Here is a 122,126-nt window from a genome sequence, read left to right on the forward strand (position 1 = left end):
CCTAGTACTGCCAGTGCTAACCATTTAGCCACTGTGCTGTCCCATTGTCTTCATTCATATAGCCACATGAAATCAGCAAAAATAAAGATTCTTTTGCAGTGGGTGCCTCATATTTGACCTCTATTTTGGAAAAGCAGAGGCATTCAGTACCGGAAAAGGCTGGTGAACCTACTCATTTCCCATATTGCATGGAAGCAACATTTTATTTTAATAAATTTGACAAATTGACACAGTTTACAAAGACAGTCAACTGTTGATCACATGCTCCTGTCAGTGAACACTAAGCCCTCATGCACATGGACATAATTAGGCACGAAACAGAGGATGCATAGTGCAAAAAACAAGTAATTATCCTGCATCTGGGAAGCCACAGGTGGGATCTACAGCCAGCCATAGAAGTAAATGGCTGCATGCCCTTACACTCATGTGCCGATGCTTCTCTGCATTGATATTTACCAACGCATGCACTTACAGTGTAATATCCTGAACATGACACTTCTACGTTTGGTAAAAAACATTGCATGCATGAAGGAGAGAAGAATCAACATTTACACTGGGTCATACAGCCATTCACTTCTATGGCTGTAGGCCCTCCACCTATGGCTCCAAAAGTGTATTTTTTATGCTAAGCATATTTTATGCCTAACTACACCTGTATGCATAAGGCCTAAATGATCTCAGAAGTGTCTCCAACTCATTTGAAGTGCAATTTGAACGCAACTGAAAGCATTTGGCCATTTACACAAACCCTTGGAAAATCATAGGCGGCGACAAACTAAAATGAAAAAATTTTGTTAAAGATGGATTACAATGAGTAGTTATGTAAACTACACATGACTTTAGCAGTTTATAAAATGGTATCAGCAGCCTTTGAAGCTGTAACAGTTATTATAGACTATACACTCACCAGCCACTTTATTAGGTACACCTGTTCAATTGCTTGGTAACACAAATTGCTAATCAGCCAATCACATGGCTCTAACTCAATGCATTTAGGCATGTTGACGTGGTGAAGATGACTTGCTGAAGTTCAAACTAAGCATGAGAATGGGGAAGAAAGGGGGTTTAAGTGACTTTGAATGTGGCATGGTTGTTGGTGCCAGATGGGCTGATCTGAGTATTTCAAAAACTGCTGATCTACTGAGATTTTCATGCACAACCATCTCTAGGGTTTACAGAGAATGGTCAGAAAAAGGAAATGGCAGTTGTGTGGACGAAAATGTGTTGTTGATGCCAGAGGTCAGAGGAGAATGGGCAGACTGGTCGCTGCAACATTCAAATGGTAGGATTAGAATCTGGCGTAAACAACATGAAAGCGTGGATGCATCCTGCCTTGTATCAACGGTTCAGGCTGGTGGTGGTGGTGTAATGGTGTGGGGGATATTTTGTTGCCACTAGCAAGGTGTACCTAATAAAGTGGCTGGTGAGTGTAAGTTATAGCTTTCTTCTAGTGAGAATAGTCCTTGCTTTGTATTAGGTATATGTAGTTGCCAACATAACAAGAGATCAAACAGATCATTTTAAACTAATTTCTCATTAGAAAGCGTTGCATGCCTCTTCTTGCAAAGTTACATTCATATAGAAACAGGTGGGGGCCCCGAGTGACAAGCGTGTGACTTCCACAATCCTAGACACGTGTTTAGCACATTACAAGTTAGTTCATAAATTAACAGTACAGTTGTTGCAGTAATTATAAAAATATGTTCCACAAGTTGCAGTTTTCAGACTCATCACTGTACCAAAGTGTGGATCCTGTACAGTACAGTATGTAGATAACAAACACAACATACTGTACCCAACATCACATGGATCTCCTGACACATATACTTCAAGCAGAGCTTGTGAAATTCCTAAACACATTTTTTAATGTTGACTTATCCATTTTACCTGCTTAAGGATACATAATAATCGTATTCATAGAGCAGAAGTAATACCGGTTATACTGGATCTGTTACTGTTTTTAGGCAGCAGATTTATATATAGCACCTGTGTAACTTTATTAACATAAAGCAGTAGGATTCACCTATAAATACTCTGTATATACATTGTTGAGGTGATGGGGCTAACACAAAATAATTGGGGGGTGTCAGCTCCCGGGCTGCATATTTGCTGCTCTTCCATCACAAGGAAAGAATATAAAATTGTTTGTTTTGTATATTATGGTATTTCAGCTGCCCATCATCTGTCAGTCCATTTCATCCACTCAGTGCACAAGCCAAAGATCCTGACATATGACTTCACAGTTTTATTGTTAATACTTTTTTCATTTGACATACAAACATTGTATTTAGACACTGAAGGTCTTCAACTGATTTGAACAAGTCTGCAGTAAAGGGGTATTTATGGCGCATAAACGGTTAAAACCATAAGGCTAAGCCTCTGTACAACACAGCTTGAAAGTCCAATTGAAGTCCAATTGAAGTTCAATGTGGAGTCCAAGGAAACCACTCCTATGGTTTGCTTCAAACTTGTGGCTGCTATCCAAGAGTTAGAAGTGAAATCTATAAATAGAATGCAAGCAGAAAAATGGAAGTGCCATCTAAGTGCAGCAAACCAACAATTTTTATTAAGCTCATAAATTGGCAACTCACCTATTAAAAATGGCAACTTGCTTATCAAAAGGGTAAACACCACCCAGGTTCCCACTATGCACCAAGCAGCTGTCGCTGTGTCTCTGTATGGATACTGTAGCACCCAGAGCTGACAGCTGCATTGTGGGGACCTGGACTCGGACAACAGGGGTGTTTATCGTTTTGATAAGCAAGTTTTTAACATGTGATTTGCCAATTTATGAACTTAATAAAAATTGTCGGTTTGCTGCATTTAGATGGCGTTTCCCTTTTTCTGCTTGAGCAAGTCTGGAATTTTGGAATGAGGCTACCTTCAAGGCATGACTGCTTTCTTTTTCAATAACTGGTAATGGCCAATAAAAGCTACATGACCTTTTGGTAACACAGCACACCACAGCACATGGCATGATATTCATTATGACTGCCAACACAATGCATCACACCGCGATACAAATGTTGCCATGCATTGTGGTAAGGAACTTTCACACACTGCACAGATGTGAATGGGCTCAGACAGTTTAAGCACCTGGTTTCACATTCATTTGAAAATACTTGCAACAAAAAACAATTGCATTTATTGTAGTGTTAGAAACTGTATATATTTAAGTTTGGTGCAGGACTAAAAGTCTAGCGAAGTCCAGTGAAATGTTTCCCATGTGCATTTTTCCTTTGCTGTTCATAAACTGATTGGAGTGGCTGACAATCTCTGCTTGTTTAAAGCAGTATTAAACCCAAAAGCAAACATTTATTATATTTCAGCTTATTAGTCCTTAGATGTGATGTTTGTATTAGTTTCCTTTTTTAGGCTTTCTTTCTGCTATTTTTATTTGGTAATCTAGCCAGGAAATTTCTTGTGTTTCACAGCAGAAATTCTCCAGCAGAATGTATCAGTTTACAGGGATGAGACAAATGATCAGCTTTTATTTATTCAAGTATAACTGTTATCCCAAGAGGAAACAAATCTTTGCTGAAACTTATTATAAAGTATGAGCTGGAGTTTGTTAGTGGTTCAAATCTGCTAATACATTCAGCCCTGGTTCATGTTAATGTGGTGCGGCACATCGCATATGATTAGCACAGGAACTGCACTGCATTCCTGTGCAAATTACATGCAATGTCTGTGCAGTGCGATTTGAGCCATACATTTTGTATGGCTCAAATCGCATTGCATCCGCACCACAAAGAAGCAGGACTCTTTTTTTTTCCCGTAGCTGATTTGCATCCCGTGGGTGTTTTCACCCATATGATGTGAATTCTGGTAATCGCACTGCGTTTTGTGATCTGCGTTGTTAATTTACCATTGACACTTGTACCAGATTGCATGGATGCCATGCAATTTCAATGCAGTGCTGGATTCGCTGCGTTTTCCGCACCACATTAATGTGAACCAGGGCTACAACCCCCCTTCCCCCAGACTGACAATGCAGCTGTCTGCTGTGCCCCCTCTATGCTCATTCCTCCAGAGTGGTGTCTCACTAATACAAGAGGTGTATTACTGCCCAGATCACAAGGTGAAAACAGAGGGAAAAGCCAAAAAAAGAAAACTGATGCTGCCATCTCATCTAACCACTGGTAAGCTTCAATCTAATACATTTTTGGTTTTGGGTTTAATACAACTTTAACAAACAGTCAAAAACTCTGAATTTGTGCATAAAAAGTACACTTTGCTGATTTGTGTGCATCCATACATTCCAAAGCTGTCAAGCCTTGATATAATATAAGGAAAGGGGTGGTGGGGTGTCTTGATAGACAGGTTATTACTATTCCCTATAAACCATTCTACCAACAACCCCGAGTGTTTCTTCTGTTAATAGTATGTAATGATGATGTGCAAATTTGAAAACCAATATAAGCCGACCAGGTTTTACACTGCAGTAGTAGCTGAAATTATGGTTGCCATAGAATTATTCACTTTGCATGCTGCTCCTTCTCTATTGCACAAACCTGCTTTCATTATAGACCACTTGTAAAGTTTGCCATGTTTCAGCATTTGCAAAAAAACTTGTCGAACTTGAAGGGTTGGTTTGGTTTCTTGAGGTACACTATGAAATAATTATAGCACTCTACATAAAATTAATGTAATTACACTTTTATTTAGGGTCCTTGCACAAGAAGGAAATATGCGACAGTATTATTTCCAAATGTTTTAATTTTCATATGACGAATGGGTGTAGTGGCTAATGAGTATCAATGTGATGGCATCTACAACGTATATGAATAAGAAGTAAGCATTTGCTTCAGGCTAAAACTTTTTAACATCTATTTATGAACACACAGACATACCCCATCCTGGTCTTTGTAAAAAAGAAAAAAAGATAGATAGATAGATAGATAGATAGATAGATAGATAGATAGATAGATAGATAGATAGATAGAGTGAGGAGCATAAGTATTTGAACACCCTGAGATTTTGCAAGTTCTCCCACTTAGAAATCATGGAGGGGTCTGAAGTTCACATTGTAGGTGCATTCCCACTCTGAGAGACAGAATTTAAAAAAAAATTCAGGAAATCACATTGTATGATTTTTAAAGAATTTATTTGTCTTGCACTGCTGAACATAAGTGTTATGATCCGCCAGGTGGTGCCTCAGGCTGCCAACTGACAGACCTACTCAGAGCGTGGGGTCTAAGCCCGGGCTGTGCTTTCACCAGGGCCCCTGATGGTGGGGATGGACTTGAAACAGTCCCGGGCCAGGTCACGACCTCCGAGCAGGCCCACCAGTGGCTGAGGAGACCTTTGGGGACAGGTACCGGGATAGCCAGATATGAAGAGGATGGCGGCCCCAGCAGGGTAGTAACGGATCGTGGGCCCGTGAGGGTAAGCGGGGTACAGAATCGGTAGGCGAAGAGTAGTCGGGTCACACACAGGAGCAGGCAGAATAGTCAGGGCAATCCGGGTCAATCACAGGGGCAGGCAGCGTAGTCAGAGTCAATCAGGGTCACTAGACAGGTGCAGGAACTCAGGATCACAGGAAGACCTTGCGGCAATCTGTGACAGTGCAGGGCATCTTTAAATAGTGCGCCCTGCACTGTCATTGGCCGGCTAGGACGCGCCCCCGGCTGTCATTGGACGCCTGAGGTGCGCCCGCGGCTCCTACTGCGCATGCGCGGCGTCCTGTCAGCCGCGGCTCGCCGGGACCTAGTGCCTGTGTCCCGGCGCGATCTGCCGCCAATGCGCATGCGCGGGGGACAGAGCCGCGATCGTGGACCACGGAGCCGCGATCCCTGACAGTAAGGTTGGTTGTGAATCAGGTTAGTGAGGTAGTTAGGGGCAGTGTTGTGAATGGCTTTTTGTAGGTCAGAGTTAGTAGTTTGAATTTGATGAGCAAGTGGAGGGATAGGCAGAGGGGGGTGGCAGAGGTGGAGAGGTTGGTGAGGTGGATGAGTCTAGCCGATGAGTTCAGGATGGTCTGAAGCGGGGATAGCCTGCACTGGGGGTAGGCCGGTGAGAAGGGAGTTGCAGTAGTCGAGGCATGAGACAATCAGGGAGTGTACGAGTAGTTTAGTGGTGTCTGGGGTAAGGAAGGTATGTATCTTGGCGATGTTGCGGAGGTGGAGCCTGCATGTGTTTGTAAGTGATTTGACATGAGGTTGGAAGGAAAGGTTTGAGTCCAGAATGACACCAAGGACTTTGGCTTGCGGGGCGGGATTGATAGTGATGTTGTTGGTAGTGATGGATAGGATGGGGGGGGGCCTGGGCAGGGGGAAAGACAAGGAGCTCGGTTTTGGAGAGGTTAAGCTTGAGGAAATGGAGCAACATCCAGTCTGAGATGTCGTTTAGGAGGTGAGTGATGCGGGCGGAGAATGTGGGGGTGAGGTGAGGGGTGGAGAGGTAAATTTGAGTGTCATCAGCATAGAGGTGATAGATGAAGCCGTGGGAGTGTATGAGTTTGCCAAGGGAGGAGGTGTAGATGGAGAAGAGAAGGGGTCCAAGGACAGAGCCTTGGGGGACTCCAACAGAGAGGAGGAGGGAAGGGGAGGTGGCACTGTTGTAGGAAACGCTGAAGGAGCGTTGGGATAGGTAAGAGGAGAACCAGGAGAGTGCGGTGTCTCTGATGCCAAGGGAGAGTAGTTTATTAAGGAGGAGGGGGTGGTCAACTGTGTCGAAGGCCGTGGAGAGGTCCAGGAGAAGGAGGACAGAGTATTTGCCTTTGGCGGTTAGTAGGTCGTTAGTGATTTTGAGGAGGGCGGTTTCGGTGCAGTGTAGGGGACGGAAGCTGGACTGTAGGATAACCAAGGAGTGGCACTGTAAGAAGCATATCAAGGTTCTGGAGTGGCCTAGCCAGTCTCCAGACCTAAATCCAATAGAACATCTTTGGAGGGAGCTGAAACTCCGTGTTGCTCAGCGACAACCCCGAAAGCTGACAGATCCAGAGGAGATCTGTGTGGAGGAGTGGGCCAAAATCCCTGTTGCAGTGTGAGCAAACCTGGTCAAGAACTACAGGAAACTTTTGACCTCTGTAATTGCAAACAAAGGCTTCTGTACCAAATATTAACACTGATTTTCTCAGGTGTTCAAATACTTATGTTCAGCAGTGCAAGACAAATAAATTCTTTAAAAATCATACAATGTGATTTCCTGAATTTTTTTTTTAATTCTGTCTCTCAGAGTGGGAATGTACCTACAATGTGAATTTCAGACCCCTCCATGATTTCTAAGTGGGAGAACTTGCAAAATCGCAGGGTGTTCAAATACTTCTGTTCCTCACTGTATAAAGGTTAATGGCAGAGTGACCTGGCTGCACATGTTAAAATGTAATTTAGCCATGTTTATATGAAGATTATCAGGTTTTTTTAGCCACTTCAATACTGGGCACTTTCACCCCCTTCCTGCCCAGGTCAAACACTGACTGCCCAGGCCAATTACTGACTTCCCATGCACTGATAGATGGCACCAGTGGGCACTGATAACCTGCACTGATGGGCAATAATGGGGCTGCAATGATAATTAGGGCACTGATGATCAGTGCCCTGATTTTCATTGTGAACAATGTACTCACTGTGCCCTGTCAGTCTGGCCGGTTATCTGGCCAGAGACAGCATTTGAGGAAAGGAAGTGCCGGTAACCTGCAAGTCTGTTTACATGTGACCAGCTGTGATTAGACACAGCTTATCATGTGGTAAAGGACCTCTGTGATTGGCCCTTTACCACAATCTGAGATAGGGTGTGTCCAAAGCAGACAGGGGGAGGGCACATAGGAGGCTGTCCATGGATATCCTCCCCAAACTGAAGAGCTGCACTGTAGCTGTCTTTTGGCTATAGTGTGGTCAGCAAATGATTAAAGCACATTAGTAACCTCACCAAGTATGAATGTATTTATTGCAGACATGCTAGAAAAAAAAGCTGCATTAGTGAATATTTGCAAAACCCAGTCGCTGCATATATATTTGAGTTTCAGCTGGTGTACAGGTACAGCAGCAGGACCCCAGAGGCTCTGAGAAATTTTTGATCTGCTGCATGGTGCTGCATAGACTGATGAAACTTCTCTGTTTATGCCTCTTCCATTATATAATGTCACTTCTCTCTGTTTTTGATTCCTTATGCAGCCAAAAGATAAGAGGCTGAAAAGAACTAGGCAAGATGGTGGGTGTCAGTATAGAAGCTACAAAAGGTAGAATATAAAGCAAATAAATTTGTGAAATATCACTATTAACATATAGTTGAAGGCAAACTTAGATAGCATGCTGAAGGGTTAGAACCACTGTCAGGTTTTTATTGCTCTATGTGCCCCGTTATGGAGATCCTCTCTGTACTGATTGTAAATTTCCATAGGAAGGAAAATAAGGGTAATTCCAAAATTTTGAGCTGCCACCAAAACAGAAATAGAGGGGAAATCTTCCAATGGGAACACTAGTTTCAGTGATCTTTCAAATCTGAAAGATATCCTCTTATTTCCTGTTGAGTCTACAGGCAGTGGTGTATTTAGGCTTCGTGCTACCCTAGGCAACACAAAAATCAGTCCCTCCCCCCAGAGACCCTGATAAGACCAACACCCCCCTCCCTCACAAAGAGTGCCTGACATTGACCAACAACACCCCAGTCCCCCCTCCACCGGAGAAGAGAGCCTTCCACTACCACCGCCCCCCATACACAGGCAAACCCCCCCCCACCCCGTCGAGAGAGAAGACACTCACCTTCACAGCTCCAGACATCCCCAGGAACAAGAGTCAGGCTCTGCATACACCATCAAGCAGCCCCTCTCAGACCCTTCCTGGTCCCCATGCTGTGCGTGTCTCTTCTTCCATACCTTCTTTACGGAGGGGGCACTGCCCCCTGAAAAATGCTGCTGCCCCCCTGAAAGATGCCACCCTAGGCAAATGCCTTGTTTGCCGTGTGGTAAATATGCCCCTGTATACAGGACAGGAGGTGAAGGGAAATATCCCTAAGTTGATACAGATGGCAAAAAAGAAACACTGACAATGGTTTAAACCTTCCTCTACTCTATCCAAAATGAAAAATAAGTTTTGCCTTTAGATATACTTTAACAATTACATGGCTGCTGTGTTCAGCCCAAAAAACCTCTTAAACAAAGCATTGTAGAGTATGATGTTCTGCAAAGTGCAGTTACGCATGGAAGTCAGTTTTATTTTACTGCATTCACATTGGTTAAAACGTAGGTGAGCGGAGAAGTCATAGAAACCCGGTCATGTTTTCAGTGAAATTTCTATTCACAATGGTTAGATTCCCCTCACTTTCTTCTGGGACAGGAATAGATATAAACTCTCTCCTGAGGGCACATGGGCTGCAATATAACCCTTTTCTTTCAAGTGAACCTTTGTCAGGTTATTCTTCCTGCCTGGTGGCCAGTTATTTTTTATCCCGCAGCCTCTATTCCTGCAGTGCCAATTCACTATGGCGGCTCTGCCCAACGGTGCTTGCTTGTACTGGAGATATTACAAGACAAAGTAAAAATGCAGGGTGCTGCTTCACCACCATAACTTTAGAGAAGAGTGAAAGAAGTGTATTGTAAAGACATGAAGAGTCTTAATTTAATGACAGAACATACCTTGTATACCAATGTTATTAATTCAAACAATGACAACAGTGTTGGTGAATATTTACAACCCATATCTACGATGCAAAGCAGTTGAAGTACAAATTTGGCATGAATTATTGAGGTATTAATCCATGTTTTGGGAAAAAACTGCACATGAGAGATTACATTACCCAGTAGCATACTTATTATATTTATCTAAATTAGGAGATATTTATGTCTGTGTTTTATATGCCCGATGATGTAATGAAGTTGATTTACTAAAGGCAAATGGACTGTGCACTTTGCAAGTGCAGTTACATTAATATTCCCAAGTAAATGTAATGTGGTAAAGCTTCACTTTATAAAGAATACCCAATTAGGTGCAAGGAAAATTAAAAATTAACAAAAAACACATTTTTGCTTGGATGATGGAAATCAGCAGTTCGGGGGAAAATGATTGCAACTTGCACTTGCAGAGTGCACAGTCAATATTCCTTTAGTAAATCCGCCCCCTTTGGTCTTACTGTTTTCTGTGAGTATACAGGTATTAATACTGATCAGTTGCTGTTCTAATATGCCGAGGCTGCTCTAACTTGCTGAGCGCACTATAGCCAAAAGACAGCTACAGTACAGCTCTCCAGTTCTTGAAGGATGTCCATGGACAGCCTCCTAAGTGCCCGCCCCCTGGGGTGTGCATCGGGTGCGCTCAGTGACTGCTGTGTGCTTTGGGCACAGCTGATCTCAGATTGTGGTAAAAGGCCAATCACAGCAGCCCTTTACCACATGATTAGCTGTGTCCAATCACAGCTGGTCACATGTAAACAGACTTGCTGGTTATCAGTACTTTCCTCACACACTGTCTCTGGCCAGTTTGGCCAGATAACCGGCCAGTTGGACATCTGATCTCTTTTCTGGTTAATTGAGAGATGCTGGATGTTTTTTCTACCTCTCTTTGATTTTATGTATGGCGATATGTGTGGGACAACTGATCACTAATCAGGCACAGCTGTAGCAGTTACAGCTTTTAAGTATTTGAATGCTCTGAACAATAAACTGATATGTCATGACTAAGCGCCATCAGGTGTGAAATGCATCAACAGGTTCTCTCTGTTAGTTGTTGTGATATTGGGATGTTGTCTTGATTTTTTGGATTGCAATAAAATAATACTCTTTGGTGTGCAATCATCCATACAAGTCTATATCTACTCTAGCATGAGACTGAAATGTAGTTTAGCAATAAACAAGCAAAAGAGAAATAAAGTAAAATAAAACATACATAGCAATATGGCGAAATAAAAAAAAAGAAATAACATTTATTTTTATTGAAACACACCAGCTGACCAACAGAATAATGCTGTTTATTTTTAGTCACTTTTAGGAGAAACAGCATGAAATTATTTGCAGTAGAAATGTAATTGATCTAAACTAAATTGTTAAAATCAATTTTTCTAAAGTTTTATGATATTTATTTTTCATTTATACTGTACTTTTAGTGGGCTCTGTTGATGATGTACCTTATGTTTCTGGGAATGCACATCTGCTGTGACTATTATGAGAGAGTCTGTATGTTGGAGTTTTATACCATGGAGTGGTTAAATGCACTAAGGTGGAGGGAAACAACCAAAACACCCATGCAGTCAGAATCATAAATTAAGGCAGAAAGAACTTTATCTAGGAATGCCAAAACCACATATGTGGAACATCATACAAAATCATGTTCATTCTTATGGGGTCTCTAGGAACCCCCTCAAGCCCCAGGGAAATTGAGCAAGATCAAACTTAAAAAAAAACATGGAAAACTATATTGGTGACACTACATTACTTCCTATTCCATTCTCCATTAAATAGATGGTTGAGAAGACTGCAGACTGAGTGGTCCAATTCATACATCCCTTTGGATTTGGAGCCAGTATCTGTGTAGAAAGCTAAATGAAGGATTTTTTAGTACAAATTGGTAATTTAAAGCCTTGTCTTGTGAGTCTTCTTCACCCCCGTGGATTTGTTTGCAATACAGTATCTCCAACAGAAAACTCTTAAGGTACAACTTACGCAGCTGGCTTCGCCAAGTCTACAGGAGCGCAAGCATGGTCTGAATAAAATCTCTTTGAATTACCTGTGCAATTTCAGCTACTAACAAAATGCAGATGTTTTCACATGTACTTTGTTTCAATAAAAAACATGATCACCTCAGCTCCATCCCACAATTCAGAGTACCCCAACACACCATAAAAGAAGAATTCCAGTTTTCTTTGAGATTGGCATGTCTTCTGATTTAGAAGAGATAAAACAAAATTCAAGTTACAGCTAACAGTCAATTTGACCAATTGTTTATTGAGATAACATTTTACATTAATTAGTCTAATTCATTAAAATAGTACAATACAAAGATGATTATCCCAAGAGTTCTCCATTCATATTTCCTTATTTTATTGTGTGACCATTCCCTTAAATATGCAGGAAAAATATAGGCACTGGTAACCAGGGAGGAGTTGTACAAGACATGCTCATGATGTCATGTTTGTGTATTCTTAAAGAACTTTCTAGATTCCTTTGTAGTTGACAGCAGTTTAGTCCATGAATCACCCATAACATATGACTGTACACGGTGTTCCAGATCCAGCCTCATAATAGAGTTTTAGACAAGGTATACCAATGCTGTCATCGAATACAGGCTGTTCCTATATTCAAGACACAGTGTATTCACTGTATATTGGTCCCTTCAAAGTGGAACCCAAGTCATTTTGTAATAGGATCAGGAGCAGCGAGAAACTCTGACCATTTTTTTTCTGTCTATGTCCTTGTTGGGGAGATTATCTTTTACTTACTGAGCCAGTGACAATGACCAGTAGGTCTAAAAGTGAAGGAAATCACTCTAATGATATCACAGACAGCAAAGAAAGGAGATTTTTTTTGCTGATTATGCCCCTGTTGGAGAGATCCCCCTTACTTTCTTTCCCAGTGCTAGTGGACCTATGTCAGATGATGAAAGGATGTCTCCCCAATAAAGTGTATATAAACCTTAACAATTAAATTCCTCTACTTGCTTTTTGATATGTTAAATATACCATTGCAAATATTTTGTTATATCTGTTTGATTAGTGCTTTATATACCTTTTGATCCTTTCAGAAATTCAGAGTTGTCCCTTGTCCTGTGCATACTTCCTGTGTTATCTAAAGGAGTCCAATTAACTGTTACACATCTTATCTTGGATTACAAAACAATCCCCTTGCAAAAGACAACTGGGCAAGGCTGACATCATTTATTTATTTTAGACCAGAAAAATGAGTTAACAGCCCACAAAAGGACAATTTGGAGGTGAATGTGCTTTTAGCAGACCGACCAGTATTTTTCCATGCACAGGTAGCAATAAAAACTTAAACAAAACTTCTAAAAGTGATAATGGATCTTCCGTGCTATCCAAAAAAACCCAAAAAAATATAATAAGTGGTTGCTGCTGTGAGGAATGCCTAAGCATTCAAACTAATACTCAAAAAAGGTTACACTGCTACCAGAGGTATAACTAAACCCTTCAGGTCCCCTTTCCTCTTTACATCTGAATCTGCAGAGGTCCCCTTTACATCTTAATCTGTAGTTCTCTTTACCTCTGAATCTGCAGACTTCCCTTTTACATCTGAATCCGCAGAGTTCCCCTGTACATCTGAATTTGCAAAGTTCCCTTACACTGAAAGGGAGGGACTCTGCAGACTCTGATGTAAGACACTGGGGGGCTTTACAAGTCATATCTGAGTGTGAGCACTGGGGGGGGTGGTTTGGGTGTACAAGGTGTACGTGAGTGGCGGCACTGAGGGGGTAGGTGGTGTGTAAGATGCATGGGAGTGCAGGTACTGAGGGGGGGTTTAAAAGATGTATGTTATTATAGGCACTACGAAAGGGGGGATGTGCAAGCTGTATGTGAGTGGGCACTGGAGGGGAAAGCAGGGATGCACAAGGTATATGTACAAGTGGGCACTGGGGGGCGGTGCAAGGTGTCTGTGAATGGGCACTGGAGGATATACAAAGTGGGTGTGGGCACTGGGGGAGGGGGGTGTACAAGGTGCATGTGAATGTGGGCACTTTAGGGCCAGGGATTTAAAAGGTGACTATGGGGGGCGCTGGAGAGGACAATGTACAAGGTGTATGTGAGTGTGGGTACAGGGAGGGGGGGGGGGAAGATTTACAAGGTGTATCTGAATGCGGGCATGCTTGTACAAGTTATATGTGAGTATGGGCACTAGGGGCAGGGGGTTGATTTTAGTCTTGCCTAGGGCAGCACAAAACCAATATACACCACTGCTTAAATCAGATCTCCCTTACATCTGAGTCTGCAGAGTTTCCAATTTCACCATAAGGGGGAGTTCTGTGGACTCTAAAATAAAGGAAAAATCTGATGTAAGGGGTGCTCTGGGAACCCTGATATAAGGGGGCTCTCATGTAAGGGGGAACTCTGTAAAGTCTGGTGTAAAGGAGGTCTCTGCTCACCAAAGTTCTGTTTACATCAGAGTCTGCAGAGCACCCCTTACATCTGGTTCCCCCTTAGATTAGTGTGCTCACTCAGAGGCAGGAGAGAGAAGTGAGGGAGGGGGGAGACTAAAGTCAAGTGGATGGATGGTGAGTGAGCTCACCCCAGGATGAAGGCTCAGACATTGGCTGTTTGCACCTTTCATCACCTGGCTGCTGATTTTCAAACTTCCCATGCACACACCCCCTTTTCTGAGGCACAGCACTGCCGGGGATTGAAGTGTGGGCCGCTATCAGAGTTGCCAATCAGTGCCACCTATCAGTGCCAGTCAGTGCCGCCTATCAGTGCCCGTCAGTTCCACCTATCAGTGCTGCCTAACAGTGCCAGTCAGTGCCGCCTATCAGTGCAGCCTATCAGTGCCATATATGAGTGCTGCCTTTCAGTGCCCATCAGTGATGCCTGGCAACTCCCATCAGTGCCACATACCAGTGCCTCCTCATCAGTGCCCATTATTGCCGCCTATCAGTGCCCTTCAGTGCAGCCTATCAGTGCCCATCACTGCAGCCTCATTAGCGCACATCAGTGAAGGTAAAAAATCACTTACTTACAACATTTTATAACAGAAACTAAGAAAAAACATTTTGTTTTTTTTTCAAAATTTTTTTGTTGTTTTTGGTTTGTTTAGCAAAAAAAAAAAAAAACCCAGAGGTTATTAAATACCACCAAAAGAAAGAGAGAAAACAGGTGGCGCACACACCTAGTGCATTATCCAAGGTTTATTGTAGGAATTAAATCATAAAAACATACTCACAGACGAAGCATGTATCTAAAAAGCATAGAAAAATGACAATGGCCACAACGGCGGGCAAGGTGTTCTCACTGTCAGTGCGGTCAAATGGCTGACGCTTTTCGGGGACGAATCCCTTTCCTCAGAGCTGATGACCAACCTGTATGGAGGTCAAGTAGTAAAAAATAACCAGGGCTAGATGCCTTGGGAGCAAAGCACCTTGCCCGCCGTTGTGGCCATTGTCATTTTTCTATGCTTTTTAGATACATGCTTCGTCTGTGAGTATGTTTTTTTGATTTCATTCCTACAATAAACCTTGGATAATGCACTAGGTGTGTGCGCCACCTGTTTTCTCTCTATCCAGTGGCTGATTTCCCAGTCTGAGGAGGTCTGCACCCCTGGAACATTTCCTTTTGGTTGTCGCTGTCCTGGTACCCTTGGCTTCCCTTTTGGCTGTGCATATCCTGAGGCGCTGGAGAGTACATACAGCACCAAAAGAAAGCTCTATCTGTCTCAAAAAAATTATAAAAATTTCATATGAGTACAGTGCTGTATGACCGCACAATTGTCATTCAAAATGTGACAGTGCTGAAAGCTGAAAATTGGCCTGGGCAGGAAGGGGGTATAAGTGCCCTGTAGGCAAGTGGTTAAACAGTATAGACAATATGAAAATATTCACCATATTATCAACACTCATAACAGGTATTCTGCCTGGTTTTACAATTAAAAAATAACAACAGAACAAAATGTGAGCAAGACTAAGATTATGAAAGACATGGGGCACCCTGGGGAAGAGCAGAAAAACAAGCTCCTGGCAAACAATGGGCATGGCCAGTGGGAAGGTCTTAAATGGTAATTGAACAGAATCTGTGTTTTGGTGTATACAATGCACTATCCTTGTACAGCCCTTGTACCTACAAAATACTATTATGCCAAAACTTACAGTTTCACCGACACAAATAAACCTCAGGACAAAGGATCTTTTTTTTTTTCTAATGAAACGGCTCCACTTCATATTATTATTATTATTATTACATCGAGTTTATATAGCACCAAAGAGTTTACTCAGCGCTGTACAATAGAGGGGGGGGGACAATACAAGAAACAGAACAGCAACAACAACAGTACACGAGGGGTTAGAGGGCCCTACTCTTTCAAGCTTACAATCTAGGAGGGAGGGGGTAGTGGTACAGGAGGAAGTGGCTGTGGGGGATGGAGTGGGAGGAGGAATGAAGGAGAATGGCTGTTAGGTGAGGGAGGAGTAGGCTTCCCTGAAGAGGTGGGTTTTCAGGGAGCGTCTGAAGGTGAGGAGGGAAGGTGACAGTGTGATGGATTGGGGCAGTGAGTTCCAGAGGATGGGGAAGGAACTGGAGAAGTCTTGCAGTTGTGCGTGGGAGGAGGAGACCAGAGAGCAAGATAGAAGGATGTCCTGTGAGGAACGAAGGGTACGGGTAGGGTGGTACTTGGGAATCAGGTTGGTGAGGTAGTTAGGGGCAGTGTTGTGAATGGCTTTGTAGGTCAGGGTTAGTAGTTTGAACTTGATGCGTTGGGCAGTCGGGAGCCAGTGGAGGGATAGGCAGAGGGGGGTGGCAGAGGTGGAGCGGTTGGTGAGGTGAATGAGTCTGGCCGCTGAGTTCAGGATGGTCTGGACCGGGGAGAGCCTGCACTGGGGTAGGCCGGTGAGGAGGGAGTTGCAGTAGTCATATGTTTTTATGCGCACAAAAAGGATATTTTTGTCTTAGGCTGGCCAAAAATGGACAAAAATTTGGCCAGCTCTGTGGGGAGCGGACAAATTTTGATCCATGTATGAGCAGCCTGGTTGTACAGATTTTGATGTACTGATCGACTTGTGTACAGCCAGCCTATTTGAAAATTTCCACACGATCAGCGTTGAACGAAAAAAAAAGTGTTCAATGTATGGGCTGCCTATGTGCTAAGTGGAACTGAGAAATTTTGTGAAGCTCCTGGAAAAGCAGAGAGAGACAGAAAATGAGAGTTCAGTTATATTGCACTGGCACTGCTCATTGTGAACTCACATTAATACATTAACATACTAGGGCCACTTTGAGACAGGAACAAATTAACCTACCAGCATTGCTTTGTGGAGTGTGGGAGATAACCTGCAGAGTGAGAACATGCATACTCCCAGCAAGTAGTGCCATGTTTGGGATTTGAACCAACAACCCTAGTGCTGCCAGGCATCAGTGCTAACCACGTAACCACTGTGCTGCCCAAACAGGTAATGTTTCTACAAACTGTCCATAAATGTACAGACGGTTGGCAACACTGCTGGATGGCCCGGAATTCTGTCTGAACTTACCGGATATGAGAGACCACTTGCATTAATAAGTGGGTCAACTGTATTTAACCGCTTAAGGACCACCCTATAGCAGATATACTGCTACAGGGCGGGACCTGTACGCAGAATCACGTATATATAAGTCATTTTGCATTTTCGGGTAGGGGGCGCGCATGAACCGAGCACGCACCCTACCTGCGCAGCCATTCGCATCCGCAGATGTCAATCATCAGTTCCCGGCCGGTAATTACCCACCGGCGCCCGGTGATTACCGAGAATCTCCGACAGGGAGGAAGATTGTTTTGTTTACAAACAATCTTCCTCCCTGTCAGCTTGAGCACCCTGCTCAGGATGGCTGTGCACAGTACAGCCATCCCGATCAGTGTGCTTACAGTGAAGAACACACCCCCCACCCCCTAGCAAAACACTCCCAGCACACAGTTAACCCTTGATTGCCCCTCACAGTAACCCCTTCCTGCTCAGTGCCATTAGTACAGTGTCAGTGCTTGTTTTTTAGCACTGATCATTGTAATGGTGTCACTGGGGTGACACCCAGTTAGTCCCCCCCCAGTATCAGAATGTCTGCTGCAGTCCTGCTAAAAGTCACTGATCATCACCTTTACTAGTAAAAAAAAAACAACTCACATTATCTATACCGCCGTTTGTAAACGCTTTAACTTTCACGTAAACCAATTAATTTACACATATTGGGATTTTTTTTTTAGCAAAGTCATGTAGCAGAATACATTTTGCCCTAAATTTATGACAACATTTTTTTTTTATTATTTTTTTACTGGACATGTTTAATAGCAAAAAGTCCAAAATATTGTTTTTTTTCTCAAAATTGTCGGTCTTTTTTTGCTTATAGTGCAAAAAAAAACCAAACTCACAGGCGATCAAATACCACAGAAAGAAAGCTCAATTTGTGGGAAAGTAGTACGTAAATTTAATTTGGGTGCAGCATTGTATGACCGCACTATTGTCAGTTAAAGTAACGCAGCGCAATAAAAAAAATAGCCTGGTCAGGAAGGGGGGGGGGTAAATCCTCAGGAGGGCAAGTGGTTAATTAATCTCCTCAGAAATGTACTCCTAATGCCTTATGAATCCATCCACCAAATGTCAACCTAGGACACCAGTTGCTCGCCACATAATAATTAAATAGCAAAGAGATACATAGAGTAAAACCATTTTTTATTTAAAAAAAAAAAGAATTTAAAACCAATGCAATTACATGTCAAATTAGGCATACATCTTATAACCTGGAACCAGAAAGTGGCACTGTGTTAGTTCTCAGCATTTGCTCCAAAAAGCAAAAAATGACGTCACCAAGATGTCCCGCCCGTATTTTTTTGATGTCACCAGGATATCCCGCCTGTTTTTTTTTTATGTCACCAGGATGTCCCACCCATATTTTTTTACATGCATTATCTGCACAGATCACATGTTTATCTCACTCATTTATTTATGGTAGCACTGTAACCTTTTTTGAATAAAAATAGAACAGTCTCTCTTAACTCTATTCAATATTAAAGAAAATGTATAAAGCAATGGTATGGCCAAATGCAACCAAATTGCAGCTTTTCTATTGAAAGCGCCTCCTGTACTAGTAAAAAGCTGAAATTTGTTTGCCCTTCACTTATTTCAAACCATGAAGCAAGGGAAGCCCCAATAATTCTAATAAATAGGGGGAAAATGTGCTTGAAATAGGCTGAAAACACAGTGGTCAGTGTTTTCTGCAGGAGACTCCACACCCTCTGCATTTTAGGCATTTTAGGCCCCATTCACACAGAATGTATTAATGTGTACCCTATAAGAGGGTCATGTTTACCCACCCGGGGATGCACAGGTGTTCCATCCACATCTGTGCAGGTAGTCCTATTAGTGTCGATTAGGACACAGCAACTGCATGGACACAGTCGAAAATGGGGGCATATTGAAAACAGTACCGTAAGACATAAAAGTGAAATAAGGTGATGATTCCTACTTAGGCTGTTTTATAGAGAATAAAAGAAGAGGAAAGAAAAGACTAGAATAGAATAAAATAGAATAGATTAGAATAAAAGAGAATAGAATAGCATAGAAGAGAATAAACTAAAACAGAATATAAAAGAATAAAATAGGAAAAAAACAGAATTAGAATAGAATAAAATGGAACAAAAACAGATTAGAATAGAATAAAATGGAACAAAAATAGCCATCTTCTGAAAATCGAATTTCAAGTCGATTTAAAAATAACAAAGATATGAAACAAATACAAATATATGAAAAAGAATTCTGAAAACTAATCATTCTAACATAACGAATATGACAAAATGAAAATATTTACTTAGCCCTGGTTCACATATATGAGGCCGTGTCCCGGGACACGCAGAGAAGAAGTCCCTGCACTTCTTTGGAAACCGCAGCCCGCATGGGAACCACAGTTCCCAGTACGGTTGCGATTTCCAGTGCGAGCAGCGTGCCATTAGAATTAATGGCACCCACCCGCGGGTCCGCATTCTTCTGTGTGGTTGGTGCGGCTGCAAGGATTTTTGTGTGGATCTGCATCGGCACCACCCGTACATATGTGAACCTAGCCTTAATGAACAAATCTGAAATTAAACAAATTTTTCAGTCATGCAGATCTCTATTGTAATCCCAAACCTCGTAACACAACCCATTCAGTTTAAATTAGAAATGAAAGGCAAAACATATGTGTACACATATAGTATCAAAAACGTTATAAATACCTTGTTTCCCCTTTTTTTAAGTGATCACATTCCCTCTGTTCTCAGCTGCATAAAAGCTTGGAGATCTTCCCAGTGAAAGGTTGTACAGGGGAGAATGTCGGCATAAGTATGATCATTGGAAGAGAGCACAATGAGTTCTCAACACAGCTAAAGAACTGACCATACTGTGCTCTCCTGCTTAGTGTGGTCAGTTTTTAATAGGAAAGCAGAGGAGCTGGCAGCAACACCAGGGTTTTCATACAAAGGAAGCAATACAAAGAGAACAGGATACTTTTTTTTATACAAGTACATGGTACAGCAGGCACATATCAGGAATATGAAATGTTGGGTTTGCAAATCCTTCAAGACAGCTTATAAGAAAATAAAACACTCCATAAAAATCATGCTTTTCTTTGTATATTGTCTATTTTTTGCTGAGCTTTCAGATTAAATTTATTCTTCACTTCTAACCCACATTTCAACTTTATTTTTAAAATCTTTATACATTTGTAAACAGGTAAGTTCAAAGTGTAGCCATATATAGAAAATGCATTTTGGCAACCTTTTCATGTAACTGTTTAGACGCTGTTTGGTTAGAATCTCAGTTAGCTCTAAAATCAGTCTGCATGGACAACTATGACTATGGTCTTCCAAGCTTTACAATACTTAAAATATATGAAACACAAGTGTATTTTATTAGGCTAGTATTAGTAAGATGCAGCCATTACCATACGAAATAATGTAGTGTAGACAAACTATATCATTCTTTTGCACATTTTTACATATATGGGAAACAAATACCATTTACAATAAATTGAAGAACAATCACCTTCTTAAAAGACTGATATACCAAACATCTTTTTATTTTCCTTTGCCAAAGTATACACTAGCGACAAGCTGGTGTGGGGGATTATAGTGGAACCTGAGGAAAAAAAAGAAAAACACACCCAAAACTCACCTCCTCATTGAGGCCTGGTTCACACCAATGTGTCTTTTAGGACTTTTTGCAGAAACGCACTACAGTTCATTTAACATGGTTTCCTATGGGACACATTCACATCTATTCTTTTTTGAGCTGCTGTGTTTTTGGAAAGGGCAGAGGCTTTTTTTACATGCAAAACTTTACATTTTTGGTTCAACAAACTTCAATGTAGATGCTGCAGAAAACGCATGTAGTTTGTTTTTGATGTGTTTTCACGAGTTTGATGCTTTTTTATGCTTTTTTATTTCGCGTTTTTAATTTGCCCAGCAACAAATTGGCCCAAAAAAAATGCAAAACACATTAAAAACCACGTAAAAAAAACCTGCACGCAAAAACGCAAATGTGCTGCAAAACGGACAAAACACAAATTGCATTGGTGTGAATCAGGCCTGAAAATGCAAAAAAAACGCACGTGTTATGTTTTTGATGCATTTTGCGTTTTTTAATCTGCCCAGCAACAATTCCTGGCCGCTTCAAAACCATTATCATTTGACTTTTTTAAAATAAAAGTCTTGTATTTGTCTTTGTTCATTTTTTGGCAGTGCTGCTGATTTCCTGCTATACCTTTGCAACCACGTATGCCTATGTGCACCTCACGAGACTTCTTTTTTTATTTTTTTTTTAAAGCAAACCTTGCAGTAAAAAGCAGGGTTCACTTATATCAGGGCCTCTCCTCCATAATAAATAGCTTCAAATTTGGAAAACTACAGGAGGAAAAGGAGGACAATTAAAATGACTAACACCCTGGTTTCCAAATTAGTTTGGCATGTTATTCATGATCGCTCTGGGGAATGCCGAGTATCTCATATCTACAGCACAGTGCAAGGGGAAATTCTGGTGAGATTTGGTGTACCCAGAATTCCTTGGGGTCTCCCCAGAAACATCCTGATCGTGGTGTCACCCACTTCTAGGTTCCATTGGGGGGGAGGTGAGGAGGCAGTAGGCCGTGTTTTTACTTTTAAAGCTGGTATTTATGATCAGGGATGCAGATATTTTAAGCAGACATTAAACACAGCCCTTAGAAGATATATTAAATTAAGCAGACCTTAGAAACAACTGGAAGTGAGCGAGGAAGTATGTTTGAAGTGAGGGGAAATTTGCTCATAGAACAGGTGTCCACCTTAGACGACTTCCTCTCATTTTCAAGGCCGGTGACAAGTAAAAGTCTGGATATGGTATGGCTTTGTGTCCCATTCAGCATCAGTGAATTTCACAGAAAAGAAGAATTGTGGATGAATTGCCTTTTGGTATAATTGTCCTTGGACTGAAGCCCCATGACTATTTGCAGCTTTCAGTAGAAGATGATGTGGCTTATTATTATTATAATTATACAGGATTTATATAGAGCCAACAGTTTTCTCAGCGCTTTACAATATAATTATTGACCGACAGATTCTCCAACTTGTTGCTTTTGTCTGAAAACCAGTTTGTGAACCTCTTGTATCCACCTGGCAGTGTCGACGTAGTGGAAATTTTTTTCTATTGACCTTCTCCAGCACACTACAATATCCGTAACAGCTTTAGAGCTTTGCTGATAATTTTTAGAGCTTGCTTACTTCTTCAGTAAGTTGCTGAATGGAAATCCTGCAACATTTGTCATGTTTTATTTCTGCCTCTGACTCCATTGTAAAGATTATACCTTGATTTTCATCCTTGTGACACCAAGGACGATGAGGAAAATGGGGTATATTGGGACAAGAGAGAATCACAAATGGGAAATGTGGTTTACAGGAACAGAACAGTACAGATGCTAGATTGAATTTACAGAAAGGGGCAGATGCAGAATGGGTTTCACCAGTACAGGAAGGTATATATGGGGGTCACTGGGACAGAAAGGTGCTGATGCTGAATCATGTGTATAGTCCTGTGAGAGGAAAGCACAGAGGGGGAATGGAGTTCAGTGGGACGGGATAGTACAGATGCAGAATGGAGTTTATTGGAGGGAAGATCAGGGATTAGAGTCTAACAGATCTCTGATCTCTCCATAAAGAGTACTTGTCACTGCCCAAGGCTATCACATGGGGTCTTCTCCGCTGCCCCTTGTAATAGCAATAAAGGTGAATGAGGAAAAAAAATTTAAATACATTTAATAAAAAAAAAAATGTAAGCACATGTAGGTCCAGCACACATATGTAAATGGTGACTGCACCACATGTGAGAGTTACTGCTGCGAACATTGGAATAAGATATGCCTAGTTTTAAATCTTGACTTTTTGGTATCTAAGTATGGGATGCAACATTATATTTTGCCAATAAAGGGTAATATCTTTGTGTGCAATAAAATTTATTTAAGTATATTGTTCCTTAAAAAAAGAAAAAAAGAAATTTGCATTTCATAAACTGCTGCACAGATATTTTGTGACCTAAAAAAATTGCAACAACCACCATTTTAATCTCCAGAGCCTCATTTTGTAGCAAAAAAATGCTGATTTTAAAAAAAAATATCTAAATTGACTTGAATTGAGGGCAGAGGAAAAGTATATTTATGCTCAGTACTAATAATAAAAGTAAATATGATATAGCGCATATTAAAACTTAATATTTGCCTCTTGTTGCAAGCAAGTTGCTTTCAACAAAATCAAATAAATGCTAATTTTGTGGCAAACACATGAATAGCAAGAGGCATCAAAGTACGCACACAGCTGAATGACCCAAAGGAGGGACGTATTTCCTAGCAGAGATGAACTCCTCTGGTTAGCCTGTTTCAAGGGCTGCCAAGAAGGATGCAGGTATTTTTGGATGTTTTTAGAGTCTTTGTAATCTGGTACTAGGAATGCAACCTGTATACAATATTCCTTGAAATTTCAGACTAATTTTAAACAAGATTTAAACTTAGGTTAATAAATGTGTATTAGTGACCAGATATTGTACTTTCCCTTTAAAACATTGACTTTTCTTTCTTTCAGTTTAATATTCACTTGGACCTTCCTAACAAAAGTGTCTATTCATGTTCTGAGGACTATATTCCACTTTCCAGACAGGTATGATGACTTCAGAAATCTGCCAGAAATTCCCATCTGGAAATATTGTATATGGATAGAAGCTTATATGGAGTTAAGCTTGAGTTGAATTAGTAGTTTTAGACAATCATTAAATTCTGTGTGATCACATTTGGTTTCCATGTGTCACATTTCTTTTAATATGAGCATGTTGTGCAGCTGATTCAATTCCATCATTTAATTCCGTAGCAGAAAACATTAGCAATTCTCTCTTTTGTAGACTTGGGACACGTGAATTTCTGTGTGATAGTGCCATGAGACTAATCTCTTACCAAAACCTTAAAAAATATGTATCTTTCTATGCACAGAATAAATGAACATTGTATTGTTCTTATGTAAGAATGTATGTAATATCGGGATTCCTGTGTATCTTTCTACGTGTCAATCAGAACAAACAACATTTGCAGATATGTATTCCTGGGCATAATCTGCAGCCAGGGTTGTATGCCCATTTGCGAGCATCAGCATAAATCCTTGTATAATGGCATAGAGCTATTCATTGCAATGGAAGGTTGTATGCTCCACCTATGCTCCCTTACGTTGGCTCTTCACGCTCCATGCATGTTGCATGCCGTCTTACACGTCACAGGTTTGAAGCCAGTCTCAATTTGTCTCAATTTGTCTTTGGTTCAATAATTACTACGGCTTTTTTATCTAAAGGAGGGCATGTTAAGGACTAGTCATTAAATACTGACATATGGGTTAAAGTGGTTCTAAATGCAAAGGGATTTGTACCTTCATGCATTCTATGTGCAGCTTCAATGTGCAGCTCCCCCCTCAGCCCGCCTAATATCTGAACCGATCTCAATTCAGCATTGTACATGAGAGCAGCAGCTGTCCCTCGTCTCTCCCTCCTCATTGGCTCAAACACAGCAGCAGGCGCCATTGGCATTTTCTGCTGTCAATTACTGAGCATGGGGCCAAGCTGTGCTTTGTGTGTCTTATATATAAAGTTGTGTTGAAAATAATAGCAGTCAGACATCACTAACCTGATCAATCACTGTTTTTGGTAGAAATGATATTTCTACATGGCAAATAATTTACTAGCAGGTATAGTAGAGTAATAGAAATCCAACTGACATGCATGCTGCTGATTCTGTGTAATTGAATCACTACTTGAAAGGGGCATGTTCAAAATAATAGCAGTGTGGAGGTCTATTAGTGAGGTCATTCATTCTTTGAAAAACAGGTGGCAATTATTGCCCTTATTTAAGGAAGGAAGGCAGCAAATGCTGTACATGCTGGTTACAGTGCATTTCTCTCTGAAATTCTGAGGAAAATGGGTCGTTCCAGACCTTGTTCAGAGGAACAGCATACCTTGATTAAAAAGTTGATTGGAGAGCAGAAAACATATAAAGAAGTGCAGAAAATGATAGGCTGCTCAGCTAAAATGATCGCAAATGCTTTAAATTGGCAACCAAAACCTGAAAGACGTGGAAGAAAGTGAAAAACTACCATTCAAATGGATAGAAGAATAGCCAAAATGGCAAGGACTCAGCCAACAATCAGCTCCAGGAAGATCAAAGAAGGTCTAAAGTTACCTGTGAGTACTGTTACAATTAGAAGACGCCTATGTGAAGCCAAGCTATCTGCAAGAAGCCCCCGCAAAGTCCCACTGTTGAAAAAAAGTCATGTGCTGAAAAGGTTACAATTTGCCAAAGAGCACATTGACTGGCCTAAAGAGAAATGGCGCTACATTTTGTGGACTGATGAAAGTAAGATTGTTTTTTTTGGGTCTAGGGTCCACAGACAGTTTGTCAGACGACCCCCAAACACTGAATTCAAGCCACAGTACACTGTGAAGACAGTGAAGCATGGTTGTGCAAGCATCATGATATGGGGATGTTTCTCATACTACAGTGTTGGGCCTATTTATCGCATACCAGGGATCATGGATCAGTTTGAATACATCAGAATACTTGAAGAGGTCATGCTGCCTTATGCTGAAGAGGAAATGCCCTTGAAATGGGTGTTCCAACAAGACAATGACCCCAAACACACCAGTAAACGTGCAACATCTTGGTTCCAGACCAACAAGATTGACCTTATGGAGTGGCCAGCCTAATCCCTGGATCTTAATCCAATAGAAAACGTGTGGGTTGACATCAATAATACAGTTTTTGAGGCAAAACCAAGAAATAGAGAACTGTGGAATGTAGTCCAATCATCCTGGGCTGGAATACCTGTTCACAGGTGCCAGAAGTTGGTTGACTCCATGCAACACAGATGTACAGCAGTTCTCAGAAACAGTGCTTATACAACTAAATATGAATTAAGTGATTCAAAGGAAAGCAAAATCTTCAAACATTTTTCAGTTTATATAGTGAATGTTGGAGTTTGTAAAGAAGAATACAAACACTGCTATTTTTTTGAACAGTCTAATATTCACTTTTCTTCAATTTTTTTAGAGGAACAACACAAATTTGATATATTTTTCTTCATGTTTTGATTTGGAATAGAATGTGTGGTGTTCCCAATGCATTTGTGTGTATGGAAATAAAAGCTATTAGAAGGATTTTGAGCTTTATTCACTTTTTTCAACACACTGCTATTATTTTGAACAAAACTGTATACACAGAGGTGGCTCAGGAGTGAGTATGTACAAGTGCCCCCAGAGCAAGTAGCTTGCTCTGGGGACACTTAGAAGTGGAAAGAAGGCAGGAGTTCTGGCAGGGAACCTGAGGAGAGGAGGATCGGGCCTTGTTTGTGCAAAATCTCTGCACAGAGCAGGTAAGTATGACGTGTTGTTATTTTAAAGCAAAACATCTGAACCTTTTAGTATCACTTTAAAATGAGAGTCCAACTGCAACAATTAAAAGTGATAGTAGAAGCGCTATCTAGTATAAGGAAAGAAAGTACACTGGACACCGATGGTAAAGGACCATAACTAGCAGAAATGCCTTCCTTAGTCAACTTTGTATACAAATAACACAGCTGCCTGTATGTACCCTTTTTGACTTTTTTACATCCGCTGATAAATACTTTTTTCAAGTATTCTACCCTTTAGCCATGATGAATGGAGGCTGATGAGCCCCTAAAAAGCATTGGCTACTATTGTAATTTCCTTTGTGTGGTAATGTATACTGTACTTCCTAAACCTCTGTGGTGCTGTCATTTGTTGAACACATCTTTGAAGCAGTACTATGGTAACCTCTGTTGGTTATACAAGCTTTTAGGAGAGTTGCCTTCCCTCTTTAAATTTGGGTTCCAACTCTCCATCAATACTCCAATCTCAGTAGAACACTCCTTGTTCTAAGGTGGAGACGCTTGCCCATTTTGCCCATTGTAGTGTATCTGTGGAGGAGCAGTGTTGATCACACCTGATTTGGACTACAGAACATCCCTCTTCATTTTCATATCATGGGGGAAGGCTTATAAAATTGTTTGAGACTTCATTTCAATGTACCAAACATTGCAAGGATAACAGGAGTTTTTCTGTATGTGCAGAAACCGGCCTTAAGCTGGTCATACATTGCTTGAATTTCGAACAATGTAGGGTCCTGCTGGCGCTTCTCCTTTTTTTTTTGGGTGCTTCTCTTTTTTCAGGTGCTTTTTGCATTGGGGGAACTAGGCAGAAGGGAAGTTTCCAATGATCATAAACCTCAAGAAAAACATACTCAAAATAGTGTCATACCCTTTATAAAATTAATAAATATGTGCCACTCACTGTGAGTCATGCAAAACACATAACTGATGAAGAAAATTTTTTATATATATATATATATATATATATAAATACATACACATACACACATATATATTCTACAAACACATATATATATTCAAATTCTCCAAACGTGAAAACACTCCAATTGTGTCCACTGCAACAAATCCGTGAATCACTCAAATGTGTGTAAACACACTAAATACAAAAGCAGTGGTCACCTTAAGCCCAAAAAATCACAATATAACACTCAGACTCGTGTAGCAGTGAATAATTACCCTATAAATATATCAGAAGGGCATATCATAGGCTAGGATGACATCTTTCTTCAGGATCCAACTCAGTCTTTAGAACTCTCCTCCATTTCCCTCATAAATGAAGTGTAATATAAATTTATTGAGTAACTTACATGTAAAATTGGAGAAAACAGCTCCTCATGACAGAGACAATGTGTAAGTGAAGCAAGGGAACAACCACATGTTCCCACTTCCAAAATGCACTTCCGGTGAACGTAGATGCGTCAGACGTCCCGTATCCATGACGCGTTTCGTCACTTCCTTTGACTTTTTCTTAAGGGTAAAGACGTCCACACATCGATTCCTTAAATACTACCTTACATAAATAGAAGAAGCTTCAAACCGCCATCTTAGAAGATGGAAAACGGCCCACACTTATCCGTATCTCAATGTCCATCTCAATACAGACAATATACCAAATTTTAACCCCACTCTCTACCCGATATTACTATATAATCTCACAATTCATTAAAACATATATCACCTTACTTATCTCCATCTTATACACAATATAACAAATATAATACATAAAATAATCATTAAAAATTAAAAACACCGACAGAATAATATCACATATTATATATGTATATATATATATATGCCTCAACATTCAGATTTGTAAACCTCACTAACCCGCCTAATCCATCCAATATTAAAACATATAAAATACATACAATATGCATACAATATATCCTTATCAAACCCAATACTCCCTCTACTGGCCAATCAAAATATAACTCCTCTTTGAACACATATTCTATAACATGAAACCTCATACTTCCTCTACTACCAATACCAAATAATACTACATATTCAGACACATATCTTTTAATATAATCCCACTTTTCTTATATCTTTCTTATTACTACCTATTTATATTTCTAAAAAAATATAATAATAAATAAATAAAAATAAAAAATAAAATAAAACAAAAACTTATTGATTAAAAAAACTTCTTCATCTTAGAAATAAATTAATTACTAAAACCAATATATTTCATTCTGTTTTATAAAATAATACAATTACTATATTTTTTTTTAAAAACCTTATATTAAATTACCTCCACAAATACAGAGTATCATTCCAATGGTTTTATGAATACTCTCCTCAACAAATACAGATACCATTCCAATGGTTTTTATAGTATTCTCCTAAAAGGTAAATATAATATATAAAATATTAAAATATATTATATTAAAAATCCGAAATAAAGCAGTTCAAGTCCAATTCTATATTCAAACCATCTGGCTTCAAAGTATTTAATCTAAAAATCCAATAGGTCTCATTCTGTGAAATACTTTTCACTCTGTTACTCCCACTCCAATGGATGTCTACCATATCTACACCACAAAATTTAATTCCCCTTGGGTCTGAATTATGGTATTCTTTGAAATGTCGCAAAACACTATGGTCCTTTTTACCTTTTATTATATTGGCCACATGTTCTTTTAGTCTGGTACTTAAATTTCTTTTTGTTCTTCCCACATATTGAAATTGGCACGGACATTCCAACACATAGGTAACATACTTAGTGTTACATGTAATACATTTTTTTATGGCAAACTCTTCTCCAGTGCAAACCGATCTAAAACTTGATATTTTTCTATCCTTCATTCCAGTCACTTTGCATATTTTTTGCACGGATAACTAACAGGGCACGCAAATTGTCATTTTTCCTATAAATAAACGGGGGTTGAGATGGTAATACCATACTAAGCTGTTTGATCTACAGGGGTTTTATCCGTGCAAAAAATTTAAAATATGCAAAGTGACTGGAATGAAGGATAGAAAAATATCAAGTGAGATGAAGGATGTGGCTGTAACTCAGCTCTGCAAGCACAGAGCCCCCTCTCCTGTGATGAAGGGTGTGGCTGCTACTCAGCTCTGCCAGCACAGAGCCCCCTCCCCTGTGATGAGGGTGTGGCTGCTACTCAGCCTCATCCCTGGAAAGGGAGCTTTGTGCTTACATAGCTGAGTAGCAGCCACACCCCTCATCAAAGGGGAGGGGGCTTTGTGCTGGCAGAGCTGAGTACCAGCTTCATCCCTGGAAAGGGAGTTTTGTGCTGGCAGAGCGGTTACTCAGCTCTACCAGCACAAAGCCCCCTCCCCTTTGATGAGGGGTGTGTCTGTTACTCAGCTCTGCCAGAACAAAGCCCCCTCCCCTGTGATGAAGGGTGTGGTTATTACTCAGCTCTGCCAGCACAAAGCCCCCTCCCCTGTGATCTAGGGTGTGGCTGTTACTCAGCTATGCCAGCACAAAGCCCCCTCCCCTGTGATGAAGGGTGTGGCCGTTACTCAGCTCTGCCAGCACAAAGCCCCCTCCCCTGTGATGAATAGTGCGGCTGCTACTCAGCTGTTAGCACAAAGCCCCTTTCCAGGGACAAGGCTGTTACTCAGCTCTGCCAGCACAAAGTCCCCTCCCCTGTGATCTAGGGTGTGTCTGTTACTCAGCTCTGCCAGCACAAAGCCCCCTCCCCTGTGATCTAGGGTGTGGCTGTTACTCAGCCCTGCCAGCTCAAAGCCCCCTCTCTTGTGATCTAGGGTGTGTCTGTTACTCAGCTTTGCCAGCACAAGCAGTGGAGTGGGAAGACAAGCAGCAGCATTCATCTCTTTACAACAAAGGACTTTAAAGAGATAATAGGTGTGAAACTTCAGTTTTTTTAGGTACTCCCCCAAAGGTACACATTTGTATTGGCATGTATTCAACCATCCAACGTGTCTGATACAGAGATTGCACCCTTGTCTAGTGTGTGGGATTTCCCTGGGCTGTAGAGCTCAGTGTCTAGTGTATGGGATTTCCCTGTGCTGTAGAGCTCCATCTCTAGTGTATGGGATTTCCCTGTGCTGTAGAGCTCAATGTCTAGTGTGTGGGATTTCCCCATGCTGTAGAGCTCCATGTCTAGTGTATGGGATGTCCCTGTGCTGTAGAGCTCAATGTATATTGTATGGGATTTCCCTGTGCTGTAGAGCTCAATATCCAGTGTATGGGATATCCCTGTGCTGTCGAGCTCAATGCCTAGTGTATGGGATTTCCCTGTGCTGTAGAGCTTAATGTCTAGTGTATGGGATTTCAATGTACTGTAGAGCTCAATGTCTAGTGTTTGGGATTCCCCATGCTGTGGAGCTCAGTGTCTAGTGTATGGGATTTCCCCATGCTGTAGAGCTCAATGTCTAGTGTATGGGATTTCCCTGTGCTGTGGATCTCCATCTCTAGTGTATGGGATTTCCCTGTGCTGTGGAGCTCAATGTCTAGTGTATGGGATTTCCCCATGCTGTGGAGCTCAGTGTCTAGTGTATGGGATTTCCCCATGCTGTAGAGCTCCATGTCTAGTGTATGGGATTTCCCCATGCTGTAGAGCTCCATGTCTAGTGTATGGGATTTCCCCATGCTGTAGAGCTCCATGTCTAGTGTATGGGATTTCCCCGTGCTGTAGAGACCAATGTCTAGTGTATGGGATTTCCCCGTGCTGTAGAGCTCAATGTCTAGTGTATGGTTTTCCATAGGCTATAGGGGTCAATGACATACACATGCTTTGTGATTGCAGTAGGGCGTTCATCCTACTACCCTCATGTTACATGCATTTTTTCAGGCCTCAGCTGCCCACTGAGCTTCAAGAAATGGGTCAACGCGTTTCACCGATTGAGAACGCCCAATAGGAGGGGCGAAACGCGTTGACGCATTTCCGGTCCATACCCCGTACGTCTGACGTCACTTCCGGTGAGTGAAGCGCACGCTGAGCGCGGCCATCTTTGGGAGCCTTGTTTGGTCTGTGTGGAGTCTCTGCTCTGTTCTATGGCTGATTTGAGATCCCTGGAATAAGAAGGCTGTGGAAATGTTCATGTTTTACCTGGAGTCTATTATATATAAATAAATGTGCCTTTTACAAGTCGCTGATATGTGAGTAGCCTTAATCTATGCTTTGAAATTTCTAATATTATGTGGCAATATCACACTATGTGAGATTTTGTTCTCCTGGTTAAACGGTGGAGCCTACTTGGATGTTGAAGATTCCTATAGAGTGAATGCGAAAGAAGGTTTAGGATCCCTGTAAAACTCCTTAAAGGCTTTTCACTCACCAAGTTCTGGTGAGTGCATTTGATGTTGGTTTCTGCACGGGTGGAAGGTGGAAGCTTATTTGGAATTTTCTGATCACACATGGACTTTTGGTGTTTGATAACAATATAATTAAGGATATGCACTATTAATTTATACACTTTATATAATAATAATTTTTTTATGAGTGGATTTAGAAGTCTAATTTTGCGCTGTTTATTTGTATTTTCTATGGTTTGTGTTTTCACAATTTGCACAGTAGCAGTTTAGATTTAAATTGTGTAGTTTTTGGCGCAGGAGCAAGTCTTATTACTCTTCTTGGGGTACTTAAGGCTGAAATTGAGAAGAAATAGCCTTCAGTGGCCACAAGTTGAGGTCAGACACCAGCAGACCAGAATTTAGACTTGCTCTGTCTCACACAGGTGATTTAATGTATCACTTGATTAGTTACCAAACTTCTTTCCTTTTTCAGAAATCCATAGAACTCGGGGTACTTCAAGCCAAAATTGAGAAGCAATAGTCCTTGGTGGCCACAAGTTGAGGTCAGACACCAGCAGACCAGAATTTGGATTTGCTCTGTCTTGCACAGGTGATTTCATGTGTCACTAGATTAGTTACCAAACTTCTTTCTTCTTTCAGATTGGGAGTACTTAAGGCCGAATTGAGAAGTGCTAGTCCCCGTTGGCCACAATTTGCGGTTAGACACCATTTTCTTCTTTCCTATTCAGAACTGATAATGTTGTCAAAACCCTAATATCAGCTGGAAGGAAACACACCTAGGTCATTGTACATAATCATCGTTATTTGTGTCCCTTCCCCAAATATACTGCAGATTCAGGTTCCACAGTGCCTCACTCTTGCTTGACTTTATATTTTTTTTTTAATTCTGTTTTTATTTTAAATAATATTATTCAAAAAAAGAGTTAAAAAAATTGCTGTCCTGATTTTGTACTGGCTTATTCTATATCTCTGGGGAATATTGTTTTATACAGTTCCAAAAGCTTCAAACCAAGGAAGACTTTGCAGAAGTAATTTGTAATCCCTCCAAGAGGAAGAGAAGAGTAAAAAACAAAAACTTTTTTTCTTTCATGTAAATTTTGTGTGATATTCTCTCCGAACCCTGTTCTCTTGCTTAGGTTTGTGTATCTGTGTGTGCCTGCACATTTTTTCCGCTCTATAGAAGCAGTGTGTAATTCTGGTCTTAATGTATCCTTTAGAAAGAGATCTTTTTTTATATATAGGTGATATGATATATGGGGGCGGGGGGTTTGGGTGTGTTATTCTTTTGTTCCCATTTTATATTTGGGTCTGAAATTTTGAGGCGGGGTGTATCGGCAGGGAGAGTTTGATGTATGGTCACCACTTCACTTGGCAACCCTTGTTAGATCATTCTGGAATTCCCGCGGTGCTCATCGGATACCTCTCAGAGGGTCTTTGAGGTCCTAGAGCTAAAAGGAGTGCACGTTTTGTTGAAAGCAAAAGAATGAAATCATAATTTGAAAGGTTCCTACATTCTGCAAGTTGTTTCTAGAATAAGTTCAAGTTGAAGCAGATGCAAGGTGTTCCATAAAAGCCAATTGAACATTTTTAAGAATATGAATATTTTAATGATGCAACAGAAACCTATTTATCAAATAAAAACTTGCATTGTTTTCCAGAGGTGACCTGGCTGAATGTCTTGCATATCTTGGCTAAGTGCAAGAAGTTTAACTTTTTTTTTTACTTGGATTTTCTTCCACAAGGTGTATAAGAGGTACCATTGCTTTTTTTCTTTCTTTCTTTCTTTCTTTCTTTCTTTCTTTCTTTCTTTCTTTCTTTCTTTCTTTCTTTCTTTCATACTGCTCACAGTAGCAGTGCATTAACTGTGAATATGTAACAATGTATTTATTATTATTATTATACAGGATTTATATAGCGCCAATAGTTTGCTCAGCGCTTTACATTATAATGGGAGACAATACACGAGACAGTACAGTAACAATACGATTCAGAACACCAGGGGTTCAAGGGCCCTGATCCTTGGAGCTTACAATCTAGGAGGGAGGGGATAGTGGTACAGGAGGAAACAACTGTGGGGGATGAAGTGGTAGGAAGAGTGGAGCAGTTCAGTAATTAGCTGAGGGCTAGGCTTCCCTGAAGAGATAGGTTTTCAGGGTGTGCCTAAAGGTGAGGAGAGTAGGTGATAGTCTCATGGATTGGGGTAGGGAGTTCCAGAGGATGGGGGAAGCCCTGGAGAAGTCTTGGAGGTGGGCATGAGAGGAGGAGACCAGGGAACTATAGAGTAGGAGGTCTTTTGAGGAGCAGAGAGTACGTTTTGGGTGGTATTTGGATACCAGATCGGTGATGTAGTTTGGGGCAGTATTATGAACAGCTTTGTACGTCAATGTTAGCATTTTGAATTTTATCCGTTGGGCAATCTGAAGCTAGTGGAGGGATTGGTAGAGGGGGGTGGCGGATACGGAACGGTTTGTGAGGTGGATGAGTCTGGCCGTAGCATTCAAGATGGACCGAAGTGGTTATAGCCTGTGGTAAGGTAAGCCGATGAGGAGGGAGTTGCAGTAGTCAAGTCGTGAAATAATAAGGGAGTGAATGAGTTGCTTAGTGGTTTCCGGGGTTAGGAACAGACATATGTTGCGGAGGTGAAGTCTACATGAGTTAGTCAGCGATTGGACCTGGGGCTGGAAGGACAGATTGGAGTCTAGGATGACACCTAGTACTCTGGCTTGAGGGGAGGGCCTGATGGTGGAGTTGTTGGTTTTGATGGAGAAGCCAGGGGGGGCGCGGGCTAGGAGGAAAAACTAGGAGCACAGTTTTGGAGAGATTTAGTTTGAGGAAGTGGAGTGACATCCAATCCGATATGTCGTTCAGTAGGCTTGTGATACGGGTGGAGACTGGAGGGGTAGAGAGATAGATTTGCGTGTCGTCAGCGTAAAGATGGTAGTTGAAGCTGTGAGAGTGTATCAATTGGCCAAGGGAGGAGGTGTAGATGGAGAAGAGAAGAGATTTATTTAATAAATGTTAACATGGCATAGGCACAGCAATACACTGCAGCAGAATCTCCCATCACGCAGTTCATGTTAGCAATGCAACTTTCTAGATTTATAGGACAAACCTGGCTGGCTCACCAATTGTTGGTAGTTCAAAGTTTTCAGCATCGGAGAAGCTTGAAGTTCCAGAACAGCCGAAAAAAACTGTTCTTTCCCAGTTTTCATCTGGCTTAAGATGTATGAATGCCCCTCCCCTACGGTAGAAAGGATTTACAGCAGGGCTGATTCATAAATCTTAAGCTGAAAACTAGGCAAGAACCCCTTGGCGCCTGCACCTCCTGGCCTTTTAAGGATTTCAGAAGCTAGGAGGCGAGCAAGGTTTTAGGGTCATGTGACCGCGGTGATTCGTTGTCATGGTGGTCACATGATCAGGTAAGGTCCCGATCACAAGAGGAGATAGATACCTTTCCGTGAGTACCGGACATGTGTGCTGGGAGCGCACAGGCTCTCAGCACGTTTTTTTTAATTGCACGCAAATGTGCGGCCGCTTGGCGTCAAGGCCCAGACGCTGAGAGGCCACAAATTTGCGTGCACTCGGCGTGAAGAAGTTAATAAAAATACATTTTGCTAATTTCAGAAAAATTTAATGGGGGGAAGTACATTTGGACAAACAAGGGGGGGAGATTCTTCAGGTTTTACCCTTTGCTAGGTTCTCCATAAACAGTATAAGGCGGCCTTTATAAAACCTGCATGTACTGAAAAGTCGGCAATTGCTTTCTATATAGTAAAGAATAAAAGTTTTTTTTTTTTTTTCTTTCAGAACAGCATCTGCCTAGTTTTCAGCCTGTGAGTGTTTTATAAATGTTTCCTTCTGTGTTTATGCTCTTGACAACCCAAAAAAATTTTTTTTTTTTTTTTGAAGCTGGGGTCCTCCATTCAGTACACCACTTCAGAGCCCATGCATACTTATGCATATGTATGTACATTTTCACTGTTTTGACTTTTACTGCACTTTTGTATAAATTTTTTGTGTGTTTCTATATACTGTACTGCATTTCTACTTTCAAGGATCCTTCAGGTAAAAAAAAATTCACATCAAAGAGATTTTTCACCAATTCTTTATTTACCGTGCACAAAAAAGGCATGTTCACAAGCATTTCCACTTTTTTGTATTTTTACACGATTGTAAACTGTTGCATGCATCAACTTTTTCTCTTGACGAATTTTGATCCAGTTTTGTTGGAAAATCTTGCTTCAATCATTGTATTTTGACGGTGGACAAATCCTTGCCATCAAAATAGGATACAGTGGTGGCGAGGATTCCCCCATTTACCTCAATTTTATGGATAAGGGAATACATTCATTTTTTTTGTTTTTTTTTTCCCTGATCACCCACTGGCTGATCAAAAAAAAAATGAAGCTTGTATGTCCAGCTTTAGGTTATGACCACAAAAACTTTTGTTGCATTGCTTCAACAAAAGCGGCCATTGCTGGCTCCTTTAGGAAAAACCAATGCTAGTTTCTTGGGTATCTTTGAGAGAGGCTCTTGGGCTGCACTTCTTGGCTTCCTTTGGAAAATGCAATTTTGCCTCGAAGCCTTTGACGAAAAATAATAGTCATCCTTCAATTGCAAAAATGATCAAGCAAATAGTCAGCTGTTTGACACCTGTGTAAATCTAGCACAATAATTCACAACTCCCCTGTAAACAAATTTTCTGAGAAATTATTTGGTGTAGATTGTGTGAAAAGGCACAACCAGCTAATAATTATATATTGTGGTCATGGCCTGGTGAGGAGTCCTGGGCCATTCATTTCCCAGCAGGAGCAAATTGGATCATGCTTTGCTGGGTTTTTTTCCTTCCTCTGGATCAATGGTGGGTGTAGGATTATAACTTTTTTTTTTAATGGTTGAACTGGATAGACTTTTTTGTCTTTTTTCAGCCAGACTAACTATGTAACATTTAGAGAAATGAGCTTAAGGGCTCCTTTGCCCTACAACATGCAATAACAACATGCTGTAGATGTGCATTGGCTTTAATGGTAATTGCACCCCGACACACCTGAGTTTTAGTGCCCCCCCCCCAATGCACTGATGCATATGCTCTGTGCATTGCATTACCCTGCACTAAAAATTGTACAGGACCTATTTGTGCATTGCCCGCTCAATCACAATGAATAGGTTGCCTAACCCCATGTGCCTCAATGACCTAAAATATGTGCATTGTAGGCTATTGCTTTAAGGAGTGAATGGGCCCCCAAAATGGAGATGTGATTTGGCCTTTAGATATTCTGAGACCTGGTTTCTCAACCTCTTTTTTTGCAGGCAAGGCACCCTTAAAATGATGCACAATCTTGAGGCGCGCCATTCAAAAATGTAAAAAAACTGAACTAATAGTTTTACATATTACATCACCATCCACACATGTAGTACAGCCAGCTTTAGAGGCGATTTATTCTTCCAAAGCAAATACCGTATACCTTTGCACAGTGGTACAGACTAGTATTCCATTGTTTCTCTTCCTCCTCAGTTAATGAGACCCCCAGTGCTCAGCAGGGCAAACAAGGATGCAGAGCAGGTGCCTGATGTCCGCCTCCTCAATCAATGACATCATTGATGACCTCCTTGGTTGTTAGGATGCTATGGCTAGTAGGTTGTAATGATGCACAATGAAAACCTATGGCTTTGTGATACTAACAGCTAGGTTTGTATACAATATTTGGGCAGTTTTGTTGAGGCACCCCTTAAGAAACCAGAAGGCACCCTGGTTGAAAAAGGCTGTTCGAAGATTCGCAAGTTTAGATGCATGGTCTACCTGGTTGTATTGGACAGGACTGAAACTGATGTAATACCACAAACCAGAACACTTCACTGGATCACTTTGATCTTGCTTTGGGCTAAGCATTAAAGTACTCATTTTCTATATAGATCATGATGACAACAGAAATGGTGGCCCCCACTTGTCAGAATGCTATTTAGTCATCGTGGTTTTATGGCCACTTCCTCTTGTGGGTTTTTATTTATTTTCTCTCTTGCTTTAATTTTTTTTTCTTTTTTGTAGTGTAATAAATAGAAATTTTCTTTTTTGGGTAAATAGTGTCATGTTTAGGCAAAGATGACCAGACCAGCAGATGTATTTTATTTTCTATACAAAGTCAAGCGGACTCTCCCAACATGATGCAACCGATGGATGTGATCATAATGCAACTCTGTCAATCTTTACCTCAACCTTTACATCCCCAACATGACCAACTTCTGGACCTAATTATGTCCCAACTCAAACAAACATACTATACAGAGAACCCCACACCTCCAACAAGAACTAGTAGATCTATTTTTTATCCTAGGCAAAGTCAAGCTGGAACCTCCCAACATGGTGCAACCGATGGGGTTGTAAAGGTAAAGAGTAACAAAACTGCATTAGAAGAACATCCATCGGTTGCATCATGTTGAGAGTTTTCAGCTTGACTTTGCCTAGGATATAAAATAGATCTACTTGGTCAGGTTGGGGATGTAGGGTTCTATGTATAGTATGTTTGTTTGAGTTGAGATATTAGGTCCAGAAGTTGGTCATGTTGGGGTTGTAAAGGTAAAGAGTGACAAAACTGCACTAGGAGAACATCCAACATGACCAACTTCTGGACCCAATGATGTCCCAACTCAAACAAACATATTATACATAAAATCCTACATCCCCAACATGACCAAGTAGATCCTAGGCAATTATATGCTAGGCAAAATCAAGCTGGAACCTCCCAACATAATGCAACCGATGGATATTCTCCTAATGCAGTTTTGTTACTCTTTACCTTTACAACCCCAACATGACCAACTTCTGGACCTAATTATGTCCAAACTCAAACAAACACACTATACATAGAACCCTACACCTCCAACAAGAGCTAATAGACCTATCTGATAGTCTAGGTCAGTGTTTCTCAACCTTTTTCAGACAAGGCACCCTTTAAAATTCTGCACAATCTTGAGGCACCCCATTCTAAAACGTAAAAAAACAAAATAGTTTTAGATAGTACGTCAACATCCACAAATATAGGACACCCAATTTTAGAGGTGATTTATTCTTCTAAAGTATACACACCTTTACTGAGTAGCATTCCGGCATTTCTCTTCTTCCTCAGTTTCTCTCCCTCACTCAGCTAATGTGACCTAAGTGCTGATGGAGATGAGATGGAGAGGGGCAAACAAGGATGCTGTGCAGGCACTCAATGTCCTTCTTATTAACCAATGATGCAACTGGTTGTTAGGACACCGGTGGCTGGAAGGTTTAAAGATGCACAATGAAAACCAGTGACTTTAAGTAACTCAAAAGGCAGGCTTCATCCACCCGCTGGCTCATATACAATTTTTGGGCATTTTGCAAAGGCACCCCTGAAGAAACTTGAAGACACCCTGGTTGAAAAAGGCTGTTATAGGCAAAGTCAAGATAGAACCTCCCGTCATGATGCAACTGTTGGATGTAATCCTAATGCAATTTTGTTATTTTCTACTTTTACACCGCAAACATGACCAACTTCTAGACCCAATTATATCTTAATTCTACTACATATAAATACATAGAACCCTACACCAACAAAATGACCAACCACGTCCCAGTTCTATTTATACATAAATCCCTACACATCCAACATGACTAACCAATGGACCTAATTATGCCACAATTCTATTATACATCCAACCCTGCACCTCCAACATAACCAACCACCGAGTAAACATAACTGTGGACATGACGTAGACATATTTTATTTTCTAGGCAAAGTCAAGCTGGAACTTTCCAACATACTGCAACCGATGGACGTTCTCCTAAAGCAATTTTTTTTTTTACTTTTTCAACCCCAACATGACCAACTGCCAGACCTAATTATATCCCAAATCAAACATAAATACTATACATAGAACACCACAACTACAACATGACCAACCACTGGCCCTAATCACGTCCCAATTTTATTACACAATGTATGAAGAATCCTACACCTCCAACATGCCTAACCACTGGACCTAATTTTTTATTAGAAGTATCTTGCGAGCCAGAAAGCAGAAAAAAACTCCTTATTAAAACTCCTTGTCGTTTGCCGGACCACGGGTGCATAGCTCCGACAGTCAGCGGAGGATTCGGTTCACATTCGTGTTGCCATTGTTTGAATACAACATATGTGAGTGCTATATTCTGAGCCAATAAAGCCGATCTTTATAAAAGATAAAACACCATGTCGAGATCTTTTTTCTATGTGGAGAGTCGCATGGAGATGAGAATATAGAGGAGTTGTATCCTCTGGAGAAGGGATTCATCCCATAGCACATATCGTTAATTACGGATATCTAATATCTCAAAGCAAGAGTTCCAATCAAGTAGGTTCCAAAGGAGGAGAACCAAAAGCATATATAGCCTAATTGCAGGCTTATAAGGAGGTGAGCGTACATCTGCACCTTTGGGAGGATTCACAAGCAGTCACGGATTTATAAGCAATATAGATTGAAGGTCTTTCAGCACAAAGTCACTTTTATTACATGGGACATTTTTTTCACTATTTTTTCACTGTTGTTTTTATTCAATTATGCACATGGATTATTTGAATTGATATAAGTATAAGATTATTATTATTTATAATTTATGTTTAATCACAGATATTATTTTTAATTATTGAGGTTTTTATTAATTTAATTCAATATTTTTTGATGAAAATATTTTTTGATGATTTTTTACATATTTTTATCATTTATATATTTTTTATATGATTGTCAGGATAGAGATTGAGTGATTTAAGTATATTAATTGGAGGTTTGGGAGCGCAACACTATATGACTTTATTCACTGGACCTAATTTTGTCACAATTCTATTTATACTTAAATCTCCACACCTCCAACATGACTAGCTACCGGACCTAATTATGTCACAATACATCAAACCCTTCACCTCCAACGTAACCAACTACTGGCCACAATCATGACCCAGTTGTCCTCATTTTAGAACCCTACACCTCCAACATGACCAACCACTGGACCTAATTATGTCACAATTCTATTTATGCATAAATCCCTACACCTCCAACATGCCAACCACTGGACCTAATTATGTCAATACATCAAACCCTTCACCTCCAATGTAACCAACCACTGGCCACAAACATGACCCAGTTGTTGTCCCCATTTTAGAATCCTACACCTCCAACAGGACCAAGCACTGGATCTAATTATGTCACAATAATATTGCACACAATACAGAGAACTCTACACCTTCAAAATGACCAAGTAGATATATTTTTTATTCCAGGCAAAGTCAAGACAGTCCCAACATGATGCAAGTAATGGATGTAATCCTGATACAATATTTTTACTCTTTACCTATACACTCCCCCCCCCCCAAAAAAAACAAACAAACAAACTGCTGGAACTAATTATGTCCCAATTCTATTATATAGTATACATACAACCCTACACCTACAACATGACCAACCACTTGCCTAATCATGTCCCAATCCTATTACACATTTTCTATAGAATCCTACACAACCAGCATGATCAACCATTGCACTTAATTATGTCCCAATTCTATTTATAAATACATCCCTGCACCTCCAACGTAACCAACCTCTGACCATAATCATGACCCAGATTTGACCCCATTCTAGAACCCCACAACTCCAACATGACTAACCACTGGACCTAATTATGTCACAATACATCAAACCCCGCACCTCCAACATAACCAACCACTGGCCATAATCATGACCCAATTGTTGTCCCCATTCTAGAACCCCACACCTCCAACAGGACTAACCACTGGACCTAATTACAGTATGTCACAATACATCAAATCCTGCACCTCCAACATAACCAACCACTGGCCATAATCATGACCCAGTTGTTGTCCCCATTCTAGAACCCTACACCTACATAACCTAATTACATGGACCTAATTATGCCACAATTCTATTATACATCCAACCCTGCACATTCAGCGTAACCAACCACCGAACAAACATGACTGTAGACATATGATGTAGACATATTTTATATTCTAGGCAAAGTCAAGCTGGAACTTTCCAACATGAAGCAACCAATGGATGTTTTCCTAATGTAATTTTGTTACCTTTACACCCTCCAAAGTGGCCACCTGCTGGACCTAATTATGTCCCAAATCGAACAAACATACTATACATAGAACCCCAACCCTCCAACATGACCAGCCAGTGGACCTAATTATGTCACAATTCTATTTATACATAAATCCATACACCTCCAACATGCCAACCACTGGACCTAATCATGTCACAATACCACATATCCTGCACCTCCAACATAACCAACCACTGGACCTAATCATGTCACAATACATCAAACCCCACACCTCCAACATAACCAACCACTGGACCTAATCATGTCACAATACATCAAACCCTGCACCTCCAACATGCCAACCACTGGACCTAATCATGTCACAATACATCAAACCCTGCACCTCCAACATAACCAACCACACTGGCCATAATCATGACCCAGTTGTCCCCATTTTTGAACCCTACACCTCCAACATGACCAACCACTGGACATGACAGTAATGCATTTTTACACTTTATACATAAAATACTACACCTTGGAAATCACGAGCACTGGACATGACCATGTTCCAATTCTAGTACACACTGTAAGTAGAACCCTACACCTCCAACATGACTGACCACTGGACAGGATTATGTTACAGTTCTTGTGAACACTATACCTAGATCTCTACACCTCCAATATGAGAGGAATATGTAGAATACTATTAATGGTCTCATTCTGGAAATGACAGTTGATAATAATCCCTTCCTTCCCCATGATGCCCATACAAGACATGGGGAGGGCAAGGTTGTCATTGTGATAGAAAGTCCAAACCTCCGAACTACATAAAAGTTCTAACCCTTCCCCATTCTACTAAATATGATTTGCTGTCTGTCCCTTTTGCATAGATGTCCAATCAGTTGTTTTTCTGACAGGAAATGATGGGAAATCTTATCCCCCAATGAGTCTCAACAATTAAAATTTGTCAGGATTCAATTCTTCCTAGTATGCTCCAAAAAATGTTGACTGGTGTTGGCAGCTATCTCCTTGGACTATAGCTACCCAGCCGTGCTACTTAAAATCACGAGTGATTGATTGTTAGGAGTAGCAACTGAATAATAAGCTGATGGCTCCCTATGGCGTAAGCTACACAAGTAGCAATCAGTCTTGCTATTAACTGCACAGGGAGCTAATTGTTCCTTTTATATAGCGATCAATTGCTGATCATAGCGATCAATCACTAGCAATTTTAAGTAGTACAAATGAGCTACTAAAACTCCTGTGTAGACAGAGCCTGAGTAGCATTTTCCGAAGTGGGTGACCAATGAGAGCCTGAGAGAGTAATGATAGGAAACTCTTCACAAGAGCTCACTGTCTGCCCGGGTTATATAAAGCAGGAAGATGGAGCAGGGTTTTTGTATATTATGAAATGTCTGGTCACTGACCTGCATTATGCAATCGCAATGGAGAGAAATCCAATTATCATATCAATAGATACACTCACTGGCCACTTCTTTTAGGTACACCTTACTAATGCCAACAAAATCTCCCCCACACCATGACCCCACCGCTACCACCAGCCTGAATCGTGGATACAAGGCAGGATAGATCCATCACACCATGACACCGACACCACCACTACCACCAGCCTGAACTGTTGATACAAGGCAGGATGGATCCATCACACCATGACACCCCCACCAGCCTGAACTGTTGATACAAGGCAGGATGGATCCATCACACCATGACACCACCACCACCAGCCTGAACTGTTGATACAAGGCAGGATGGATCCCCCACACCATGACACCACCACCACCACCAGCCTGAACTGTTGATACAAGGCAGGATGGATCCATCACACCATGACACCACCAGCCTGAACTGTTGATACAAGGCAGGATGGATACCCCACATCATCACCCCACCACCACCACAAGCCTGAACCATTGATACAAGGCAGGATGGATCCCCCACACCATGACCCCATCACCACCACCAGCCTGAACCGTTGATACAAGGCAGGATGGATCCCCCACACCATGACACCACCAGCCTGAACCATTGATACAAGGCAGGATGGATCCACCACACCATGACACCACCACCACCAGCCTGAAGCATTGATACAAGGCAGGATGGATCTACCACACCCTGACACCACCAGCCTGAACCGTTGATACAAGGCAGGATGGATCCACCACACCATGACACCACCACCACCAGCCTAAACCATTGATACAAGGCAGGATGGATCCATGCTTTCATGTTGTGTGCACCAAATTCTGACCCTACCATCTGAATGTTGCACCTGAAATCCAGACTCATCAGACCAGGCAATGTTCTTCCAATGTTCTATTGTTCAATTTTGGTGATCCTCAGCGAATTGTAGCCTCCGTTTCCTGTTCTTAGCTGACAGGAGCGGCACCCAGTGTGGTCTGCTGCTACTGCAGCCCATCAGCGTCAAGGTTGGACGTGTTGTGCGTTCAGACATGGTATTCTGCATACCTTGGTTGTAACGAGCGGTTATTTGAGTTACTGTTGCCTTTCTATCATCTGGAACCAGTCTGCCCATTCTCCTCTGACATCACAAGACATTTTCAGGCCGATAACTGGATATTTTCTCTTTTTCGGACCCTTCTCTGTAATCCCTAGAGATGGTTGTACATAAAAATCCCAGTAGATGAGCAGTTTTTGACCAAACAACCATGCCACATTCAAAGTCACTTCAATCCCCTTTCTTCCCCATTCTGATGCCCGGTTTGAACTTCAGAAAGTCGTCTTCACCATGTCTAGATGCCTAAATGCATTGAGTTGCTGCCAGGCGACTGGATGATTAGCAGTTTGTGTTACCAAGCAATTGAGCAGGTGTACCTAATAAAGAGGCCGGTGAGTGTATATCATGTCTGGACGAACCCCTGAACAGTAAAAGTTCAGTCTGAACGTGTGTGGTGGTATAGTGGTCTATGGTATTATGAGAACCAGAACATGAACATATCCATCTCCTGCCTGGGTAAGAAAGTTGATGGGCTTTACTTCTATGGGAAAGGGCATGGAAAGGGTGGGCATAGTCAACATGCTTGATGAGTGCCTATGACAGGTCCATCAGCTGTATTAACCCCCACAGCAGAGGACTGAAGATTTCTTTGAATGTAGCACTTCTGTTTCTTCTACTAACATAAAAAAAATTAACAAAGGTTATACTTTAGGTAAACATTTAGCTGCAGAATGGTTAATCAATGACATCTTTCATATAATAGCCACCATGAATACATTAATGATCACCAGTAAATCTGCACACCAAGGAGTGCTGTTTTTTTTATTACAAAGGCACATATAATAACTAAGAAGGGCAAGCACATTTAATTTAACACTAGGTATATGGGAATGGATTACAAAGATATGGCACAGTGCTCTGCATTATTCTTTTTTATATGGCTACATACAGACTTGCAACTCCTCCAATCCTAAATGTGACTAGGAGTGCTTTCACACCGCTTTGGTGCAGTTTCCCCGCAGTGCGAGTGCAGAGCAGTGTACCCTCGGTTTGGATTGGGAATTTGAATGTGTTTTTAGAAAGCACTTAATGAGGAGCTTCAGGCTCCCCAAAAATGTAAAAGTCAGCAGCTACAAATACTGTAGCTGCTGACTTTTAATAAAAGGACACCTGTTCAGGGGTCCAGCACTGTCCTCACCCAAGCTAATTCTTCACTAGCCTCCAGGTTCCTGGTGCTGGTAAAGCAAGTAAGGGAAACCAGAAGTGAAGCCTTGTGGCTTCACAGCTGGTTTCCTACTGCGCATGCGCTGTGCCTTGTCAATGGTCCCGTAGTTTTCTGGGACCTGCGAAGTGTCCCAGAAGACTGAGGGGGAGATAAGTGGGGCTGAACCTCAGACACAGTTGGCCATGGCGAACTGAGCCAGAAGTGGGAGCAGGTACCTATCCCCCAAAAAGTGCCAAATGAGGCAGTGCAAAAAAGTGGAGCTTCCCCTTTTGGGTGGAGCTCCGCTTTAAAGGGTTACTAAACCCAGGACCCTGCATGCACTATATCTGGTCTTCCACAGTACACAGAAGAAGTGCAATTATTTTAGTAAATATAGACTGCTAAATACCTTTTCTCATCAGCAGTTAGAGCAGACTTGTGTCTTCTATCAGTATCCAGCTGAGCACTGGTTAACGCTTGTAGGAGGAGTTTCAATTTTGCTCTAGGAGGATGCAGAACCCCTGACCCGTGTCTGGACAGTGCTGATTGGCCCTGTGCTGATCACACGCACTCTCCCAAGAAAAAAAAAAAAAACCTCTCTAGCAATACACATCAAACTGAACATGTGCAGGGTGACTCCATATGATATGTTTTATCAGGAGATAAGAGGGGAACCCTGGAAGAAGGGGAGGATCAGATAAATCAGGATCAAACAGCATTTTTACACAATGCAGAGGATTAACTCTTTAGGTTCCAAAGTGAGTATAACACGCATGCTTTACTGCATATACAGACTGATTTTACTGTTGTGGGTTAAGTCCTGCATGCTGCATTTTTAGTCAGCTTTCAGAAAATGCTCCGAAAACACCAAATTTAATAGAAGTCTATGGGAAAGCATGGGTAGCCCGCATTATAACTGCGCTACACCTGCACTGTGGGAAAACTGCACCGAAGCAGTTAGAAAGGGGCATTAAGCAACTATACAGCAAGCAGATGTCACATAGCAATCATTAAGGCCATGGTGTCTGTACTAACCCCATCTAATTTCTGTTTTTGTAGTGTGACCTTGCGGTGTTACTTTATGTTGTCTGTTATCCAGCTAAGCAGTATGGACACTTGTGCTCACCATAGAGGTCACTAATATGAATAATCTGCCCTTGGCATGTTTGCTATAGTTGTACACTGATACAGGTAAATATCAGTCTGTACACAACCTTTATAAATCGCAAAATATATCAAGAAATGTCATATTTCGTAGACTGACACAGCAAAGAAAACATCAGCCTAGTCAGTTTACAGTGGCTTTGTTGTCCCGTCTTCCAAAGCCTCCTGTTCGGTCAAACCTTCTGATATGGACTGTAGCTGCACACTGGTTTCTCCAGGTTCTTTGACTCTCTTTCCTTTGATGCTGAATTCCCTGATGTGCGGTACTAAGGCTTTCCATGTTTTACCTAAAATATAAATGCAAGCATCCATCACCATGTTTACTTTTTTAAAGGGAATCTATAATCTACAAAAATATTATTCAATTTATATTTGACCGTAAGCCATCCAATGTATAGTAACATATAACGTGTGTACATATAATATATGCAGTAAAGTTTGTAAAATATGAACACAGGCATGACATACTAGAATTGATTCACTAAAGGGGCAAAGAGTGATCACATAGCTTATTAAATAAGTTGAAACTATGTCCATTTTACAGTTCAAATCACATGCAAGGGAAATGGAAAAAGCTGGATTTTCGACATTGGCTGATTGAAGTGAACACCGCATTATGTTAACAAAACAAATAAAATGGTGTTGCGCTAATATCAATAGTACTAAGGACACGATAACTCGAAGAGTGGGGAGACAGAAAAAATAACCCCAAAACAAAGGTGATAAATATAAAGGCCTGAATCCAGACCTAATTAGGTGCAATATGAACTGTGACAAAGACAACGTGAGTAATAATCAACAGGTGAACATAAATAATACATAAAAATGTAAAGGTCTGAACCCAGACCAAACTAAGTGCAATATAGATTGTGATGAAATACAAGGTGAACAATAGTCATCAAGTGAACATAAATAATGTATTCAACATAATAGGACTGACACGACCTAAATAAAAGTGCACAAAAAACACTGTGCAAAAAAACTGTGCCAAAATCAAATGGCAAAAAAAATGTGCAAAACTAATTGTACAAGGTGCATGAAACTATAAATGCATCATAAATAATACATAAAAATGTAAAGGCCTGAAACCAGACCAAACTAAGTGCAATATGGATTGCGATGAAAACAATGTGCACAATAATCAACAAGTGAACATAAATGATGTATTCAACATAATAGGATTAACACGTCCTATGACTTTCCCCTCAAGCCCTACTGTCCCTGACCTCCCACTTTTATTCATTGGATTTCATTTTTATTTTTAATTGTGAAGACTCAGCAACATAGGCATTAACTAAACTGGTGTGTATAAAAAAGCAGCAGGGCATTTTGATATTCACATAACTCCTCCCAAGAGCCATGCATCAAGGCTGAGAGCTTTTAAAAGTACTTGGGCAAAATGCCTTGATGTTTCAAGGAACACCTACAGTGTGCAAAACCCTGCCAGCCCCTACCACCAAACATCATCTGCCTGCATTGCAGGCACAGAGAAGCAAAGAGACCATGTGATGCTGTCATTGGGTCTAAGCAGGGGCGGACTGACAACTCATGGGGCCCCCAGGCAAAAGGGGATCATGGGGCCCTTATGTCCTCGCCCACACTCAAAAAGAGCCTATAAAAGGTACCAGGGGCATTTCATGGGGCCCCCTACTGACCCCGGGCCCTCGGGCAGTGCCCGAGTGCTTGAATGGTCAGTCCGCCCCTGGGTCTAAGATAAGATATAAAAAGAAAATGAAAAGGTTTCATTTAAACATATAAATAGCATTGTAATGAGGGAGAAAGGGAGGAACCTGGAAGAGCAAAGTATAAACAAATAAACCTCACATTTAAAAGCCTTGATATTGCTCAGTGGTGGGTTTCTATACTGGAGCAAGTCGATCTTTTTTTTAAGAGTAGCAAGAAGCAAATCATGAAGTAAGTATGTTCCTGATTGCCAGGAGCGGTGAACACCTCCGAGCCACTGCCTAAATAGATATTGTTGAAGTTCTTTCATGTAAAGAAATATACATTGTTAGGAACAAATCTGCATAAGGTAGGATGGGCTTTTTCCTTTATGCTTCCTCCCTATAACTGCTATTGTCAGGAGAAAAGAAGAGGAAGCCCTGGCAAATGCGCCAATGTCCAATATGGCCACACTAATTTGCTCAAAAATGTGTGCATGCGCAAAAATGTGTGCATGCGCATAGGCAGATGGCATGTAATCGCACATTCCTGTGCACAAAAGTGCACCGGCACACGCATGGCGCGATCATTGCCAACACTCAGTGGCCTTTATACAGACTGCAGCTCTGCACAATAATTGCTGGATTATCATCAGCCCCCTGTTCCTGTGTATACTGCTGATTACCCGTTACCGACCCGGCTTGACCCTGACCTTGTTTTGGCTGTCCTCCTGGCTCTCTACCCTGGCTTGATCCTGACCTCTCTCCTGTCTGCTGCTCTGTGCATGACCCCGGCTTGATCCTGACCTCGCTCCTGTCTGCTGATCTGTGTATGATCCTGGCTTGATCCTGACCTTGCTCCTGTCTGCTGCTCTGTGCATGACCCCAGCTTGATCCTGACCTCGCTCCTGTCTGCTGCTCTGTGCATGACCCCGGCTTGATCCTGACCTCGCTCATGTCTGCTGCTCTGTGTATGACCCCAGCTTGATCCTGACCTTGCTCCCATCTGCTGCTCTGTGTATGATCCTGGCTTGATCCTGACCTTGCTCCTGTCTGCTGTTCTGTATTGACCCTGGATCTGGCTATTGACTACTCTACTCATCCTCCGGGATCCACGTGTCCTCTGTAGAAATTCTTCCTGCTTCTGGAGCACCCACGGGTTCCATCTCATCAGGCATCACCAAGCAGCGACACCGCTGGCAACCCGTGCTTCTTTGGGCACTGCACCTCCTATTACCACTTCCAGGGGCGCACTTAGCCGTAAGGGGAGCCCTCTCTCTATTCGAGCCTCCGGTTAGGTACATGATAGCTATGATGGTATTTAAAGGGTAATAATTTATCACATACGTCACAAGGTAATATAAAATAGTCTCAGTCTGTTACCTCTTGTTATTCGAAATGAAGCATTCAGAGGGCTTTTCATCATTCCAGAATTTCCAGGATCTTCATTGATTATTCCCAAATTTGAGTTCCACTTAGTCCAATTTACCTCATCAACTCTGCAAACAAGAAAACATATACAGTTTGCAACTAAAATATGTCAAATTTTTCTTTCATTTCGAACAGAAACAGATAAAGTCAATCAGTATGCAGGATTCTACAAAGAGCATTGGGATTGGGATTTTTAGGGCACTAATCAACAATATCCATAAAATCACATTTTTTTTATTGGAAGCCCATTAAAAATTATATATAAACATTATAAGAGGCTTACATTGTCCTACAAAACATTCTAATCACAAAATCCCTCCATCACCCAACAAGCACCATAACATTATTTTTACACCTATAAAATTGTTGTGGCTGCCTGATAGTGGGATTGAGTTTAACGTATTTCGTAAATACTTTGTCAAACGCGGGAAAGGAAATGTTTTTTCAAAATTATTAACAGACCACAATATATGCCCACAATAAAACTGTCATTCATTGCCTTGGCATCTAAGGGAGACCCACAGGTTAAGCGGTAAGAACACAAGGACCTTCAAAAATGTGTTAAGATTCCCATTATTAGATTTCCAAGATTTAAGGTTACACAAGGGCCTACAGATCCACAACAGATATAGAATTCCCACATTGAAATGATAAGGGGTAATGATATATCCTATACCCAGAGGTCTACACTTCCTTATGGGAAGATATTATTTCAGGGTACTGGTTAGTATGTAGTTTACTATTATATCTTCAGAAATATTGACTTAAGAGAAACAATAGATGGTCCAAAAATGGAAAAAAAACATATAATGTAACTGGACAACTCATCCCTGAATAAAGCCCAACTGAAATCACAAAAAGATATCTGCAGTCATATAGAAATTGTACTAACCATTTCTTCCATTTTCCTAGACTACCCTTCGCTTTCCTGTTACAGCAGTTATAAAGGTTGTCTAAATATGTCCAATAAGTAACAAAGTCAGAGTTATTGCAATCAGTAATCAGGACTAAGCAACAAAACTGGGTTTGCAACATACTGTAAATAGTAATGCATGTGCTGAGAGGTGTGGCTGCTACTCAGCTATGCCAGAACAGAACATTGGAGTGTGAGGGCAGGGAGCAGTGTTTTCACTGAGAGGAAAGGATATATCCAAGCAAAAATCAATTCCACATCATTACATGCAAGGAATGTAAAGAGTTAAAGTAGAAGAAGGCTATACAACACCATACCCTTTAAATATTGCATCCCATTGCTCTCATATTCCCTAAATATAGTTTATTACAAATACCTTTTTCTAAGTTCTGGTGAGTGTGCTTTTCTATGTGGCTGGTGCAGGTAGTGGACATTAACTGTTTCAGTGCTGACAAAGCCTTGAGCTGGGCAGACAGATCAAATATCAGCTGGTTCAGCAGGGAACAGCTGAATTTTGACCTGTATTTGGCCATTCCTGTACTATAGAAATCAATCATTATATCCACTTTTGTCAAAAGGACAAGCTGGGAAACTTTTGTCAATCAGCAACTCCAGCCAATCAGCTTACCTCCCTCTGAAAAGTGATCACTTGTGAATTGCTTGTCAGAGGGCAATATAGCAATGGCTGGAAGATGTTCAGGAGGCACTGCTGTCTTTTATATTGCCAAACAGGAATTGCATATTGCAAGGACCCTGCCTCAATTGCGAGCCAAGTGTTTGACTTGCGGTTGCTGTGCAGCCTCATTGATCCCAATAGAAGAGTTTGACAAGCAGTGCTGCCACCTGTCAAACTCACCTCTCTCCATCACTGAAAACTGTCCACTACCAAACAAGAATGGAAGAGAAGTAACAACACCAGATTGTCACCTTGTCTCCTAGCTTCCAGCTGCATCGTTGTGTTGAGGCACCATGGATTCAGTTAATGATGGATATTATATAAAACTAAATTTACCTGAAACACCATCTGTAATCCTCTTTACCATCAGGAGTTAATCCCACCAGCACAGATTTTCCAGATCTGAATCTGTTTGTGAAGTAGGTCAACATACTTTTTTCAATGTCCAATATAGTGATTGCCCTCTGTAAAAATAAATGAATACAAATGAGGCTAAGTATAATAAATTTGCTTAACAACTTACTGAAGACATGCTAAATGCATAATAATAATTTAATGCGGGCTTGCTTTACCTAGTCTGAGTACATGCTTTTGTTATCAAAGGAAGGTTTAGGAATTTGTGGTCAAAGGGCCCACATCTAGACAATCCCTGGCTACCTTGCCTATTGAGTGGCTAATAATTAATGCTAAACTGCAGACAAACAGCTACATACAGAGTAGAACTGCATATACAGGCATACCTCGGTTTCCAAACGTCTCGGTTAATGTAATTTTTGGTTTACGAATGAAAATCCATTAAAAATAATGCCTCAGTTTACGAATTTTTTTCTCAACATGAACGGATTAATTTGTTTTCAATGCATTTACAATTTTTTTTTAATCATGTCCCTGTACAGTACTATGCCCTTAAATTGCACTTTATAAAGAGTTTTGAACAGATAAAACTTTTTTTGACTTTTTTCTGACCTCTGGAATGGATTAATTGGTTTTCAATGCATTTATGAATTTGTTTTTTTAATCATGTCCCTTAATGCCTTTAAAGTGCACTTTATAAAGAGTTTTGAACAGATAAAATTGTTTTTGATTTTTTTCTGACCTCCAGAATTGATTAATTGATTTTCAATTAATTTACGAATTAATTTTTAATTATGTCCCTGTACAGTATTTATGCCTTTAAAGTGCAGTTTATAAAGAGTTTAAACAGATAAGAGACTTTATTTTAACTTTTTTCTGACCTCCGGAATGGATCAATTGGATTTCAATGCATTCCTATTGGAAACTGCATTTTGGTTTATGAATTTTTCGCAATACTGAAAGTCCCCAGAATGAATTACATTCGTAATCCGAGGTACACCTGTACATGAACTGGTTATGTTCCAAAGAATTTGCAACTTTATTCCTCTAGACCTGATCTAGGCACCCCATCAGATAGCACAGCACGTTTAGTGGCCTCACTTTTCTCTACGGCAGTTAGACAAGCATGGTCACCAACCTGCCCCCCAACTTGTGTTAGGTCAATGATGGAGAAGCCACATACTAATGATGTTGTCAATTTGTATTCTTTTCTTGTAATCAAGTTCAAAGTATTGACTGACAGCATATACAGTGGGGAACAGAAGTATTTGAACACCCTGCGATTTTGCAAGTTCTCCCACTTAGAAATAATGGAGGGGTCTGAAGTTCACATTGTAGGTGAATTCTCACTCTGAGAGACAGAATTTAAAAAAAAAATTCAGGAAATCACATTGTATGATTTTTAAAGAATTTATTTGTCTTGCACTGCTGAACATAAGTATTTGAACACCTAAGAAACAGCAAGAATTCTGGCTCTCAAAGACCTGTTACTGTGCCTTTAAAAAGTCCACCTCTACTCCACTCATTAATCTAACTTAGTAGCACCTGTCTGAGCTCTTTAAAGACACCTGTCCACTCCACAGTCAGTCAGACGACAACTGCTACCATGGCAAGACCAAAGAGCTGTCAAAAGACACCAGAGACAAAATTGTGGACCTCCACAAGGCTGGAAAGGGCTACGGGGCAATTGCCAAGCAGCTTGGTGAATATAGATCAACTGTTGGAGCAATTGTTAGAAAATGGAAGAGGCTAAAGACGACTGTCAGTCTCCCTCGGACTGGGGCTCCATGCAAGATCTCACCTCGTGGGGTATCACTGATGATAAGAAAGGTGAAGAATCAGCCCAGAACTACAAGGGAGGAGCTGGACAATGACATGAAGAGAGCTAGGACCACAGTTTCAAAAGTCACTGTCGGTAGAACACTACGCCGTCATGGTTTCAAATCATGCATTGCATGGAAGGTTCCCCTGCTCAAGTCATCACATGTCCAGGCCCGTCTGAAGTTTGCCAATGACCATCTGGATGATCCAGAGGAGGCATGGGAGAAAGTCATGTGGTCAGATGAGACCAAAGTAGAACTTTTTGGTCTAAACTTCACTCGTCGTGTTTGGAGGAAAAAGAAGGATGAGTTGCATCCCAAGAACACCATCCCTACTGTGAAGTATGGGGGTGGTAACATCATGCTTTGGGGGTGCGTTTCTGCGAAGGGGACAGGACGACTGCACTGTATTAAGGAGAGGATGAATGGGGCCATTTATTGTGAGATTTTGAGCCCTCAGTCAGAGCATTGAAGATGGGTCGTGGCTGGGTCTTCCAACATAACAACGACACGAAGCACACAGCCAGGATAACCAAGGAGTGGCTCCGTAAGAAGCATATCAAGGTTCTGGAGTGGCCTAGCCAGTCTCCAGACCTAAATCCAATAGAACATCTTTGGAGGGAGCTGAAACTTCATATTGCTCAGCGACAGCCCCGAAACCTGACAGATCTAGAGGAGATCTGTGTGGAGGAGTGGACCAAAATCCCTGTTGCAGTGTGTGCAAACCTGGTCTAGAACTTCAGGAAACATTTGACCTCTGTAATTGCAAACAAAGGCTTCTGTACCAAATATTAAGACTGATTTTCTCAGGTGTTCAAATACTTATGTTCAGCAGTGCAAGACAAATAAATTCTTTAAAAATCATACAATGTGATTTCCTGAATTTGTTTTTAAATTCTGTCTCTCAGAGTGGGAATGCACCTACAATGTGAATTTCAGACCCCTCCATGATTTCTAAGTGGGAGAACTTGCAAAACCGCAGGGTGTTCAAATACTTCTGTTCCTCACTGTAACAATAATAGTTCTAACAGAGTGCTTCTCCTTCTTCCCCCCAGTTTCCATCAAAATATGTGAGAACCTACCAGAATTGACCCAGCAATGCCAGATACAATACATCTCAGAAATTCATATTCCAGAGCTGTAAACAAAGCACATTGTGTGCGATGTCATTTTGTGAGCCATGCATGCTGTGCCCTGCATTCACCAGCTGCCAGGAGTGGAGGGGGATGGGAGAGGAGGAGGAGGTGTGTGGGTGCAAAGTAAGTAGGGCACAGTGATCAGGGTGGAAACACAAACACTGCTGTCACCCCCAAATATTTTCCACTGGCAGGAACAGGGAACTGAAGATGCCAGCAATACCACCAGAGATGTGTACATGCCATATATATATATGCTATATACATTACCCATATTACCCACCCCTGCACTATGTACACTACCCACCCCAGACCCCTGCATTATGTATGTTACCCACCCCATACACCTACTAGGATCAAGCTTTAAGCCCCTCCAACTCTTAGCACAATATCGACACACCCCCAATTTGCCCCGCCCACGACCCTGTTCCCCTACTTTATCTCCTACTCCACCCCCATTGTCGGATTGAATATTTTTACCATACTAGAAGACAGATGTACAGGGGACACATCACAGTGAAGGTAAGTATTGTGTCTTCTGCCTAATTTGTATCCTTTTTTATTTCTTTTTTGTAGGTAAACTTAGACTTTAGCAATATAAAGCAAACAGTTGACTGGTCAAAATTACTTTTCCTTCTCATTGCACTAAAAATGATATAATGTATAATTATCACCAATGTTTAGTTAGATATACCTACAGGAACAAGTACAGATAGAACATGATTATTCGCTTATGAAAAGGGTGGAGAACTATGAACTTTAGGGAAATTGAAAAACTACCTTTGCATGGGGCTCACCCGCATCGCAAGGGTTAGATGCTTGTTTTTTTCTAGGGGATTACTAAAAAGAAGTTTTACTCCTCTTATCTCTTACTCCCCCAGCAGCTCTCTTCCCTCTGACACCCGGGTTGTATACAATCCTCAGCATCCTCACTTAAAAATCAGGACTATTGGTCCTGCATCGCATGTGATGACATTGGAGTTCAACTGACAGATAGAGTGCCAAAGAGAAGCAACTTTGGGGGACTGGCTACACAGAAAGTAGGGGTCAGCATGAGTGAGAGATAAGGTAAGCAACACTTCTTTTTAATGGTAACCAAAAATGATAATTTTTTAAGAACAGTTACAGGTTTGTACAATAAAACCATGACAGATCCACTTGAGCAGAGTTAAAGGTCTGTTACAGACATAAACTAAGGCATAAAGCAACAAAAATGATAATTTAACCCTTGCAGCAAGGCATAAAGCAACAAAATGATCATTTAACCCTTGCAATACGGGAGGATCTCTACTGAAAACTTTAAACACACAGTGTATTGTACCTTACTGTGGAGAATCCATGTTCTGCCCAATATGCAATAGAGGTAAATGCAGTGATACAAAGAACACAAATTCAAGAAGGTTCAATACCTTCTGAGTAAATGACCCATAATGCAGATAAAGGGTTCTGACTTCACTTTGACTTGATTGACTATACTGAAAGTATTACAGACAGAGACAGGCAGCTAGTATTTTTAGAATGAGGTCTGCAATGGCAGCTTGTACAGTATATTTCTCCTGTTACAGGTTTCCTTTAAAGATGATCTTCACCCTGTAAAAAAACATTAAAAGTAAGCAGCTACAAATACTGTAGGTGCTGACTTTTAATAAACAGACACTTACCTGTCCCAGGATCCAGTGATGTCCTCATCCTACCCAGCTCTTTGCCAGTCTTTGGGTCCAGGCGCTGGCATCTTAAACTGAATGACTGCTTGTTGGCTTCACAGTCAGACGCCCACAGGGCATATTCCAGCCATGCTGTGCCCCGTGAATGGTCCCGCAGTCTCCTGGGACCTGTGATGTGTCCCAAGAGGTTGCTGGGAGAGGTGGTGGAGGAGCGACCTTCTTCTCCTGTCAAAATCAGGTATCTGTTCCCCCCACAAAAAAAGACATTACAAATATGGAAGAGGAGGGGGGGAGGAAAATCACAATATCCCTTTTTGGGTGAAGTTCCACTTTAAGTCAAACCTCCTTGTTTAAAAACAAGAGAAATAGAACTACAAGCAAACAATTCAAAAGCTTCAAATAAGTAATATAAAATGGAATGCAACACTATAAAAAGCATTGCATATTAATTATGCTATTTTGCAGGAAATAATTAAAAAACTTCAGTACTTGCAGTTTCCAGATGCTTTTACTCTCCTGAGCAATCTTGTTCACTGTCTCCCCCATCAGAGCTATGAGCATGTTCAGCAGGAGGATGTAGGTGAGAATGACATATGTAATCAGTAGGAAGACAAATATGGTCTTGTACTTGTAGTTCTCAGTAAACTCCAGGTCTCCCATTCCAATAGCAAATTTAAACAGCTCTTGGCAGGTGTAGTACAAGCTGTTGAAAGAGGCTGGATCTGCTTTACAACAACGTTTTGTGTATGAGTAACTGGTCTCATTCCTAGTGCCCTCTCCATCTTCAATAAGAGTCACCAGCGCTGCAGGATAAAAAAGAAGAAACTAAAGATCACATAAACATGCTAAAATAACAATTAAAGCATAACTAAATATAAAACTACTTTTTTTTTAGTGATTAGAACCCCTGTCAGTTTTTATTGCAGTTTGTGCTCCTTTAGGGAGCTACACCCTCTCTATTTGTCTTGGTTACCATTATCATTGAAAGTGAAAGTAAAAGAAAATCCCAAATTTTGGGCTGTCCCCAGAAAAGCAATAGATGGGAATGGAGACAACCCAATGGGGTCACTAGTTCTGGTGATCGGGAGGTCCCCAAGGAATACTCTTAATTTGCAGAAATTTCCTCTCACTTTCTGTTTGGTTTTGGGACAAGAAGTGAAGGGAAATCTCTGCATTGGGACACAGATGGTGAGAAAAATCTTGCAGGGTTTATAACCCTAACTTACTCTATCCAAAATGGAAAAAAAACGTTTGCCTATAGTTCTACTTTAAATATCTGACCACCATACTTTATGTTTTGAGGCTTTAGAAGACAAATACCACAAAGGTTGGAAGGACATGGCACTTTCTGCATCAGTGAGACCATGGCAGTGATTTTAGAAGGTTCTACAAAAATGAAATATTATTTTCTGATGGAGTCAGCTATTTATAAAAGCAGAGAAGTAAATTATGTCCCAAATTGTTTTACGTTTATTAAAATCTAACTTAAGTTTTATTTTTAATGACATTTCATTTTTGCAAAAAAAAAAATGTCTTCAGTACACTATTTACTGCTTCCATGATCCAGCACTGATCTCTAGGTCCTCCTTCAAACCTGGAGGCCATTCCTCCTCCAACCCAATTCCTCTAAGCAATAGTCAAATTCTCCTGTGCTTGAGTGAGAAGGACTAGAGGCCACTCTCTTGATAGTGTCACATAGAATATGTGGATGACCAAGGTGAACCAACAGATATGGAAGGCCTTGCTGCTCTCACAGAGGACTGGGGTAGTCCAAAAGGCAACTGTAAACAAACAAACTGAGAGCACACTGACCTAGTGCATTATTCAAGATCAATTTATTAAAAACTCAATAAAATTATACTCACAAACATAGTAGTAAATGGTCGCAAAACAAGTGAGGGGGGCTCTGGGGAAGAGGGAAGCCCTCAAAACACCTTAGCCTTGCTCTGATCCTACAGTCAGGTCCATAAATATTGGGACATCGACACAATTCTAACATTTTTGGCTCTATACACCACCACAATGGATTTGAAATGAAACGAACAAGATGTGCTTTAACTGCAGACTGTCAGCTTTAATTTGAGGGTATTTACATCCAAATCAGGTGAACGGTGTAGGAATTACAACAGTTTACATATGTGCCTCCCACTTGTTAAGGGACCAAAAGTAATGGGACAATTGGCTTCTCAGCTGTTCCATGGACAGGTGTGTGTTATAACCTCATTATCCCAATTACAATGAGCAGATAAAAGGTCCAGAATTCATTTCAAGTGTGCTATTTGCATTTGGAATCTGTTGCTGTCAACTCTCAAGATTAGATCCAAAGAGCTGTCACTATCAGTGAAGCAAGCCATCATTAGGCTGAAAAAACAAAACAAACCCATCAGAGAGATAGCAAAAACATTAGGCGTGGCCAAAACAACTGTTTGGAACATTCTTAAAAAGAAGGATCGCACCGGTGGACTCAGCAACACCAAAAGACCCGGAAGACCACGGAAACCAACTGTGGTGGATGACCGAAGAATTCTTTCCCTGTTGAAGAACACACCCTTCACAACAGTTGGGCAGATCAAGAACACTCTCCAGGAGGTAGGTGTATGTGTGTCAAAGTCAACAATCAAGAGAAGACTTCACCAGAGTGAATACAGAGGGTTCACCACAAGATGTAAACCATTGAGAGCCTCAAAAACATGAAGGCCAGATTAGAGTTTGCCAAACGACATCTAAAAAAGCCTTCACAGTTCTGGAACAACATCCTATGGACAGATGAGACCAAGATCAACTTGTACCAGAGTGATGGGAAGAGAAGAGTATGGGGAAGGAAAGGAACTGCTCATGATCCTAAGCATACCACCTCATCAGTGAAGCATGGTGGTGGTAGTGTCATGGCGTGGGCATGTATGGCTGCCAATGGAACTGGTTCTCTTGTATTTATTGATGATGTGACTGCTGACAAAAGCAGCAGGATGAATTCTGAAGTGTTTCGGGCAATATTATCTGCTCATATTCAGCCAAATGCTTCAGAACTCATTGGACGCCGCTTCACAGTACAGATGGACAATGACCCAAAGCATACTGCAAAAGCAACCAAAGAGTTTAAGGGAAAGAAGTTAAATGTTATGCAATGGCCAAGTCAATCACCTGACCTGAATCCTATTGAGCATGCATTTCACTTGCTGAAGACAAAACTGAAGGGAAAATGCCCCAAGAACAAGCAGGAACTGAAGACAGTTGCAGTAGAGGCCTGGCAGAGCATCACCAGGGATGAAACCCAGCGTCTGGTGATGTCTATGCGTTCCAGGCTTCAGGCTATAATTGACTGCAAAGGATTTGCAACCAAGTATTAAAAAGTGAAAGTTTGATTTATGATTATTATTCTGTCCCATTACTTTTGGTTCCTTAACAAATGGGATGCACATATGCAAACTGTTATAATTCCTACACCGTTCACCTGATTTGAATGTAAATACCCTCATATTAAAGCTGACAGTCTGCAGTTAAAGAACATCTTATTTGTTTCATTTCAAATCCATTGTGGTGGTGTATAGAGCCAAAAATGTTAGAATTGTGTCGATGTCCCAATATTTATGGACCTGACTGTATATGGCTCCTTTCAGGCAGTACAGGGTCCATTGGGTCTCAGCAACATCACATCATGTCCTGACACTTGTTTTGCGACCATTTACTACTATGTTTTTGAGTCTAATTTTATCGGGTTTTTAATAAATTGATCTTGAATAATGCACTAGGTCAGTGTGCTCTCTGTTCATTTGTTTACAGTTGCCTTGTGCACAGGAGTCACCATCTTGGCACTGTGCTCTGCAATCATAGCACAATCATGGTTCCATTAATGCAGTGAACACTGCACATGATGTCATTGGCTGGGGCCAATGTGAATTTCTACAAATGACATAAGCTTAGGCCATTTCCAAGGTACCTGCAGGTATGACTTATTAAAAGGTTACGTGTAGGGCAGCCTTTAAAATAAGAATTTAATACCGTTTTAATGTAGGCAGGTATTGAAGTAACCAAAGGTTGGAAAAAAAGGTCTATATACTGAGATATTTTGTTGATAAGGCCATTCATATTAGCAATGACAGGGATTTTTATGGACCTTGGGAATTTTATAAAAATAGTGGGTACTGCAGTGATCAATAAAACAATCTCAGATTTATGTATGATATGTTCTTTTAATCATATCAACTAATTTGGGTTTGAAGAGAGCGAGAGGATCTTTTCTTATTACTTAAAATGTGAAGGTATTGGACAGCAGCCTGTGGGCATCTGCAAGTCAATTCTTCCTGTCCTTGATGACTATACTGCTGCTTACTGTATGTCTGCTATGCAGAAAACCAATGTTTTGTTGTTCAGCTTTGACTAAATTATGAAACAAATTATTTTATGATCTCTTCTCTTTACAGGATACAGCAGTTCAACAATTGTGGTACTCAGTAGGTAATATGGTCTATGATGCCCATGTGGTCACTGTTATGTTGGACATACTATTAGGACTATGCATGCCAGATTTGGACAACACGAGAGGTTTTTCAAACAAGGAAGCTTAGACCACAGTTTACTCCAATATTTTTTTATCACACCATATTAAGGATACAAGAGGCCTTGCCGTATTGGGATTGAGGCTATTTCCATGTACTTAACTAAATCAGAACATTTTTCTAAACTTTGCCAAAAAGAAACATACTGGATTTTTGTTCTCGATATCATGGCCACCAAAGCCTTAAATGAGATCAGCACATTTTTAACAATTTAATTGTGAGCATTGTATTAGCAAAGGGATTGAATTCAGTATTGTGGTGACATCTACAGGCTGCTACTAATAGTGTTACTATTGGAGGCAGATCGTAGTATTTTTCCCTTGTAAAGAAGTCACATCATTACACATTAAACTTTTCTGCACTAAAAGTGATCTATGAAATACTTGTATACAGGGGCGGACTGACCATTTGGAAACTCGGGCACTGCCCAAGGGTCTGGGGTCAGTAGGGGGCCCCATGAGATGCCCCTGGTACCCTTTTCATAGGCTTTTTTGAGTTTGGGCAAGGACACAGGGGCCCATGTTGTTGATCCCCTATCGCCCGGGGGCCCCATGAGTTGTCAGTCAGCCCCGGCTTGTATATGATGTGAAATTAATTGTACTGGAGATATACATATATAGTGAGTTTGTATATATATATATATATATATATATATATATATATATATACTGTGGGGTTAGCTCAGGTGGGGGATCTCCTTCCCTGGGACAAAGGTAGACCACACAGCAGGCTTTCATCAAAATCTGACTGGTTGTCAGCTTTATTTAAAAGGTTCGCAGAAAGTAAACAAAACATGAAAATAAACCCTTGCCATCCAGGCACTAACTAAACAAAAGGCGTTTCCTCTCTCAGAGGTGAAGGGCTTCTCCCTGTCACCGAAATAAAACAAAAGCAAACCTTTTCTTGTAGGTATAGTACACACACAGCTCTCTCAGAACACCTCTCTGAGTCCCAGGCCACGAGCGACTCCTTGCTCCAGCCCTGCCCTTTTTATATCACCTGTGGGTGGACATCAGTGGAGTCCAAACTCTGGTCCGGAACCACCTCTGCCATTGTGGCCCCGAAAACCAGGAGTGGACTCTACCTTACACCTCACCGTATGACCTCATGCGAGGTGACACATATCGTTCATCCAACACTTTGCCGTTCATACTGTCACATATCCCCCCCCTCTGCTCAAGCCCATGCGGCTGAGCAACTGTCCCAACCAGGCAATGGACCCGGGAGAGGGCATCTACATTACTTTGCAGTTTCCCCGCTCTGTATTCCACTGTGAATTTGAACACTTGTAGCGCGAGAAACCACCTTGTCACTCGACTGTTTTTCTCCTTATTATCACACATCCATTTGAGCGGGGCATGATCAGTAACCAACTTGAACTGTCTTCCTAACAGGTAATATTTCAGGGCCTCCAAGGCCCATTTGATGGCCAAACATTCCTTCTCCACAATGGCATGGTTTCTCTCATGTTTGTTGAGCTTTCTACTTAGGTAGACAACAGGGTGCTCCTCCCCTTCTCTGATTTGGGACAGGACAGCACCTAGTCCCACATCAGAGGCATCAGTCTGTACCACAAACTCTGTTGTGAAATCTGGGGTCACAAGCACAGGTTGAGCACAGAGAGCTTGTTTCAGCCTTTGAAAAGCGGTCTCCGCTTCGGGATTCCACTTGACCATGACCGACCCCCTACCTTTTGTCAGATCTGTCAGTGGGGCTGCAATGGTGGCAAAATTGGGAATAAACCACCTGTAGTATCCCGTGATTCCAAGAAATGCCCGGACTTGCTTTTTATTTACAGGTTGGGGCCACTTTTGAATTGCCTCGATTTTATTTATCTGAGGCCTAATGAGACCTCGACCAATGATGTAGCCAAGATATTTGGCCTCCTCTAAGCCTATGGCACACTTTCTGGGGTTGGCGGTAAGACCTGCTTCCCTCAGCGAATCTACTACCGCTTGCAAGCAGGACAAATGAGACTCCCAGTCTGGACTGTGGATGACGACATCGTCCAAATAGGCAGCTGCATACTGGCGATGTGGTCTTAGCGTTTTGTCCATCATTCGTTGGAATGATGCCGGAGCACCATGTAAACCAAACGGCATCCGCTTATACTGAAAGGACCCCTCGGGGGTGGAGAATGCCGTCTTTTCTTTTGCAGCTTCCGTTAAAGGAATCTGCCAATAGCCTTTGGTTAAATCTAAGGTGGTTATGTACCGAGCCGTTCCCAACCTGTCAATGAGCTCATCCACCCGAGGCATCGGGTATGCATCAAATTTAGACACACTGTTCAGTTTCCTGAAATCATTACAGAAACGAATGGTTCCATCTGGTTTTGGGACCATCACTATGGGACTCGACCACTCACTGTGAGAGTCCTCGATCACTCCCAACTCTAACATGTCTTTTATTTCCTTTGCCACCGCTTCCCGCCTGGCCTCGGGTATTCTATAGGGCTTGACATTTACGCGGACCCCGGGCTGGGTAACTATGTCATGCTGTATGACCGTAGTCAGTCCAGGTAGGTGAGAGAAGAAATCTCCATTCTTTCTCACAAACTCCTTAACGTCATTTTGCTGGACTACTGACAAGGTTTCAGTAATAGGTACCTGAGGGGCCACGGGGACCACGTCCTTTTGGGGGCTTGGTACTGCCAACAAACTTTCCCTGTCTTTCCAAGGTTTTAAGAGATTAACATGATAGATTTGTTCGGGTTTCCTTTTTCCTGGCTGGTAAACTTTATAATTTACTTCTCCCACTTTCTCCCTAATTTCAAAGGGACCTTGCCACTTTGCGAGGAATTTACTTTCCACGGTGGGGACTAGCACCAGCACTCTATCCCCAGGGTTGAAGGTACGGATCCTGGCACCCCGGTTATAAACCCTTCTCTGGACCTCCTGGGCTTGCTCCATGTGTTCCCAAACAAGTGGCATGACAACTGCGATTCTATCCTGCATCTGTGAGATATGCTCGATGACAATCCTATAGGGCGTGGACTCTCCCTCCCAGGTTTCTTTTGCAACATCTAGCAATCCCCTGGGATGTCTACCATACAGTAATTCAAAAGGTGAATATCCTGTAGATGTCTGAGGTACTTCTCGTATAGCAAACATGAGATATGGTAGCAAAAAATCCCAATTTCTCCCATCTTTGTCCACCACCTTTTTTAACATATTCTTAAGGGTCTTGTTAAACCTTTCCACAAGCCCATCAGTTTGGGGGTGGTAGACCGAGGTACGGAGATGAGAGATTTTGAACAATTTGCATAACTCTTTCATAACTCTAGACATAAATGGCGTGCCCTGATCTGTTAATACCTCCTTTGGAATACCTACACGACTAAACACCCGGACAAGCTCTTTGGCGATATTTTTAGCGGAGGTATTACGCAAGGGGATGGCTTCAGGATACCGGGTGGCATAGTCAAGTATAAGCAGTATGTGCTGATGGCCCCGGGCAGACTTTACTACTGGACCCACTAGGTCCATGCCCACTCTTTCAAACGGTGCTTCAATTATGGGTAAAGGTACTAGCGGACTGCGAAAATGGGGTGAGGGCGCAGAATATTGACATTCCGGGCATGACTCACAATGTGCTTTGACATCTCCATGTAAGCCTGGCCAAAAGAATCTCTGGGTTATTCTCTCCTTTGTTTTCTCTACACCCAAGTGTCCACCCATTATATGCCCATGGGCTAAATCCAGTACCATCCGGCGAAAGGGTTTGGGGACCACTAACTGTTCTACCACCTCCTCCCCTTGCTTTACCACTTGATACAGCAAGTTATTGTTAAGAGCCATGTAGGGAAAAGACACCGCTACATCATTTTCAACTGGCTCCCCATCAATCATTTTAATGTTTTCACGGGCTCTATTAAGTGTGGAATCTTTCAGTTGTTCCGTACAAAAATCCTCTTTTCTGACCTCTAGGTCAGGCACCACATTCTGTCCACTCTCACTAGAGCCAGCGATCATCTCTTGTTCTATATCCTCAATGTCTGGGGTTGGATCCAACTCCTCCTGCTCCCCAGCCATTACAGAGAAAGGAAAAAGGTCTACACCTTCCTTGGACGCACCAACAGTTTCCCCTTCCACCTTGCTGTCAAAGGGGTCAGGAGTGAGTTCAGGAGTTTCCGGCGTTTCCCCAGCAGGGGGAGCTCGGTCCTCCTGACTCCCCTCCTTATCCCATAACTTCCAGAAATGGGGAAAATCTCTCCCCACTATGGCTTCATGAAGCAGAGAGGGCACCACTCCCATAGAATGGGTCACAGGGCCCCAGGGAGTGCCAATCTCCACCAGAGCAGTCTGGTAATTACGTGTATCACCATGAATACAAATAACTCCAATCATGCTAGGGTGTAAGCTGGCAGGGTTTACCAAATCAGTTTTAACTAAGGTCACCACACTACCCGAGTCTAGCAGAGCAGTTACTGGCTTTTCATCAATGGCAATCACACACATTTGCTTTTCCATGCGTTTCTGACATGCTGCAGTACATGCCACCTGTGCAAAAAGAGACATGCGTTTTCCTAAATAAGCATTTTCACATTGCATAGGTTCATCATTTAAAGGACAGTTTGCAGCAATATGACCCAACGCATGACAACGATAACATTTGATATGTTCAGTACTTAGACCTCTAAACGGCTTTGGGGACCTTCCTGACCTATTTGGCCAGTCTCTAGGTCCTAAGCCTACAGTCTCATTATCTGACACAATAGTCTTATCGTTTTTTTCTGAGCCGTTGGCCCATGGAACAGTCTTACCGGATCCTCCGGATAGTTTTCCACCCCTAGTGACCTTGGGGTACGGCCCAGGTGAATGAAAAAAGTCCTCAGCGGCTGCATATCTCTCCACCAGGTCCACCAGCTCGTTTGCAGATTTAGGGTCTCCACGGCCGACCCACTTCCTCAAAGTGGCAGGGAGTGCACGCAAATATTGGTCCATGACCACACGCTCCACAATCTGAGGGCCTGACAATACCTCTGGCTGGAGCCACTTTTTGGAGAGATGTATCAAATCGAACATCTGGGATCTGGGTGGTTTGTCAGCCCTGTAATGCCACTGATGCACCCGCTGAGCCCGGACTGCAATGGTGACGCCCAGGCGTGCAAGGACCTCAGCCTTCAGTTTCTCATAGTCCTGGGCATCCCCTGGTTCCAGGTCATAATAGGCTTTTTGGGATTCACCTGTCAAAAATGGTGCAAGCAGTCCTGCCCATTGCTCCTTTTTCCATCCTTCCCGAACAGCAACCCTTTCAAAAGTTGTGAGATAGGCCTCCACATCATCCGCAGGTGTCAACTTTTGCAAAAAATGGCTGGCCCGCGCCATTTTCTGCTCCACTGGCAGCAGATCTGCCGATTCCTTCTTAAATTCCAATAGGTGTTGGACCACCTGCTTAAGGAGCTCTCGGTCTGCTTGTTGGGCCTCCGCAAACTGGCGATTTGTCTCCCGTTGTGCTGCGTTGGCCTGCAGCAAGGCTCTTATAACTTCCTCCATCTTCCCACTTGCTCAGGAAGTTGCCCGCATCCTCCACCATATGTGGGGTTAGCTCAGGTGGGGGATCTCCTTCCCTGGGACAAAGGTAGACCACACAGCAGGCTTTCATCAAAATCTGACTGGTTGTCAGCTTTATTTAAAAGGTTCGCAGAAAATAAACAAAACATGAAAATAAACCCTTGCCATCCAGGCACTAACTAAACAAAAGGCGTTTCCTCTCTCAGAGGTGAAGGGCTTCTCCCTGTCACCGAAATAAAACAAAAGCAAACCTTTTCTTGTAGGTATAGTACACACACAGCTCTCTCAGAACACCTCTCTGAGTCCCAGGCCACGAGCGACTCCTTGCTCCAGCCCTGCCCTTTTTATATCACCTGTGGGTGGACATCAGTGGAGTCCAAACTCTGGTCCGGAACCACCTCTGCCATTGTGGCCCCGAAAACCCGGAGTGGACTCTACCTTACACCTCACCGTATGACCTCATGCGAGGTGACACATATCGTCCATCCAACACTTTGCCGTTCATACTGTCACAATACACACACATTATATATTTATATATGCAAGTTTTTTACATTCTATATATACATTTTTACTCATTTTAGTTATGCATATAATTTAGAAAGTATATAAGCATGTAAAATAAGCATGTAAAGCAGTAGTAAATTTTGGGAAATAAAAGAAGCAAGGCAGTGTCATAATGTGCTTTTATGCTAGCATACTAGCACACTATGAGAGACTTACCTTAAAAAGAAGCCCTGTCACCGCTGACAGGGCTTCTATCTTCACCAGGTCTCCGATGATGTCACTCCCACACATGTGCATGGGAGTCACAGTTTACGGACACAGAGCTCTGATGGGACGGCACCGCTCGCTCAGAGTGCATGCACCAGTGACTCACCAGCTGCTGCTCAATGGAATATCCCCTAAACTGTGCACATTTAGGAGCAGGGGCGGACTGACAACTCATGGGGCCCCCGGGCAATAGGAGATCATGGGGCCCCTGTGTCCTTGCCCAAACTCAAAAAAGCCTATGAAAAAGGGACCAGGGGCATCTCATGGGGCCCCCTGCTGACCCCGGGCCCTTGGGCAGTGCCTGAGTTTCCAAATGGTCAGTCTGCCCCTGTTTAGGAGATATATTTTACCTACAGTTAAGTTTTATTATAAGCTTACGTGTAGGTAAAAATGTCAAAAACAAGTTTACTACCACTTTAAAATTGTTTCCTTGATGGTGCTTTGAGCATAAATGTCAAGAAAATCACCTTAGTGAAGTTATATTTTTAAATATTATTATATAATATTATGTATCTGTATCTATAAATGTATATAATATTTGGAGCATTTCAGGTTTTCTGCCAGTATTTGGTTTTGTACTAGAATGCAACGGGTTAACAGATTAAGGACATGTGTTTTTTGCATATAAACCAGCTAAAAGTGCACAGACTAACAGGCTTAAGAAAGGGGGACTAGTCCCTGAAACTCATTTCTGTGGTTACAACAGTATACCCTCTGTGATGGCCGGGAAGAAGTGAATGGTTACATGAAATAGCTGGGCTCCAACTGCTGTCCTAGAGTTTCTGACAGACGCAGGTGTGCACCATCTTGTCTAGTCTGACAGCAGCCTGGAGGTGGAGGACTGTTCCAACATCTCACTTCACTGTTGTCCCTGGAGACAGGTAGTTCTCCCTCTGGTGTGGCTGTGTACAAAGTGTCCTGTCTGCTGGACACACATGCAAATGCATATTTATATTTTTTACTATTCCTGCCATAAATCAATGCTCTTCCCTCTCTCCTTTTGTTGTCAAGCTTTATGATATCTATGTATTGACCTGGAATGCTGCAAGTTAGTTTGGCATTTTAGAAACAAAATTCAAAGGATTGAAGTGCAACGCAGAAAATGACAAAACTACATTCAAGAGATGAATCAGTTCAAACTTTTACAAAGCATACCATCCCTTCATACCTGCAGCAAAACCAATAAGGAACAGAATGTAGACAAACATGAAGCGAAGCATATCTCTTACGATCATCTGCAAGGCAGAGAATAACATTTATTTATTCCAAATTCCTGCTAATATTAAAATAGTTTTATGTTACCCAAAGTTTGTATTCTTGGGTGGAGGTACACAACCATTTAGTTGAAACCCCAGATTAAGTTTTTGTAGTTTTTATTTGCACATGCATACTCTTCTTATTTAAGAAAAATAATCTTGTTATAAATTTTACTGTGAAAAGCTAATTTTTAATAAGTGTGATTTCTCATGTATCAATCATAACTCAGAATAGATTTTATTAGATACTTTATATAGTGAAGCTGGATTGGTTTATTAGAATACATAGCTTGCAGCACAAGACTTCTTTTGCTTGCATAGACTGAACTAGAATATGGCAGCAGTCTAAAGTCTGTTCTGCAGGAAAGTAGTCTCCACCAGTATTCTGTGATCTGCAAGTAATCTCTAAAGTATATCTAAACTCAAGAATATATTGCACCTAACTAGCCCTTAAATGTGGTAAGGGTGTTAGTATTCTTTTTTTCGGGCTAAGTGCACTATCTGCAAGTAAAGAAGAATATTGGTTGATCCTGATAGATATTCAATATGCTTGTAACTTCCTGTGCACTGAAATCTCAAACAATTCTGTTAAGGAGATAAGGAAAGGGGCAGATATTCAAAAGCAAGTAAGTAGCTAAGGGTGACAATGCTTGGTATTGTCTTTGTAGGATTGTAAGACAGATGCATGTTTCTGGCAGGATCACCAGGTGAAGAAAGTGGGAAAAATCCTGAAAAAAGTAAACCAATACAGCCACCACACTGTATGACTAGTAAGCTGCAAAATATTAACTTTTTGTACTTGGTACATTTGTACTTGATACACTTTAACAGTAGAGTATCATGCAGGAGCCTTCAACATAACAGTCTCTTCTAAAATGAATCTCTCTCTCTCTGTCTTGACAGTCTCTTATACAAAGCAGCAATCTGATATAACATAGCAGCTTTTTCATGTGTTAAAGCCCAACTCTGGGCAAAAAAAAAACATTTTCCCATGCAGTGTGCTTGCACTGCATGGGTCAATGGCTTGTTTTTTTCTTGGGGTGAGGAGAAAGCTTATACTTACTTGAGCCTTCAATCCACTGAAAAATGGCACTCCCCCAATGTCCAGAGATGGATTGTTCTTGCTCTATGGAGCCTGCTCTGGGCTCTTCACTACTCAAGACCACTGGAGCAGGGGGGTGTTGGACCAGTGTTGTGGTGGAAGGACCAGAGGATTATCTAAGTATACTGTATCTCTGTTCTCCTCTTCCCTAGAAAGAAACGAGCAGTTAATCCATGCAGTGCAGGCACAGCCTGACTGCATTGGAGAACTTTTTTTTTGCCTGGAGTTGGGCTTTAAATTATATTATAAACAGAGTAAAATTTCACGTGGGTTATGTGTATAAATCAGAGATCACAAAAATGCTCCAAGTCTTTATCATGGCCCACGTTCTTCATCAAGATATGAGAATAGACTTGTGTATAATCAAATTTAACTCTACAATTCTTAACTATCCTATACTTTACAAATAAACAGATTTTTTGAGTTTGCTGTGTTAACTTATAAAGTATGGAAAACTGATTTAGAAATGTGCAAACTGACATAAAGAGGTTTCTGTATTAGGTATGTTCCACATGCAGTTTGTATACTGACAGTGTCTGTTAGTATGTCGCAACTCCTGCTATGCTTAGGTTATTTTTATAACTACAGTAACAACAGCTTAGCCAACCCAAACAAAGTTATGCTATCACTAACTGCAAATGTGTAAAAATTGATTTTACTGAACAAGGCTTCACTCACCTTCTCAATCATTACTGCATAGATCCCCATTTGCTGGAAGCCCCTGGTATAGTAGAGCATATTGACCCAGCTCATGGCCAAGCAAATCACCATGAAAGCCACATATTCATGCCGTCCAAAAAAGTACAGTAATGCAGAGAACAGCAGAAAGACAGCCTGAATGAAACTGGAAATAAAAAAAGATATACTATATTCCGAGATTCCGTACATGATCTATTCTCCACTGTAACATAAGTGGCTTTCATTTTGGCTATGCTCTATATTAGGCACCCCCCAGCACATTAAGCAGTCTCTTATGAGTCCCAGGGCAGGGTAGAGCCTTGACGTTCTGGGCTGGGAGTTATTCAGCCAGGAAGATGAGCATTGCTGGACTATTGAGAGAGTGAGACTGAAGGGACAATGCCGAAGCTGCAGTGAGCATTGCAACTAGAGCTACTTTATTAGTTTTACAAGAGGATGGATGCTTTCCTTTTTGTCCAAGCTGGAGTTAAGCTGTAAAGTGCATGTAAACCCTAAATGAAAGGCAAGAAGAAAGGTTTGCTGCTACTCCCAACCAGCCCAAGTGAATAAACGAAAAGGAACAGCCTCAGCCTACATGTTTACACCAAACTACACACCCTGATGCATTTCGCTCTGCCCACAGGGGCAAAATACATCAGGGTGTGTGGTCTGGGTTGGAGTAGCAGTGATCCTTTCCTCTTTACATTTACTAGCCCTCTGGTATCAGGACAAGCCTGCACCCTATGGTACACAGGGATATGCTTTCACCTCTGCTTTGCATCAAAAGCAATATAACAGGTCACACTTGGCCATTACATTGTGAGCTCTTCTAAAGGACACAACTGATAATGCAGAAGTGTTGGGCTTTGTAAGTGTATTGACACCATTGTAATGGTATCAACCAAAAGTATAGAGAGGTACCTTCACCTCAAGTAGATCACTGCTATAGTACCAGCAAGATACATAAAAGTGTAGCTTACCAACGCTAAATCACAGCCAAACATATTTTTTTCTAAATCTGGGTAGGACAGACAGAATCAGATTTTGCAATTTTAGATTCAAATTTGAATAACACCAGCTTGTAACTAAATGGGGTGTTTAAAACACTGCAAATCAATTATGTCATGATGGTGCTCATCATTTTTTTTTTCAAATTGACCATTTAAAAAAAAATGTAATTTCTTTAAAGTGTATACCCAGACAAACATTTCTAGCCATGGATAGGATGGAAAAGGAGTAGAACTCCTGTGAGGTTTTACGGCTATCCAGAACTTTCCCCTCACTTATGGTTCAGGTGACAACAGTCTTACCAGACAGGAAGTGGGGGAGAATCCCTAACAGTGACACAGATAGCAATAAAAGGCTAACAAAAGTTCTTCCCCTGTTCTATAGAAAAAAAAAAATGTTGTCAGTGTTGCTATCAGAGAGATTTCCTCTCACTCCCTGTATGGTGAAAGCATTGTCATCAGTACAGAAGTGAAGGGAAATTCTCTTCTTTTCTTTTTTGTTGTTTGACATGCTTCGCCCTTCCATGTGTTCCTTGCTGTGAAGGCCAGTTATAGACTTTGGCGGTGGCCATTTTTTGTACAGAAGTGAAGGAAAATACAGTACCTCTAACTAAAGGCAATTTCCAAGGGGACCAAATGACTAGTGTTTCAGGTGTCCACTCCAAGTGGACACATCCTTTACATTGTTTGTGAGTATGTTAATGGTTAAATGGAGTCACTTTTGTATGCTAATTATCATTATTTAATTAATTTATTTATTTATTTATTATTACTTAAAAAAAAAATGATAAATGGATAAAATGCATTACATACAATAAAACTTCACTGTGGCTGTCAGTCATAAGTGCCTTCATAGTTGGACGTCTCTGCAAAAAGTACTGGATCTAAATAAGCCAAAAACAAAAATGTTAATTTATAAATTTCACAATCTTAGATCTGAAAAAACAAGATGATAATCCTAGCTTTTAAAACTAAATAGCAACTCCATCATTCAAAATTGTAACAAAGTGAATTATCTGCGGGCTTTTCGTATCTCTCAGAAAAGCAAGTTTTTGTATCAGCTCACTTAACACAAGGTCATACTAAAGGTGACACTCTTGAAGCTAAATTTCCCAAATGTATATTTATTGAACAATATAAAGAATCAGCCTGGGAAGTATAGCACCATTTTTTTTACTTGGTAATGGTTACAGCAGTCAGGCAGAACTTGGAATTTTGGTGTTACTACCTCATCGATGTTTGTGAGACATAGGCATAAATAATAAACATGTCATACTTACCTGCTCTGTGCAATGGTCTTACACAGAGCAGCTCCAAACCTCTTCTTTTGGGGTCCCTGCCGGTGCTTCTGGCAAATTCTCCATTCCGAGTGCCCCCACAGCAAGCCTATGGTGTGGGCTTGATTCTGAGCCAGGATGTGTGCATCTATTGATATACACAGTGCAGCTCCACTACGCCCCCGCTCCCTCCTCACAGGATTTGAGTGACAGAAGGGGGAGCCAATGGGAGATCCAGAGGGATCTGCTTGTTGCATGGGAGATCAGAATCTCATTGCAGGGAAGAAGCTGCCATTCCTTGCAGGTTGATGATGCTTTCCTCTCAGCAACATACAGCCCCAGCACAGATTCCTGCTTCGCCCCCTTGACATCACTAACCCCGCCTCCTCCTTGCTAGGATGAATGGATCGAGCCCCTGTATGGTATTTGTAACATAAAACACCATCATGAACTGAACAGGTGGACGTGTCATCCTCTTAAGTTTGAAGTTGGACTGTAATATGGTAGTCTTGTAAGAATCCTGGCCTGAAGCCATTATCATTGTTCTCCTGGACCAAAGGAAAACAATAGCACAGCTTTGGCTATCTGCCCAACAACTTACCTTTTGAAAAGTTTGCTACTCAAGAGTATCTATAACTTAGAGAAGTGTCTGTGAGCAGTCAGCGCTGAAGACCTGGTGCTGTATCAGTTGGATATACTATACTGTGTATTTTGGCCGATCCTGTGGGTGGTCAAACCTTCTGGTAAGAGGCCAGTTTTTTTGGGTGGAAGGTGATGGTCTTCTATCTGGATCGGGCATTTTTCTTTATGCACCAACTTCTACCTGCATATGTGAATCCTATATGGACTTTTCTGCCACTTATGTGCATTTATTATTCACCTTTTTTGCTATACCATTAAGATGCATGTATAGATAGCGCTGCAATTATTTGTTATTATTTAAGTCTTTGCCTATTTAATGTGCAAGCTGCTTTATCGTTTTAATTGTTAGAATCTAAGTGCAAGTTCTTTTTACACATATTATTTATCACTGATCTGAATGCTATAAACTGATGAAAAAGTAAATCTGACTGGAAAAGTCCTAAGATCCAGAGTGGGTAATCACTGGGATCTACTGGGTAGGTTCAATATTGTACTTATCATAATAGCTTGTTTATGATTTGTAAATTCTTTAGGTGTGATGACTTACCCCTCTAAAAAAGAAGTAGAATCCTCCTAAAACAGTGATCAGTTCTCCTATGGTACGAAGTGTGCTATCTACTGGAAATGGAGGCTAAGGAACAGAATTAAAATGGCTATTAATAAAAATCACCAGTATTGATTATTATTATTATTAATAATAATAATAATGTAACAACATATTGAAAAAGGACTTACGTTTCCTTGCACTGGTCTGTAGTAGGCAGCTATAGTGAAGATGATGACAAATGCCACATACACCAAGAAGTTAAAGTAGAATACACGTTTGACAAAGCGATCCCACTTATCTTGTAAGAGTCTGTTGAGAGGCTCCACTAGAAGCATGTCATGCCGATTCTGAAGAAGATATAATGGAGGATATCACAGTGTACAATATTATAATCTATGTGCCCAACTATAGCATGTTTTTCTATTGAGTTCCATTTTTATCCCAAAAGAGACAAAACTGTTGTAACTGCTTAAAAAGTGTTTTACTGAAGTTCAGATTTAATTTGTTATTCACTAATGTAAAGTTGATCTAAATCTGCTAGTCCATCTCCTAAATCTGCTAGTCCATCTCCTAAATCTGCTAGTCCATCTTCTAAATCTGCTAGTCCATCTAACACTACACTATCCAGACAGTGCTACTGTCCAAGGGTGACCCTGTTGCTCCTCCATAGATAGAGAAACCACCCTAAGGTAGTGTATTACTGGCCAGATCACCAAGGGAAAATAAAGAATTTAAGAATTAATAAGCTGTAATATATTACATTTGTGGGGGCTTTAATACTGCTTCAATGTTATCATATCCTGTACGTCATAGAAAACTTCCCATAAAAATTTAACAGATAGCCACTTACCGGAGTTTCACTGCTGTAAGCAATAATCTCAAGTACGGAGTTGTTTTCAGTGGTGTCGACACCAGACAGATCATACAGGGAGGAATGGACCGGGCCATAGGCCCATTCAGTGAACTTTCTAGAGAGATGTCGGCACTCTGGATTCTTTATTTCTCTTCGAAGGATATAAGCAAATACCTGAATAGTTAGAAGTGACATACAACATCTAACTATATAGAAAATCATGTTCTGGACAAATATTACACAACCGACTACATCACTTACCCCAATTTTGCCTGTTTTTGCTGCTAAGGTTAAAGGAGTAAGACCTTTCTTATTGGAAATTTCCTCCAATCTCTGGGAAGGTTTAATTTGTGCACCCAGCACCAAAATTTCTGAATACATCTTGGTGACAAACTTTGTGTTCTCCACAGTGTTGTCTGCAATGTCAACCAGCGAGTGCAGCACCGTGTTTCCAAAGGTGTCGCGGGCGGCAATGTTGGCTGGAGAGTACTGGTTCTGAAGAAGGTATTGGACTATCCGTATCTGGTTTGTACATGCTGCTAAAGACAGAGGTAGTTCCCCTACAAAACAGAAAATCATCATATAAGTTACTCCCATAAAAAAACTATTTTAGACAGTAATGTTTAGGTAGTCAGGGATATTAATCAGGTGAAAACCCAAATAGTGTGGAAATATATCCCCTGTCCAAGACCCATCCCTGGTGTCCTGTACAAGATATAATCAAATTTGTACACAATATTACAAGATATTCCTATATGTTTTTCTTTTTTTTTAATTGATTTATTATACTTAGGACTAAGAAATAACAGTTACATTTTTTTGTTCAGTATGAAGTATTGTGTATTGATATTTTGTAATTTTACAGGCAGCCAGCTGGTCGAGCTCTTGGCTCCCTTTCATATTTATTTTGCAGTTTACGGTTGTTTACAGAGCTTGATAGCTTAAACTGAATTTTAGATACACAAGAGTAGTGGTCTCCAAACTGTGGCTGGGGCCGAATGTGGCCCTAAGTTTGCCTTTATCTGGCCCTTGGGGCACTATTCTACCAACTGACACCAATGCTGGAGCACCAATCTCCCCTATGGGGCACTATTCTTCTAATTGATATCAATAACCTCTGTAGGGTCCAGGTATCACCTCATGCTACCAGTAGTGACACTGACCCTAGTCAAATGCAAAACTAGTGAAAAACAGTCAGAAAAGATGAGTAGGGAAAAAATGTCAGTGGCCTCCACCTGTAAAACCATTCCTGTTTTGGGAGTCATCTCATTGTTGCCCATATAGTGCACTTGTTAATTTAATTAACACCAAAGCAGCTGAAACTGATTAACAACCCCCTCTGCTACTTAAAGCATGGTTCCAGCCATTTTAGTGTTAATTAAAAGTCAGCAGGTACAAAAACTGTAGCTGCTGACTTTTAATAAACACACTCTTACCTAGTCCCAGGGTCCAGCGATGTTCTCACATGTGCGGTCCCTTCTCCCCTTCTCCCCTTCTCTCCTCCACGGCGACGGCATCTCAACTGTGGGCACCAGCTGTGACAGCTTGGTGCTCACTGCACATGCGCTAGTTGTGCTACGCCTCCCAATTTGTCCGGTAGTCTCCTGGGACCTGTGAAAGTTCCCAGGAGACTGCAGGAGGGAGGAGGGGGCCAAACCTTTGGCTCACTTCGCCGCAGTGAACTGAGCCGGAAGTAGGAGCGGAGTCCTGTCAAAAACAGGTATCCGCTCCCCCCAAAAGGTGAGAAATATGGCAGTGGAGGTGGGCAGGAGGCAGACAAGTGGAGCTTCTGCTTTTAAGGGGAACTCTGCTTTAACTGACCAGATCAATATCCCAGGAGTTTAATTGACTTGATGCTATACTCTGATTAAAAAGTGTTCCTGTAATTTTTTTGAGCAGTGTATTAAAACTGGAACTGCCAGAATCTGAAGCAGTTGTGTATAGAAACCAATCAGCTCATAGCTTTCATTTTCAAAGCTTAACTGAAGATAGAAGATAGAAGGTGATTGATTGTTATGCACAGCTGCTCCAGGTTTGATCTTTTCCCCCAAAATGCTTTACATTTCATGCTTCTGACTACTTTACACTATGAACATTACATTTCTGTGAGATAGGATGTGTATAGAAAAGCATATGTAATCGAAGAGTTTAATTTCATTAAAATGAGCACCCTGAGGTTAGTACGTCTGTTACACATTTGCTTGTGGCACAGTCATGAAAGCATATTTTGTGGGCAAAAGTACTGTGGCCTATGGGGGAGTAGGCTTAGGTGTTATTTAAAGCTTATTTGGCTGTATTTCTCATGTGGATCACAGGAGTGAAGTTTGTTTTGCACTTCTGTGACCTGTTTTCAACCGCCAGTGGGCTAAAGTCACCTGTCATCACTGTTCCAGGCTGGCGAAAGATCCTGACTTTAAAGTTGGGATCCACCCAGATCCATGGACCAACAGCTGGGTCAGCCTCTCAGAGATACACTGAGAGGCTGAGCCAGCTGCTCCCCTCCCCCTCCACAGTCCAGCGCAACCCTCAGAGCAGAAGGGAGAACTGAGCGATCAGTTGTGTTGGATCGATGCTGCATCCGCCTAGGTAAGAATAATTTAGAAAAAAAAATCTCAAACAGTAGGAGGGGCTTAAATGTGCTAGGTACACAAATGACAGTAGAAAATCCTTAAAATATCATTATTGGATCTGTGAGACTATTCGCACAAAAGGAATATTCTCTTCAATCATCCAAGCATGTGAAAAGTGAATTCTTGTTTAGATATTTCATGATTGGATAATTGACGTAAATATTCACTCTTTTTTGGTGTAAACATTCTCACTCCTTTATTAAAGGTCAAATACTGTATAGCCAAAGCTTTTTGGCTAAAGCCCACTGTTGGCTGGCATCACTTAAAAGACCAGGCTGGGGAAAGATCCCGACATTAAAGTAAGGATCCACCCAGATCCCTAGAGCAGTAGCTGGCTCAGCCTCTCAGAATGCTGCTGAGAGCCTGAGCCAGCCACTCCCACCCCCTTCACAGCTCGGTGCTCCGGTGAGTGCTGGAGAGACAAAGCAGAGAGTTGGGTGACTGACAGTCACTGGTTCTCTGCAAGCTGAAGATGAGAGTTCAGAGATGAATAATCAGCAGTGTCTGATCACTCAGTTCTTGGCCTTAGAGGTGGCGGGGACATCTGCAGTTGGGATCAGTGCTGCAGCCAGCTAGATAAGCATGATTGTTTATTTTTTATAAAGCCATGCTTCTCTTTTAAATCAGCCTTATGGTCTATTTTATTTTAACTGTGTATGCCACTGTAGAAGTTATTCTCACCAAAGTAGAATCCAGCTCTTCCTTTGGCTTTCCTGAAGAATTCGCCATCTGCTCTTGCATGAACATCAGCTCCATGTTGTACCAAAAGCTCCACCATGTTCATGTTCCTTCGTTCAATAGCAATATGTAGAGCAGTCTGACCTTGTAGAAAGGAAGTAACCATCACATTTACCAACTGCAACCATAAATATAAAGACACTTTTGGACTTCAAAGAACAGCTTACCTGAACCCGAATTTCAGATCTGGGTAGACGCTGGAAGGATAAATCATTTGACTTACATATTTTCCAGTTTCTCTCAGAAAAATTCTGTTCCCCCTGATTGCAAATACACATGCTGCAACTACTATGAGAGGGCTTTTATTTCCCTACTGGAGTTTCCTTTTATTTTATGCAAAGGACGATATATAGGAGAAATTAGATTGCTTCTGATGTAGCTAGAAGAGTGAGAATCCTGAGATGAGGATGGGGTGCAGAAACTCTAATGATATATTAATGCTAGGGGGCTTTAGGAATGTAGAATGCCAGGGTAATATCTATTCAACCAGCATCAAATTATTATAAATATTATAGCCAGATGCTTGGCTAGATACAGGGAGCGAATTAGGACACTTGTCAGGAATCTAGGAGTGACCAGAAAGGTGTGGACTGACACAGGGAAACGCAGGTTTCAGGTATAGTATAATAATACAGTTTATTATTAGCCACCCATATAAAATAATATAAAAGCACAGTGAACAAACCAACCTTCCACTAATCTTAGTAGGTGCAGGAACACAGGCGTAGTCAGGGCTGGAGAGGTGGAACGGTCAGGCCGGCCGTAGGGTTTTGTAATGACTGTTTGGTGGTACCTCTAGTGGTCCCCAGGACAGGATTCCCCAGGGCGCGGAGTCTAAGTCCCAGTCTGCTTATTCACCAGGGCCCCTGATGGTGGGGATGGACTTGGAGCAGACAGGAACCAGGTCGTGGCCCCTGAGTACACCTGCTAGTGGTAGAGGGATCCGCCAGAGGTATGTGCAGGTAGAAAGCCTGATGTGAAGAGGCAGAAGGTGTGAGCAGGGACGGCTGGATCCGTGCAGGATGGATGGATGGCAGAGTAGTTAGCGTGGTCAGACAGGCCAGGTCAGCAATGTGCGGGCAGCAAGGTACCAAAGGAGCAGGCAGAGAATGGTCAAGGTCACAAGCCGGGTTCAGTAACTCACGGGCAGCGCAGTACAAGGGATCAGGCAGAAGGATGGTCAGGCAAGCCAGGGGTTCAACAGGAGACGGTCAGCAGAGGTCAGGATCAAGCTGGGTCAGCAACGAAGCAGGACCACAAGATACCAGGTACATAGGCTCATGGGAAAACATACACCAAGGCCCAGATCACAGGCCTGGTCATGCCTTAAATACACCTTTCTGCAATCAGCCCCAGGTTTGGCTGATTGCACGTGTGAGCTTCTGGCTGCTGAGAGCACCCGCTGGTCAGCTCTGGTACTGCAGCCCATACGGCAGATGAGTCCCACCACCAGTGCTGAGTCCATTCCTGACAACACTACTGCAGTGCCTACTGTGTTTTCACTGGACTTCAGCTGAATGGCTTAACACTGACTTACCTCCATCCACCAGGGGAGCTGACAAGCACAAGGTGCTCAAGAGGCATGATTGGTTGGCAGCAATGAATCATGTGAGATGACACTTGGAAGAGAAACTTTACTGTGGCAGTTAATGGACTTTTGGAGTAAAATTCCCAATGCGAGCAGGGTATAAAGCGTGAGAGATCTGTATTTTCACAGGCTGAATTCCTAGGAACTTTCTTTTTGCATGAAGGAGACCGAGGTGTGCATATTGCTGCTCCTGCCTGCTGCCGTGTGCTGTGGACCGGAGTTGCTGTATTCTTGGGACTGGTGAGAGGACACTGCTGTCATTAACCTGTTGCTGCTTGCAGAGACTGAGCAGATTGAGATTATCCATCTAACTAACAGCATTATTTACTGCATGCAGACTTTACTGGGACTGTACTCATGTGCACCAACGTAAAGACTGGGCTCCAACGCTAGCCAAAAAAAATAAGGCTGCTCACTCACATGGCTGCGTCACAAGAACTTTGCCTATTGTCCATAGTAAGAGGTACCTCTTTAAGGAGATTTAAATTTCAGCATTGCCATTCATATAGAGTGCACTCTAAAATGGATATAGCTGAGAAACTGACTACAGAGGCATTATTGCAGTATTGATTATCATTGCTGTTACTGTTTTCTAATGCCATTACTTATTGCTGATTTTACGGATTATCAGGTTTACTCTAAATTAGCTGCATAGAACAACATCCAATGCTGCTATAGTGTAATGAACATATTGTCTAATGAACTGTGATTGACCTAATCCTTTACTTTATGTTCATACTGCTATTTAATGCAACCCTTGACAACATATAGGGTTCAGTTACCACTAACTAGTCTGATGTTTGCTTTTTGATACTGAACCTTAGGTGTGTGCAGGGTATCTAGTATATTTTTGCTCCCAGCAGCAGTGCAGTATCCATTTTCTTAACCTGGTGTATCAATGGGGCTGAGGTTGTTCTCAGAGTCAAGGCAGAAGAACAGAGAACCCAATCTACCAAGCGGCTCCAGTGGGGGTAGCAATACAAATGTACAGTCCAGCTACAAAACTTTAGAGAGTTAAGGCAATAGTGTCCTACGTCAGCAATAATACTAGTGTTCAGCTGATAGCCTGGGGATGGCTTGAACACTTCCAGTTCCATTGAATGATCCTGCAGACTTTGTTCTGTAGGATGCAACCATAGACTGATCTTTGTAACCAGCATTTACTACATTTGCACTGCAGATAATACAGGTATTTCTTACCTCTGTAATAGGTGTCTGTGTATGCTGCGTTGATGAATCCTTTCAGATTGTCTGTTTTTTCTGCAATTTCGAGTAAGAGTGGAATTGTGTCGTTTTTCCCCTGAATCAGATTCAGCATGGCTTTTAGTAGACAAGTTTTCCCTGTTTCTGGTTCTGTTGAATAAAAATTAAAATAAACTCAATTCTGATTTTATGATGCATGGAAAATGTATCAGTGTGTTACCTTTAAACTCTTTATCAGTAAGATGTTTCTGAGTACGGAGTAAATAAACCAGAAGATCATCTAATTCTTCACAGTCCCCATAGGCCACAGCATCAAAAACCCTGGTCCGATCATACAGCTTAAATGTTCTGTCCTTACAGCTGGTTGTGGATTCCAAGGAGGAACTTTGCCTTTGCAATGAAGAAAATAAAGTTTTAACACATATTTCTTGATATGTCTAATCAAAAAGTCCCAAAAATCTTCCAAAAAAAAGAAAAGAAAAACCCTGTTGTCCTCCATAATTGGCTAAAAAATAGATCGATTAATGAAAACTTGGTGTAAGTGTGAGATGGGGAAACAGCTCTCATTGTGAATTAAATGTTTTGAAATGTTTTACTGACATTCTGCGATTTAGCCACAAGATGTCACTGTTTTTCTAACACAGCCTCAGACTGCATAGATATTTCTATATTCAGGAAGGGGTGGGGTTTTACACATGGGAGCTTAGTGAACAAGAAGAGAGACTGCAGCTATGTTTTGATGATGGTGAAGGAAAAGAGCCATGTGAGCAGAGAATCCGTTGGCATCCAGGTGTGAGAACTGCAGCTAGTGAAGCTGATGGTGTTCAAGACGCTGATCTTGTTCAGAGAAAGGAAGATCGCTGCCAGGAAGGCTGATGAGATCGCATGCTTGTTGGAGAAACAAGAGTTCTGTTCTGAGTCACCAGCAGATGCAAGGCAGACCTGGGTCGGTAAGATCGTGCACGCACCTCATTTCAGTGTTGGCGCCTCCAGAGACTGAGACAGGCCTATAATTAGTTAGTTAGGGTCTCTGTTTGTGTCAGGCCACAAGTGTTGTTACTGATCATTGGAAGGACTCCACAACTTAAAGTGACATTTCACATTGGAGAGCTGATAAAATCCCACAAACTCAAGCCAGACTGGCATTTTGCTCAAAAGGAATACTCAGGCACGTGCTACAGGACCAGTTATGGGAGGGGGAATACTGTAGATTTGTGTAAGATTGTAAGCTGTTGTGCTGCACCGCAGGCTAGCCCATACCGTACACCCATACACTGATTCCTGCTCTTTTAGGGTAATAACAGGTAAGGTGTGGCAGCTTAGTTGTGCCCGCCAGTAGGTAAATTACTTTGCTTTCTAGCGTCATCCATCAGAAGGCGCCGTGCTGTGCAGCACAAGGGTCTCGGCCTTTGGGCTGGGTGTATGTAAATTTATTGTATGTTCCCAGCATTTGTGGTTGTGTTTATTTGCCACATCTAAGTAAAATTCTGATTTGGCAAAACCTGGTGTTGGGGTTGCCTTCCTCGTTCGTGACTTCACTGTATCCTGGGGAGCCCACCCCGGTACACGGCTTAATAAGTAGAAGGAGAAGCAAACTTGCTGTAGTTTATTTTTGTGTGAAAGACATGCTTCAGATGTAATTGGTCATGTTAATTCTCTGCAGGAGACTGTAAATGGGAGAAGAACATATAAAGGGATGCCAAGAAAGCATTTTCTTGGCAGCACAGTGGCTAAATGGTTAGCACTTTCACCTGGCAGTACTAGGGTCGTTGGTTCGAATCAACCACTGCACCACCTGCCTGGAGTTTGCATGTTCTCCCTGTGCCTGCGTGGGTTTCTTCCCACACTCCAAAGACATGCTGGAAGGTTAATTGGATCCTGTCTAATTTGGCCCTAGTATGTGTATGTATGAATATGAGTTAGGGACCTTAGATTGTACTCCCCTTGAGGGTTAGGGACTGATGTGAATATACAATATACATATGTAAAGCACTGCATAAACTGACAGCGCTATATAAGTACCTGTAATAAATAAATAAAAAAAAAACAATAATTTTTTTTTTTTATACCAATCCTATCCAACTTTGTCATGCACAAGGCTGGAAATCTAAAAGGCTATTGAGGTCTCCCCTAGATATCTTAGGGGACAACAAAAGAAAAGAAAACTGGAAAATGTAACATCTGCAAACTTGCTTGATTTGCCTATGTTTACCTATGTGAGTGTGTGAGATATGTTTGTATCCATATTTCATAATCGTGCATGCTTGTGTGTCCAGAACCAATCCAATGCTGCTTTTGTCTTTATGGAACAATAAGTTGTCCAGCAAAATTCAACTTATCCCATACTTTTCTGACAAAAATGTATTCATTAGGAGTGACTGTTGAAGGGATTTAGAACAGTCTGAAGCCTCAGGCAAACATCATCTGAGACCCAAGTATATGAATCAAGAACAATATTGCACAACAGATAAAAGATGGAGGGAGGGATAAATGAGAGATGTGTGAGTAAAGTTCTATTTTAATATTATTAGGAATATACAGAATCCATTTTGTATCTGTCCCACTCTCCACCCTCCGCATGGTCATGATAAACCCAGGAGGGAAAGGAAAGGATTCTACATAATACTACTTTATAGAAGATTCTTTTTATACTCTGATATGACATGATAAGAAGGAGTAGCCACATAATAAATTACATTACTTTTACATTTTCCACATGAATATATACTGTATGACTGAGCAATCGGGAACTCATGTGTGTATTTTTTACACTGAAAGGATAGCCTAGAGAGAGAACCTAAAAAAGTTCTAAGATATTCAAAATCATTGGTAAGTGTACATCAGGTCAAATTGCTTATTGGTGGATTGCTTTCTGAAAGCACACTGACGCAACAGAAATATATAGGCTTCTATTAATGACTTCCCACTGAAAATGCTAGATGTCTAAAATGCTAGTTCCCTGACCCTGAGCAAGCATGAAGCAAATGGAAGTCAATGGAATTGTGGATTTCCTTATCTTTATGATAGTTCTGCACAGGGGCGGACTGACAACTCATGGCTCCCCCGGGCAATAGGGGATCATGGGGCCCCTGTGTCCTTGCCCAAACTCAAAAAAGCCTATGAAAAAGGTACCAGGGGCATCTCATGGGGCCCCCTACTGACCCCGGGCCCTCGGGCAGTGCCCGAGTTTCCAAATGGTCAGTCCACCCCTGGTTCTGCAACTCTAAAAAGTGCTCAAGCCAAAGTATCAGCAAGAAGACCAAAAACTAGCAGGGGAGAACAGCAGCATTATCTTACTTACTATTCTCAGGAGTGGTAAACTTTAACAAATGTAAGTGAATGGTAAATCTTTAACAAATAACTATTCTTATTTGCTCTATTTTGGTCTGCTAGATACAAGTGAAAAATATACCTGCTGATCCTGGCAGAAATCCAATGAGCTTCAAAATTTCTAAATATTGCCTCTGCTGCACAAAAATCACGAGCCCTGTTACCAACCCTGCCCAACTCACCTCTGTGGGGAGTACAGTGAGTAAAAGTTGTTGGCCTAGGACAAGTGTGTTACTATCAAGATTAACAGGTGAAAATAGAAGAAAAAGGCCTAAAAAAAAGGCATCACATACCATATAAGGACCAGTGAGCTACAGTATACATTACCTTTGTTCTCTTGGATTTAGATATTTTTATTATACAAGATTTATATAGAACCAATAGTTTGCGCAGCACTTTACAATATAAAGAAGGACAGTACAGTTACAATACAATAAAATACAAGAGGGTTAAGAGCACCCTGAAGGGAGTGAAGGGGGGATAGCCACTGGAGAGTTAGGCCTATGAGAAGCGAGTTGCAATAGTCAAGACGAGAGAAAAGTAGGGAGTGAATGAGTAGCTTGGTGGTTTCATTTGTGAAAAAGGGGTGAATTTTAGAGATGTTACAGAGGTGAAGTCTACAAGCTTTTGACAGCGATTGGATTTGGGACTGAAAGGACAGTTCAGAGTCTAGATACCCTGGGTTGAGGGGAGGGACTGATAGTTGCAGTATTGATCTTGATGGAAAAGTCATGGGGGAGAGCAGCTCGGTTTTAGAGAGAGATAGTTTAAGGAAGTGGTGCGACATCCATGATGATATGTCTAACAGATTGATTTAGAAGATTGGGCAACCATCGGGTGACTCATAGTCATACCCAGTGAATGAATAGTGCCATGTCCCGGAATCAGAAATGAAATATGTACAGAACCAATATGGACTTTCTAGGCACATAAACTCGATACCACAAATGTATAAAGCATATATATCTTTAATTACATAATTAGTTTAAAAAAAACTATATATTGCATTGCATTGTAAATAGGCTCCAGTGGTCTCTCCAAAAAGAACGTGAAGTGAAATTCCCAGTAATGACACTGCTAGATGATATGTCGGTCCACTTTTTGCAAGCGTGGGGGGTTCCACTGTTGCTTTAGCCCAACATGTTTTGCGACAAAAGTCGCTTCCTCAGGGGTTTGCAATGTATCTATAAAATAAACAAACTAATAAACAAACTACAATAATCACAATGATAGTAATAATGATATGCCAACAATTGTACAGCCAGCAATAGAACACTTACATAAATAATTATTATTGTAATATAGGTTACAATATAAAGGACTCTTAAAGCGGTCCACGGCTCGGTGACAGCCAAAAGTCCCATTACAGGTGTGGGGGCACAAAGTAGGGGCTGGACAAATAAAGGCCATCATATACTCAAAGGGAAGAAACAGGGGAGTAATACATATATCCTACTGGTCCAGGTGGTATTTACTCACAGGTAAGAATTGAATGCGTTATCACAAAATTGTGAGATTATAAAAGTACACGGTACAACAGACCTATAAACGGTCAAAAGCATAAGCAAGAGTGAGTGGTACCACCACAGGAGTAACATCACTAATGAATATATATATATATATCTCTCACCAAAGGGCCAAAGGCCACAAAGTACTATATCCAAAGCTGCAATATAGATTACCTTGATTGACTGCAAAAAAGGATTCAATGCCTTTGTCTTGACCATATAATGTGTCCAACTGACATGCAAATAACTATGGGATATGCCATCAACCACCTCCTTAGGCCAGGCCAGTCTTATTGCCTCCTAATAGGGGCCAATTGCCGTGTAAGACACATATAATGTTCCTGAATAAAGTAGCCCATATATTAAAGTTCCTCAATTGTTACCAATCAAAGACATTAACATGTAAAGGGCAACACACAATCTTCAGAGTATACCTGCCCATAGGATATAGCAAACATCCACCTGCTAGGGACAGCCCAGTATGCCTTAGCACTGTCACAATATCGAGTTCATTGCCAGTACCCTCCAGCCAGCTCCACTTATATGTGCCCCAGCCCGGGGTGTTTCTGCCATGATGGCGTAAGACGTCACCCAGACCCAGCCATAGTGTCTGCGCATGCACAGGAATACCGATGCACGCACACAATGCCCCACCAGCAAAAGTGCCTGGGTGGCATGACAACGAGCCAACAATACCCCCGCACGTGCGCCAACATAGAAGGGAATGGTGGACGACCGCCATGTCCCCACTGCTGCAAGCCAACAGCCCAAAACCCCCACCACCCAGCATATCTAGGGACGGGATCAGCCAGCTGCACACCAGCATTTGGGGGAGCCATCAACCAAGCCCCAGACCCTGCACCCGCTGATCAAATTCAATAATAAAAGATGTTAGGATGTATTACACAGATACATAAATCATCTAGTAGCACAATACAATGTATATTTAACCAACAATGCAGGACACAGAGATTAAGCCATTGAATTTATCTATGTAGTTACATCATGGCACCAACTTTCCAACACCCTGGGGCTCAACCACATGCTACATAAGCAACAATTATATAAGCAATCCTGAATGATATACTCCTTAAAGAACACAGATACATTGTACTGACTCGAATGAAAAAATTGAGTCATACATTCATGAGTTGCAATATACACAATACAGCTATAGCCATCAGTTTAGAAGAAGCATACATATATATTGATTACTATAGTTATCCTGATTGTCCAGGAAGACCATTAATGACAATATATTGTATCCAAAAAGTCCAAACCTCAGAGAGACAGTCCATAACTGTAAAATGTTAACTAAATGATCAATAAATATATATGATGTCACAATAATGAGTCCTAACGTATACTATATACTACAAATACCAGTCATTAACCTGTATATGCATAAGTAGTTATTAGTATCTATCTGCTCAGACTATTATGAACGCCTCCAGTTTAGTTAAAAAAAGATTTATAGGATTTAATTTCACTTAGTCCTGGTGGATTTACAGCATTTAAGCGCTCAATCCAAATCGTTTCTTTGCATTTGGAGCCTATTTACAATGCAATGCAATATATAGTTTTTAACTATTAGTATCTTTTAAACTAGTTATGTTAATAAAGATATATATGTTTTTATACATTTGTGCTACCGAGTTTATGTGCCTAGAAAGTCCATATTAGTTCTGTACATATTTAATGTCATGCTGATCTGTCAGTTAGTAAGTTAGTAAGGCAAGAAGAGACTGAAGGAGTGAGGTGAGGAGTAGAGAGAAAGATTTGGGTGTCACCAGTGTAGAGGTGGTATTGGAAGCCGTGGAAGGTTATCAAGTGATCAAGAGAGGAGATGTAGACAGAGAAGAGAAGGGATCTAAAAAAGAGCCTTGGTGGACCCCTTCAGAAAGAGAAAGTGGAGAGGAGCAGACAGAGTTATAGGTAACACTGAGGGATAGAGAGGAGGAGAACCAGGATAGGGCAGAGTCTTGGAGGCCAAGGGAGTGGAGTTTATTGAGAAGGAGCGGGTGGGGGGGCATGGCCGGCCGCGGACAGAGATGGCCGCAGAGTAGAGGAGCTCCGTGCACCGCCGAGGAAGACAGCTACTCCCAGCGACTTACTTCAGCGGGAAACCCCGCTGACATCACCGCTGCCACCAGGGAAGTGTGGGGCACATCCCCAGAGAATGGGGAAGAGAAAGATAAAGGAGGGGCCCCGCAAACTGTCGGGGTTTTTCGCTCCGGCGGGTCCCCCCTCCTGTCAAAATGGCGCCGGTCCCTGTCCCTCGGCTGACTCACGAGGACAGGAGGAGGGAGACAAGCTCAATTCTCCCCTGCATGCCTCCAGCCCTGCTGTGCACACAGAGCTGACAGACTCTTCTTTGAGAACACCATCCTGCAGTCCCCTCAAGAACAGGCAGAGAATCTCTCCAGAGGTGCAGCAGAGGGGTGAGCAAATTTATGATTCCTCTTTGCAAAATACTACAAGATAATTTATTGAGAACCTAGAGGATTATCCAGCAGAATCTATGCCGCTTAATTCTATTGTTATGAAAGATGTTAGTTACCCTTAAAGGGTCCCTACATAAAGATATGATGAGCTTTAGGTCACAGATCAATACAGAGATGGAAAACCTGGGTGAGAGGGTATCACAATTGGAAACTAAAATGGGGGATTTCGCCACTGCTCATAACGAATTAGTGGATGCCCACAACGAAGTAGAAGATAGCTGAAATCTTTAAAGGCAAAAATGGCGGATATTGAGGACCGCTCCCGCAAAAATAACATTAAATTTAGGGGGGTTGGTGAGGACACCCCCGTCGCGGATCTCCGCAAATTTATTCAGCATATGATATCCACATTACACCCCGAATAGGGAAGTGGTGGTGGATAGGGTGCATAGACTGCCGAAACCCTCTTTCCTCCCAGCTCATGTCCCTCGAGACGTCATTGCGAGAGTCCATTTCTATCATGTGAAGGAGGAACTCATGCTGTTTGTGCGGGATCTCTCTGTTTGCTGACCTTTCTCAACACACCATACTAGCACGCAAGAAATTGATTTCTTTCACAAAATTATTGCGCAACGACATCAAATACCAGTGGGGGTTCCCTACCAAATTGCTGATTACAAAGGACAATCGAGTCCTTACGGTCACTTCAGAAGAAGATGGCTTTCAACTTGCCAAAAAATGGGGCCTTATCCCAGCAGAGGAGGAAATCGTGCCTACAAAATCCTCCCCCAGAAAAATCCCCTCAGAGTGGGAACAAGTAGCGGGCTGACACACGCAACTGCTTCTTCCCACGTTCTCTGGTGCCTTATGTTTTCCCCGCTGTAAGCGCATAGCGGCGTTCTAGGCTGTTTGCCTCGGTACTTCCCCCCATACATTCAAGTGATTCGTTTAACGCGAACTTATCTGTTACTTTTTTGTTTTGTTTTTTCTCCCCAGTTTTTCCCCTCTTTTTGTGTGTTTTTCTTCAGAGCAGCAACACCATTTATGCTACTGGATCTTGACAAGTCATCTTATATCACTATTGGAGGGTCGCACCTCCTTCTCCCACATTTGAAAACCATGGTCCCCATAAGAGTACAATTCCGGCTTTCAAACCCTTCCATGCTAGTTTTGTTTCTACCACTTGAGGGTGACCACATATCACTCAACCAAGCTTCCTCATGGTACTAAATATTGTCTCTTTGAATGTTCATGGCCTTATTAGACCATTCAAACGTCAGATGACGTGGAAAGAAGCCCAATGACTACATGGCGATGTGCTTTGTGTTCAGGAAAACCATTTCTCGGTATCTAAAGCTCCATACTGCTCCAACCGCCTGTTCCCACATATCTTTACATCTAATGGCCCTACTAAGAAGTGTGGCGTATTGACTGCTGTCCGTGACTCTGTTGCTTTCTCTCTACACTCCCAAGTGTCCGACAGTAAAAGCAGAGTCATAATTATCGTCTGTGAAATCAACAACATCACCTACACTATTGTGAATCTCTATGCCCCTAATACCCATCAGGTCCCTTTTTTCAACTCCCTGCGGAAAAAAGTATCAAAAATACAAAGGGGTTTTTTGATTTACTGTGGAGACTTTAACGCTATTTATCAACAACTCGATGGACACCTCCAATTCTTCACAGCATTTGAGACAGTCTCTCGCCCAGACCATCACGGCAGCCAACCTTTATGATACCTGGAGATGCCTCCATGCTTCTGAAAAGGACTTTACACATTACTCAGCACCCCACAAATCATATTCCCGAATAGACTTTTTTCTTACGGATATCCAACTGCTACAAAATATTTCTAAAGCTGAAATACATCCGATGACGTGGTCGGACCACGCTCCTATTTCTATAAGCATTGAGGGGACTTTGAAATTTACTCCGGTATACTTGTGGTGTAACGATGTTTCCATGTTTTGTAATATGTCTCGCCCTGTTATTTCTGCTGCCTTAGAGGAGTATTTCGCTGTTAATTTAGCTACTGATACCAGTGCAACTAACGTATGGTGCGCTCATAAAGCATACTGTTGAGGGTTACTGTTGAAGCTGGCATCGCAGGATAAACGGGTTAGGAACCGCATTCTCCTGGACACCATTGAGCAAATAGCTAAACTTGAACACACACATAAACAAACTCTATCTTCTAATACTTTTCAGGAGCTTCAAACCACTAGAATTAAACTTAGGACTCTACTTTTAGGGAGACATGGTCAATAGTTAAAAAAGGCTAAGGCTAAATTCTATTCCCAAGGGAATAAAGCGGGAAAAATGCTAGCAAAATACTTAACAACTAGATAAGCGAAATCCAAAATATCTTCTCTCATTGACCCTACTTCTAATACACCAACTTATCATCCAAATAAAATAGCAGAGGCGTTCCGCACTTATTATTCCCAATTATATAACCTCAAGAATGACCCTTCTACCCCCCAACCCACCCTAGATTCGATTGATCAATTCTTGAATAAGCTATCACTGCCCAAATTAGACGTTCAAAAACTAGAAAGTCTTAATCGACCCATCTTGGAAAGCGAAATTTCCGAGGCCATTAAAGCATTACCTAAAGGGAAGTCTCTGGGTGTGGACAGCTTCTCAAACGAATACTATCAGGAATTTCAAACTATATTAGTTCCCCATCTTAAACGCACATTTGATGAAGCTATTCTCAAATCTACATTCCCACCAGAAATGTTGAGGGTTATCATCGTTACTCTACCTAAACCAGGGAAATCCTCAGATCATCCCCAAAACTTTAGACCCATCTCATTACTAAATACTGATCTCAAAATTTACACTAAAATCCTAGCAACCCGTCTCCTTAATATTACCCCTCACCTAATTCGGGCCGATCAAGTAGATTTTGTTAAAGGTAGGCAGGCCCCAGATGGCACTCATAGAATACTGGACCTAATGCACTTAATCGAATCTCGTGGATCACAGGCGGTGTTCTTGGCCTTGTACGCCGATAAAGCTTTTGACAGGGTTTACTGGCGTTACACAAATTTGGTATTACTGGATATATAAAATGGGCCATTATGGCACTTTATACAGTTCCCACTGCTCAGATGTTCACGTCCAATGCCCTATCAGGACCCTTTAGCATCACTAATGGTACTCGCCAGGGTTGTCCGTTATCTCCTATCATCTTATCTCTAGTAATGGAACCCTTAGCAATGGCAATTCGCAATAATCCCCAAATCTCGGACATTCAGGTTGCAGATACATCTCACAAAATTGGATTGTTCGCTGATGATGTTATACTTACGGTTACTGATCCTGTGAAATCCCTTACAGAAATGTCTTCATCCTTGCAATCCTTTAGTGCAATCTCTTACTATAAACTTAACGTTGCAAAATCCTCCGCCCTACCAATAGCTATACCAAAGACTCTTTTGAAAGAGCTTAAAGCTAAATTCCCATACAATTGGACCTGAAAATACCAGACTACCTTGGCATATTAATCTCGTATCCAACTTCTAATACTTTTAAGGATAATTTTGAAAAGCTATACCAGTCTGTTTTAGCGGAGCTACAGCGACTTAACAAATTTGAAACTTCGTGGATAGGAAGAATAGCAGCCTTTAAAATGCTGGTTCTTCCCAAAATATTATATTATTTTCAAACTATTTCAATCATTATACCACATACTTATTTTAATAAATTGGAGGTGGCTATTAGAAACTATATATGGCAAGGGAAAAAGCCGAGAATATCCGTCCTGTCCCCTTCTAAACATAAATCTAAAGGGGGGGTTGGCCTCCCAGTGCTCACTAGCTATTATTATGCCTCTATTTTGGGTCAACTCCCGGAGTGGTTCATCCCTTCAGACAAACTATGGGTACAAATCGAGAAATCTATAGTACCAGACAAAGATCTTCAGGCTTTAGTATTGGCTAAAGCGGCCCATTCCACTCTCCTCAATACCTTCCCGCCATCCATTGCAGCATCACTCGCGGCATGGTTTTTTGGCGTAAATAAAACTATTCCCTCTTCTTCTAAGATTCAAATAGACATTCCCCTTTTAGCATATGAACACTTTATCCCTAACCTCGACACCAGACCTTTACGGGAGTTGGTTTATACTACTCTCGCTTAAACAGGGAATGCCACCCTAAGCAAAGGTCAATACTCCCTTTTACAGATCCGAAGTTATCATGGAGCGCATCCGAAGACGTGGGTTAAAATCGACCCCAAATTTTGGCAAGTCATGATGAAAAAAAGGGATTTCGTGGTTCTATAATTACTTACATTATGACACTGACCTCACTACCCCGTAACATAAGTAACTGGGAAACTGATCTTTATACTGTAGGTCTTTTACAAGAGATGAATGGGAGGCTGCACTGGGCATCAACTTAAGCATTACTAAATGCACAAATCACTGGAATTGCTCTCTAAAAAGTTTTTATCATAGCTACCTCACTTCATATACTCTTGCCAAAATGTATCCCAATACGTCGCCTCTTTGCTGGAGGAATTGCGGAGAGGAGGGCAATTTACTACACATTCTGTGGAGGTGCCCCCTCTTAAAGAATTGCTGGCAGGAAGTCTTTGCACTCATCTCATGGGTTTCTAGCACGATCACTAACCCAGCTCCTCACTTAGCTCTTCTTAATATTACATTACAATTATTCCCTGCCCAATATAGAACAATTGTTGGTCACATACTCATCGCTGCTAGAATATCTATTACTGCTGTTTGGAAATCAGTGAGGATTCCTAACATTCTAGAAGTAATCCACAGAGTTAACTCAAATTATATTTGTGAAAGAGCAGTCGCACTTCAGTGTCAACATATGGGGAAATATGATCTATAATGGTCTTGTTGGACAAATATGTTTTTATCCCATGATGTAACTGTATTAAAATACTGTTTTGTTATCACAGTGTTTTGATTTGGTCTTTGCTGCATCTGTGCTCTAGTTCTAATTTTCTCTGCTCCCGCTCTTCCATTTCTATAGTGTTTCTCCCCCTTTCCTTATTCTTTCTTTTATTTTCTCTTAGTTCTCGTTATTTTTGTCTATATTTGGCACTATGTATTGCACTATGGGCCTCAAAGGTCAATCCAATAGTTGATTACAGATATTGACAACATTGTTGATACCTATTCTGTATACAATTGTAAGTCATGGGCCATTACTTTGAGGTCCCATCAGACCTAGGTGCGTACTGTGACTGTGGTACTATGATGCATTTATGCATACTGGTTCTGTATATTCTCTGTCTGGACCTTTCTCTTTTACTTGTAATCCTTTTCTGAAAATAATAAAAAAGAATTGAAAAGAGAAGGAGCGGGTGGTCAACAGTACCAAAGGCCACAGAGAGGTCTAGTAGTAAGAGTATGGAGTAGTGGCCATTGGTTTTAGCAGTTAGTAAATCATTAGTGAGTTTTAGTAGGGCAGTTCAAAAAATGTAGAGGTGAATGGGAGCAATAATTAGGTCCTCGTTCAGGTTGGTGGGATCCAATGAGGGCCTTCTAAGTATGGGGATGATCTATGCATGTTTTAGAAGGGAGGGAAAGGTGCCAATAGATAGGGAGAGATTGAAGATGTGAGTGAGAGTGCATAGGAAAGAAGAGGGTGACTTGTAGTAGTTGTGAGGGAAGAGGATCCAAGGGAACAATTGGTTAGATGAGCATCTGGGAAAAGTTTGGTAACTTCTTCAGTAGTAGCCAGTTCAAAAGAGGAAAGTGTTGACTATGCTAATAGACAAGTATGTTAAGTGGGGAAGATATATGTACAGTGGAGATATCCTCACATATTGCATCAATCTTTTTTTTGATGATGTGTTTGGTAATCTCTTGGGCAGTAAGTGAGTTAGGGGGTAGAGAGGGTGGGGGACAAAACAGAGAGTTAAAGATAAAAAGAGCCAACGAGGACTGGACGACAAGGTGTTAATAAGAATGACAAAGTAGGTGTGTTTGGCAGCATGAAGACAGGAATTGTATTTTAGGAGGGTAGATTTATCGACTGAAGTCCTGTAGGGATTTGGTGTTACGCCACAGTTGTTCAAGAGCACAGCACTGTCTTTTGAGATTTCTGGTGTTGTCAGTTTTCCAGAGTTGTAACAGTCAGGGCCTGATTCTGTGTGAAGTTAGAGGAGCAAGGTTGTCCAGTGAGGAAGAGAGTGAACTTTTGTAAACAGAGGTGACCAGGTTAGAACATAAAAGTGGTGAGAGTTTGTCATAGAGGCGTTCAGTAGCAGAAAAGAGAAGAGAAGGGTTTGTACAAGTAATTGTTTGATGCTTGGAGTGGTGGTTGTAAACAAGGATGCTGTGAAACTGATGAGGTTGTGATCAGAGAGAGGAAAGTAGGTGTTGGTGAGGTTGCAGGAGTACAGAGATAGGAGAATCAAAGGTATTACCATCAGAGCAGGGGCGGACTGACAGCTCATGGGGCACCCGGGCAATAGGGGATCATGGGGCCCCTGTGTCCTTGCCCAAACTCAAAAAAGCCTATGAAAATGTACCAGGGGCATCTCATGGGGCCCCCTACTGACCCCAAATCCAAATGGTCAGTCCGCCCCTGCATCAGAGTGAGTGTAGGTGTGTGTGTCCATTGTGTTAGGTCAAAACATGAGGTTAAGTTGAGAAGTTGAGCTAAAGTTGGGCTGTTAACACTAACAGAGATGTTACAGTCACCAAGAATGATAGAGGGTATTTCAGAGGAGAGAAGATAGGGTAGCCAGGTCAAGTCATCAAAAAAGTGGGATACTCGTCCAGGAGGTGCAATCCTCAGAGAAATTGTTGAAAAAAGCTGAATACAGTGCATATTGAAAGAAGAGAGGGAGAGGTAGGAAGGACTTTGAAGGTGCTCAGTGGGGATAGAAGGAATCCAACTCCACCTCCTTTCTGTCCACTGAATCTGGGTGAGTGAGTCCACTGGAGGCCACCATGGGAGAGGGCAGCAGGAGAAGCTTAGTCAGAATCTTCAAGCCAGGTTTCAGTAATAGCAATTATGTTAAAGCAATGTTAGATTAAAAAAAAAAAGATAAAAAAGGCTATGTACAGATCAGAGCATGTTATAGACAAAGCAGGCATTCCAGAGAATACACGGGATTGGCTGGTGGTTTTTGTTAGCAAGGAGGCAGGGTGGTGGATATAGGGGTTGCAGCTAGAAAATGGAAGGCCAGGATTGGGGGAAATGTCCCCAGAGATTAGGATAAGAAGAAGGGTGAGGAAAGTAAGATAAGAGTGGGATGTATATGAGCGCACATATTTCCCCTGGTGTTTAGGTCAGCATGTGAGTTCAGTATTTACAGGAGCTGATGGGTGCAGTAATAGAGAGATGGTAGAAGTGTTGGTGATATGTATAAGCTATGGCGTAGAGAGGAGGGGTAAAGTAAGGGCAATTTAAGGACAGAGAACACTAATGTGAGAAGGAAACATAGAGGGAGCATGTTAGAGAGGAGAGAGAGAGGGAATCAGACTTCATAGGAAAGTAAACATCAAATGTTGGTTTGCTTGCTGTCTTCAGCAGAGTGGAGCAACATGGAGCAGAGTTCTTGTTGTATCTTCATACTGCCTAATTAGCCTTCTTTAGTTAAACTGTGATACACTTTACTAATGCTCTGAAGCAAGTATCCTACCTGGTTAACTGATTACCATGTTTTCCTTTATCAATGTTTACATGGAACTTCATTGTTGGAGACATCATTTTGCTTTCTACTTGATAGACAGAGTCCATGGGGGCCATTTCACGTTCACTGTCTGCTTTGCCAAAACGACGACCCTTAGGTTTTGGTGAGCTGAAAATTGTATATTTGGTATGTTTAAATTTTATGTGTTGACTGTTTTCATGGATGGAATGACTGTTGTCTTCACTGTGTGAGTCTTCAGCAGAAGCATTCGTGTCCTCGGTGTGGTCTGTTTCCTCAAGATCTGAGGAGCTGCCCATCTTCTTCATTTTTGCTAGCCTGTAAAAATGAAAATGCAGACATAGTTACAATGGCATACCTGCAATATCTGGCACCTGAGGCCAATCATTTTATAACCCTCTCCCAAAATTGAAGCAATAAAGGGACACGTGCAGTGCCAAATTGTCGGTGCAGCCAAACTCTGCCAAAAGTGGGAATAGCTTGCAGTTAAGAGCCTTGATTTTAAAAAAAAAGTCAGCCTGCTCACTGCATGCAGAGCACACATATGCCACACTTGTACCCACATAATTTGTTTTAATTAATGTGTAATTAAAAGTAAAGATCTTGCAGACACAATCAAACCTCTGCACACTATTTTTTTTAAATTACATAGTTGTCAACACATTATTCACCTAACTCTTTGAAGGCTGAGGGCATAAAAATTTTTTACCACCTCCTGTTCTAAACTATTAATATTGTTGCATACAAGTAGTAAAAATGTAACAAATGTATTGTTTAAAGTGGCATTAAACTGAAAAGCAAACATTTATTGTATTGCAGCTTGTCATAAAGAGACACAGGTAGTATAAGCTTAACAATTTTCATATACCAATATGGAGAAGATAAACAATCAATAAACAAAATAGAATTCATCCCCAACAGTGTTGTGTCGTTATTCATACATGGCTAGATTGAAAGAATACCAAGGGTAAGTAATCATGCTTTCCAATCCAAGGAACTAATGGAGAATGTGGTGTCAACCTTCTTGAAAAAAAAAACGGATTACCATAAGAGAAAAAATCAGGAAAAGAAAAGGAAAGAGAGAGAAAAGCAGAGAGGAGAGGGGGAGCATCAATAGACATGGGAAAAGGGCAGGGAGGAAGGCTTCACACAGGGAAGATCCAGTTACCACCCAAGAGTGCCAGACTGTGGGCTAGTACTAAACTGTATTATTTGGATGACAGTATGTGATCTATTGATCCCATATTTTGAGAAACTTATAGTGGCTATTGACAATAGTTAGCTGTTTATTGACAAAAAAACATTGGCTCAGGATTCAAATTCAGAAAAGTATGTACACTGTTTCTTCCATGCCTTGGCTATCATTAGCTTGGAAGCCAGGAGGACAAAATGAGCTAGTTTAAAATTGTTTTTCAGTAATGTTTGGAGTTTTAAAGTATAACAGCGCCATCCATGGGTTTTCAGGGTGTTGGACTCTGAATAACGTTTGTGGACAGGACCACCAGGTATTATTACTATTATTATTATACAGTATTTATATAGCGCCAAAAAGTTTGCTCAGCGATGTACATTATAGTGGGAGACAGTACATGAGACAATACAGTAACAATACATTACAAGAGGGGTTCGAGGGCCCTGCTCCTTGGAGCTTACAATGTAGGAGGGACGGGATAGTGGTACAGGAGGAAATGGCTGTGGGGGATGGAGTGGTAGGAGGAGTGGAGGAGATCGGCTGTTAGATGAGGGCAGGGTAGGCTTCCCTAAGAGATGGGTTTTCCGGGTGCGCCTAAAGGTGAGGAGGGTAGATGACAATCTGATGGACTGGGGTAGTGAGTTCCAGAGGATGGGGGAAGACCTGGAGAATTCCTGGAGTCGGGCATGGGAGGAGGAGACCAGGGAACTGGGGAGTAGGAGGTCTTGTGAGGAGCAAAGAGTACGTGTTGGGTGTTATTTGGATATCAGGTCGGTAAGGTAGTTTAGGGCAGTATTATGAATAGCTTTGTACGTCAGTGTTAGTTTGAATTTTATGCGTTGGGCAATCAGAAGCCAGTGGAGGGAATGACAGAGGGGAGTGGCGGATACAGAACAGTTGGGAAGGTGGATGAGTCTGGCCGCTGAGTTCAGGATAGACTGAAGCAAGGATAGTCTGTGGTGAGGTAACCCGGTGAGAAGGGATTTGCAGTAGTCGAGTCGTGAGATAATAAGGGAGTGAACGAGTTGTTTAGTAGTGTCTGGGGTTAGGAACGAACGTATTTTGGAGATGTTGCGGAGGTGGAGCCTGCATGAATTTGCCAGCGATTGGACATGGGGCTGGAAGGATAGACTGTAGTCTAGAGTGACACCTAGAACTTTGTCTTGCGGGGTGGGACTGATGGTGGCGTTATTGGTCGTGATGGAGAGGTTGGGGGGGAGCGCGGGCTGGGGGGAAAACTAGGAGCTTGGTTTTGGAAAGGTTTAATTTGAGGAAGTGGAGTGACATCCAGTCTGATATGTCGTTCAGTAGGCAGGTGATACGGGCAGAGACTGAAGGAGTGAGGCGAGGGATAGAGAGGTAGATTTGCCTGTCATCGGCGTAGAGGTGGTAGTTGAAGCCATGGGAGTGTATCAGTTGGCCAAGGGAGGAGGTGTAGATGGAGAAGAGAAGGGGCCCGAGGACAGAGCCTTGAGGGACCCCAACAGAGAGGGGGAGAGAGGGTGAGGTGGTAGCGTTATAGGTAACACTGAAGGAGCGCTGGGATAGATAGGAGGAGAGCCTGGAGAGAGCGGAGTCTGTGATGCCAAGGGAGTATAGTTTTTTAGGGAGGAGGGCGTGGACAACTGTGTCAAAGGCCGCAGAGAGGTAGGAGTAGGAGGACTGAGTAGTGGCCATTAACTTTGGCAGTTAGCAGGTTGTTGGTGAGTTTGAGTAGGGCAGTTTTGGTGGAGTGTAGGGGACGGAAGCCAGACTGTAGGGGATCAAGGAGGTTGTTGTCGTTGAGGTGGAAGCTTAGGCAATTATAGACTAAGCGCTCAAGGAGTTTGGATGTAAATGGGAGCAGGGAGATGGGTCTAAGGTTGTTCAGGTCGGTGGGGTCCAGGGAGGGTTTTTTGAGTATGGGGGTGATGTGCGCGTGCTTTAGGGGGGGGGAAATGCGCCAGTAGAGAGGGAGAGATTGAAGATGTGGGTGAGGGAGTGTAGGATGGAGGAGGAGGGTGACCGTAGGAGTTGTGTGGGGACAGGGTCAAGGGGGCAGGTGTTGAGGCGGGCTTCGGAGAAGACCTTAGTGACCTCTTCAGTGGTAGCAAGGTCGAAGGAGGGGAGAGTTGAGGGGGTTATTATGGGAGGGAGGCTAGGTGGGGTGGAAGTCTGAGCATTGGCAATGTCCCTACGCATTGCGTCGATCTTGTTTTGGAAGTGGTTAGCAATCTCGTGGGCGGTGAGTGAGGTACAGGGTGGAGGTGGAGGGAAGAGAGTAGGGAGTTAAAAGTGGAGAAGAGCTGGCGAGGACTGGAGGAGAGGGTATTGATGAGGGTTACGAAGTAGGCTTGTTTGGCAGCGTGGAGGGAGGAGGTGTAGGTGAGGAAGGCAGATTTGTATAGGGTGAACGCTTGTTGGGATCTGGTTTTGCGCCATAATCGCTCCAGTGCACGACTGCGTCATTTAAGATTCTTAGTGTGGTCATTCTGCCAGGGTTGAAGCGGTCGGGGTCTAATGCTACGTGTGGTTAGGGGTACTAAGGAGTCTAGGGCAGCTGACAGCGAGTTGTTATAAGCAGTAGTGGCCTGATCAGGGCAGGACAGTGGAAGGATACTGCCATAAAGTCGGTCAGCTGCAGAGTGGAGAGGGGCAGGGTTCAGGTTGCGGAGGTTACGGTTGGTGATGGTATGACATTTGTGGGGGGAGGTGTTTGAGGACGGGGAGACGGAGAACGTAATGAGGTTGTGGTCAGAGAGAGGGAAAGGGGTGTTTGTGAGGTTGAGGGGGGTGCAGAGATGAGAGAAAACAAGGTCCAGGGTGTTCCTGTCGGAGTGGGTGGAGGATTGTGTACACTGTGTGAGTGCAAAAGAAGAAGTTTGGTGGAGGAGTTGGGATGTGGCCGGGTTATTGACGTTGATAGGGATATTGAAGTCTCCAAGGATGATGGTGGGTAGCTCTGAGGAGAAGAAGAAGGATAACCAGGTGGAGAAATCGTCGAGGAAGTGGGATACGGGTCCAGGAGAGGAGTAGAGGAGAATAGCCGGATGCAGTGGGCCTCAAAGGAGGAGAAGGATAGAGAGGGGGAGTTTGGGAAGACCTGGAAGGTGCTCAGCGTTGACAAGAGCATGCCGACCCCACCACCTCTGCGACCGCTCTGTCTGGGTGAATGGGTCCAGACGAGACCTCCATAGGAGAGTGCCGCAGGGGAGGTAGAGTCAGTGGCTTGGATCCAGGTTTCGGTGACCGCTAGGAGGCTGAGGGAGCGGGAGATAAAAAGGACATGGATGGCGGTGAGCTTGTTGCAAACTGATCGGGCGTTCAGGAGTGCACACGAGAATGGAGGGGTGGTTGTGGGGAGCAGGGGGACAGGTATTAGGTTGAGGGGGTTGCGGCAGTTTGTGGAAGTAGGAGGGTGCCTAGTTGGTGAGTGAGGTGGTGAGGGACCAGGGTTCAGGGAGATGTCCCCGGCGGTTAGGAGAAGAAGAAGGGTGAGAAAGGTGGCATGGGAGCGGGATGTGCAAGAGTGTGTGAGTCTGCTAGTGGTGGCGTGTGGATCGGTGGGAGAATGGAGTATTAGGAGGAGGTGGTGAGAGCCGTAGTGGGGAGATGGAAGCAGTGAGGGTGCGATGTATAGTTGTTTTGGAGGAGTAGGGGGGTAGAGAGAGGAGATTTTGGGAATGGAGGAGAGGAGTATGAGGAGGAGGAGTACAGGTGGCATTTTAGGAGGGTAAACAGAGTGGCGGACAGGTGAGGGAGGTGAGAGGTTTCTCAGGGCGCATTGTTGTGGATAGTCCGTCGTGCAGTGGCGTATCACGTTGAAGTAGCTTCTTGTAGCAGGAGTTCTAGTGATTAGGATCTGGGTGGATAGAGATCAGTTTGGTAGGTTGTAGGTTGCAGGTTCCAGTTTGCGTGAGTCCCAGATAGGAAGGTTATGAGGGGGGTCGTCAGGTGGGCTGGAGGTCAGGGTAGGGTTGATCATCCGATGGGCTTCAGGTCAGGGCCGGGTTGATCATCCAATGGCCACAGGAGGTCCGGGATGGTAGGCCTAACCAAGGCAGGGCCGTTCTCCGGGGGTAGGGTCGCTCGCCAAGTCTACTTTAGCGGTGAATAGAGGGGCCTGGGGTCAGGGTCGGGCCGCGGTATGATGAACATCACCTCTAGTCTGGCATTTTCTAAGTAAAGGCCTAAGGCCATGTTGGCAAGTTTGAAAGGTACCACATACCACCTAGTCAACACTTTATATGCTGACTCAAGAGTAATGACATTGATAGTACAGGAGGCAGAGGCAGTCCATACATCTTGCCACTGTTTCTCAGATTTTTTGGCCCTCAAGTCCTCTTTGCATTTTGCTACATAGTTGTGCATAGAGGGTGATGTTAGTCGGCTGATATGAGTTTAAACTAGTTAACTAAAGAAGTGGAAAGATCTTTATTCATATGAGTGAAGTCCAATGTCTAAGTTGGGTATACCGAAATAGCTCTAAGGAAGCAGTCTTAAATTTTTCCCTAATAACTATCCATGGATAAATGGAACCCTTCTCTAGAACCAAAAACACCGTAGTGAAGCCATTTATAGTCCACTAGAAAAAAACAGTAGGGGATTCGGTGCCTGGCAGATAAAAGGGTTGTCTGTCATCAGAAATATTTAAGAGTATCCCAGATTATTAAGGTATGGTTAATACACGGGACCAATTGTGGGTGGCTGGAGATTAGAGGGTTTCAGGGCAAGGATTTAAAATTTATAGCAGATACAACTGAAGCTTCCAGTTCCACCAATGATGGGGCCTTGTGAGCTGCACATACAGAGACAAGTTGACTTATCTGGGCAGTCTGGTAGTATTTCGGGAAGTTGAGAACACCAAGGCATCCTTGACACAGTACATGTGGATTTACACAGTACAGTGCGCCTGGGGATTCTTGATCTGTAGGTAAACCAAATGAAGGACATGACATGGTTTTAAAAGGTCTTGATAGTTAAGAGTTAAGGAAGGGAACAAGATTGGGAGAGTGCAGAAAAGATACAAAAGTTTTGGTAAGATGGTCATTTTAATTGAGTTAATTCTCCCCATCTACGAAATAGGATCCAGGGTCCAGGATGCTAGGTTCAGGTCCAGGATGCTATGAGGGCTTTTAAGTTGCAAATGGTTGGTATATAATTGGCTGTGTATAGATCAGAATAATGGGGGGGACAATTGAATATCAAGATTTTCCATCTGTCTGCCAGCCCAAGAGAGTTTAAAATTTGAGGATGTTAAATGTTGCAATGAAATATTAGGGGCCACTGATTTGTCTTCATTAACACATAGATTGGAGATTTGAGCAAAGCAGTGTAAAGTTGAAGATTGGTTCAGCAGAGATTTGATGGGTTGGTCAGAGTCAGTAAACAGTTGTTGGTGAAAAAGGCTGACTTTATGAGTACAGCGATCAAAGGATAAGACATGGATATTATGGTTTATTCTAATAAGGTGCACCAAAGGCTCAAGAATGAGAAAAATAGTAAAATATAATAGCATGCCTTTGTTTGTTATTGTATTGAGTGTATTAAGTGTGTCACCCTGCTAGTATTATCAGAGGCCTCCCTATTCCGGACAAAAATCAGGTCTTTATAGATTAAAGAGGGGAGGGAGGAGTTTAGTCTGGTGGCCAACACCTTAGCTAGTAGTTTATTATGTATATTGTGTAGGGATATTGGGCAAAAGTTGAAGGAATCTAAGTAATCCTTTCCAAGCTTGGGTAGCATTGTAAGGGGAGAAATGTCTGCTAGATGTTGGTGGGCCATGGTGAAACAAAAAGGCGAGGTTTGGACAGCACAGATTGATCACCTATAGCCTTGACATTTGCCGTGATTGTGCTATCTGAGAGTCGAATGGTTAGCTTTTATTTATTTATGTAAAACCTTTTTCCCAAATGGGAAAAAAAGCTGTTTCTATAACTACCTAAAGAATGTTGACTGGAGTTTGGCTACAATTTGTTTAATTCGTCTAAATCTGCTAGTACATCTAGCTAGTAACAATCCCCTCCCCCAGACTGACAATACTGCTGTCCAAAGGTTTCTCTGTTGCGCCTTCATGCAGTATAGAGGCACTCTAATACAGGAGCTATGTAACTGGCCAGATCACATTATAATCAGAGGGAAATCAGCCTAAAAAAGAAAACTACTAATGCAGTCACCATATCTAATGATTGGTAAGCTGCAATATATTACATTTTTAGTTTTGAGTTTTTTACCACTTTAAAAAAGGTAGATTCCTTTGCAGGTTATTTCTCATCTTGATCAGTCATTTTAAAACCCTATAATATGTTTATGTCCTTCTGTCAAATTACTGAGTTTCTTGCTTTCATTTGTTAAATTTTCCACGACATCTGTTGGAAATAATAAATGTACTAACTAAGACCTCATACACAAGGGCGCTGAGGTCCTTAGACCATGATTGGGCTGTTTCTTTATGTAGCTTTAACTGCCAGGTGCATGTAGGTGTATGGGGAGGCCCTGGCTGAATGGACACAGCCACTCATCCTAAACTGACATGCATTCAGGTGCAGGTGAGCAGCCCAGAGTGAACACTGCATCCATTCAGGGTCGCTCATCAATATGCCTGTCAAATTAGGTGCCTGTGCAGGCAGCCGCTGCATTCCCATAACATAGGCTGCCTGCACACAGCACCTAACATTTCAAGCAGACAGCCCATCCACAGCCTACAGGCCTCAGTGCTTGGGTGAATGAGGCCTAAATAATATTAGACCAACTAAATATTAGCAAAGAGTGGTGAAAGGTATGGTCTAGGAAGGATTAGGCCATATGTGCCAGGGATTTTTAACAAAAGAACTGAAAACTACTTCAACAGGTTTACACTCTTTATCAAACCCTCCATCATGATCCACTAAATAAGGTACAAAATATTCCAATCACCTGGTTACCTGGCCCTGGTTGATGATTTCTTCTAGAAGCTTTATTTACACACTAGCACATTTTAATCTGAAAGGTAGGAAGTTGGGAAAATTATATTTGTATCTTACAGAATGGGGCAGGATCATGTTTGAGGAACCATGACAAGTGGGTGAGCACAGTGTCAGATATTTTCAAGTACAAATCCCTGTTGAAGGTTACATATACTGGAAACTGCACATCTTTCCTTCTACTGCTAATCGACCTTTACATTCCATATCATACTGGCATTTGCTAATGCCAGCCTTCAAATTGTATAACATTGTTAGGTCCTGAATCACAATCTGTAATTATGATAGGTTTGTCATTTTTTTAAAATAATGTTTGTTGAATGTTTGCAACACAATAATATTTTGTATAATAGGCCAATGACTAAATGTGATTTTGCAAATTTGTTAGGTTCAAGCAAATCAAACTAACATCTGTTGTTTGTAAAAACTGCCTGATTCATACTGAGAAACAAATAAACAAACACAATTGTGCTAACATATATAAAGTGACACTGAACAGTATTCTTATTCTCCATTTATAACTCATATGCAGTACATCCACTACTTAATGGCCCTGCAATCTATTTTTCATGAAATTGTTTCATACTGTGTTTTTCTGCCTCCTTGTGACATCCTACTTGAACTCCCAAACCTCTCTGTTTCCCCTTCGCTTCTTTCTATTTGTAACAAGCAGTGCACTGTTCTATGTACATGACACATCCCATAGTCCACAGTCCATAGTCCCTAGCCCATCTCGGGAACACACAATAGAGAGTGGCTAAGATCCAATATACAGTGGAAACATGGAGAACATAGCCTCTAGTAGGAAGCCAGATCACAGCAGAAAAAAAAAAGGAATTTGGGAATTTGGAGGAGGCTGAGAGCAATAGAAAGTACTTTTTTTACATGAATATCATTTGTTAAACCAGAGTTTATTGTCACTGTTTTGTAAAGATCTCCTCACAGCTGAATATACTGTCATTTGTTATTTTCTGGGGTCCGGATACTCACATAGGCAGCATACGTTCATCTCCATCTCATTCACATAAATTGTGTTTTCTTGCTCAGACTAAATTAAAAAATAATTTTCCGCAAATGCTTGTAATCAGACGTTGTCAATATAGATTTTGCTTGTCAATATATGAAAGACATTACTGAATTCTAGGAAGATTACCCAGCCACTCTAATATTCAGAAAAGTATAATCATATTATCTAGATACAATACGTTCCACATATGCCTGTGACCAAATGCTGAAAATATGGATTCTGATTGTCTTCCAGGTAGGAGTATGCAATCCATGTAAAGCATTACTGGATTGCTGAAAAGCTACACAACCACTTCAACATTCACTAAATGATAATAATAGCATGCATTATGAAGGCATAATAAATTAGTTCCGTGCATATGTTATACCAGCTTTAAGTAAGTACTTTGGAGATGTATTCATACATTACTCTAAGCTCCTAACTATTTCTTTTACATAATTTAGTAGACTATTATGAGGTTAACATATGCCACCAAATTGATCAAAATAGGAATTCCACCCAGAATGGATATGTATTCTTTTCAACAAATTAGTCTATTTGCAGTTCTTCACTAATTGCAGGGTTGTAATGAGGCAAGGTCTTTAAAAAGAAGGCCAGCAATAGATTCCGGACACAATAGCCCTGGTATAAATACATAGGAATGTGTGTTTTCTTTGGGGCTGATTTGCAAATATTAGTGCAAAGTGGTCAGTTTTCTATATCTGCCATTTCAGATTTATTATAGCTAAATTAAGAATATAGTCTGATTACTATAGACCACAACTCTAATTGCCTTTAAGCTGAAATAACCAAGTCCTATTTTATTTAGAAAAATATTAAAAAGCAGAACTTCTTTACTGGCTATAATGCACGTATTTCTGTGACAAACTACGGTGTTCCCTGTGTTTTCACTGTTGCTACACCACAGTTTTAATGATTCTATCCCTTCCTTCTTGACATTCTATATACACTATTTCTCCTACTATGAAACTCAAAATAAGATTGAACCACAAATATTAGTATATGTAAGAATCCATTATCTGCTGTAGATTGGGGTTTGTCGCATAATAGGAGGCACTTCGCACATGTTGCATTGGAAATGATTTCTTATGAGACCTTTAGAATTTAATTTCTGTCCTCTTAATATAACTCTTAATGTGGTTACTGTAGGAGAAAAAGTTTGCTGATCATGAATGTCCTATATGTACTGTATCAAATTTCTAGATAAAACACAACAATCATCCTCTGGAACTCCTTGCCCAATGTGCCTGACTATCTCCTACTCTGTCCACTTTTACAACTGTATTTCCACTTTCTCCATCAGCTCATCCCCCACAGTTATTACCTTTGGTATCATTTGACCCTCCCTTTTAGATTGTAAGCTCTAATGAACATGGCTCTCTGATTCCTCTTGTATTGAATTGTGTTGTGACTGTACTGTCTACCCTCATGTTGTAAAGTTTGTTGTGCTCTAACTGTTGGTGCTATATAAATCCAGTATAATAAAAATAACAATTTTTTTTATATCTATGTAGTGTGCTCATCTAAATAAGGGATATTTATATATTATATCTCACAGTTGTATTCAGCATCCTTAGTAAAATATTGTAGTATAAGTACAATTTTTGGTGTTAAAAGTTCCTTCAGACATAGGAATCCTTCACATAGTATCTGATACTTCACTAGATACAACTGCAAACCGGACATCGCAATAATAATTATGACAATAATATATGATATGTACATATGTAGCTGTCAACATTCCTTTACAAAACATATATGGGATTTTATAATAATTTGTTTGCGGAGTTATCATTTGATTCACAAATATGCAAAAAATGTATTATTCCATTCCCATAGCCCTTCCCTACCCCCTTGCATAATAAATTAAACAACGTTTACATTTTTGCCTATTTCGTATTTTCATTTTATCTCTATTATTCTACTTTGATTCTGTTTTTATAGTTTTATTCCATAAAAATATTTTAAAAATACTGAATTTTGTTACCTTAAAATGATTTCTCCTGATGCTTAGAGATGTTATTGTTCAGGATAATCTTCAGTTGGATCTACATGGAGTTTTTATTTTTCCAGTCCAGAGCCAAGTCTTCTAGAAGAGGCAGGCTATATTCCCAGACGTGTGGTTGATAGATATGGTGATATCAGTACACCGCCAATGTACAGGACAGAGATACACCCTCTCCCACAGAATTGTGATATTCCAAAGAGCGGAAAGCATCAGAGAACTAATAATGGGATAGCTGAGGAAGAGCCTGTGGAGGATGTTTTCCCCAGAGTTATTAAGGCTTTTACTAGGAGCGCAGCACAGACTATGTGCACTCTACATTTAGCAACATATGCCTCCGTCCAGCTTTTATCTCTACAGCCAGCAGCCATTTAGTTGATGATAACAAGGGTATGTACTGTGGACAGCATGGGAACTGTTTCATGCATTACATGCTAATTAGGGGAGAATGATCTCTATTCATCTTGACAGTCACAACCAGGAGCATTTATCACTAGGATAGGTTTTTTGGTAGTATAATGAATGTTCACAATGTATTTAAGAAGAAAAAACATGATAAAATATGTAATCTAAAAAACCTTAACACAGAAGGCACATTGTAAAGTGAGCCGAATAGTAGCACAAATACCCTTTGTTTTCCTTTGTGGAAATATTGCTTTCACGAGCTAATAGATGGGAGCCAATTGAGTCATAATATATGTCTCAATCAAAGTATATGTATCAATTTAAAATTATAGTAAGCATATAGGCCCCATTCATAAATTGTTGGATGGAAAAAAAGAGCCAATTTATGGAAACTGAATAATGCTGAGCAGGGCCGGGTCAAAGCCATCAAGTGCCCAGGGCAAAGATGTCAAACAGTGCCCCCACCGGTTCATGATTTGCAAGCTTAGGGAACCCTATGCCCAGCAGTCACTCACTTGTCAATATCACTGCCACTGTTGCTACTCCTGTCAGCCTTGTAACATAAGGAAGACTCCCCCATCCCTACTGTAAAATATTTCGCCCAGCCCAGGGCAGCTGCCCCTTCAGCAGCCCCTTCTGGCCACCCCTTGTCCCAGCCCTGATGCTGAGCATTATAATCCATGAACCCTTTTCTCAGTGCTAAATCTAACTAAAACACTAGTAACCTAAAATGGTGCTCAACTAGGATAAAAGACAATGCAAAAAACTAACAATGAGCTAATGTTCAGCCCAAACCTAGATAGTCAACAGCATTGTCCAAATATGGCCATGTGGTCACATTAGGTCGATTTCTGTGCGGGTGGTGGGTGGAGAATGCCACAGCTGATTGGGCGGCAACTTACTTATCATGTGCCAGCTTCCTGCGTGTTAGGGCCATAGTGAGTTTGGCCCAAACCTTAACTCATCCCTACAAAAAAACACATAAATACTATACTCTGCCAACAACTGAATTACTTTCTAAAAATAATATATGTCTCAATTAACATATATGTATCAATTTAAAATTATAGTTAGCCTATAGGCCCTCTTCATAAATTGTTGGATGGAAGACAAGATTTATGGAAACTGAATAATGCTGAGCATTATATTCCATGAAACCTTTTCTCATTGCAGGTTAGATAATGTTACCTAACATTTTATAGGATGCCACAAGCCACATCCCATACTTTTTTTGAACCATGGACCCTTTTCTCAGTGCAATTTAGATAATGTCATCTAAAATCTAAATGTGGATGTAAAAAGAAGCGAGTAAAAAGAATACACTTACGTTGCCTATTTCTGAGGCTTGACAAGTTCAGACACCAAGGGGTTGATTTACTAAAGGCAAATAGGCTGTTCACTTTGCAAGATAAATTACCCATTGCAAGGGAATATTCCTCAGAGCATAGTGAATGTGGTGAAATGTTACTTTGCAAAAACTACTCACTCACATCCATGCAAAATGGAAAAAAAAAATAATTTCTGCTTGTACCTTATTGGATGATGGAAGTCAGCAGAGCTTCAATTTATTCACAAAGCTCTGGGGAAAATTCCCTTGCAAAGAGAAAGTTCCCCTGCAAAGTGAACAGTCCATTTGCCTTTAGTAAGCCAACTCCCAGGACTGACAATATTGACTCTTTAGAGAATACTGCTTTCAGCTCTAATAATGGCTGCCTTATCTTCCACTGAATAAAAAAACGATCTTCATATGAACATTATGTAGTTACTTTTTTCTCCTGTGCAATTCTCTACTAAAGTTACCATGCACAGAAGGAGTTTTTAATGAAATAGCGAAGTAGTTGTATATGCAAGACCAAGACACTATTTATTATGGAATGAACATTCACATTTACATACCTGCCAAGCTAATTAGAAGCTCTAACGAGCAGGGCCCTCTGTTTCTTCTTGTACCAAATTGTATTGTAACTGTAATGTCTACCTTCATGTTGTAAAGCGCTGCGCAAACTGTTGGAGCTATATAAATCCTGTATGATAATAATAATAATGATTAGAACATTATGTAATCCATTATACTGCAAAAAATAACAACAATCTAAAGGGCCAAACATTCTCATAGTTTTTCAGGCAGCATAAAGAAACCTCTTAAATTAGAGGGAAAGATTGATCAATTAATGTTTCACATTAAAATGAAAACAGATAACAAAAGATAAATAACAATGCAAAAAACGAAGGATGAGCTAAAGTTCAGCCTGAACGCAGTTAGTCAAAGATGTTGTCCAAATATGGCCATGTGGTCACATTAGGTCAATGATGTCACCAGCATCTCTGTGAAGGCTGGTGGGTGGGGAATACCACAACTGATTGGGCAGGCAACCAGCTATCATGTGACAGCTTCCTGCTGGTCAGGTCTATAGTGAGTTTGGCCCAAACCTTAAAGTGGTTCTTAAGCCTTAGAGTTTTTCACCTTAATGCATTCTATGCGTCAAAGTGAAAAACCTTCTGTGTTGTAGATCTGCACTGCTGTCAATCAAATGCAGTGACGCGGGGGTGTGGGAACAAGCTTTTTGTGGGGGCACCCGCCAAAGAGGAAGGGCCAGTAGCGCTGGTGAGGGACCCCAGAGAAGGAGGATCAGAGCTGCTCTGTGTAAAAGCATTGCACAGAGCAGGTAAGTATAACATGTTTGTTATTTTAATTAAAAAAAACAAAAACAAAGGTTTAATATCACTTTAACTCATCCCTACAAAAAACACATATATACTCTGCCAAAACCAGAATTACTGTCCAGAAATAATATTTGTCTCAGTTAACGTATATGTATCAAATTAAAATTATAGTTAGTTTTGATCTACGCATTTCAGTAACATGCATTTTTCTTCACATTATCACATTATCACAATGCATTATAATATACAGCACTCTTTGTGGTACTGTTTATCTACAATGGCATCCAGTGCACAAGAACAATAGGTGAAGGGTGAATAGGTGAAGGGTAGCAAGTACCAATGTAGGTCTGGTTTTATTTCCACTGCTGTACTTATGATGAGTGGGCTTCCTCAACACAACACACAAACATGCAAAATACTACACTTAAATGTGTATGCAGTAACTTGCCACAATGGAACTGTATAATGTAAATGGGGCCTTTATATTCTGATCTGCACTGCTGGTCATGTGATCTGTTGGCTATAAGGTATTAGAAGTGGGCTTCTTAAATTGTCTGGCATTATGTGCTTTCCATATGTTTTAAGAAATGTACAGTTTATTAAATCTAAGTAACTTTATTATAAAAATTTAATTTTAGCAAATATGTTTTAAAGCAGTTCCATGTTAATAAGCTGGAAGCTTTTATTGGTAAAAAAAACATATCATACAAGTAGCTGATAATAATGATTCTCGTGAGTCAGAGTGTTACTAGATGTTCCTGAAATGGATGTTTTGTGTTCTACACATATTTTTCATTATGATTATTGAGAATTCGCAATAAGACATGACCCGAAGGCCTCATTCAAACGGGGCGTACAAAAGTGTACAACCATGGAGGGCCATGTTTACCCATACAGAGATGCATTGAGTGTTACATGCATCCCTGTGTAGGCAGTCCCAGGGTGCATTTGGGGCCATGAACCAACACCCACACTGATTGGGAGATACCATATACTGTATTTGTATATTATTTGTTGAATGTACCCATAGTAGAACCCAGAAACAACAGTGTGCTTTTTTCTTTTTTCTTTACTACCTAAAACACACTAACACTGATACCAATTTTAAAAAAATGCAAAAAAAAATCACACTTAAAATATACCAACTCTTGACATTTGACCCTGATATTGACCTTTGATCCTAGCACTAACCCTGGCACTGAGCTAGATCAAACCTTGATCTAGCTATTGTTCTATATTTTTTAAATTATTATTTGTTTTTTTTACACACACTTTTGTTTGTTTACATCTTTCTCCCCTGACATCGAGAGGAAGATACAATGTAACTTTCTCTCCATTCAGAGTAGAACAAATCCCAGGGGAGGGCTACACAGTGACTGATCACTGTGATAGCCAATCAGGGGCTATCACAGCGATCAAATGATCGGGAACTGGGACTCCCAGTTCCTGATTGTTAGTAGTAGACCCAGGGCTTTTGGTGAGAACTGGGTCTCTGTGCTGGGAGCAAGCTGCCAGCACAAACACAGGAACACATAAATGCGGCACCCCAGTAGTTAAAGGGGTTAATGAACCATTAATTTTTATCTTGTTATTTTTTGGCTGGAGTTCTGTTTTATGTTTATGCCTCACACAGTATATGTATACTTTCAGTTAGAATATACTCTACTGTCATTTTGTTCTCTTCAAAACTATCTTATCTTTATGAATTAAAAAATTCTTCCTAGTGTTGGATGTTCCTTGTTTTTATTTATTGCATTGGTGTTGTACAAGAAAGTATATGGGAAAAAAGAAAATATGGAAGGTCTGCTTACCTCCTACCTCCTCTATTGAAATAAATGTTTGAAAACTAGAAATAACAGGAGATGCAAGTCCAATTTTGATACAGCTGCAAAAATGAACTTACAGGAACTGTCTTTATGTCCTGTACATCTTAGGGGTCTATTTATAAAATGGTTTCACACAATACTTATACAACTTTCACTCAGTATTCACGCATTTTTACAATTGAATCTAGCTATATAAATATGGTAAACTTGGGTAAAACGTTTGTAAATCTTGTGTAAAAACATTTATAAATACTCCCATGAGCACATTTTAAAGACCTGGAGAATCTGATTCTACCATCTACTTACTGGTCATCTTGTGTGAACCATTTATTGCTCTTTTCTGAGCTTCTGAGTAAGATTTGGCCAGGTGTATCATGCATTATTCACACGTGTGCGTGTTTTCTGAGAATCAATTTAATAATGTAACATTGTTTTAGCACAGTTCATTGCCGGTATGACCACAGGAATGGAGAGGCTTATAACAAGCGAAAAGTCAACAATCTTTGAGCACGTGTCTTGTATACTTAAATCTAGAAAGTCCTTTTTTATTTTTCTAACATTAACTAGTGAAGAGGTAGTATTTGGACAAAACTATGCACCCATCCTCACAATGGCCATATTTATTGGTTTTAAATCCCAACTCCAAAAGAATAAAATCCAACATTTAGTCTAAAGGATAAGTTTACCGTTAAAAAAAAATAATAAATGCATTTTGTTGCAGGTAAAAAAACCTGTACATGTACAGTCAGGTCCATAAATATTGGGACATCGACACAATTCTAACATTTTTGGCTCTATACACCACCGCAATGGATTTGAAATGAAACGAACAAGATGTGCTTTAACTGCAGACTGTCAGCTTTAATTTGAGGGTATTTACATCCAAATCAGGTGAACGGTGTAGGAATTACAACAGTTTGCATATGTGCCTCCCACTTGTTAAGGGGCCAAAAGTAATGGGACAATTGGCTTCTCAGCTGTTCCATGGCCAGGTGTGTGTTATTCCCTCATTATCCCAATTACAATGGGCAGATAAAAGGTCCAGAGTTAATTTCAAGTGTGCTATTTGCATTTGGAATCTGTTGCTGTCAACTCTCAAGATGAGATCCAAAGAGCAGTCACTATCAGTGAAGCAAGCTATCATTAGGCTGAAAAAACAAATCAAACCCATCAGAGAGATAGCAAAAACATTAGGCGTGGCCAAAACAACTGTTTGGAACATTCTTAAAAAGAACGAACGCACCGGTGAGCTCAGCAACACCAAAAGACCTGAAAGACCACGGAAAACAACTGTGGTGGATGACTGAAGAATTCTTTCCCTGGTGAAGAAAAACACCCTTCACAACAGTTGGCCAGATCAAGAACACTCTCCAGGAGGTAGGTGTATGTGTGTCAAAGTCAACAATCAAGAGAACACTTCACCAGAGTGAATACAGAGGGTTCACCACAAGATGTAAACCATTGGTGAGCCTCAAAAACAGGAAGGCCAGATTAGAGTTTGCCAAACGACATCTAAAAAAGCCTTCACAGTTCTGGAACAACATCCTATGGACAGATGAGACCAAGATCAACTTGTACCAGAGTGATGGGAAGAGAAGAGTATGGAGAAGGAAAGGAACTGCTCATGATCCTAAGCATACCACCTCATCAGTGAAGCATGGTGGTGGTAGTGTCATGGCGTGGGCATGTATGGCTGCCAATGGAACTGGTTCTCTTGACTTTATTGATGATGTGACTGCTGACAAAAGCAGCATGATGAATTCTGAAGTGTTTCGGGCAATATTATCTGCTCATATTCAGCCAAATGCTTCACAACTCATTGGACGCTGCTTCACAGTGCAGATGGACAATGACCCAAAGCATACTGCAAAAGCAACCAAAGAGTTTTTTAAGGGAAAGAAGTGGAATGTTATGCAATGGCCAAGTCAATCACCTGACCTGAATCCGATTGAGCATGCATTTCACTTGCTGAATACAAAACTGAAGGGAAAATGCCCCAAGAACAAGCAGGAACTGAAGACAGTTGCAGTAGAGGCCTGGCAGAGCATCACCAGGGATGAAACCCAGCATCTGGTGATGTCTATGCGTTCCAGACTTCAGGCTGTAATTGACTGCAAAGGATTTGCAACCAATTATTAAAAAGTGAAAGTTTGATTTATGATTAATATTCTGTCCCATTACTTTTGGTCCCTTAATAAGTGGGAGGCACATATGCAAACTGTTGCAATTCCTACACCGTTCACCTGATTTTTATGTAAATACACTCAAATTAAAGCTGACAGTCTGCAGTTAAAGCACATCTTGTTCATTTCATTTCAAATCCATTGTGGTGGTGTATAGAGCCAAAAATGTTAGAATTGTGTCGATGTCCCAATATTTATGGACCTGACTGTATTTTTTTTTAAGGAGCCTGCAAAGCTTTGCACCTGGGATCAGCAGATCAAGGGTGCAATGTGAGGCTCCTGCAGACTCTCAGGATAGGTATCTGCCTGTACCTTCCATACAAGCAGACAGGTACTTGAGAGCAGGAAGATCAATTAACTATGGGATCACTCATCAACACCCTTGCAGTTCACTGAGAACTACAAGCGTCAGCCGCAATGGCTGACAATACATCGTCTATTAATTCACAGGAAACTGTAAGCGAATAATACATGTGTGTTGATGGAGCCCTGCACAGCCATGCTGTTTTAAACTGTGACAGCAGGTGCGGGGAGAAGATCCCTTGACTGCTGTCACAAGCAGGGGGGATCAAGGTGAAAGGGAGAGGATGCTGAACATGTTACATGTTACACCATAAATATGGGTGTAACATGTTCAGAATGATGAACTTGGCTTTTAAGTTACTCCTCACTCCAGCGAGCCCCCTATATCACTGCGACTGATGTCCCACAGCTACTATGTAAGCTGTGACCGCCTCCAGTCACACTCCAGCCATCTCAGAGTACCATACAGGCTTAATGTCCCTGTATGGTACAACATGATACTGAGGTTCCAACTGCAAACTGGAACGTTGGGCAAAGGAGAGCTCTGGAGCTGCTTGGAGTGAGCAATTAGCTTGGAGTGAGCAATTAAGAAGGTGATAAAGACTCTTGTGAAACACCCTAGACATGGTGAGCAATTTGGGGTTCTCCCGCACTGCAAGGGTGGATTTTTTTCTATTTCTCTGGAGTTAGCCTTAACGTGCATCTTTGTCTTGATATGCAGGACTCACAAAGATTTTCTCTTTAACCTCTCTGAGTTTCTTAATGTTGACCATGTGTCCATTAGGAATATTGCCCCTCACTGGCAGTACCTGAGACAAGACAGAAGGTGGTCTGGAATATCCAACAGTGAGGAGAAATCTCGCCTCTAAAAGTTGTCACTGGAGCAGGTGTTCCTTTGGTTGCTTTTCATTAAAATCCTGTGTGTCATTGTAAAGAAGGTAAGGATATCATGGGATATCTTCCTTCGCTCCTTCACTGCAGAGTGAAATGAAAGCCCTGAATAACCTACAGTATGGGTCACCAGTGTTGTAGCGTACAGAGGGCTGGACTGCCTATGTCAAATTAAAGTGGTTGTAAACCTCAGACATGAGGCACTCAGCAAGGGGAGGAGGCCAGAAGCGCCGGCAGGGGACCCAAGAAGAGGTGGATAAGGGTTGCTCTATACAAAACCATTACACAGAGCAGGTAAGTATGATGTTGTTATTATTGTAATGAAAAAAAAAACAAGCCCTTTAGAACCACTTTAAAGAGGGACTAAACCCATCAATTTAGTTTAAAAAACTGTTACATTCCCAGCATGTGTTGGGAATGCAACTGTCACACTGGCTTGTGCTTTCAACCAAACTGTCAAATCATCAAAAGGCTGGTGTCTGATCACATGTGCAGCATTATGGCAGTTGAAGATCAGAGGCTAAAGCCTGGTACACATGATGGGAATATCAAGCAAATGATCATCCTTTTTTTTTGCCTGCTTGTCTCATATCGAAAATGAAGAGGCTACTAAAGTTACAAAACTTCTTGCACAACAGAATACATCTTCGGAAGTGATGAATTGTGTTGAATTGTATTGTAATGTATTCTTTTGTTTCTGAGCATGGATGGTCTTGTGCTTCTGATATTTTTTGGACAAATACTGTACTGATGAAATGATATGGTATCATATGAAAACATTTTCGAGTTTGTCCCTTCAAGCAAAAGTTGTGTACTAAGGGTGTGTGTACTAGGCATTAAATGCCAGCTTCCTTGGCTGAAAACAATAGGATGGTTTAATTACGCTTTTATAAATATACATTTTGAATCCTCCAGTGTTTTGTCAACATTGAGACAAGAAAGAACCCAGCATTGACAGTTGTCACTGGAAACTGTGTACCAATTGGGAGATTTTCTGTTCCTGTCACATCTGTCAAGTTTTAGATTTCAGTTCAAGTCTTACTCTAATCACTCTTTTTTGATAGAGCTGAAAGTATTACAATTAGGTTTTAGATTCAAAAGGACATGAAGTAATGAGAAATCTTCCTAACAGGGACACAGATAGTAACAAAATATCTTTATTTATAGTTAAGTAGAGAAAAGTTAAATTCTCTTTGTTCTAATTAGTGTTTTCCTTTTACATACATTTTAATAATCTCAAGAATTTTACAAAAACATTGGCAACTGAAAATTACAAACAAGTAGAGCTATTTAAGAAGTATCAGAAATAGAGATGAGCGAATCGAACCTGGCGAAGTGGAATTCGTTTCGAATATCAGGAAAAATTCGATTCGCATCGAATCCGAATTTTAGCAAACTTCGGGTGCAGGAATCGAATTTTTCCCGATCAGCCGGCAAAAGTGTCACTGCAGAGAGCTCCGCTATTTCTGACAGTTCTGACAGTTCATTTACAGCGGTTGAAACATTGTATCTATTTGTTTCCATTTAGGATACAGATGTTTTTATTCGGAAATAAATAGATACAATGTTTCAACCGCTGTAAATGTGAAGGAACTGTCAGAGAACTGTCAGAAATAGCGGAGCTCTCTGCAGATACACTTTTTGCTGTACTGGAATACTTCTTCTTTTCATTCTTCTTCTTCTTTTCATTCTTCTTCTTCTTCTTTTCATTCTTCTTTTCATTCTTCTTCTTCTTCTTTTCATTCTTCTTTTCATTCTTCTTCTTCTTCTTTTCATTCTTCTTTTCATTCTTCTTCTTCTTCTTTTCATTCTTCTTCTTCTTTTCATTCTTCTTTTCATTCTTCTTCTTTTCATTCTTCTTTTCATTCTTCTTCTTCTTCTTTTCATTCTTCTTTTCATTCTTCTTCTTCTTCTTTTCATTCTTCTTTTCATTCTTCTTCTTCTTTTCATTCTTCTTTTCATTCTTCTTCTTCTTCTTTTCATTCTTCTTTTCATTCTTCTCATTCTTCTTTTCATTCTTCTTCTCATTCTTCTTCTTCTTCTCATTCTTCTTTTCATTCTTCTCATTCTTCTTTTCATTCTTCTTTTCATTCTTCTTCTTATTCTTCTTTTCATTCTTCTTCTTCTTCTTTTCATTCTTCTTCTTCTTCTTTTCATTCTTCTTCTTCTTTTCATTCTTCTTTTCATTCTTCTTCTTCTTCTTTTCATTCTTCTTCTTCTTCTTTTCATTCTTCTTCTTCTTCGTCGTGCCCCGTGACTGCCCAAATGAGTGAAGTGTGCGGTGATTCTAAGATCGACGGCACTCATCTGCATGTCATACTGACTGACAGTATTATTTCTCTTCCCCAGCAGACTCCAAGGGCATTTAAATTAAAGGTACAGTGTTCTGCACTACTATAAAGGCTCTCTGAAGCCTAGAAACCCTTTTAATAAGTTAAATTCGCGGCGAATAAATTTGCATCGAATCGAATTTCTCCCGCAAATTCGGCGAATCAGCCGAATCGAATTTTTGAATAATTCGCTCATCTCTAATTATAATGTTGGAATACTGCCCTGTGGTCCAGTCTCCGAAGGGAGGGGATCATGCTCTGCTTCAGTATGTCATAGTACATGTTGGCATTCATGGTTCCCTCAATGAACTGTAGCTCCCCAGTGCCGGCAGCACTCATGCAGCCCCAGATCATGACACTCCCACGACCATGCTTGACTGTAGACAAAACACACTTGTCTTTGTACTCCTTACCTGGTTGCCACCACACACGCTTGACACCAACTGAACCAAATAAGTTGGTCTCATCAGACCACTGGACATGGTTCCAGTAATCCATGTCCTTAGTCTGCTTGTCTTCAGCAAACTGTTTTGCAGGCTTTCTTGTGCATCATCTTTAGAAGAGGCTTCCTTATGGGACGACAGCCATGCAGACCAATTTGATGCAGTGTGCAGCGTATCATCTGAGCACTGACAGGCTGATCCCCCCACCCCTTCAACCTCTGCAGCAATACTGACAGCACTCATACGTCTATTTCCCAAAGACAACCTCTGAATATGACGCTGAGCATGTGCACTCAACTGCTTTGGTTGACCATGGCGAGGCCTGTTCTGAGTGGAACCTGTCCTGTTAAACAACTGTATAGTCTTGGCCACAGTCCTCCAGCTCAGTTCAGGGTCTTGGCAATCTTCTTATAGCCTAGGCCATCTTCATGTAGAGAAACAATTCTTTTTTTCAGATGATTGAGAGCAGTAACACTAAATTTAACAGACCTGCTCCCCATTCACACCTGAGACCTTGCAACACTAACGAGTCACATGACAACCGGGAGGCAAAATGGCTAATTGGGCCCAATTTGGACATTGTCACTTAGGGGTGTACTCACTTTTGTTGCCAGTGGTTTAGACATTAATGGCTGTGTGTTAAGGTATTTTGAGGGGACAGCAAATTTACACTATTAGGGCTCATGTACACTGCAGCTGATAAACTCACGTTTAGGAGCTGTTCAGCGTTTTTTTCAGCAGCCCCTGAACTCACCCTAATGTTTTTCTTTGTGTCCATGTGCACATCTTCGTTTACAGGCATTTGAGTTTACAGTTGTTTTTCTGAATGCAGAAAACTTGCGTTTAGCAGTCAATTTTATCAGCGTTTCAAACACAAAACGCTTGTAAACGCGGCTAATCAAGATTATAAGCATTTGTGTCAGAATTTTTTTTTTTTAACTCTTCCAGTCCCCGATGCTGTCCAGAGCCTTTTTTCATCATGAAAAATGCATGCAAAGCATTTTCAAGGTACACAGAATGACAAAACACTGAAAACAGGATGTTCCTACCAAGCTTGTCACACATTGTAATGACCAATTCACAGCTCAGACCTCTCCCACCCTTGGAAACAAAAGATATGTTAAGGACCATTCACACCTCAAATTCCTCATGAAGAACTCCTGCCAGGAGACCTTAATGACTCACTCCACCAGACACCTTTCCTACCCTTGGAAACAAAAGAAATGTTAATGAGCAACTCACTCACACCTAAGCTAATTTCAACACATACTGCTGTCTCTGCTTCTACTCTCTGTATTTCTCTGAAACAGTCTGAAATAGTTAATAATGTACCACTTTTCCGTGCATTCTGGGCATTTGGGAGGTTCTCCTGTGCTTATCTTTAAAAAACGCTTCTAAACGCAAACGCACATAAATGCGTATAAACGCGTTATGCAAACACGGCTAAACAGACATTTTTTTAACCTATGTTTTCCAGCAGCCAGTTTCTGTAGTTCAGAAGTGTCCCGTGTACATGGGGCCTTATACAAGCTGTACACTCACTACTTTACATTGTAGAAAAGTGTCATTTCTTCAGTGTTGTCACAAGAAAAGATAGAATAAAATATTTATAATATAAATTGTGAGGGGTGTACTTACTTCTGTGAGATACTGTATATGTATGGATTTACAAGGTCAACAGTCAACTAACAAGATAACATTCACAAATTAAAAACAAAAGCTAAAAAAAAAGATTAATTTTAAGAAAATTAAATATTATTTGTTTTTGAAATTATAAATGCAGGCCTGATTTTGTGTGTTTTCTGCTGTACAGAATGCAGTGAATTCAGACGTTCACAAAAGTTACAGAGGAGCTGACCACATATTTGTTGAGGGGAAAAAACATCTAATATTTACCACCAAATCATGTGACCGCCAACAGTAATTGTGGTTGCTAAGTGCCTTTTAAAGTCCTGCAATCAATTCAGCAGGGAGATGGAGTGGAAATGTTTTTTCTTCTGTTAAATCAAAATAATATTAGTGGCTAAAACATGTGACTGTGAAACAAGAGAGGAGCTCAGCTAACATGGAGAGCAGAAGATATTATATTACCAAACTTGATAACTGGAGAATCAGAATGTAAAGTAAAACTCTACATCAGAAAAAAAAATCATGGTTGTATCACCCCATGCTTATACAATTCATTTAGGTATATGCTATGCCTTATTTTAAAATTACTTTACAATGGTATCATCTAACAAATTCCCCATTATCTTCTCAAAAGATCCTACTCTGGACCAGGACTTTAGGATAGGGCCCTCCAGCAAAACTCCATCATCCAACTTCTTCAGGCCCTAAGTTCAGCTCATGCTGAGGCCCAGACTGCAATTTCTTGTCTCATTAACTATCTTCCAGCAGCAGCAGCCCCAGGAGAACTGGAACTCTACCTGGAAAGGAAAGAACATTCTGAAAAGGTCTCCCAAACATTTATCAGCACTCCAACCACCTTCTGGATGCCTCCTTCCAGGGATTGGCTGGGAAATGATACAAATTTATACTGGGTATTTGACTCACCCTGCCTTATATTCTGGAAGCTTCTTTGAAAAGCAGGTGGGAGGAATCAAATATTCAGTTTAGGAAACCCCAGCCAGATAAAAACAGTGGATCATTAATCCACTGATTACAGTAAAGCCAAAAACTAAATTTAACCTAGCAGTCTAGCTAGAAAAGGGTGCTACACATACAAAATAGCAAGAGGACAAAAACATTGAGAGTTCACAGGCTTAGGTTAGGCTGCTCACACAGACATGGCTACCAGGTTACCAGAAAATACATGCGCCAATGAAGAAAGCCCCAGAACAAAGATAAAAGAGTTAAAATTCATGTTTTTTTATTTTTTAATGAGGCAGAGGCTAAGAAAGAGGCTGCTCTCTCTTAAAGGGTAAATTAACCCGTTCAAAAAATGAAAAGGTGAAAAAAACCTCAAATATCCTGCCACCCCTCTGGACCCCACTGAGCATATCAGCCTTGATAATGCTACCAAGGTAGTGGTCTGTACACTGCAAGACACAGCCTTGGAGAATGCATCATAATGCTCGCAATGGCCACGTGACTGTGCTGACCAAAAGGAAACATTTATTTGTTCTGGAACAACTTACTGGAAGAAGAAGCCTCGTATGAGCTTCTCATTGGTCAGTCCGGTCGATCACATGGCTGCACTCACCAATGAGAGATTTCTATTGTGTGCATTTTGACGGATACTCACTCCGAGGCTGTGTATTGAAGTGTACAGACCACTACACCAGTAGCACAGTGTGTCACGGCCACTATGTACAGCAGGGTCCAGAGGGGTGGTCAGTATGATAGCTTTTAGGGTCTCTTTGTCATGGTTTGTCTCTGTTCTTGTGAAGTGTTTTCACTCTTCCTTTACATTTCGTATGATAAAAAAAAAAAAAAAAAAGATTGAGCATCTATTAAAAAAATATTTGAAAAAAAGCAAACCATTTTGCTAATAACTGAAATTAGGTTTTGGCTAGATCAGTATACTTTCATACGTGATTAGCCAAATATTTCATCAGGGCTTTATTGCACATTTAAGTTGAAAGAACAATGTTTATATGTCAGTAATAATCAGGGGCGGACTGACAACTCATGGGGCCCCCGGGCAATAGGGGATCATAGGGCCCGTGTCCTTGCCCAAACTCAAAAAAGCCTATGAAAAAGGTACCAGGGGCATCTCATGGGGCCCCCTACTGACCCCGGGCCCTCGGGCAGTGCCCGAGTTTCCAAATGGTCAGTCCGCCCCTGGTAATAATTATGCCCTTGCTTCTTTGTCACTCAACTTTGCTGTATCTGTCTGTACAGAAGTGGCTGATTATAGCAGTTGGTCATGCCTGGCTGACATTAGCCTCAGTAGAAAAGCGGTTTATGCAGACAAGGTTTTGCATCAGTTAATTACCAGCAAAGTGAAGCACCTAGCGGGCAGCACAAGGTAATTGAACCAGACTGCAGGCCAGATTGTACAACACAAGATCCTAGAATTGAACCTGTTTGTGAGGTTGGAAAACTCCACCCACTAAGGTTGCTAAATTTTGGTCCATGGAAAACTAAACAGGACAAGGTCAGAATATTGCAACACATATAATGTGCCACACTGAAAAGTCCTAGACAGCATAGCTATGTCTTCATTCTCCTTGCATGCTACACTGCAGGTAAAAGTATACACTTTGAGCTTTGAGATGTCTATAAAGAGCATAACCTACCTGCTCAGTACTTAA

At 41.4% G+C, this 122,126-nt stretch overlaps 1 protein-coding gene across 1 annotated transcript; it reads right to left on the minus strand.

Annotated features, from left to right (window-relative positions):
* Window positions 1-45,132: 45,132 nt before the first annotated feature.
* On the minus strand, window positions 45,133-107,128 carry TRPV1 (transient receptor potential cation channel subfamily V member 1). Its single transcript, XM_089693611.1, has 16 exons — window positions 106,808-107,128; window positions 95,652-95,978; window positions 80,949-81,118; window positions 80,726-80,878; window positions 77,881-78,021; window positions 74,831-75,129; window positions 74,567-74,743; window positions 73,905-74,063; window positions 73,717-73,800; window positions 72,064-72,134; window positions 70,244-70,409; window positions 68,376-68,442; window positions 56,854-57,167; window positions 51,727-51,854; window positions 49,754-49,869; window positions 45,133-46,996 (listed from the first exon to the last, which is right to left on the minus strand). The coding sequence occupies exons 2-16, from the start codon at window positions 95,966-95,968 to the stop codon at window positions 46,839-46,841; spliced, it is 2,520 nt and encodes an 839-aa protein (XP_089549737.1). The 5' UTR covers window positions 95,969-95,978; window positions 106,808-107,128; the 3' UTR covers window positions 45,133-46,838.
* Window positions 107,129-122,126: the final 14,998 nt, after the last annotated feature.

Source organism: Staurois parvus, unplaced genomic scaffold, assembly GCF_062004578.1.
Source record: "Staurois parvus isolate SC_StPar_1 unplaced genomic scaffold, SC_StPar_1.0 ptg000635l, whole genome shotgun sequence".
NCBI classification, from domain to species: Eukaryota; Metazoa; Chordata; class Amphibia; order Anura; family Ranidae; genus Staurois; species Staurois parvus.

Bases quoted from the DNA above. Each gene is read 5' to 3' on its own strand.
- TRPV1 (XM_089693611.1), bottom strand. From the start codon at position 95,968: ATGAAGAAGATGGGCAGCTCCTCAGATCTTGAGGAAACAGACCACACC. The intron at 72,135-73,716 runs GTAAGTCATCAC...TGGCTTATTTAG, and splicing joins TCTACTTCTTTTTTAGAGGG to ATCCAGTACTTTTTGCAGAG. The intron at 49,870-51,726 runs GTAAATTTAGTT...TCTTGTTTGCAG, and splicing joins GATTACAGATGGTGTTTCAG to AGTTGATGAGGTAAATTGGA.